Source organism: Alligator mississippiensis, chromosome 4 (genome assembly GCF_030867095.1).
Source record: "Alligator mississippiensis isolate rAllMis1 chromosome 4, rAllMis1, whole genome shotgun sequence".
Lineage (NCBI taxonomy): Eukaryota > Metazoa > Chordata > Crocodylia > Alligatoridae > Alligator > Alligator mississippiensis.
Window position 1 is genome coordinate 36,743,252 of NC_081827.1, and position 144,179 is coordinate 36,887,430.

Here is a 144,179-nt window from a genome sequence, read left to right on the forward strand (position 1 = left end):
TCTAATTTAAATGATTGTATCTTGCTACATTTTGCTGGTCTTCAAAATAGCAAGAAAGCCAAGTCAACACAATTATTTTGTCATTTCCACATTTTCTTTTCTTTTAAGCAGAGCCTTTTAGAGCACAGAATGCACCTTACAAAATATCAAACACTAGTGGCTTGCTTTTCAGTAACTAAAGTGTGGCTAATTCAAAATGTTGCCCCAAAATTGTCATCTGGACTGAAACTATGCATGGCAAGTTTACGTCCAATGAGGATTAAAATGAGATTTAATAATGAAAGCACTGTCAGATCTTTAACTATAGCAGAGCTTCCAGGCACGGCAATACTACTAGCAACAGTTGTTTGCAGATGTTCTTGTCATTTTAATCATCCAGTTAACAGAATTAGCAATGATCCACAGTTGTCTTTAGTATTCTGCTCACAAACTGTTACATTATGAAAAGATGAGGAGAGCCATGACAGTTTAATAGAAAAACGTTAGTCCTCTTTAAAATTTACAACTTAGATTATTTCATATGAAGTGCTGGTAAAACTACTAATATTTTTACCTTAAAAACATTATGCTTCTATTTTTTACTGCAGTTTTGACTCAAAGAATGATTAGAATATTTGCCTTCTATTGTTGCTATTACCAGGTATCCTTGCATGTTAATGCACTTAATTATAACCCATCATACCGAGTTATCTTTTCTATGCATGATAATCATTACCCTTTGTGATATCAGTTCTCAGCTACATATCAAAAACATCTTAACCATTGTATCAAGATATTACTGTGAAATGAAAAGGTCCCCAATAGATTTAGGTTAAAAATACTCTAATATATATATATATGATGTTTCATTTAAATCATGGAAAAATGTGGATTTGGGGATACTGTTTTAACCAAAAATTGGGGGGCTTTTTAATCAGAGAAAACCAGGATCCCTTCTGATTACCCTAATGGCTGTGGGCAGCTAAAATCAAAAATAAAAATACCCTTGGTTGAATTTTGGTTGCTCTGTGCTTCACTGATGTGGAGCCATTTATGATTCGTTCACTGCTTCTATGTCCCAATTTCTTGTTCCTGAATTGCCTTGCCCTCAGTTCCTGCTACAGCTCTTCATTTACCTAGTCCAGTAGAAACCAAGCTTTTTGCAAGGTGTGGCTCAAAGTCAGTCCCACATCTCCCACCCCCTGAGTGCCAGTCCAATTCCTTTCACTTGCCTGCTGAGTTGCTCTGCTCCTCACTCTATTGTGGTCCCTGCTCCCTCCCTTATTTGCCATGTGCCACACAGAGGGTGCCTGTGCACGTGACACGTGCTGTGGGTTGGATAGCCCTGACCTAGTCAATTCCTGCCCTGGTTCTTGCCACTGATTTTTAGTTCTTTGCTTGATATCTGCCTCTGCCTATCTGCCCTGCTCTCTGGCTTATGCACTGGCTCTAATCACTACGACAGACCATCTATGGCCTGGTACCCTACAAGTGGGTGGGTTCATGCAATTAACGTAAAAAACTATGCTGCCACAAGCAAACTGGTAGTGGTAACCCAACTACTGTAAAACTACAATTGCCCCTGTGAATTCAAGTGTAGACACAACCAGGCTCTCTCCAGGTTGTTCATATCATGCCCTCTGAAAAGTCTTGGTCAGAATTTTCTAATTTAGCACCTTTGGATTAGTCACTCCTAAATCATCTTTCTTATGCACCTATTATTAATACCATTACTCATGGTAGTGTCTACAGACCAAATGAGATTAGGCCCCCCTCTTGCTAGGCTTTGCACAGGTCTGCTTCAAAAGCTTACAAACTACTTGGTTTTGCTGCTGCCAAGAATCTAAAACTGCCAGAAATCTGAGAGTCATACGTGCTTAGCATCTCTGGGTACGTACAACTGTTCACTGAACCCAGTTTAGGTTTAGATGGCTTAAATCTAACCTGCGAGCAGCATGTGCAGGTGTTTACCACTTCCAGAAGCAGCATGGACTGCCTGAGCTAAGTAACTTGGAGAGGGGAGAGGGTTTGGTGGGATCAGGGGGTCTGTCAGATCCAGAGGGGACTGATGGGTCGAGGGGGAGCTGGTGGAACCACACAGGGGAAATGGTTGCCTGGTCCAGGGTTGATAGTTGGGGGGAGAAAAATAATCCAGTCAGGGTCAGGGGCTAGGGGTAGGAACATCACAGCCCTGCGGCTGGGGTAAGTGGCTTCGCTTTACCAGTCCTGGGGCTGCACTGTGAATGTGTACAGGCATTAACTAAATTGAGTTAACCCTTCATAGATTGGGTTAAGTCTTCATTAATCTAAAGTTAGTTCACTTCCTGGGGTGAACTAACTTAGATTGGGTATGCCATTTTGGGGATGATTTATGCCCAGCAAACACCTGCGTGACTGGCCATTTAGATCAGCCTAACCTTGGATAGATCCATCTAAATGTAATGCTAGCACATACCCTCTGGAACCAAGCTGCCTCTCTTTAAGTGTTTGCCCTTCAGTTATCTGGCACTCATGTTGTGCCGAAACTGTACAAGCAATTGAAAATGCTCTTGGTAATTTTGGAAGCTGATTCTTTTCATCTAGGGCTTTAAGAAGAATAGTATGGTTCCACAACTGCAAGGCTAACAAATACCTAACTCCTGAGTGAGGATTGTCAGCATGTCACAGAATTGTGTGCTTAAATCCCAGCCATTTGGATACTCAAATGAGTACTTAATGTTAAGCTTATGCAGCTCCACTGACATTTGGGTCAGGTACAAACATTACACGTAAGTTAGTCTAAGTAATTGAAAATTGATCTAAACCCGTAATCTTACATAGGTTTGGTGTGCACAGACCAGTATAAAAATGGCAGAACCCAGTCTAAGACAGACCTGGTTTGATGTGCATTCAAATCTAATTAACTTAGGTTAGACTGCTGAATCCAACTTGTGTACCATATCCCCTATTGATTTAAGTTAGACCTGTATCCTCTGGCATCCCAACTTCCTTTGCAGCTCCCTGCAGCTCCTTTCCACCTTGCTGTGAGGCATGCTATCACTTGGCTCATCCCCCGATGCTGCAGTTGAATGCCCAGCAGGCCCTGCCCCCAAGCTCTCCCCGAGTTGAGCCAGCACAGACCAGCAGCACAGGCAGTAGTGAGGTTAGAGGGGAGATGTCTGTGTCCCCTGCATGGGCCCTGGGAACCAATGTACATGGGAGGGGTATGTGACTCATACAGTTGCAACATGGGATGCCCAGGCAGAAGACACAAGACGGAGGCTTGACATATAAAATGGAAACTTGACATGACTTTGGTTCACTTACAAACACAGGCCTAAACCATACAATATCCATATGAAACAATAAAAATCAATACGAAAATGATAATAATACAATATACAACAGTAAGAATCAATACAAACCTAATAATAATACAATATAAAACAGTGGATATCCAAAACCAAAAACTTGCTACCAAAATAAAAATGTTAAAGCTTATCCTACGTCTGAGCTCACTTATACTTATCTATAGGGACTAGAGAGGGAGAGAAAAAGTCAGAAATGATTGGGAAAGGGGAGGGAATGCATTTTAAAATAAATTAATAAAAGAAAAACTGGGGGGTTTGCTACAGGCCTACATAGAGGCAGCCCTGTGACCTCCGCAGCTCAGCCATTGCTGGCACGTACCTGGGACACTGGCATGTGAGGTGCCACAAGGTTTTTTGGCCCACAGTTACAGGGTCCCAGAGTACTATGGCAGCGGTGGATGTGCATGCTTGCCCATGCCTGGCAGCCAATTAGGGGTGGCACAGGTGCTCAGCAAACTCAGCAGTCTCCAGCAGCCCAGGGAGCCTGCAGGGCATGCTGGCAGTCATGCCGGAGTACCCCCAACCAGCAGGCCTTGGCCAGCGCAGGTATCCTGCATGTCCCCCCTCCGCACCAAAGGATGAACATGCATACGTTTCCTTACTAACCCATACGTTTCCGATCTAACCTAAGCTGCTGACAGAAAACCACATAATTTAGATCAATTCCACTTCCTGATTTTTGCTTAGCCTAGAGGGATTCTTCTGTTGGAAGTTACCCTCGTGCTTAAATGCCTTGCTGAACTGGATCCCCAAGTCTCAACTATTTGAAGTTTTAAACTTCTGGAAAGCATCTCTCTTTAAACTGTTTACATTATTACATGCTTGATCTACTTTAGGATTTACAGCAGACTCATTTGAACACTACATTAGCATTAAATACATGCATTTGGCAAGTTATAGCAACAAGAGGAGAGATTTTTTGCAACACTTCTTGAGATCGGTCATGAGAAATAACTGGCTGATGCACCAGGATGTGTAAAAATGCAAACACTGGTCAGATTAAGTTGATTGTACTGATATTATTTGGCAAATTATCCAAAGTAAACTATATATATTTACTCTGGCAACTCAGCAAAGTACAGACACCTAACTTTTTTTTACAAGTATGTTCCAAAGTTTATTATGACCATCTGTTGAATCATCACTCCTGAAGGCAGATATACATACTGTAGGGATTTATTAACTGGTCTCCTGAGATATGCTTAGAAATAGAGAAAGAGATATTTTGGCTTCAACATGGTTGTAATGACACAGCTGTGCTATGACCAGATTCTGTAGCAGCAGAAGCTTCATCTCACAGGCAGATACATGCCCTAAGAAAGGCTGGCGAGGAATATGCCAAAGGGGCAAGGGTGATTTTCCCCATAGCTACTTAATCTAGGAGTAGGCTGGGATGTGGCCCTAAGCAACCACGTATCTGTAGTTGCTGTATTGCTGTATGTGCTTTCTCCCACTCAGGGTTTTGGGGCATACGGAGATAGAGAGCACAACACCCCTTTGAAGACGTTCAGGAAAAAGAGAGGCTCCTCATTCCCTGAATCATCAGCTTACCTTTCTGGCAGCAGACAGTTAATACTGCTTCAGTTAGTACTGTTAATATTATTAGTAACAGTTGATACACTCTTAATACTGTTGTTTTGTCCTCACACTAAGTGCAGGGGAAAACAATTCTTCCCTTCCAGTTTTAAAGAGGAAAACAACTGCCACTGGCTTTCTTCCAAGAGTCCAAGCAGCCTTCCATGCTTTTCCTTTGCCCCAGAAAGGATACACCAACCATCTACATATTTGTTCCATTTCACATGACTTCATGAAACAATCTAGTTCACATAATATTTTTCCTTGATATTACTAAAGAAATATACTCACAAAGACTCTTTCCCTCACTGTCAAATGCCTGAGCAGTAGTTGTTAGACTTAAGGAAACATACTTTTAGCAACGGGGGGTGTGCCTCTTGGGAAAAGAAGTGTAATTATATGTGGAATGGTTCAGTAGTCAGTGTCTGAAGCTGAAAATTGAAAGGACCAGAAGTTCAGTACAAGTGTGACACCATAGTTGACCTAGGCTCTTATAAAGTCATACTTTACTAGATGGTGACTTATACTTACTGCTTAACTATTACCCCCTGAAAAAAAATCAGTCATTCACTCTACTCAGAGGGATCAGGCCTAAGACATATGACATGTTGATAACTTAGAGTAACTATATTTAAACCCCATAATTTAAGAAATAAAGTATGCCTACAAATATATTTCATTTTAATGAGCCCAAAACAACAAACAAATTGATTTTCATCACTAGCAAAAACATTTAAGGAATTGTGTATAAATCCTCACGTAGTCTGTGTCTTTTAACTTCACCAACACTGACAGAATTGAAAGGACTCTGCATCTTAGATGTGGTACTCAGCAACTCAAAAAATAATAACCAAATGTTGTTAGTAAGTCAGCTTGTGTTTTTGCCAACAAATGAAACAGTATATTTGAAGCCAGAGTTTCCAAACATAACTGCCAAAGCTGAATTCCTAAGCTATTTCTCATTGCATGATATATCACCAAGGCTAGGTACAGACATTCAAAAAGTCTGATGTGGAAACAATTTAAGTTTTGCACTTAGTCTAAGCACCTTAGGTTAGTTCGAGAGAGAAAAGAACACACAACATCCTGTGATATCTCCCTCCCGCGCCTCCCCCCAGCCTTTCCCTTGGTAGCATGGAAAGCTGCTCCACTCTGTGCTGCGGCAGGGACATTTCATGAAACTTGGCAGGAAGACTCTGTGAGGCAGATCACATTTGGAGGTGAGCATGAGTGGCCTGGGGGTGGGGTAGAGTGGCTGATTTCTTTCCCCCTCCTAGAGCACCACCCCAGTGCTTCCCAAGTGTGATTCCCATCACTTCGGGATCTATCCACCTTGCACATGGCTCTTGCTCTGACCTGATCCCCCTCCTCCTCATGCTCCCCTTTTCCTTTGCCCCTGCAACATTGCCTTTTCACTCTGCCCAGTTTTGTCCTGCTCCTGCTAAAGGGAAGAGAGGATGCCCAGCTGTCCCACCCCCACCCCGTGCTGCTGCTTGCAGGGAGAGAAGCAGAAGCACAGCAAGAGACAGGGACTGGGGGATGTACTGAGGAAGAGAGGGTCTCTCTCTCTCTCTCTCTCTCCTGTTTACACACACACACACACCCCTGAAACACCCCCCACCAGGCAGCAGCACAGGGAGGAGGCAGCAGTCCCTGCTCCCCAATCCCATGACCTCACTGGGCCCCATGCATACAGGGCACAGCAACCCACAGCCATTGCCGTCTCACTCTGCCTGCCCTGGTGCCACCAGAGTGACTCTCCACCCACCTGCCTAGGGACATTGTATAAAGATAGAAAAATATAGATCTACAGTTGCTCCCTTCCTGCCCTCCATCCCATTTTGCCCCCCCAACCACCACCTGTGACTGACAGCTTGAAGCAGCCACGTGGGAGCAGAGTTTCAGCGTGCCTCAATGCGAGGGTAGGGAGCAAGGGAGCTGCAAAGGCACCTGGGATGCCAGTGGATAGCAATCTAACTTGAATCAGGGATAGAAGTTCAATAAAACAGTCTAACCTAAGCTGATTAAATCTGATACTACTTCCATCCAGGTGTATTTTAGACTGGATTTTGCCATTTTTAAACCTGTGTATATGCACTGAACTTCTGTTCTATTACAGGTTTAGACCAGTTTCTTATCACTTATAACACTTTATGTGTAATGTCTGTACCTGGCCCCAAAGAATATCAGGTATCAAGCTGTGTCCTCTTCTCACTTTTTAAAGAAAGTACTTCCCCATCTTTAAATAAAAAAGAACCACAGCACATGAAATCTGGAACTGCTGAAACGTTGGCTAGAGAAGAGCCCAAAGTGAAACACCAGAGCAGGAAGGGTATTTTGAGGGTGGCTTTTTCTCCTTGGTTTTTGGCTGTCATACTTAAGTACCTCATAAGAACTCCTTAACTCCTTTTAGCAATGTACTTGTGAGATGGGAAACTACTCAGCAGATTCACTAACTGATCCAAACAGGAAGTTGTATCTGAGCCTAGAAGTTAATTCAGGTCTCCACAGCATCACACCAGGGTTAAAAACAAAACCATTGTTCCTTTCATAATCTGAATTTGAGCCCTATCGTATTTTAAGAATCTCGAGATTTAAATTTCAGAGAGAGCCTGAAAATCTTCCGAGGATAAATCAAAACCTCAGAAGAAAACACCTCCAAAATCCAATCCAATGTTCTTTGTAAAGAAGTTTTTCATTGTTACTTTCATTGGTGTGTTGATCAAGGCCCCAAGTTAGCAAATACTTGAGTACATGTCTAACTTTAAGTATGCAAGTAACTTGATGAATAGAAGCCCCTAGTAGTTTCACGGTTTCATGCTGGAGTCGTGAAAAATTGCAAGTTTCACCACATTTCAATGAAAACCATCAATTAGTCCTCATGACCTGAAACTCCCCAAAAAAGATAATCTCACATTTTCAGATATTGTAACTAAGGTTGTGCACGAAACTCTGCTATGGGGCCTTTACATGCTCTGTGTGATGTATGAGTTAGCTCTTTATCCTCAATGAGTTTCAGCAATAGATTGTATAAAGAGAAAATAAAACCTTCCCAGAACATTCAAAATGCACTGATGTTTATGTTGTAATGATAGAGTTGTTTAATTTCTTTTTACCTAATTAAGTTTAAATACCTTCATAAAAGATAAGCATTTTGTTGCTACTATAATGTTATTCAACCTGAAGTGTTGCCACTATTGCCTACAGAATGCAGCTATTTTTCTCCATAGTCAAATAATTGGAGAAGTCATTTAATTATTAGGAAAACATTTTATTTCACCAGACAGCATTTATATGGAAAAAAGATTTCTAAGGGCCTTGGCGTATATCTCATGAAAATATATAATGTGATCACCATTTTGATTCAAATGTAACCAACAAATTCTAAAACAAGCCATTGTTTTAGCAATGAGTAAAATGATGGAAAAGATAAAATAGTATTCATTCTTTGACTAATGTTAGCAAATTAGCTGATAAAACAGCTGTGACATATGAATCCCCTTTAATCTTACACAAAACCACAGGTTTATAGAGGAAGATTACAGAACATGAACACATTATCACATTTTTACTTCTGATTTATCATGAAAAGCTTGCACCTCCAATGTAATATGAGTGTTGAGCAACAGCTAAATGAAGATGGAGAGCATCAGAAAAGCATCTTTACCCCCCTATGCAGGACAACAGAAGTGGAACATTAATGCCAGGCTGATATGGTAAGAAAGCACAGGCAAGCATGATCTCCAATCTCTCAGTCCTGATCCTCAAGGGAAATTTACACAACACTTCTCAGAGACGAGCCTATGAGCTCCATTTCATCAACCTGCTGGATACTAGAGATCAGGGACTAAACATAGACATTGGATTTTTGATACATTATAATCTGCCTGGCAACTGACTCCCCAGCCCAGCCCCACCCAGCCCCTGGCTTCTTTACTTTTCATTCCATCCAGGAAGAGCACGCACCAACTGCTGAAACTTCCTTAGCCTGACGAAGGGTTTTTGAACCCGAAAGCTTGCTTAATAACTATTCTCCAACTATTTGGGTTGGTCAAATAAAAGATATCAAATTCACCCAAGGAACCTTGTCTGCCTATGTCCTTAGACCAACACGGCTACAACCTAAACCCCTGCAGGCAAGCATGAGGCACTTGATTAGTTGAGTTTCCTAAGCATGCTTACAATATGCCAGGCAGCTACACTATGTCACAACCCTCAAAATCTCCACGTTTCCAGCAAGCTGACTGGCTTTTAAGCATTCAGTCCTAATTTAAGCATGCATGCAAGTGCTCTTATTGTTTGTGGTGCATTAGCAAGTGCTATGATGTGCTTTCTGCAGCTGTTTAGGGTGGCAACTTCAAGGAGGCATAGGCAGAGTTTTATTAAAGGCAAGTTTGATTTGGCCATTTATGGAAGCTGTGCTTTCCATCTTGATATGATTCTTTGTAATAGATAGAATTATTATCTTTAAAAATACTAAGGAGTACAGGCACTTGGCATTATTACTCCATGATTTTACTCTGTAGTAAATTTACTCCATAAAGAGTGAACACATGACCATCTCTCCCAAGATGGTTGCCACAATAGACACTTACAGCTTCTGGCCATTACATAGCCAGGGAGCCAGTTTGCATTGAGTGAATTGTTACCCTGGGATGAAATGGAGAAGGGAGTAGACACAGAGCATGTTCCATATTTTTACTTTCTGACCTGGTAAAGTTACTACACATTTTTCAGAGGGTAACTTTGCCCTGGATCTGAGTGATTTACCAGATAATAGGACTGTGAAGCTTCTCTCACTTCACTTTTACTATGTGGTAGAGTCAGTTAGTTCAAGTGTCCTTGTGCTTCCAATGAGGACATCTCCTCAGTGCATTCGCTGACTATAACAATTGTTTCGGTAAGTTTACTGTGTGAGTAGTGCATGAAGCTCTTGTCTTCAGGGTTTCAGTGAATGAAGCACTGAACATTTTGGAAGCATTTGAAACTGCGGTTGAATAAAGGCACACAGAAGAACAGTACCCATTTAAGTAATGATATAGGCATACCTCACTTGGAGATTAGCTTTTGTGAAAGGTACCTTCACATGGCCACTTCTTCCCAAAGTGTGGAGAGAATCCAACAACAACAAAAAGAGTATAAAGAAATTTGACATGGGAAAAGTAACATAAGACAACAGAGTATGGTAGAACCTAGATTTTTTGCAGGGTTAACTTCTTTGCCCCCCTGCTAAAATGTAGATTTGTGAAATAGCTAGAAGTACATATAACTGCAGCAAATAACTTCATAGGCAGAAGAGATACTTCAGTGGTTCACTGCAGATTTTATTTTAAAGAGTGCCACTTCTATCAGCTAACTAGCATGACTAATGAGCTCCAGCTGATGAGAGAGGTGGCACCCTTTGGTCTAGGGACAGAAATTACACATAACTGCTACAAGTGATTGGAATCCAGTTCAAATCTGCAACACAATAGAAGATCAGTGCACATAAACCACTTTCAAAATGACTGAAACCAGTTTAAGATAAACCTGGATGGAAGTAGTATCAAACTTAACTGATTTAGATTAAATTGGTTTATTGAACTCTGTTCCATATCCCCTTCAGATTCAAGTTAACTCTGTCTCCCAGGATCCCAGGATGCTTTGCCCTCCTCCACAATCCCACTCACAGGGTGGGCAGGCTAGCCTTGATTCAAGCAGTCTGCTCCAGCCAAGCAGGGAGATGTGCTCTAGCAGCACTACAAGCATGTGGCTGCATTTCTGGAATCAAAAGTGAATGTGTGTTCACTTGCTTATCAGTTCAATCTAGCAGCTTAGACTAACCTGTGAAGATTGAATTGGTTCAGCCTCAGGCTGTACTTAGCTGTGAAGTAAAATTCACAGCAAGCACCTGACTGGCTCATTCTTAATGCAGCAACCACAGCAAACTAAACAGGTTGGGAACCATCTCCATATGAAAAATGCAGGTTCTGCTATTTTGAAAACAGAAAGCTGGCTAGAGACTTTAGTCATGGTTAAATGGAGAATTCTCAGGACTGTTTTAATATTTAGACAATATTACTTTAGGGTATACAAACTTAAGCTCAGTTCAACTAGAAGTGAAAGTATATACCTATATGTATGCAGGTGTTTATGGCATTGAATCCCAACCTATAAGCAATCTACAAGTCAGGGCTATATAGTACTTCAAAAATGTTTCCCAGCTCCAGGAGTTAGGGTACCAGACATACTCTTCTTCCTCTCTTCTCACTGGCTTCCTAAGCATATCCCCTGCATAGTGTACTGGCTGCTATGAATCCCAACCAAAGGACACTTAGGTGTCTCCAACAGAGTTATGGAGACCCAGAACATAACTCTCTTTTCTCTGAATTCCATGTACGTATGTGCAAGCCTACATTTTTTACAAGCCCACCCAAAGCTTTACTATGTCCAGATTCATGTTTGAATCTGGCCCCTAGTTTGAGAAACCTGACAGGGCTTAATTATGGTCTAGGCACTCAGCTGTTCAGCATTAGCAGGATTTAATCAAGTCTGTATCAGCAGAAAATTGGGCATGTGAAGAACTTTACTGAGAGAAATTAAGTACCTAAAGATGGTGGATAGCTTCTGAGTTAGGCTGACCATGGTGTCTGTAATTAGATTTTAGATTCCATCAGACAGTGATTGTAATAGGGTTCCACTCTTGTCTGATCCCTTAAAAAGATCAAATGCTACCTGAGCTTTGATATCCCAGTAGACTAATATAGTTAAGACACATCAATATCTGTACCAGCAGTACACAAGGGGTGATATGGCTAGCATCACATCTAGCTGCAGCCCAAATGACCATTTATAGCTGGGTTGAGTGAGGACCGTTGCAACTTCCAGGGACACTTACTCCAGTCCCACTGCTGCAAGTTCACCAATGAGTAAAGAAAACCAAATAGAAAGAAGACGGCCTTTATTCACTGCCAGTTGGTCAGTCCAACTGAGGTGCCCTCTACACAATACAGGTGTCATGCAATTAACTGGTTAACTGAGGAGTTAACTGGAGACCAGCTACACATGCAAAGTAGCTATCAAACCATAAAAGCTCCAACCGGCTATAAAGTTAGACCTTGAAAATATATATTAACTTTATAGCTGGTTGCTAGTGAGCTTTAATTTGCATGTGTAGCAGGGTCTCCCCTGAGTCTGGGAGTCCTATAAGCTGATGGGGCTCCCAACCACAGGGTGCACCCTGCCCAGGCAGAGCTGGGAGTCCTGCAATAGAGGGGACTCTCAGTCCCAGCAACTGCCAACTCTGGATCCCTACAGTGTGGGGACCCAAGGTCCTGAAGTTAAAAACTCTAGGTGCTAGGATCCAGCTGGCTCCCAGCAGCCAGGGGATATGGCTGTCCCAAAGGTGCCTGAAACCTCCAGGGCTGGGGGAACATGACTGCTGCAATCTCTCAAGCTTGGAGGCATATAAAACCCTCAGGGCTGAGGTACCATTTACACAGCCCCAAGACTGGGAGATCATAGCAGCCACAATCCCCCAGCCCCAGGGGTACATCGGGTGCCTCTGCAACTGGGAGCCCTCAACTGAGGGGGGTCCCAGCCATGGGAGCTTGCATCTTGATGGTGAAGGGGGAACCCGATCCCAGGCTTCCCCTGCACTGGTAGTAAGGCATGGTGGGATCTAATGTTCAATCCCACAATCCCACATCTTGTGTGGCATGGCAGGAGATGCAATTGTGTGGATTGCACCTTAGATCCCATCACGCATTTACCTGCATGTGTAGAGAGGACCTGAGACAGGAAATATGCTGGGATACACACAAATCCAAAGCTTTTCAGAAAACAAACATCTTTAGACATACATTCTTCTTTGAACTCTCCAATCACAAGCTAACATATGAATCCTCATAGAGATGAAGCAGTATTGCTTTCTCTTGTCTATCAGCTCATTACCATTTCAATCCACTTTCCACACTATAACTATCTGTCAAGCTCCAGCTTACCCTTTCAGGATATTTAGCACGTCCCTGTGGCATCCCAAGGATAGGTCTGACTATCAATCTTAAAACAGCCAAGTGGGAGGATCTCCAGTGATATTAACTCCTACATCTGAACTGGCAACAAGGTACCGTAACTGCCCTACCATCACATCACACAGGCAAGCTATTATACTAAAAATGGTAATACAGATACCTTATATATAACTTCCTAATGCAAAAAATATGGCCTTTACCAGGGAGGACTATACCTCCCTGGTTGCTGGGGGCTGTAGGGGGGGCAGTGAGGAAGGCCAAGGCGGAGATGGAACTGGGACCAGCTACCCAGATCAAGGACAACAAGAAGTCTTTTTTTAAATACATAGGGGGTTAAAAGAAGGTACCGGGTAATGTGGGGCCTCTGCAAGACACACTAGGCAATCTGGTCATCGCACCAGATGACAAAGCTAATCTATTTAACTATTTCTTTGCCTCCATTTTTCTGAGCAGGGACCGGGTCACCCCGCCCCACCGACCTCCGTAGGCCCCAGGGGAGGTGCACCCAGGCCTAGGGTCAATGAGGACATAGTTAGGGAACTTCTGGAGGGGCTGGACATATTTAAATCAGCTGGTTCTGACGATCTCCAACCCAGAGCGCTGAGGGAATTAGCAGAGGTCATTGTGGGACCCCTGGCATGGCTTCACGAGCACTCATGGTGCTCTGGCATGGTGCCAGAGGACTGGAAAAGGGCCAATGTGGTTCCCATTTTCAGAAAAGGGAGGAAGGGGGATCCGGGAAACTATAGGTCAGTTAGTCTTACCTCGATCCTGGGTAAGCTTTTTGAGAGAATTATCATAGCGCATGTCCGTGAGGGGCCAGCAGGGGAGAGTATGCTTAGGGGCAGCCAACATGGGTTCATTAGAGGCAGGTCCTGTCAGACCAACCTGGTGGCCTTCTACAACCAGGTCACCAAATCCTTAGACACAGGTGTCACAGTGGACGTAGTCTTTCTGGACTTCAGGAAGGCCTTCAACACTGTCTCTCACCCCATTCTCATTAAAAAACTAGGGGACTGTGGCATTGACACCTACACAGTCAGATGGGTCACTAACTGGCTGGAGGGCTGCACCCAGAGAGTGGTGGTGGACGGGTCATTTTCGACCTGGAGAGATGTGGGCAGTGGGGTTCCCCAGGGCTCGGTCCTTGGGCCTGCACTGCTCAACATCTTCCTCAGCGACTTGGACGAGGGGGTAAAAAGCACCCTATTCAAATTCGCAGACGACACTAAGATGTGGGGGGAAGTGGGCATGCTAGAAGGGAGGAATAGGCTGCAATCAGACCTATACAGGTTACAGGGGTGGGTGGATGAGAACAGGATGGGTTTCAACACTGACAAGTGCAAGGTACTGCACCTGGGGAGGAAGAACCAGCAGCATACCTACAGGCTGGGGAACTCCCTTCTCATCAGTCCAGAGGCAGAAAAGGATCTTGAAATCATTATTGATGCCAAAATGAACATGGGTCGACAGTGTGGGGACGCAGTCAGGAAGGCCAACCGTACCTTGTCATGCATCCACAGATGCATCTCAAGCAGGTCCAAGGACGTGATCTTCCCCCTCTATGTGAAACTGGTCAGGCCACGGTTGGAGTACTATGTCCAGTTCTGGGTGCCGCACTTCAGGAGGGATGTGGCCAACATGGAGAGGGTCCAGAGGAGGGCCACCCACATGATCAGAGGGCAGCAGGGCAGGCCCTACAAGGAGAGGCTAAGGGACCTGAACCTGTTCAGCCTCCACAAGAGAAAGCTGAGGGGGGATCTAGTGGCCATTTACAAACTGGTCAGGGGGGACCAGCAGGTATTGGGGGAGTTCCTGTCCCCCCGAGCACTACCAGGAGTGACTAGAAATAACGATCATGAGCTGGTAGAGGGTAGATTCAGTCTAGACATCAGGAGGTGCTACTTCAGAGTCAGGGCGGCTAGGATCTGGAACCAACTTCCAAGAGAAGTGGTGCTGGCTCCTACCCTGGGGGTCTTTAAGAGGAGGCTAGATGAACACCTTGCTGGGGTCATTTGACCCCAGCACTCTTTCCTGCCATGGCAGGGGGTCGGACTTGATGATCTGCTCAGGTCCCTTCCGACCCTACCAACTATGAAACTATGAAAAATTTGGCTTTTAATGATCATATAATGGTTTGGTCCATACAGTGCAGTCAACATTTAATCAGATCTCCTCACTGAAATCAGTTGTAATATGTGATGAAAATTACTTGTCATGATATAGGCAGACAAGTTTCTTTGGGTAAATCTGATATCTTTTATTAGATCAACTCAAATAGTTTGAAAAGTTCTTCTTTGCAAGCTTTCAGGTATAAATACCCTTGATCAGGCTGAGGAAGCATCTGCAGATGGCCTTCCTTAGCCTGATGAAGGGTATTTATACCTGAACATTTGCAAAAAAGAACTTTACTGACTATTTGAGTTGGTCTAATAAAAGATATCAGATTTAACCAAAGAACTATGGTTAGTTTGGGATGGGAATAAATCAAGATCTCCATATTAATGGTAGCTATCCTTTCTTAATAAAGAAAGGAATTTTGTTATGTAGTATAGTCTTATTAAAGGCATTTCTATGGCAAACAAAGAAGAAAACACTTTGGAAATTGTATTGCTTTCCCAGCATTATTGTTTGTTAGATTTAAGAAAAAAATGTCTGCAATCCTGCCCCCTTGAAATCAATAAGCTTTGTTTCTGGCTTTGCAATGAATAGTAAAGAATAGACAATATTGTTTTACAATGTTTTTGTTTTTAATGGGGTTGTCCTACAGAGTTTTCAAGGAGAGAAGGGGAGAGGCTGTCTAATTTTTTAGCTTTCGTATTCTATCCTGCTCATTTATAACTTAATGTATTTTATTGCTGAGCTACGTGTGTCCTTGATACCAGTGTAGCAGTGGGCTGTGTCCTACCTCATAGATGAAGTCTGTACATTCAAAATAACAAGAATAGGCTACAACAAAACAAATTGCGTACAAACAACAGCAAACAGCTCCAGCAAACAAACAAGATAAACTGCATAGTACACACAGACTTTTCTCTCCTTCTGGAAAGAAAGAATGAGACAATGAACCACGTGGGCCAGATGTTAACAATATTACTAAGGGCACTCCTGGAAGACACTCCAAGCTAGATCCAAAACAGGATGACAGCTGCCTAAATAAAAAATAAGCAGCTAAAGTCATTAGACATGTAAGCATCCATCAATAAAACACCTTATGTACCCAAATTTAGGCTCCTGGGCATGTGCAGAACTGCCTATATGTTAACAGTCTTGAGCAGTAAGGTGCCTCTTTGTATCTTAGCCCTATCAGGGTTCACAAACTAGGCATTTGCAAAGAATCTCTAGGCTTCTCCACAAAGAAACTTCAGGATTGGTTTGATGACAATAATATGGAAACTGAAGCTCTCATTGACAAAGACAGCCTTCAAAGCTTGGCAAAATGACATCAACTCCAAATAGAAGCAAACCATTTGTCACTACATTAAATCTGAGACCCAAAGGAAAATTCAAGAGAGAAAGAGCAAGTGGTTTGAGGTCAAAGCAAAAAGATTCAAAAGCTCGCCAATAGCCACAATGTGTAGTTTCTTCAGTGCAACCAAAGTTCACTATAAGTCAAGTGCACAAGGAGCCATTTCCCTAAGGTCCAAGGACAGAACAAGATTCTTTAAAGACAGTGTCATCATCAAGCAGTGGTGGACAGAACACTTCCAAGAGCTCCTGACTCTAATGTCAAAGACAATACCATCAATGCCGTTCTACAACACCCCACTACTTTGGAGATCCATCAATTTATTACGAGGCCCTGAAAACCATTAAGTAGATGAAGAACTACAAATCATGTGGTCCTGACAGAATACCAGCTGAAACCTAGAAGCAAAGTTTGAAAAAGCTCTCCCACTACCACGTGTCATTATTATTGTAACACCCACTCACACTTGGGTTGTGTATTTTATTTTTTTTTTGTGTGTGTTTTTTATGTGGGCAAGATGTTGTTTTGGCACAGATACAGCTGGGGCCTGTATCTGGTCAAAATATGTCAAACCCTCTGGCCTCATTGGGCAGAAGAAGAAAGGGATTTTTCAGGCAGATTGGTTGGGAAAAAGACTGCAGTTGGCACTCCCTGACTGGACAAAGCCAGGGTGATGTCATGCAGAGGGCTATATGAGCTTGGCTGGTTTGGGGAGAGGAGAAGCTGCTAGGGGCTGCTGAAGGGTGAGGTCTCCTCCCAGGCAGAAGAGGTTGCAGATAGGAAAAAGGGAAGCTCAGGTACAGGAGAGAGAGAGGGAGGACAGTCCCAGTGTCTTCTTCCCCCCTTTTTTTTTTCTTTTGAGTTTTTAAGGGATTAACACTGGGGAAAAGAGTATTGTTTCCTTGGGTTTGCTAGCCAGGAGTTAGGCCTGAAAGTTTAAACAGGGTTGAAACCTGGGAGTGTCTAATCCTGCCAGTTTGGGCTAGCTGTAGCTATTAATCAACCTGGCTCCTTTTGGAGTTTTTTCCTGCAGTTTCATTTTAGCAGGCCATATAATCCATCCCAGAAGTTTTGGGGTGCGTGCATGCTGTCTGCAGCCTCAGACCCACACACACACAAAAGCCTCGCTGTGGGAGCAAAGATTGGCATGCTGCCATTCCTCCAAGAGCAACGAGGGGACCCACACTCTCTAACAGCTTCCCCTGTCACAGTGCAACCTATAGACTATGTCTAGTAGTTAGTAATGTTTTAAATTGCATTTGGTGTTTTACTCTGTTTTCTGTAATAAATCTGTCTTTTGTTTGCACTGCTTGTGAGGAAGGGGTTTTTTCTTGGTGTAAACTTGTGAACATTTTAACATTTTGTAAAAATGTCTTTCGCAACCCACAGAAGGGATCGCCTCAGGCTGGCAGAGATTCCCTTGCTGCAGCTGTTGAGTCCAGTATAAAAGCTCTGGAGCTGAGGGTTGTGGGAAGAAGGAGTTATCCCAGGCAAACCTTGGTCGGTCCCTGGCAACAAGCAATGGTAGAGTAGGGAGAAGTTTGGTGGTCCCCCTCAAACAGGTTTATAACAGTTACCATCAGCAATGTCTTCAAAATCCTCCATATAATTTGGAAAGAGAATAAATGCCTGCATTCTGACTCAAGCAAACACCACCAACGTTGAAGCCATGTTCCATGGAGCAGGGCACAGATTAAGGATGCCTGATGACTGGCTCCCAAAACAGGTCCTATACTCCCAACTCACCAATGGTGTCACTCTAGAAGCTGGCAAAAGAAGAGATTCAAGGACACCTTGAAGGAACATGATAGTAATATCAATGTCACCTCACTGTGGTGGCAGATAAACAAGAGAGGCAAAGGAAAAGAGCAGTAACCCAACACCAAAAAGGATATATTCCTTCCTCCCACAACTATTTGCTACCTCTGCAGTAAACCACGCAGGTTTCAGTTTGGCCTCCTCAGTCATCTAAGGACTCTTTGTTTATTGAAAAATTGTCATCATAGCAAGGGACTGCCACTACCAATGATGATTCCCCCCCCCACCACCACCTATTTTGCTTTCAGAGTCCAATCCAGTAAGCATTCTTTGATCCTGAAAGCTTGCAGAAAAGGACAATTTTCTGACACACACACACTATTTAATGACTAATGCAGAAAGGATTTAAAGACCAGATTCTACTGTCCCAATGTCAAATTTCCACTGGTTTCAGCCTAGTGTTCAGGCTGAAAAAAGGAATGAATTTAATGAGATTATTCATATGGCAGAACTTAGCAACATGCTTCCTGAATCTAGGTGCTTTAAATGAGTAAAGTGATAATCTTTCACCTCACTTGAAATGAATATTGTTTCAAAATTCATAGGCACAACTGAAGTTCAGTTGTGAATTGAGCTGAAGAGCACAACTGAAGTTCAGAGCCTATTTGAACTGCTATTTACAACAATATTTTAGTGTATATTATTTTCAGTCCTAAAAAAGTATTACCTTTTCTGAGAAATGTGAAAACACTAAAAGCTATTTTTATGGGAGAGTGGTATAGAAATTCTAAAAAAATACTTAATTTAACCACCCACATTGATCTCGCTGAATGAGAATCAAGGTTCCGTTTTAAAGATGATAGGTAGTTCTCAGACATTCACAATACCTTTCAGATGAAGAATTACAAGTGATTGACTTATGCTATCAGAAACGTACACATTCAAAAAATGCATTCTCTGTGAGATGGTGCAGAATACAACACTCAAGCCCTAATCGCTGAACTTTTATCTGGATGGCATTCAGGAAGCTCAAATTAGAATGGGAGAAAATATCAGAAACTGCCCAGTTCATACACACTATCAATCAACTTAAGCAGTAAAGAATCTAAAATCGGTATACATGATTGGCATTGAGAATGCTGAACCAGACACGTTACTGAAAGTGCGGCCTACAAAAACCTGAGAGCAGTCCAGCGCTTGAACAGTGGAAGATTTGTCCAGGCGCACAACTGAACCTTTTTCTCATTATATTTGTTGTTGTTGTTTTGAACACTTTGAGAAGGAAAAGCCCTTCTTGTATGAAGTTTCTTTCATTAAACATGGGCTGGATTCTGATATCCTTATTTACATCTTGAGTACCAAATACCTTACCTTTCCAGTAGCTCCATTGTGAGTGGGACTTATGGAGTAACATGCTACTCAAGATATATTTGGGCATCCAAATCTGACCCCCAAAACTGATGAATAGGAGAGGAGGTTGCATTTAAATGAAAAATTCACAAGCGAATAGGTTATCAACAAAAACATCATATTCCAAACAATTCAAAAAAATAATTCAAGGTGATCCCAAAAGGAAAAACTTATCTGTAATTTAAGAACAGAATAAAAAATATGAACCTTTTTCCCCCACAGTGGAGCTCATTGTAAGCAAAAAAGACCCCTTTCCATTTGTTGTTCCTTACACAAAAGGTGGGTAACAGATTGCCTAAATGGATGGGCTGTGTAGCATAAAACAAAAAAGAATGTGGACAGGTGGTGAGTGTTCTAGGTCTTTTCAAGTAATGCTGCTACTAAATGGCTTCTGGCCAATCACCAGGTGTTCTCTTATTATTCCAAGAAAACCACGGAAATCAGTAAATCACATGGATCTTGAGTCCATGAGCAATACCATCACATTTTCAACATTCCTGTTGTTATTTTAGTAACTCTGGGGCATTTAGTAGAATCCAATTTAGTGGACGGTCCTCTTCTCACCACATTTATTTTGGTAATTTTCAAAGACATTGCATCCAGACTTTATTTTTTTTAAGAAACTCCAGTTTAGGAAAGCAAGGAGTGTTTCTGAAGACTAGAAATTGTTCTGCAAATATTTTATGTCACCTATTTTTGTTTTATAGCAGATTGCGAAACTTTTGTGGAATCCAAGATGTATTGCAAATCAGCTTGCTTGTTATTTGCGTCAGAATTTGGATTGTAACACAATAGGCACTCTTCCTTAAAGATCAACCACATTATAGAACTTTGCACCAATTTTGAGCTTCATCAAGTATTCATCAAGGATCAAGGTACTGATAGGTAAGCTCCTTAAAGCATAGTCAGGATATTTCACATGATTTATCTCACCTAGGCTTGTAAAATAAATGAAGTTGGAATTCTGCTGTTATACTTCTCTTTTTATTATATTGTAACAAACCATATGGACAAACCCATGCATGCTATATCATTATGTTTCTTGGGCAGCTTACTCTAAGAGAAAATGTAGCAGGTGAAACTTCAGCAGGGAATGAGGGTTTTGGGGAGAAAAGTTGGGGAGAGATTTTGTAAATCAGACTTGTAGTAAGCAGCAAGTTGGACTCAAGTTCTAGAGTGGTTACTGCCTCTAACTCAGTGAGCGTTTTGTTATTTAGTATTTTATCCTAGTACCTTATCCCCAGAATCAGGTTCAAAATATTGTAGCTTGACACAAGACTCAGCTACAATATAAAAGGATGGTGAGAGACATTACAGGGGGTCAATTCAACCCTGGGGCATTCCTGTGTCTTTACTGGGGTTATGTCAAGAACAAAGCAGCTCATTATCTAATGTAAGCAGAAATCAGAGAACGTAAAGAAAATACATATAAGCAGTTCCATCATATGAATATTTCTGTTTGTCTAACAGCTGTATTTTATTAATAAATATGGAGCAGTAAATATTCAAAAAGATAATGTTCAAGCAGGGTTTAACATTTTAATTACATAACCATATATTTATATGCGCCTTTCTATGGATAATGGAGATTGAAACTTAACTGGTTTGATTGTATTCTTTGGCTGTTCAAAAACCAAAATTAATTATAAAGATAACAAGGTGATTTGGCTTGAATTAAAATATATATAGGATTAACTTTTCAATTAGAAAAACTTTTTCTCTGTTCTATTATTTTATCAATCTTTCCTGTATCTTTAAAGTGAAGCTACATCATCTTCTCCACAGAGTTATATTTTTCCATAGCTTACTATAAAATATTATTTTGATTAATCAATAGTATTTATTGGTCTGGATTTGCAGTAGAAACATTATGCATTATTTGATACTTTTTCTGATAAAAAATGACAATATTAGACAGTGAGCTGCAAAATTTATAACATTCCAAAACTTTCTGGCAGGAGCAGAAATTACAGTAATGCTATCTCCCCCCAAAAAAGTATTAAAGTAAAGCTATCCAGAAACATCAAACAATCTGTTCTGGCTGAAACAAATAAAATTATACAGCAAGGAAGGCTTTTTCTTATTAATGTCAAAAAAATTCTACCATAATGATCTGCTATATATTGGTTGGTAAAGTTAGTCTACAGCTCAACATCCTTAATGCCAATCATCAGTCACCCTCACAGCTCACATTTAATAACAAAAGCTGCACTGTTCATACAGATGATTTACAGGATCTGCAGTTTTATTTCAGTTATAAGCACATGGCTGAGTGCATATTGAGGGGGTAACTGAAGGGTTATATTTGTTACTCTGAATAAGTTTGTGCCTTTTTTGTCTGAAGCCATAACACGTGCCATTAAACTAAACAATGACAAAACCTAAAACTGAAAACAAGTACTGGGGTACGTGGGGTTATTAACATAGGATACTGACTTCTGCAGAGCTATTTTAAATTTCTTTGGTTTTATCAGATTTAGGGTTATTATGAGGAATAAAAGTGACCTGTGAGAAATAAGGCAGCTTGTGTGGACATGCAGAAAACTGTCTTGAAACAGTAATGTCATAGCACTGTTGTAGCCGTGATGGTCTGGAGAATGTGAGAAGTAAGGTTTGTTTGGCAATATCTTTTACAGCAGGGAGAGATATTAGACAAGATTTTTGGCAAAGTGCCCTTCTCAAGCCTGGGAAAGAAGCAGGTACAGTGTAAGCTGAATACCAGTTAAAACAGTGATTTCTGTTTAATACCATTATGTAAATGAAAATAGTCTCTTAAGGAAGGGGAAGAGGAAAGTAAATCTGTAGAACTGAAATGGCTACAAACAGAAAGATAAACCTAATTATGTAAAAAGAAAAAGACTATAAAAAAGGGAGGAAGCTTTTTAATACCTGTGGATTGTAGGCAGGTTAGCAGAAGGAGCAGGTAAATTGCAAGGAGCCATAAAACAAGTGCCAGTGTTTATTCTATGGTTGTTAGTTGTCCAGAAAAGTTATCAGGGCTCATGGTAGAGGTGGTATCTTTTATTATACCAACAAGATTTTTGCAAAAAAAAATTCCTTAATTGCACGCTTTTGGGTGCAAACACCCTTCATCAGGCATCAGAGAAAAGATTGTAAAGTTCTCCTGGGTAGAAATGAAAGTTCATATTTCATAGGATTTCACAGAGGAGTCAGTCGATAGAAGACTCCTCTGGGCAGGCGGTTCTTAGCTGGTGAAAAGTCTCATCTCTCCTGTGAGGCTCTGTTATGATGCAAATTACCTTGAACAAAGGCAGGAGCAGTATCTCAGGTTTCAGGTGGTCACAGTTGCTTCCTGCTAGGAAAATTATGAAGATTTCATTTCAAAAGTCAGCTAAAATTCAATATCTTCCATGTGTCAGGTATCCAGGTCATATCCATATTGGTGTAGAGGAAAAATTGCTTTTTCCTCTAGACCAATACGGCTATGACCCTGGTACCAGAAAAGTTAGGAATTTTGTTCTCAAACCCATTGTCTCGTTCTCAAGCCCATCTCAAGGTTTCCCATGAGCACAGGGACTGTGAGGTCAGACAGGGAGTGATTACTCTGTAAGAAGTGTACCCTTGCAGATGATTGGGTCCTTTATGTTTCTGTGAGAGTTAATCCTGGAGCATGGACTAAACTGAACACAGACAATGTTTTTGTTGATCATTACGGTTTACTTGATCCCTCTGCTAGCCTCTCTGTACTTCACAGCTAATAATGACCCTCTTCCTTTCTGAATGGTCTCATTCTTTGATATAATTAGGTTTACCTCTAGGCTAACACAGTAGCCTATTTGTTAAATCACTTGCCAAAGAAATGGGAGATTTGGATTTGAAGCAGCATTCACCCTTAGGGGATTTAGATCCATATCTCCTATGTTGTGAAGGGAGGTAGTTCACTGTGTTACTCTAAAGTCAGGCAGAAGGCAGGGTGACACCTGCAAGTCTGTTCATAGCATCTGATGAAGGAGGCTAGCACTTACAAAAGTTTATGCCTCTCTGAACCAGTTAGTCCCCAAAGGGTCACCCAGCACTTGCCTTTCTCTTATGTCATAGTAGGAGTGATCTATTGACCAGTCTTAGAACAATTTCTAGGTCTGGTTTTGTTCAATATCTTCATCAGTGAGTTGGATGATGGGGATGGAGTTTGCAGATGACACCAAGTTTGCAGTGTGACCCACAAACTTAGCTAGTTTGCTGGTGACACCAAACTGTGGGGAGTTAGTAGATATGCTGGAGGATAGGGCTAGGATACAGAGACCATGACAAATTACAGGATTGGAGGAAAAGAATACTCATGAAGTTCAATCAGGATAAGTACAAAGTCCTGCACATCGGACAAAATGATCCCATGCACCAGTGCAGGCTGGGGACTGACTGGTTAAGCAGCAGCTCTGCAGAAAAGGACCTGGGGGTTACGGTGGACAAGAAGTTGAACATGACCCAACAGAGCACCCTTGTTGCCAAGAAGGCTAACAATATACTGGGCTGCATTAGTAGAGGTGTTGCCAGCAGATCGAGGGAAGTGATTATTCCCCTCTATTCAGCACTGGTGAGGCCATAGCTGAAGTAGTGTGTCCAGTCTGGGGCTTCCAACTACAGAAAGGATGTGGACAAATTGGAGAGAGTCCACTGGATGGCAACAAACATGTTTAGGGGACTAGGGCAGACAAAGTTCTTTGGGTAAATCTGATATCTTTTATTAGACCAACTTCAATAGTTGGAAAAATTCTTCTTAGCAAGCTTTTGGACACAAATACCCTTTGTCAGGCTGAGGAAGCATCTGCAAATGGTGTGTGCTCTTCCTCGATGGGGTGGTAAGGCAGCCAGAGGCCAGTACATATGCAAGAAAGCCAATCAGTTAATATGTAAATTAGGTCAGTAGGTGAAAGACAGATGTGGGGAGGGCAGGGGAAAAGGCAATGAATGTAGCTGTAGTCAAAAGATGAGAAATGGGAGGGTGTGGGGAAGGGAGTGAAAATAGCTGGTACAAAGTGGAGGGTTTACCTGGGGTGTCAGATGCTAGGCAGGTTGTGTGTCATAAATCCAATATCTATATTTAGTCCATGATTTTTTGTATACAGTAGATTGATGAAGTGGAGTTCATAGGCTACTTTGTGAAAGGTATTTTGTAAATTCCCTTTGAGGATTAGAACTGGGGGACTGGAGGGAGAGAGGTTTTCTTGTGAGAAATGTGCCCCCACAGGCAATTGGGTATTCTTGTCTTTGATAGATTTACAGTGTGTGTTCAGTGTGCATTCACACAGTTGTTATTTGGTTTCTCCTACATAATTTTCATCAGGGCACTTGGTGCACTGAATGAGATGTATCACATTTCTGTATTTAGGGAACTAGGACCCATAACATACGATGAGAGGCTGAGAGACCTGGGCTTATTTAGTCTAGAGAAGGGAAGACTGAGGGGGAATTTAATAGCAACCATCAACTACCTGAAGGTGGATTCGAAAAAGGATAGAGCTAGACTGTTCTCAGTGGTGGCAGATGACAGAACAAGGAGCAACGGTCTCAAGTTACAGCAAGGGAAGTTTAGGTTAGATATTAAGAAGAGCTCTCTCACTAAGAGAACAGATTATCCATAGATGTTATGGAATCTCCATCCTTGGAGGTTTTTAATACCCAGCTAGACAAAGCCTTGGCTGAGATGATCTAGTTGGGGATGGTCCTGCTTTGAGCAGGGGGTTGGACTAGATCAGCATTTTTCAACCTACAGATTGTGACCCAAAAGTGGGTCACGAGAATATATGAAAGGGTCACAAACAAACTTTTCAAATGGATTCTCCTTTAAAGGAGAAAAACATGGGAAATGGTGGCTTGTCCCTTGCAGGGTGGCAGAGTTCCAGCCTCCAAGGGGCTGCCTGGGGCTCCACCGCCGCCACCCCGATGTACCCCACACAGGGTGGGGGTCAACAGGTCGGGAGTGAGGGGCACTGGGTCGGGACTGGCTATCGAAGTTTACAAATGGTTTGAGTACCACTGGACTAGATGACCTCCTGTGGTCCCTGCCAATCCTAATTTTCTATGATTTTCTATAATTCTGGTCTCTGGTCTCAGGGCTGTTTCTGTTTCTCACCCAATGCCTGTTTTATGTAAAAATGCATCAATATTCCTTGAAACAGGAACCCAAACCAGCTGAGTGCTCTAACCCAGTGGCTACAGAATCTGTTTCTCTGTTCTCTGAGTGGAAGGGCAGCTGGGTAAAAACCCAGGATAAGTTGCTAGTAACAAATTAACCCCTTTATCTTTGTCCCTATTAACTCCTTGCAGGCTACACTCAGCCTACAGGATGCCAGTTGGACAGCTTTGCTTTAAATGAAGGCTATCATAGCTTCTGCGCTTTGTAGTGAACTCAGCACACTTAATGAATTGGCCACTTTGGAGACTTAGGCAGAATTTAGATACTGTTTTGTCTGGTATCTAGACTGCAACAGAAACCAGACAAGCAGATGCTCATGCTTGATTTCTTTCACACTTTCTTGAAAGCCTAAATGTAAGCACCTAAATGTAAGGGCCTATGCAATCTCAAATATAGTCACCTAATGAACAGAGACACCTTGGTTAGGGACAGACATTCAAAAAGCCTGAGCCTAAATTGATTCAATCTTTGCAGGTTAGTCTAGCCTTCAAGGCTTGGACCGATTTGGAGGTGGATAGCCATTCCTTTTTCATTCCAGAAATGCAGGTACATGCCTGCAGTGGATCAGGCTAAAAGCTGGGAGGCACTAGAGCAGCCCTCCCTTCCCTTTTCACAGCGCTGAGCTGAGTGGGGGGCATGGCCAGGCCCCAGCAGGATACTCTGATTAGCCCAGCAGGGAATTGATAACAGTGTTTATCACCCCTAACTCAGTGTGGCACCCCATTAAGAAAACAGAGGGACATTACCAGCTACCTGTTGACTCTGCCTTTGTCACAGCATGGACTGGAGCCAGCATCTGGTCTGCTAGCTAATACACAGATACTTCTCATCAAGGCAGAGAGCAGAGGGGAATTCCTGCTTAGTGGGGGAGCATGCTGGAATGCTGGGGGAGCAGTGCTGGATTTAGGCACAAGCTAAGTAAGCTGCAGCTTAAGGCCTCACATTATGAGGGGCCTCTAAATTAAAAAAAAAAAAAAATTACCCTAAAACCTCACAAATCTGGCATGCTTATGACCAAGCATGGGCTGGAAATTTGAAAATGCTGAGTTTTTTTAAACCGGCACTGCAGCTGGTTGCAGAACTGGGGAGCGGTGCGGTGGTAGCAGCGGCCATTCCTGAAGCACCAGCCACACGCAGAGCAGCAGCGCGAGGTGCTTAATGGAGGTGGCAACAGCCTCATGCAAGCTTCCCCTTCCACTTCTGGGACAGCGGGGGGAGTGGGGGGGACAGAGCAGCGGCCAGTCCTGAAGCAGCAGGGGAAGTGCCAGATTTTGCAAGATATTTGTTTTAGTTAGATTATTAGTTTTTCATTACACCTTCACCTATGTATATATGCAAATATAAAGCTTTAATATTTCTATTTTCATTGTCCTTTCTGTTAGAATAATAAATTTTTTCGGTAATGTTATGGGACCTCTTAAGCTTGACATAGTTTAGGGCCCCAGCATGTCATAATCCTGCCATCTGGGGAAGTCTGGTTTATCTTAAACCAGCAGGGGTCTGGGACAGACATTGCATAAACCAGTTTGAGCCAAATCAGTTAAGTCTGATATTACATTCAACCAGGTTTATCTCAAACCGGTTTCGGCCATTTTCAATTTGGTTTATGTGCATTGAACATCTGTTCTGTTATAGGTTTAAACCAGTTTCTGATCACTTAAACTGGTTTATGTGTAATGCTTGTCCCTATTCCTATGGGGTTTTGTAGAAGTATTCTAGACTGTTTTTGTGATGTATATACCAAACCTGCCTAAACTGGATTAAGAATAGATCCAGCTTGATAAACTAAATCTATGGTGCAGAGTCACTTGGAGGAACTGGATGCGTTTAAGTCAGCAGGCCCGGATGGGCTCCATCTGAGGGTACTGAAGGCACTGGCTGACGTCACTGCACAGCCACTGGCGGGAATATTTGAACGCTCATGGCGCACAGGCCAGGTCCCGGAGGACTGGAAAAGGGCCAATGTGGTCCCCATTTTCAAGAAAGGGAGGAAGGAGGACCCTGGCAACTCTACACCAGTCAGTCTCACCTCCATCCTTGGCAAAGTCTTTGAAAAAATTATCAAGGCTCACATTTGCGAGAGCCCGGCAGGAAAAATTATGCTGAGGGGAAACCAGCACAGATTCGTAGCAGGTAGATCATGCCTGACTAATCTAGTCTCTTTTTATGACCAGGTTACAAAACACCTGGATGCAGGAGTAAGGGTTGACGTTGTTTACTTAGACTTCAGGAAGGCCTTCGATACAGTATCCCACCCCATACTGGTGAACAAGTTAAGAGGCTGTGACTTGGATGACTACACAGTTTAGTGGGTGGCGAATTGACTAGAAGGTCATAGCCAGAGAGTCGTAGTGGATGGGTCAGTATCGGCCTGGAAGGGTGTGGGCAGTGGGGTCCTGCAGGGCTCGGTCCTTGGACCGATACTCTTTAATGTCTTCATCAGTGACTTGGACGAGGGAGTGAAGTGTTCTCTGTCCAAGTTTGCGGATGACACAAAACTGTGGGGAGAATTGGACACACCGGAGGGCAGGGAAAAACTACAAGCAGACCTGGACAGGTTGGACATATGGGCAGAAAACAACAGAATGCAATTCAACAAGGAGAAATGCAAAGTGCTGCACCTAGGGAGGAAAAATGTCCAGCATACCTACTGCCTAGGAAATAACCTGCTTGGTGGCACGGAAGCGGAAAGGGATCTTGGAGTCCTAGTGGACTCCAAGATGAACATGAGTCGTCAGTGTGCCAAAGTCATCAGAAAAGCTAATGGCACTTTATCATGCATTAGCAGATGCATGATGAACAGAACCAAGGAGGTGACACTTCCCCTCTATCGGGCGCTGGTCAGACCGCAGTTGGAATACTGCGTGCAATTTTGGGCACCACACTTCAAGAGGGATGTGGATAACCTGGAGAGGGTCTGGAGAAGGGCCACGCGTATGGTTAAGGGCTTGCAGGCCAAGCCCTATGAGGAGAGACTAGGGCACCTGGACCTCTTCAGCTTCCGCAACAGAAGGTTGAGAGGCGACCTTGTGGCTGCCTATAAGTTCATCATGGGGGCACAGAAGGGAACTGGTGAGGTTTTACTCACCAAGGCGCCCCTGGGTGTTACAAGAAATAATGGCCATAAGCTAGCAGAGAGCAGATTTAGACTGGACATTAGGAAGAACTTCTTCACAGTTCAAGTGGCCAAAGTCTGGAACGGGCTCCCGAGGGAGGTGGTGCTCTCCCCTACCCTGGGGGTCTTCAAGAGGAGATTAGATAGGCATCTAGCTGGGGTCATCTAAACCCAGCACTCTTTCCTGCCTATGCAGGGGGTCAGACTCGATGATCTATTGAGGTCCCTTCCGATCCTAACATCTATGAATCTATGAATCATTTTCGTAAGTGACTTAAGTACTTAGAAGCCTATTGACTTTCAGTAAGAAAAGATATATCAACTTATGTAATCAACGAGGAAAAAAGAAAAATAGCCACAACAGAAATATAGTGATGGCCGTATTTAGTATTAATTAATAGAAAATCTAATTTAAGCTGTTACTGTCACAAACATTCATGTTCATTTCTGTAAATGATATTCACATATATTTTCTGATAACTGGGATGGGTTAAAATTCTTTGTTGAATATTTTATAAATATTTTTGCATTCTTGATGGAAAATGCATTGGGGCATTTGAGGCTCTATGGTTTTGGTGTGCAAAGTTTGTCGATAATTTAACAGAACATAATTTGCTACTGGCAATTTATCCTACTGCAGATTCCTAAACAAATACCCAGTAGACTTGCTTTTGAAATATACATTATTTTTGTATTCAAATGCTTATAATTTTCTAACAGGAAGAAAATTGCATCAGGAATTTAATATTCTTCATGGTGTGGGGGATTTTCCCAAGTTCCCCATCATTTATTTTTGCCTCAGTTTGTCAATCTCTCTTCTGTTGGAAAAGCTCCAGGGCCTGGGTTGCTTAAAATGTCACATCAACCATTTTCTTTCTATACTACTTATGAAGCCCTAATGGCCCTTTCACTGACTAGTGAAATATATAATATGCTAAAACATAATATGCTGTGCTGGTAGTTTGAACAGCTAACATTTGCAGGCTTGAGCTGACCTCTCCCAACATTTGATAATGCTGTCACATTCCATCAACGTGGCGTATATGTTACTGTATGCTCATCTTCCTTAGGCAATAGCACTTGTAAGCTGTTGCCACAAATAGAATTTATATAAGATATCCGTAAAAGTCCCTCAGCATAAATAAGGACTGATCACATTATAATAGTTTGCAATATAAGAGGGAAATAAGAATAGTATTTTTGTATTCATTGTTCACAATTCTTTGCCAGTTATTGAGTGGCATCAGAAATTGTTTCCCTGTTTCTCTTACCTGTATTTCAGAACTTTGTATATTTCTATCACACCAATAATTTACTGGACTCCACTGTTTAAAGGTTGCCAGACTTTCCAGTTTCCAATCTTATTTTTTAAAGCAAAAAGTCCTTCCCAATTTTGCTAATAAGAACTCATTTGCTTCAATTAAAATGTAAAATGTGCATGAGTATTTGAGAACAGTTCAAAATTGTATTTGTCTTACTAAAACAACTTTCCTTCAAAGGTCTTGCAGATATTCCAAATGAGTGGCATAAATCATTAGATGGTAACTGTTAACTTTTTAGAAATATAAAATAAAGACATCCCCAGACTATAATCCCCATCCAGAGGAGGAGTCATCATCGTGAACAGGCTATTGAGATGACAAAGAAAGATCCCAATTGAAAACAATTATAGCTTACCCTTTTTAAATTGAAATCTGGGAATAACTATAAATTTCTACTTATGCCCACAAATGGAGATAAGTTTTCTCTCTTCTTTAGTCACCTTATTTTCTTTCTCTTTTGTTGAAGCAAAAAACTAGCTGAAACTACATTACTCTCATAATTTATGTCCAAGGCTAGATCATTAGGCAAAAAGGCTGCCTTGATGAATTCTTACAGGCAGTCAAGTAGTCCCCGATTACTTCTAGGATCTTTTTTATTCTGACTAAATGAGCTTTTTTTAAAAACATATACTAACTAATTTTTTTCTGAATATTAAGCATCTGGTCACAGAAATATTTAAGAACTTAACATATCCCAAAGGTCCCAGCTGGTCACCCTTGGCAGTTCCAGGTGAGGCGTGCCCATTGGGTATACATATGACAGTTAAAATCTTTGTCCATTATGACTTTAATTCAACAAAGCACTGAAACACATAATTAAGTGTATTGTTGAATCAAGCTAGCAAAGGGAAGGGTTTTTTAAGTCATCAGACATTTTTAAGATGTAAAAGGCAGACTTCCATTTCCCTTTCCACACCCGAATGGCATTTTTCCAGCTGCATAAGAGGCATTTTTGTCACACTGTGTGGCCGGTGTGATTCTATTATCTTTGCAGTGTGAATGTGTAAGCATCCACATCAATACATAGCCACATAGCTGGCTGTACACTGGCAAGTCACTCCTGAGCATAGGTCCTGAAAGCAGAGAAGGACAACCCTCCCATGTTTTAGTCCCAACTGCTAGGGTAGGGCACCTGTCTAGGAATTAGAAGTCCTAAATTCTCAGCCTCCTGTGCCCAGATGGGTTAAAATATGCATCTCTATGACTTCTCAGCACAGTGCTCCAGGATGCAGATCAAGTATTAACCAGTCCCTTCTCCAGGACTCCTTTTGGAGCTGAGTAGAGCTGAGCCTCTGAATCTTGCATTTAGCAGTCATTGGATAAAATAAATGGAGAGAAGTAGAGAAGTGCTGGGTGCTGAAGGAATTGGTCGGTGTCATAGCAGAGGACTGGAAAAGGGCCAGTGTGGTCCCTATCTTCAAGAAGGGGAGGAAGCAGGATCTGGGTAACTATAGGCCAGTTCCTCTATCCTCAGGCAAACCTTTGAAAAAATTATTAAGGATCACATTTGTGGGAGTCCAGCAGGGAAAACAATGCTGAAGGGCAACCAGCACGGGTTCATAGCAGATAGATCCTGCCTCACTAACCTTGTTTCTTTTTATGACCAGGTCACAAAATGCTTAGATGCAGGAATTGAGGTAGATGTCATCTACTTGGATTTTAAGAAGGTCTTTGATATGGTATCTCATCCTATTCTCACAGATTAACTGAGCAGCTGTGACGTAGATGATTACACAGTCAGATGGGTGGCAAACTGGCTGAGGAGTTGCACCCAGAGAGTGTTGGTGGACGGGTCAGTATCAATCTGATAGCTGTGCTATGTTGGCTAGCACTATGCAAGAAAGAGACTTGGGGGTCATCATTGACCACAGCTGGAGTACTGCATCCAGTTTTGGGCTCCACAATTCAAAAAGGATGTGGAGAAGCTTGAGAGAGTCCAGAGAAGAGCCACGCGCATGATCAGAGGTCAGGGAAGCAGACCCTACGATGACAGGCTGAGAGCCCTGGGGCTCTTTAGCCTGGAAAAGCGCAGGCTCAGGGGTGATCTGATGGCCACCTATAAGTTTATCAGGGGTGTTCACCAGTATCTGGGGGAACGTTTGTTCACCAGAGCGCCCCAAGGGATGAAAATACTACAAGACCATTTCAGGCTGGACATAAGGAAGAGTTTCTTTACTGTCCGAGCCCCCAAGGTCTGGAACAGCCTGCCACCAGAGGTGGTTCAAGCACCTTCATTGAACACCTTCAAGAGCAAACTGGATGCTCATCTTGCTGGGATCCTATGAACCCAGCTGACTTCCTGCCCTTGGGCAGGGGGCTGGACTCGATGATCTTCCGAGGTCCCTTCCAGCCCTAATGTCTATGAAATCTATGAAATCTGGAAAGATGGGGGCAGTGGAGTCCCACAAGGCTCGGTCCTCAGACTGGTGCTGTTCAATGTCTTCATCAGTGACTTGGATGAGGGCATGGAAAGCAGTCTGTCCAGATTCACAGATGATACCAAATTATGGGGTAAAGTTAGCACACCAGAAGGTAAGGAATGAATGCAGGTGGATCTAGACAGGTTGGAAAAGTGTGCAGAAGAGAATAGGATGCAGTTCAATAAGGACAAATGCAAGGTGCTGCACCTAGGGAGAAGGAATCACCAGCACACTTACAGGCTAGGAAAGGACCTTCTCAGCAGCACAGCAGCAGAAAGGGATCTCAGAGTCACTGTTGACTCCAAGATGAACATGAGTGGTCAGTGTCACGAAGTGATCAGTAAAGCTAACTGCACTCTATCATGCATTAGTGGGTGAATGACGAACAGGTCTAGGGACGTGATACTTCCCCTTTATGCGGTATTGGTCAGGCTGCAGTTGGAGTATTGCATCTAGTTTTTGTCATGACCCAGTGATTTTGGTGCCTCAACACTATGGAGTTTTCTTGTCACATGAGAGCCTCTTGTACAGCGAGGGTTTTTGCTGCATAAAGAACCCGCGTGCAGGAGAGAGTTCCCGCCAATTTGCAGCTGTCTTTGCAGGATGCATTTTCCCTTTGCAGCACAGAAGGGCACGGTGCAAAGAGTTCCCGCCATTCGGATGTAAATTTGTGTCCCGCTATTGGCTAGTGCTAAATTATTCACACGTGGCAGCCGGTAATTGGCTTGCTGGCCGTTTAAAAACTAGCGCGACTTCCGCCCAAGTCGAAGAGCTTTGAGCATGCTGCAGAGTGCCTCGAAAGAGATCCGACTTGTGGCTAGCTGATCGATAGACTGATCACCTATCGATCCTTCTTCCCATCGCTGAATGCAATCCCAGACGTACCCTTTTCCCACCAGCTTGAGTTACGGACGGATTTACTGGCATTGGCCTCACCAGCTGGAGCAACTCACATTGTTGTCCAGATGACCGAACCATTTCCGTCACAGCCACCCGCGACGTAAGTAAAGTTTTTTGCAACCATTAAGCCTTGTCAGCTTCTCCATTCACCAGCCCGCCCTGACAAACGAGAAGTTTCTAAATCACCTCGACTCAGCTCAGCCCAGCTGAGACATGGTGACAAGGATGGGATTAAAGGGCACGGTGATGGAGAAGAACTTAATTGGGTGCTGCCCCTGGCGCACCGGGAACCGCCACGTAGAGAACGCTAACGATCTATGGGCTCATATCGCTTACCACCAGGTGGTAGAAGGGGAGGAAAGAAGTATTGATGGTTACTTCTCCGTAAAAAGAGAAGAGACCGTAGTGAAAGAATGGAGAACAAAGCTATCCCTTGGGGAGTTCGGATGCATAATGGGGAGCGACCGGGTTTATTATCAGCCCCCGGAGGAGACATCAACCGTATCCCTAGCCAGGGTGAAAGCGCGGAAGACAGAAAAGCTGACCCCCGCTCAGGAGTTCGCCCAATGCACCCGATACTTAAAGGAGGGGGGGAACCCACCCCCGCAGACTGGTTCAACTGTCCGGATTTGGTGCCTGAGTCGCGGGGCCATGAGCTCCTCGTTCAGCTACGGGAGGATTTGGAAACTAAGGGCCGTCACAAGCTGAAGTGGGGTCTAATTAAATGGAAAAAGGGAAAGATGATAAATGTGCTGTTCCGTGCAGTAACGGGCCTACTAAGGGAATACGCGAATTTGGAGGCTCAGATGCATACTGCGGGTAAAGAGTTGCTGGAGCGGACAGCAAAGGGCTCCGGAGCAGCGTTTGTTAACAGTGCCGGCCGCATGATGCTGTTAGCAGAAAATGGCGCAGAAAGAAGCGCGAGCTACCCCGGGAACCTGGAAAGGAGGGGCGGAGTTTTGGAAGACCCAGCGGGATCCCCCTGGTGACTCCACCTCCTGAGGTGACGTCATTCCCTGCAACCACGCCTCTTTACCACGGGGAAGGGGCAATGGGAGGAGGGATATACTCAACGCTCCCAGATACAGAATTTAACCCTCTCTCTGCCGCAGCTTACCCAATAGCTGTGACAAAGCATGTCGAGGATGAAGAAGGTACCACGCGTACCACTGTTATCTCTCGCACACGCACCAGACCAGAGATACAAGAGCTTTGCAAAGAATCTAAAATAAGGCCGGAAGAAACCTTGGCCATGTGGTTAGGAAGACTGATAGTAGAATTTGGATCTGACACTCTGGATAAAGAAGAAGCGAGTGCCCTGACACGACAAGCGGCGTGGAGCGGAGGGCGTGCTACTGATTTGAATGTGGTCATGGACAGTGCCCACTGGCCCATCCCGCTCCTGGCGCTTGTGGTAGGACAGGTAACCCACAAATTTCACACCTGGCACGAGGGTTGCCCGCAGAAGACTACTGCGGAACAGCTTCTTCTGGCTATATTTGGAGTTTCGTATCTCTCATGGAGCCCAAGGACAAATCCAATGGGACTAACAGCAGTCCAGCATAAGGAGAGATGGGCTCATCGTTACCTATCGGACCCCGGGGCAATTCCAACGCCCTTGGAAGCCATAGATGCCTGCGTGGAGGTATACGGAGGAGCGAATGCTGTTACACTTCGACTCTTCTTGAACCCGATGGCAGGTCAACCAGTAGGAAATCTTTTAGGTCATCTCCCACGGTTGCAGGCACTTATGAAGCAAGGTGAGGAAGCTTCTGATGACACAAAGGATCGACCTTCAGTGTACCTGGCTGCAACATTGAGACCTAGGCGTCAAGGGTATACCCCTTGGAGAGAGCTATGGAGGTCACCTCCAAGGACCCCAAAAGAAAGAACTTCAAAGGAAAGAACTCTGAAGGAAAGGACTATGTTCGGATTTCTTCTTGCTCACTCCGGACTAACAAAGGCTCAATTGAGACTTTTGGGAGACAAAGCCCAGGCCAGTATGGCTGAAGCATTGGGATTTAATTTTGAGGATCTGTCAAAAAACGAGTAATGGCCATCGGCTCTGCCGGAGGCCTTCCCCAACTCAAACCTGATCCTACTGATTCTCGACCATACGCTGAACTCACTGTTTACAACCCTACCAATCCAGATGACCAACAACAGGTATTCTTCCTTCTCGATACTGGAGCTCAGACCAATGTGATTACCTCAATGATACCTCATCAAAAGACCACCAAGACGATCAAGGTACAAGGGCTTAACGCTATCACCATCACAACGAAGGTCAAGTTTTGGGTTCAGGATCACCGATATCCCCTAGAGGCTGTTCTAGGGGGCATCAACATTTTAGGAATCCCAGGGATAAAAGCGCTTGACCTCAAGGAGCAAGTGCTACGGGAATTACCAATTATTATCCCAGAACAGGACTGGCATCGACCATTGCTTCGTGACACTTGGACCTGGTGATATTGGCCAATCCCAGCTAAGGATTCTCTAAAACAGTCCCTTACTAACCTTCTGCAGCGACTCGAGCAACGAGGCTGTATTAAGACTGTAACAGCCAGCACCTACCTATCATCAGGATGGGGAGTTGCGAAACCTGGGAAGCCTAATGAAGCCCAGTTGGTAGTAGACTATTGAGAAGTCAATAAAAGATACCAAGTACTTCAACAACCTAATCCGTCTACTCTGCCACAGTGTATGTTTGAGATGGCACAGTTCCAGCAAAGTCCGTGGGTTGGAGTTACATTAGATCTGAAAAATATGTTCTTTTCTATCCCAATAACTGACCCGGAAGGAATACTGAATATGTGTATTGATGACATCATGTACAGGTGGACAGTTTGTCCGCAAGGATATCGCAACACTCCATCGTTAGCCACTGGTGCCATGAATAACACCCTGAAGAATTTTCGAGCCTTGCACTCTCTTCCCCCAGAAAAAGAATTAAAAATTTGGAGTTATGTTGATGATATTGCCATCATGGGTCGCAATAGCTCTGTAGTTGCCGGTGTAGTAAACCAACTAGTTGCTCACCTTCAAAGTGAGGGATGGACAATTAACGAGGAAAAGTCAAGCCTACATCCTGTAAATGACATTACGTTCCTTGGCACTCAATACACCGGTTCTATCTGCCACGGAGTCTCGCATGAGGGTCCTAACATCGTTCCGCTAAAAACATTCCACCCTGTCACTAAGAGGCATTTTCAACAGCTTTTGGGTCATTTAAATTGGTATCGACATTATGTTGAACCCAGCGATTTGGCACTCCTCACAAAATTACAGCGACGGATTCGTGACAAGTCCTGAAAGTCCATGCCTTGAACGGAAAAGGATCAGCAGAATCTGCTTTGCCTGCTAACCACGGTTAAAGGTACACAACTCCATGCCATCGATCTGGGTGAGTCACTAACCGTAACCCTTGGATTCACCACCAATCACGTGTGGGCTGTCGTGCACAACCCCCGTGATGAGTTAGTATATACGGCCCATAAGACGCTTCAAGCGGCGCAACATCGATATGGAGCTATGGGAAAGATTCTCCTAGCTGAACAACTGGTGGAGCCGTTAGCAAGGGGGCATGGGACGTTACGCGCTTCTGGTGCCACATTGTTACCCTTGCTGGACACGGGAAGAATCGACCCACATTTTCAAGGGGAGTCTAAGACCTGGAATACGCTAGTACTTACCCACCGTTATAATTGGCATTGTTGGAAGTTGGAAGACACAGTACCTGATCCAAGCCCAGAAGATGAGGAAAAGGTTCCTACACTGTATGGAACTTCAGCCCCAGTGTGGATGGCCTCAGATGGAACCTCCCGACATGAAGGAGGCTATGGGTAGTACTGTAAAGCTTGTCACGACAAGGAAATATTCCAGGCCAACCCAGATGATAATTCATCCCAAAAATGTGAATTATTAGGATTCCTGAAGGTACTAGAACATTGTTTGATGTATCATAACGATACACTCCCAGTTCCGATCATCGCAATTGATTCGCAGTATATCTATAAAATTCTTACGGGCATAGCTTTTCCCACCGAGAACTTAGATGATTGGCGAGACATCTGGAGGATGTTAACTAGATTTGTACGCCTTCCGTTGATTAGGCATACTAAGTCCCATCATCCAGATACTGATCCAGTGCATGAGGTAATTGATAAGCTCTTGGAGGATCCACTCCAGACCGACATAGCCTTGCCTGTCACATCTACCACTGATCCTGAAGCAAATCCATTCCTCGCATGGCTTCACGAAAATTGGGGTCACCCAGGACCACGGGCTTGTCATCAATGTTGGTGCTGAACCATTACAGAGCCGGCCTCATATGGAGCCAGGCGGGATTGGGAAAAGGTAGCTCAGGCCTGTGAGACATGTGCTAAAGAGAAGTGTCATAAAACCAAGCATCAGATCGGAGCTTTCCATTCTTCACTGTTTCAGGCAGGAAAAGTTTGGCAGGTACATTTACTGGGACCCCTCCCAGGGTCTAAACCGCCAAATAAAGGACTAGTTGTGGTTGATTTGGGGACCAGGCAGTTGCAGGTTATTCCCTTACGGAAAAGCAATGCCACTGCTTTTATTGCTGCCTTAACTGCTGTATTTGCCACCTGGCAACCTCCTCATGAAATTCAGTCTGATGGAGGACATCCGTTTAACTCTAATGCTCTGGATAAATTTGTTCGTCTTCACAATGTAGCATGGCATCTTCATCTGCCGTACCACCCGCAGTCCAATGGCATGGTGGAGAGACACATAGGTCTATACAAGGAGCAGCTTCACCTTAGAGGAGGAGGGACGTTTAAAAATTGGACTAAATTTAATCACGATGTCCTTATTTCACTAAACACTGCTAAACCATTATGGGATGAAGCTGATATCCGGAAACCCCCACCTTGGGAGCCCAAGTTTCAACCTGATGAGTTAGTGTGGATCTCAATACCGCACCCCCATCAGTCTTATCCACAAGTTCACAAAGGGACAGTTCAGCGGTCAGGACAGTATCCCAATACCTATTCTGTCCAACTGGAAGAGAAGCCTGATTGTCCTCCTATTATTGTTCATCACAACTGGATGACTCGCCGTTCCGACGTTCACCCAGTATCCTTACAGTGAAGCCAATTATGATTCTTTCTCGTTGTGTTTTGTCTCATTATTCTGTTTTCTTCACAGGTTTGACCCCAACAAAAGCGGTAATCCACAACCACCTGATTATGAGACCAGACTGCAGTCCATTCGAAGCCAAAGAGTGATAGTTGCGAGGGAGGCACTGAGACAGCAAAGAACCCATCTGCTCAGGACTTGTTATGGCACTGTTTTCATTTTGTTAAGTGTTTACTGACATTGTCTGTTATGGGAGAAGACGGACCGAAGCAGATGTTCTCCAATCAGACGATGATCAACCGTTGTTGTTATGTGTTTAAAGTTATTTGTTTATGTTATATATATATATATATATATATATATATATATATATATATATATATATATATATATTGGTTGTGAAGGCTTTGCCAAGTCAGTGAATCCTCTAACAAAGATGCCGTATGATGTGCTCATGTGTCGAAAATTCCAGTTGTGCCATCGGCAAGGGGGCATGTCACGACCCAGTGATTTTGGTGCCTCGGCACTATGGAATTTTCTTGTCACATGAGAGCCTCTTGCACAGCGAGGGTTTTTGCTGCATAAAGAACCCGTGTGCAGGAGAGAGTTCCCACCAATTTGCAGCTGTCTTTGCAGGATGCATTTTCCCTTTGCAGCACAGAAGTGCACGGTGCAAAGAGTTCCCGCCATTCGGATGTAAATTTGTGTCCCGCTATTGGCTAGTGCTAAATTATTCACACGTGGCGGCCGGTAATTGGCTTGCTGGCCGTTTAAAAATTAGCGCGACTTCCGCCCAAGTCGAAGAGCTTTGAGCACGCTGCAGAGTGCCTCGAAAGAGATCCAACTTGTGGCTAGCTGATCGATAGACTGATCACCTATCGATCCTTCTTCCCGTCGCCGAATGCAATCCCAGACGTACCCTTTTCCCACCGGCTTGAGTTACGGACGGATTTACTGGCATTGGCCTCGCCAGCTGGAGCAACTCACATTGTTGTCCAGATGACCGAACCATTTCCGTCACAGCCACCCACGACGTAAGTAAAGTTTTTTGCAACCATTAAGCCTTGTCAGCCTCTCTATTCACCAGCCCGCCCTGACGAACGAGCAGTTTCTAAATCACCTTAACTCAGCTCAGCCCGGCCGAGACAGTTTTGGGCACCACACTTCAAGAGGGATGTGGACAGCCTCGATAGGGTTCAGAGGAGAGCCACTCATATTGTTACGGGCCTGCAGGCAAAGCCCTACGAGGAGAGACTGAGGGACCTGGATCTCTTCAGCCTCTGCAAGAGAAGGTTGAGAGGTGATCTTGTGGCCACCTACAAATTAATCTGGGGAGACAGCAAGAAATAGGAGATGCTCTGTTTACCAGCGCGCTCCTTGGGGTAACTAGGAACAATGGCCACAAACTGACAGAGAGCAGATGTAGGTTAGACATCAAGAAGAACTTCTTTACAATAAGGGCTGTCAGAATCTGGACAGGGCTTCCAAGGGAGGCAGCGCTCTCTCCTGCCTTGGGAGTCTTTAAGAGGAGGCTGGACATGCACCTGGCCGGGGTCATCTGACCCCAGCGCTCTTTCCTGCCCAGGGCGGGGGGTCGGACTCAAGATCTGCTAAGGTCCCTTCCTACTCGAACATCTATGAATCTATGAAGTTTCTGTCCCATTGGAGGAACATCCCACTGAGCCACACACCCTCTGGTTTGCACTCTTCCTCCTAGCACTGTGTATCTCCCCATCATGAGTTTTTGCTGAGTAGAATTTTATGACTTCCATATGACCAGCATATACACATACATAATCACATACCTGTTTGGCTAGTATGTAGCCTGCTCCACAGGCTCACTATCCAGGTGGAAGCATCAGCCTTCACACTGCTCAGGTAATAGAATCACAAACTGTGCATAAATGACAAAAATACCATTTACACAGCTGGCAAACTTCCTTTTGGGTACATAAAGTGAAACAGAATTCTCCCCAAATGCGCAAATCCATTACAGGCTAAGTTCACGCTGGTGTAACTGCATTTATTTCAGTGGAGTTACTTTTGGGACAAATGTGTTTACCTGAACAATAATCATTTTATTGTGAAAAATGTTTTCAGAAAAGAAAGGAGAAACATTCATTAGTATAACTGTTTTCTTTTTCCTTAAAGGCTCCAATAGTTTACTACAAACAGACTTCCACTGTATCAAAGGTTATTATTCGAGGATTCAACTAATTGTGAATCATTGAATTACCTGAACTCCCCTAGCATCTTTATTATAGTCTAGTAGCCCCATGTATCCATGAAATTATAAACCCCTTCAAGACGTGAATAATAAGGATGATGTATTTGTGCACAAGTTATTTTCTTTGCAGAAACCCCTCCCTGGTGGTATGATTCAGCTCAATGCAGATATATCACAGCCCACTAAAATTTTAGTGCATGCTATCCCTGTGATTTACTTCTGCACTTAATTAGCATCCATATGTGATCTTTAACCATTAACCACAAAAATAACTGTGTTCTGGATTATTCCCTTAAGATCCATATATGGTGGGCCACTTTGCTTATAGATTCCACCCCCTCCCATATATAGAAGTAGATCAGGCTGTGCCACATCTGCTGTCACATTCCCCTCTTCCCTTGGACTACGAAAGGAATTCTCCAGGGACAAGGAGGCATGTGGTATAGGAAGTGGGTCAAGGAAAGACTGGGAAGGCTGGAAGAGGTGGGCATGGAAAAGGCCAAGTAACCCCTCATAACCATATCATGGGCATAAATATAGAAAAATAATGCAGCCACAACTCTCATATCTGTATTTTGAATGCATTAATAAAAAGGAAGCCTTGGTGCTAACGCCAACTGTAGACACTACATGGCACAGTGGAGTGTTGTGCAGAGGTGTCCAAGCTAGCTATCAGTGAAATAACTCAAGTCCTGAAAGCAATATATTTGCATTAGCACAGTGCTCCATCTAGGCTAATGTACCTTGCTTCTCAGGAGAGCTGTGATAAGCCTTGCAGAGCACATTGCTAACATGGCTATACTGGTTTAAGTACCCAAGCTAGCTCTACTGTGCCATGTAGGCATTTCATGAGGCATCAGTTTTATTGAAGCTGTGCTGTTAGAGAGAAGGAATAATCTGGTTCTCTATTTATCAAGAATCTTCAATCCTGAAAAAGCTAATCAGTAAACTCATTGTCAGCTCATTTACTGTTATCATAAGGGAGAAGTCTGATGGCATTTAGTAAATTTAGAATTATGTGATAATAGCACTGATTCATCCTACCTCATTAAATCCATTAGCTCCTCCAAAGGGTTCTTAGATCTTCTAAGTGGATTAGTGGATTTAGTGATTTTAGGTAAATTCGTTATGGCTGAAAATTACACAAGCTGCACAATTATCTCTGATAACATAACAGCAAAAACTGTATACATTGTTTAATAATACTATACATTTTACTGCTTTCATTAAGTCTTCCACTATGGATCTAATCTTCCAAAATGCTGAGAAAATTGGGACTAAATGACACAGCAGAGACAGCATTAATATTGCAAAGCAGATGTTCAACAAGTCTCTATCTAGCTTTGATTTTTGTCTTAGCAATCAAGAATTCACAACTGGTATGCAGATTTATGTATAACAAAATCCCAGTTGTGCATAAAAATAACTCTTTAATGTACATGTTACTCAACAACATCATTATGTATTGAAGGACAGCTGCATCATTTTCTTGCTGATTATTGTTTAGCAACATTTGTTTGGTTGTACTTCTCTACACAACATTTCAGATACTGGGTGAGTCTCCTTCTATAATTCCTGAAAAAGCAGTAGCTGCTCTTAGACCAAACCAATGTAGTAGCCGTTCCTGGGACCTGGGCCACTTGAGCCAAATCCAGTGCAAGGGTAAGAAAAGCAACCCCTTAAATTGCCTTTCTTACAGACCACTTGAATCATCAAGCAGTCTCAAAGGAGGATGCCTTCACAGAAAGAGGGAATGAATGGGGAAAAGTATGTGAAAAGCAGTGCCCTACAATAAAAGAAGCAATGAAAGAATCACGTTCTCTCCACCCACAGGGATTGCTCTGGTTGGAAGTCACTTCATCTGTGCTAATAAACAGCCACCTCTTCCTAAGTACCTATTTGAAACCCACCCAGACTTTCAGATCAAGGGGGATGCTGCCAGCACCAAAAGCAGATAGTTTATAAAATGAATGCATTTCTATCAAATGCTTCAAGGCTACTGCTCGGCAAACAAATGATATGCTTCTGAGTTTTAGAATACCAGTAATATAGGACTTATTCTTCTCAATATGGTTCATCAACAATCCAACAGTGCCATCTATCAGAGTTCATTAAAATTATACTGTTGCTTATACAACACAGTCCAAAGTTCATTCTCGAATGCTTAAACACTTATAAGCTTTAAATTATAGAAAGTAGGAGACAGAGCAATTCATACACTAACTACAGATCATTCATACACTAACTCATGCATGTGGGGCATTATTAGGTCACAGAAATACAATCCATTTTAAATGCAATACAGTGATTAATTCAATCTTGTCTCTGTTTCAGAAATAAAAACTGATTGCCTTTGATTTAGAAGCAACTTCTATTTCTTACAGATCATTTTTCATCTATTGAGTTATCATTTCTCACTCTGAGATGGCATCAGGTGAGTACCTGAGAGCTCTTATACCAAAAAGTGTAAAATCCTTTCCTATTCATTGAGGAATTCTCTAACAATAACAGAAGGTACTGAGACATGTGTGCAAGGACAAAAAGAACATCACATTTGCAAAGTAGAATAAGTTAAATATCAAGAATCAGGAAAAGGACTAGTATTTATAGGCAAAGTAATTTATAAAATTACAGTATGAATTAGCCATTAGCAAGAGGTATTGTCTCTCTTATGATGACCCATAGAAGCTGGGAATACAAGGAAAGTATCTTATTCTAAAACCAAAATGGAATTATCAAATAAAATCCCGAAAAGGAAGCAGTTTTTGGCAGCGTACAGTAGAGCTGCATTTTTTATAACATCTTTGATTATTAATGTCCTTTGACACGCTGTTTGTCAGTGGGCCAAAGAGGGGTGCTCAACGCCCAATGTGCTGGCCAGATCCATCCTCCAATGCTCCCCATGGGGCTCCCTAGGGCTCTCTGCACATGGCAGCACAGGGCCCAATCCTGGTGTGGGGGGCTGCATAGAGGCATTGCAAGGTCCCAGAGCAGGGGCAGGCAATTATTTTGGGCAGAGGGCCGCTTACTGAGTTTTGGCAAACCATTGAGGGCTGCATGACAGGCTGCCAGGGCCAGATCAATATTAATTTTCTAAATATTTTAGGGGCCCTGCAGGCTGGATAGACCTGCCTAGTGGGCCACATCTGGCCCGCAGGCTGCATTTTGTCCACCCCTGTCCCAGAGTCTGATTCTGGCAGATGAAACCAGGCAGGGGCAGCATAGTGCTCCAGGGACCAATCCTAGTGCACAGGGTCTGATCTAGCCTGCAGAGGCCCCCATACCACTCACCTGGCCTGTGGGGCCAAAACACTGAGCACCACTGGACAAAATCTTACCTTGAGCATAAGTATGTCTGTGTGTTTCTGGAGCACCATCCACCCAGAACAGCTTCGCAACTTTATTTTTGGGATGACGCATGAGGAACTGGAGCAGGTGTTGTGGTATGATTTAAAAGAGTACTCCCAAGGAATGCTATGGAAGCAGCAGGCCTAACCCTTCTTTCTTCGCATGTCAAGATTGGTGAGTGAATATTGATTTTCCAAAGACGAAACAATTGACCCTTCAGGTCAGAAGTACTTCGTGCTTTAGTTTTAAGGAGTGATGCCCAAATACACTTACCGTGAAAGAAGATTATTCTATTATGTCCTCTGATATGTAGTACAAAGAGTATATGGGAAATGAAATACAAAAAGAAAGCAAATTTGTTCTTGCATTCCCTTCAAAACTTAGGTAGGAAAACTGATCTGAACCCTCTCAGGCTTCGAGAAAATTTGGATTCAAGAGTGCTGACATACCCAATATGTGTACCAAACACCTTATCTGAAATAAATTATTTTTATGATCAAAACATACCTTCCAAAAATTCTGATGTAAATTCCTAACTTTGCCACACTCATCCATCTCAAAAAGAAATATGTATTTGCAAGAAATATATGTGGAGGGAAAGGATCTGCAGTATTAATGTTAAGAAAGCATATGGATGTAGAGTACATTGGAATTATTTGACTACAGATCATGATACAATTTTTTCCCGGCTTATATGTGACAATCATATCTAGTATACACAGGGCAATCACATGAGATTAAAAATCAGGAATAGTGTAAAAAGCAAGCCTAATATGACAGAGGTTAAGGTAACTCATATGAGATAAAAATAATTTACCATACAGAATCTTTAACTTTTGCTTCTTGGAAACCATTCTTAAGACATTGAATAGGATGGACCTCAGTAGCTGCCTCCAGCTAATGTTTTAAAGGAAGTGGCAGGAAATCCATGCTAAAAACAAACAAACAAAGTGTACGATAAGGACAAGAGAGCATATTTTTTCATCTCCAATTTATAGGATCCACAGTTATAAAAGTCTTGTTAGGGAACAGTTTTCAGACCCAGGTAGTCATAGGAAGCAATGTGAATGGAAAAATCTTCCTGTCAAACAGATGCAAGATCTCTTGAACTGTGAGAACAGTTCTGAGGACTGGGGAAGTCACAATTATATCTAGTGTTTTGCGTGAAAAGCTTTGTAATATAGGCAAGTGTTCACAGAGTCACAAAGGATTTAGGCATGACAAAGGAAGAGATAGACAGCAGGAAGGTGTGCAGTCTGACTGCAGGACTGGCCAAGGTCAGAGAAAATTGTCCAACCTGGAAAAGTTCCATGATTCTGAAAAGAAGTCCTGCATTTGAGTCGAAGATCCTAGAAACCTAGAGAACACTGAGTAAAGAACACTCCAGGGTTGAGAGAAACCTCAGGATGGAAAATATATGTAGGGAATTAAATTTTTTATTAGACCTATGCATTTCTCATGCTACCTAAGTAAAGGCTAATTTGTTTTAGAGTCCTGTCCTGCATATGTTATCCACTACAGCTAACATGTCCTTGAAAAGTTAAACTGTGAACCCAGAACACCCACAAGATCTGAGTTCTGGAGAAGGCAGCAAAGAAGTCTTAAAAGTCAAAACTCCTGCTGGGGACCTAGAGAGCCTAGTTTGGAAGACCCCATTTCCATGAAGGGGTAACACAGAAAATCTTGTGCCAAAACTTGTGCCAAAGAAAATATAAGAAAGGAAACCCCAATACAGGAAGTACCACCCCCGCTCTACCTAAGACAAAACGCAAAGTGTTTGTCATGGGAGACTCCATCCTGAGGGGGACTGAGGGGGCAATCTTCCACCCTGACCCCTTAGCCTGGGAAGTCCACTGTTTCCCAAAAGCCCATATCGCAGAAAGGATCCCTGAGCTCCTCTGGCCCACTGACCACTACTCTATGCTCCTTATCCATGTGGGCACAAATAACATGGCTCGTAGCACTCCCAACTGGGTCATGAAGGGCTACAGGGATTTGGGAGTGGGGCTTAGGGGGTTGGGGGTGCAGGTGGTGTTTTCCTCAATCCTCCCGGTTTTGGGCTACGGGCTGAGGGAGAGGAGGATCCAGGTAGTGAACCAAAGACTGCAGCGCTGGTGTCATCAGGAAGGCTTCGGCTTCCATGACCACAGCCCGCTGTTTGGTGAGAGAGGCAGCAAGCTACTGGGAAGGGATGGCTTCCTCCTCTCTCTGCTGGGGAGGATGCTCTTCTCAGCCAGACTGGCTGACCTGATCCACCAGGCTTTAAACTAAGCCCGCTGGGGGATGAGGGGACTACCGCCACTTCTGGCCCACTGAGTGACCCTTGCAAAGGCAGCAGGCTAAGGCATTTAAGGGAGCTTGCCCCTGCCCCAGCCCTGGAACAATCTGTGGGCAAGGCAAGGGTCCCCAAGGGGACCCTTGCCTGCCTGTACACAAATGCCAGGAGCTTGGGGAATAAACAGAAGGAACTTGTCCTCCTGCTTAACACAAATAATTACGATGTCATAGGGATTACGGAGACCTGGTGGGACTCCACCCCTGACTGGACCATGTGTATAGATGACTATACCCTGTACAGGAGAGATTGAATAGAGAAATCTATGCTCTCTATGTCAAGGAGAGATACGCGTCCCTGAAAGCCAACATTGGCACCCAGGATGGATGACTGGAGACCCTCTGGGTTAAAATCCATGAGGAACACGGCACAGGGGACAAAATGGTGGGAGTCTACTACAGACCTCCCACTCAGAATCAAGAGCTTGACCAGAAGTTCACCAGGGAATTGGCTGAGGCCGCATGCTCCCAGTGCATGGTTGTCACAGGAGACTTCAACTACCCAGACATCTCGTGGAAAAAGTGCTCAGCTAAATTCAAATAGTCGCAAAGCTTCCTTATATGCGTGGATGAGCTCTACCTGACACAAGAAGTCTACAGGCCAATAAGAGGTAAAGCACTGCTTGACCTGGTACTGGCAACCGGGGATGACCTAATCAGCAACCTAACAATTGAAGGGAAACTGGGTGACAGCGACCATGAGCTGATCGCCTTCACCATCTGCTGTAAAGCTGGCAAGTCATTCAGCAATACAGAAGTCCTCGACTTCAGGAAAGCTGACTTTGACAAGTTCAGGAGGCTTGTCAGTGAGGCCCTAAGGGACCACGACCCAAAGGGGAGGGGAGTTCAGGAAGAGTGGTTGCTCCTCAATGAAGCAATCCTGGATGCACAAGCTAAGTCTATTCTGTTTCGGAGGAAAGGCAGCAAAAGGTCACAACAGCCCCCTTGGCTCTGCAGGGAACTAGTGGACATCCTGCATCTAAAAAGAAAGACCTACAAAGGATGGAGGATGGGATTCACCTCCAAGGAGGAATACTCTGCACTGGTCTGGACCTGCAGGGAGTGAACCAGGAAATCCAAGGCTGCAACAGAACTCCAACTGGCTACAAGTATCAAGGATAATAAAAAGTCCTTTTTTAGATACGTGGGGAGCCGGAGGAAAAGCAAGGACAACATTGGACCCCTGCTAAAGCAGATGGGACAACTGAGAACCAGCGCCCAGGAAAAAGCCAACTTGCTAAATGGGTACTTTGTGTTGGTCTTTCACCCCTGTTCATTATGGGACAGGGAGGCCCAGGTGAGGGAGATCCCCTGCCCTCCATCAATGCTGACCTCAGGAAGGAACACCTTGAGGGGCTGAACACCTTCAAGTGAACCAGCCATGATAATCTACACCCCAGGGTACTCAAGGAGCTGGCTAGCATCAGCCCCTGGCACGGAGCTGGCTAGCTCAGCCCCTGGCATGGAGCTGGCTAGCATCAGCCCCTGGCATGGATCTTCGAGAACTCCTGGTGCTCTGATGAAATGCCCGAAGATTAGAAGAAGGCCAATGTGGTACCTATCTTCAAGAAAGGGAGGAAAGTGGATCCGGCAAACTACAGGCCCATCAGCCTGACCTCTATCCCGGGGAAGGTCTTAGAAAAGATTATCAAAGAGACCATTCTTAACAGACTGGCTAATGGCAACATCCTGAGGGATAGCCAGCATGGGTTTGTTGTGAGTAGGTCTTGCTTGACCAATCTTATTTCTTTTTATTACCAGGTGAACTATCACCTGGACAAGGGAGAGGAGATTGATGTCGTATATCTTGACTTTAAAAAAGCCTTCAATCTGGTATCCCATGATCACCTCTTGGCAAAACTGGCCAACTGCAGCCTCAGGTCCACCATGATCCGCTGGCTGGGGAATTGGCTCCATGGTCAGACCCAGAGGGTGCTGGTTGACGGAAGTCAATCATCATGGTGCACTGTGATGAGTGGGGTCCCTCAAGGCTCTGTCCTTGGACTTATATTATTCAACATCTTCATTAATGATGTGGACATTGGAGTCAGAAGCGGACTGGCCAAGTTTGCCGATGACACCAAACTTTGGGGTAAATAATCCACAACTGAGGACAGGAGGGCGATCCAGGCTGACCTCGACAGGCTCAGGAAATGGGCGGGTGAGAACCTGATGTTGTTTAACACTGAAAAATGCAAGGTTCGCCACCTTAAGAAAAAAAATCCTCAGCGTGCTTATAAGCTTGGCAGTGCTACGCCGGCTAGCACTATGGATGAAAGGGACTTGGGGGTCATGATTGACCACAAGATGAACATAAGCCTTCAGTGTGATGCTGCTGCTAGTAAAGCAAGCAAAACACTGACTTGCATCCATAGATGCTTCTCAAGCAAATCCCAGGATGTCATTCTCCCATTGTTTTCGGCCTTGGTGAGGCCACAGCTGGAGTATTGCATCCAGTTTTGGACTCCACAATTCAAAAAGGATGTGGAGATGCTTGAGAGAGTCCAGAGGAGAACATGATCAGAGGTCAGGAAAACAGACCTCATGATGAGAGGCTGAGAGCTATGGGACTCTTCAGCCTGGAAAAGCACAGGTTCGGGGGTGATCTGATGGGTGCCTATAAGTTTATAAGGGGTGCTCACCAGGATCTGGGGGAATGTTTTTTCACCAGAGTGCCCCAAGGTCGCTCTGGTGAACAAACAAGGTCGACATGGTCATAAACTCCTCCAAGACCATGTCAGGCTGGACAAAAGGAAGAACTTCTTTACTGTCCAAGCCCCCAAGGTCTGGAATAGCCTGTAACTGGAGGTGGTTCAATCACCTACTTTGAACGCCTTCAAGAGAAATTTGGATGTTTATCTTGCTGGGGCAGGGGGCTGGACTCAATGGTCTTCCAAGGTCCCTTCTAGCCCTAATATCTATGAAATATATGAAATCATAGGAGAATAGAAAAGCAAAAACTAATTTAGAACATAAATAAGAGAAGACAAGAGAAAAAGGAAGTGGAACTTCTGAAACTAGAAAATGAAGCAAAAAACTTGAACTTGAAATAAACATTAAAGGACTGAAAGGTATAGAGGCTGTATTCTTCTATCCCTCCCTTGTTCCAATTTGTAATCTGAAACATGGGAGGGTAGCACAGAGGGAAAAGGACACATTACCTGACTTACACAGAAGATACAGAAGGGTAAGTGGTCTTTTCACTCTCCTATTCAGCTCCTAGTATCCTCTACCACATTAGAAATATTCCATTTGCCATCCTTTGCTTCCTCAGTTGCAGATAACCATTCAGGTAAACACATTTTTGTCCCAGAAGTTACTTCACTGAAATAAATGCAGTTACACCAGAGTGAACTTGGTCTATAATGGAGCATTTGGGGAGAATTCTGTTTCACATTATGTACCCAAATGGAAGTTACAGCTATCTAAATTTCACTTTCAGAATAGTGTGTATAATGTATAATGTTTACTCTATGCCACTGGGTTCAAGGATGGGGCACTCACTCAGACCTCCATGCCTTTGGGGTTCTGTCCTTGAGTCACCATTCAGCAAAGACCAGTGGGGTGGTAAACAGCTTTAGCTTTATTAGGAACAGGATTCATAAAGTCACATGCTCACAGCTTGCAGGGAGAACTACAACTACCCACACCACAAACCACACCCACAGAGCATTATGGGGAGAGACTGGATCATCTCACTGCTGGCCTCTTAAAGGTACATTGAATATACGTGTGTGTGTGTGTGTGTGTGTGTGTAAGTCAGTTAACAGTATTATAAAGCAGAGCTCTGGACTAGTGAGATGCCTGTCAAGTAGTTTCAGCAGGAGTATACCTTGTTAGTAATAAATGCAGAAGTGAATTCTTCCATTAAAAATTAGCCTATCGTGTCTCTTGTGTTTCATCACACTTTCCATTATATCAAATCCCATGACAAACAGAATGTGAAATAAATGGGAGACATGATGCTTTGAAAACATTGTGCTACACATTGTGAACAGTTTCAGTTAATTATTATTGTTCATTCTAAATTGTCTGGGGTATTTTAATAATCCACAGAAAGTGGGATTTACAGACACATGAACAACTCATTGTGCGTAGAAAGTCCAACCCTAAAGACACAGCAATTCAAACAGTTTGCCTCAGGATGGAAGGCGGTGAGGCTTTACCATATATAAGCTGTTCCATGGTAAATATCCATATATACATGTGCAATAAGTAAAATCTAAACCATGGTGATTTAGCCCTCTTTCACTGAGTAGTAAATTACTGCAGTTGAGCTTCCAGCTATACAGAGTAAAAGCATGAATACAGATAGTAATCGCAGAGCAGCTGATGAATCATAAAACCCCACCCTCTTTTACTCCCGGTAAATTATGAATGTCTATATCTTCAGGTTGGTCTAACCTTGCCTCTAAAGTCATTGAGATTTCTACCTCTAGCAGATGGGAACAGTACAGAAACAGAGAGGGAACCATCAGAAAGTTTTTGGTGTAGTGAATTATATCAGTTGAACACTGAAGACTGCAAAAAAACCCCCACATATCTGTACAAATCACATCCATATATTATAAATCTATGATTGAAATTCTGGTCTTACTGATCCTCCTGCACTCCCATTGTATTCATTGGGTCCCTATATTTATTTTAAAATGAAATGACAGAGTTGAAGTTGAATTAGGGAAACAGTTTAATATACATTTTTCGTTAAAATAATTTTCATTCAAACATTAGTTTTAAACTCTCTCTGGGTTATACTGCTTTATTTGATTTAAATTGTTACTACATTCTGGAGTTCATAAACTACATTCAGGCCCTGTGCACTTTTAGCATCAACACAAATATGCACTAATATGATTTTTAACATTACAGAGAGCCAATATTCAGACCAGAAATGACCTGACATTCTGTAGTTATTCCTGCCAGGAACAAAGCTAATCTATCTGAAACAGGGGAAAGCCAGGTTAAAGGAAGTTCATGTAACCTATGAGCTACACCTTGACCTGAATATTTCCTATGGTGCTGAAGAACTGTGTGATCCCTGTGGCTTTTTTTGCAGGGGGGAGTACTGGTCATACCCCTACAATTGTACCCTATAATTTCCCATTCCCACCTCAATATCGCAGTTGTGTACTCAGTGACAGGAATTCAATCTCCTGTGCAATACAACAAGGGTAAAGAAAACAGAATTCCTCAATGGCATTTAAGAAAAGCAATATACTATTTTAAATGATCTAAAGGAAAGATTCCTCATGCAGATACAAATATGCAACAACTACAGTACTAGCATTATGCAGAAATCCCCTGTTTATAACCAAACACATTGACATTCAATAAACAGCGACACATAAAATTTCAGTTCCCTGTAGGGAAAATTTAAACTTAGTTTATTATTCCTTTGGAATATTTTAAATGAGGAAAAAATGAAGATAAACTGCAGTTGACCCTAGGCATTATAAATGCCATTAAGGCTCTCGCTCTGCTAGGCCCATCTGTTGCTTTTCAGGCCAACTATTCATTAACCTTATTAGTGCCAGCCCCTATAGCCTTGAATTGACATTTCCCTGGTTAATATGGAATGCCCATTTCCTAGCACACATGGAAAGGTTGATTAAAAAATTTGTATGAATTTTCTAATAGATGCAACAGGAAAAAGCAACGACTGGCCTGCTGGCTGCCAAGTCCAACTGAGAAATTCTGCTCTGATTGTTTCCAGTGGACTATGGTGCTCATTTGTATTAAAATACAGTTTTGTACAGACATGCTCCTAATCAACTCAGCAGAAAATCAGTCTTTTTTGGCACTGACAATAATCTCTATCTGTTGCAGCAATATAAATCCTACTGGTATACGATCGGATTTTGTACTAGATTTACTGATGAGTCAAAAAAAACAACAGCAAAATTATTCATTCAGCTGATGTACCCAGCAGCTTGAAATGATGTGAATATATAATTTTTTTACCCAATTTAACCCACTGATAGGAAACCACACTTGGGTGAATGTCTTAGCTTTTAATCCAAATTCTTCTTTACATAGGATATTCTTGCAAATTCTCCTCTCAGGACATATGAAGGAGAATTATTGCAGATTGGGCATAAAAGGAGAGGTTTATCTATTTCCATACATGTTTGTTAGGCTACATATCACTGGCATAAAAAGCATTTGTTATTTTCCTGAGCTAATGTGTGCAAATAAATCATTCAGAGAGGGGACATTTTGAAAGCCCTCCATGCAATGAGTTTAGCAGCATCAGCTGACTCTGTTTCACAAAACATCGACAAAGGAAGTGTCAGATGTTTTCTGACAAGAGGCTGATTGCAATTATGTGTAACAGTCCCAAGTATGAAGTGGGCTGAATTAATGGGTTAAAGTAGCCAGGAAGCATTCAGAGGCCATTCACTTCATCCTTTTGGCATTTCTGGTCCTTGCCTCTGAGACAATGAAAGGTAATTTTCAGAGATTCTTCCTTTAAGTGGAGTGTCAGGATAATTTATAGAGGCACCCTATTCTGTCTGAATGGTTTATTTATTTGGAAAGAAGCCTTTTAGGATCCTAAGGCTAGAATTAAGATATCCCTTCCTTCAAACCCCCAGCTCAGCAATTTAGCAAGGTAATTAGCAAAAAAATGACACTGCTTCTGTAGGTCAAAATACAGTTACCATCAGAGCAGTGGAAGGCATAGCAAACAACTACCCAAATCTGCACTTCATTAGGGGCCATTTATCAACCATTTCCCTCTGCTAATCACCATCTTCCCTCTTTCATGAAGTGCCTTGTCCTTGGAATAATTGTCCTTCAGTCCTGTAGGACACACAACCTTCTTTTTCAAATCCCTTTTTCCACTAGCGACTGTCAATTGTGATGTTTCCCCCTATTATCATAAAAGCCTTTTAACGTAGTCATAGCAAAAATAAAGTAAAGGAATGAATTGTTGGACAGTTGAATGTAGCCTAGGGATTTGTCCAAAACATACTGGAGTCAGTGAAAATATTCCAATTAACTCTGATTAGCTTTGAAATAAACCCATAGTGCAGGCATCCTGATCATACCAGGTATTAATTTCTTCCTGCTTCTTGCCTGATATAATCTCTCTCATCATCCTCTCCTGTTTCACTTGATCTACATTATTTACTTCACAGGAATCGCACCATTATTCTCTCTAAGAAATGCTATCACCAGTAACTGTTAAATAACCAAAATATTAACACAAAGTGCTTGTAAATGCTGCTTTAGCACTAAGAAAAGCACTTTCAGTAAGGATGTCTATCATTAATGGGTGAACTCCAAAAGATTCAGTTCAACTTGGGTAAGCACCCAAAAGTATGGATGCTTATCCACAGCTCAGTAACTAAATAATCCAAATGGTCTGACTTTGCTCAATTTGGATGGTGAACAAAGGAGACAAGCTGCCTCACAAGATTTCCAGTAATTTAAGCTTCTGACCTGAAACTCATGCAGAGTTTAAAAAGGCAAGAATTGACCAAAGTTTCAGGCCTCAGAAATAAAGGTTCGCTTCTGGTGTGAGGTAGGAAATATGTGAAGGTTTGGATGGACTTTCATTTTTTTAAAATTGCTTTCTTTATTTGTTAGTATTTAAAATATATAATGCTTCCATAAAATAACTTTCTAAGAGCTCACTGATCTGAAAACAAGGAAGTTTAATTCTTCAGATGCACTGTTATTTAACTTGCCGAACTGCAAGCGTCACAGTAGATTACGTTTTCCAGTTCTGAAGCAAAAGATGTTTCCACAGTGCACAGACTCTTGGAAAGGAAGCTTTGGGGAAACTTACATAAGCTCCCTTTTTTCCTTGGGATAACAAGTTACTAGATGATCAATAATCAAGCTATAATAAAGAAAAAAATCAGACTAAAGAAATGATGTGCAAGAAAAAAAGAAAGGAAAAAATAACTGAACAACTTTTCACTTTCCTTTCATTTTTATAATTCCTTTCTTTGTAAATGCTCAGCTCTCCTGATGCCCTACATAGACCAGCCTACTGGCATGAAATTCTATTCCACCATTAGGATTTGTTTATGGTTGTACATAATACAGGTCTTAACTGATCTTGAGATCACTTTGCGCTAGGCACTTGACGTACCCATAGAAAGACATGCCCCTTTATCTCTTGCAACTGAAATAGACAAAAGGAATAACGGTTGGCAGAAAATTATTCCCATTCTACAGTTGATGAATTGTTCTGATCCAGAATTAATGCTTCCTTTTCTCATACACCAATGCCAAGAACATAACTATTTACAAGTAGCTTTTTTTATGCAAATACTAAAGAAAATTACAAGAATGATAGGTACCAAAAAGAGAGAACTCTATATTCCTTTTCCTAAAAGTAGATGAGTAAAAATCTATCTTTTTGCCAAACAATTCAAAAGAAAGGAGCAAATAACCTATGATTCTATTTCAAAACGATATGCTGCAGAACTGCTATTCTCTTGAGAAAAGGATAAAATGTAAATAGTTTTGCTTAGGACAATAGAAGTTCATCATATATTGAGGGAAATGTATCGCACATTTTTTAAATAGTCATTTGAATTCAGGTTAATCAGATGCCAAAGAAACTCTATCTGAAAAGGGTAGAGTCCATGTCTCTCAATCTTACAGGAATTGAAAAGATCGACTGTCAAGGTTTTAAATGTGAAAGAAGCAGGTGAGTTTGTTCTGCTGATGGCAAAAAAGCAACCCAATAACAACTGCAAAGCTTTCCTTGTGAACTAAGTTATGTAAATTGAAGAATGCCCTTACTGTCAGCAGGTATATTATTTCGAAGAAGACAGACAACTGTGTTAATCTCCCTTCTGCTTAATCCCTGTCTCTCCACAAATCATCATGTCGACAATTTAAACAGATTTAGATGTGACTGAAATCAAGAAAAGGAGATAGTCTCAGGATGCTGGGGTTGATGCAGGCCTCCAAGAGGTAATTTTGTTTGTGGGAGAGAGAGAAAGAGAGTAAATCTAACAAATCTAACAAAGCAGCCCTCTGGCCCAGCCCTGAGGATCAAATCCAATTCTACCAAGATACACATTAAGCCCTGTCTATCACGGCTTTGCCCTTGAAAAGAAGAATAATGATGAGATTCACCTTTTTCTGCTCATCTCTGGAGAGAAAAGAGAAAGAAGACATTTAAAGAATTTGAACTATTCTTTGGAATGAATATTGTTATTAAATGTTATTATTACTATACGAAACAACAGAGTTAGGAAGTTTAAGTTTTTTAAACAATCTGTCTCCCTGAAATTATATGAAGTAATCACTTAAATAATAGAAGTAGTCAGTAGCTGGGAAAGCTGTGGTCAGAAGAACACAGAGTGGTTCATGAATTATACATCCTGAGCAAATTATTTATTGCAAACTAAAGCTTTTGTATTTCTCCTTTTAGGCGAAAAGGACCAATTTCCACTTAATATTGCACAGAAAATCATTGCTGAAAATGTTGGAAACAGACTAGTATGGAAACTGAAAAAGGCTGTGTGCAATTTTGAATATTCAATTTCATCACTTCACTTTTCTGATAGCATAAAACTTAGATTCACTCATTTTCTGTCTGTGCTTGGATTCTGTGAAAACCCAGACCTTTCAACATTATAGCACTACTTTTTACTATATAATAGTCAAGCTTTACATGAAAGAGGTTCTCTTTCAATCAAGATTACTAAGGTGCCACTCTTCAAGCCTTTAAAACCAAAAATCTACTATTTAATCAGTTTTTCTTTAACCCTTATCTGATCAAATTAGCATTTACTAGGCTATACCTAACAGAACAAAAATAGTCTTCAGAATAATCTTCATTATAAAAATATATATAATTATTTAGGTGTTTTGCACCATCACAGTTTGCAATTCTGTCTCAGAAGAAAGCTAAAAAAATAATTAGTCCATCTTAGTTATGTGCTTTGAAGCTGAAAAATGTTATTATAATGCTAAGAATTATTACTGTTATTGGGTAGCAATATTAATTGCTACTCACAATTTAAAAACTGCAGTAATTTCAGTGAAAATGATCTGGCTTCAACTCTCAGGGCTAATAATGTGGGGAGAGCAAAATGGAGCCAACTATATCTTGCCAGCCTCAGGGAACATCCTAAGACCTGGGCACCAGAGTAAAGTAGAGCAGTCTAAAGGCTTCTGCAAGCTACAACTGGACATCATGCACCAGGTAGCATGATGATCACAGGGGGCACAAACAGAAGTCACAATTTTTGCCCAATCTGGTCACAGAAAGTGGTATATAGCCATGTTGAAACACAAGTGCATGACTGCAGACTGCTTACAAAAGGCCAATCCGGTGAGAATCTGAACCCTCATTGCATGAGAGGTCTAATGAAGACATTTCACAATATAGGGTCTTCTGTAGCTTCTGTCTACACTGTCTCCCAGCCTTGAGCTGTTTTCAGAATAGGAAGGAAAAAGGGAATGGAAGGAGTTTGGTTTGGGGGGGTTTCAGCCCCCACAAGAGGGTGGGGTGGGTGTATTGGAGCACCCCCTGAGGTGGGGGGGGGGGCTCCAATTCACCCACCCCACCCTCAAGGTCTGGCTGGGGACCCACTAGAACAAGCCCCCTCCTATTCTGAAACAGGGACAGGCTGGGAGAGAGGAGGGGCCATTGCTAGAGGAAACCAGCTACAGACTCAAAGCCAGCGGCTAGTTTCCCCTTCCCCCTGGAACCAACAGTGAACTTCTGTAACTCTGAACACTTCCTGCAAAGCATTCTCTATTACAGTGGGGAGCTGCACTTCTGTCTGCACCCAGTGTCCTCTGACTACAGCTTCTTCCCTTCTCTTCCCTCCTGTTCTTGACATTCCTCTTTTGCAGAGGAATACAGGCATGAGGGTTTGGCACCCTGAGCAAACCCTGCAGGAGAGTGGGTGAGAGTGGGAAGAGCACCATATGGGCATGGGTGCCAAGAACTGGGAGGAGGAGTTGGGAGGATGCCAGGGTTTCAAAAACAGACCCCATGCTGCAGCTGTTGCCACATGGTCTCCCCAGCTCAGCTGTTTCTCTTATAGCAGCAACTTGTGTCCATGCACCCAGTGGCTATTGTTCAAGCAATGCCATAGGCTGCCTTTGCTGCCAGGGCATAGACTCCATGGTGGTAAGAGCAATTCAGGCACCTCTCCTAAATTGGAGCCAGGGCTGGTGCCCCACCTTCTCACCCCTAGTAACACTACTGATCTTTTGCCAAGTGCTATCGGGCTTTGTCATAGGAATGAACTATAACAGCTCCCTCTTCACTAGAGATGTGCATCTGCTTTACATTCCCATTGTAGCACTTCAGCAGTGAAAACTAAGCAAAGCTGGGTGCTGGCTCCTTTGGGAACAGTGCCAATTAAAGCCTCTTCTGAAAAGTGTAAAGCACTAATTCTCAACCAGGGTGCCACAGCACCCTAGGGTGCCATGAGATCCCTTCAGGGTTGTTGCAGATGCCACACATGTTAGCACTGTTAGGTGTGCAAACATGATTCACAAGATAAACCTGATCATTTTAAATAGGAATCCATAGTGCTAAAAACATTCTGGCATGTCATGGTTCTTTGCAATGGAACAATTGCTGTATTATTTTGAGTACTTGTACTTTTTGAGTTCTTTGCAATGGAAAAATTACTGTATTATTTATCCACCGTCAAAATATGAGTGAAAACTGGGGTAGTAGTTACACATTACCTTTCATACCTGCTAAAAGCTTTTAAGATGGGAGTGTCCGCACATTAAGGTAGGAAAAGATGACCCACATACCCTCTGAGCCTCTCAAAGTTACTCCTCTCGAGGTGAGGATTATCTTCAACTGGTGTTAGATAGCCCATTTTACAGTAATGTCAGTCTACTCCATGAGTCTAATAACAGCAATTAGCTGTCCTCCAGTATCCTAGGAGTGGCAGTATAAGCTCCCCTCCCACACACACATGGACTAGTTATCCTCCCAGATTGTTATGCCCTGGAATGACAGTCAGGACAGCTGAACAGCTCTGGGTGCCTGGAGAGGGAAGGGAAAAGCAAGGGGAGGAAAGAGGGGCATAAGGCAAGAGCAGAAGGAACAGAAGAGGGGAAGTGGAAGGAGAGGAAAGGGAGGGGTGACAGGCCCCATACACCTAGATGGAGCCTGCACCACTCCAGTTGCGCCCCGCTGAGCCTTGCTGAGCCGCACACAACTTGCTCAAGCCCCACCTGTACACACCTAAATCAGGTTGCACCACACCCCTGGGTAGTCACAGTGGGGTGCAGATGAGTGAGCAGTCACAAGGCCAGATGGGGGCAGCACAGGATCAGTCCAGGTGCATTGGGGCAGAAAGGCCTGACCCAGGGCCCAGTGGGAGCAGTGCAAACTCCGTCTGGGTGTGTGCGGCCCAGTCTGGACTTGTGGGGAATAGTGGTGCTGATCTGGACAAACAGGGGTAACATGGGTTTGATCAGGCATGAGGGAGGGATGGGACCCAATCCAGGGCCTGGCAGGAGTGATGCTGGCTTGATCTCATCATGTGATGGTGGTGGGAACTGATCCAGGTGCACAAAGGCAACATGGGCCCAATCCTGGAGAGCAGAGACAGTGCTGGATGATCCAGGTACGTGAGGCCTGGTGGGGCCCACGCTGAATGGGCAGGGGCAGTGCAGAACTTGTGCTGAAGCACTTGACCAAAAAACATGCAGTGCCACTAGAGAGCCAATGAGCTGGGCAGGCATGAAGCAGACTTGGCAGCTCTTAGCTGCACCCCTGCTCACCTGCTCTCAAAACAAGTCAGAGCTCTGCAGGCTAGAGAGAGTAATAACTCCTAACAAGCAACACAGCACATAACAAGCTCACAAACTACAAGCTCACAGCACATGCCAACCAACATCCCATAGAGGTAGCACGTGCTGTTTGTAACATATAACTACACCCTAAGGGTGCCTATCCATGAGCACAGAGCATGTTCTGACACACTGGAATTCCAGCACATCAGACCAGACTTAGGTAACTGAGTCTGCTGGAGCCTGGCAATTGCCACACTCCAGCAGCCTCCTGCATCTCGTGCATCAGCATCGCCACACTTAAAAATGGTGGCGAGGGCACTTGAACTACAGCTCATCAAATAAGCTTTAGTTCAAGCACCTCACCACCATTTTTAAGTGTGGGGATGCTGATACAGGAGACATGGCAGTACTTTAATTAGATCAACTCTCAGAGCCACTCTAATTAAAGAGCTACCCCCCAATCTCGGATCACATTTAAAAGAGACCCAAGAGCTGGCATTTTTCAAGAGGTATTTTGAGTCTAACAAAGTGTGCTTTGAGTTCTAAAAGTTTGAGAAACAGTCATAAAGATCCTTCTCCTCCTGTCACAAAGATTAAAGAATATCCGCTGATCAGTGGAAGGTGAAGGGAACCTTCCCAGAATGGCTTCCACTGCGGAAGATGGCTCCCGTCTCTCAACTGCTGTTGGCCTGGACCCACGTAGGGGGAAGGCAGTGATGGCAAAGCTCCCAGAGCTGCTATCAAACGCCCCCTTCCCCCCACCCTTACCCCCCGTCTTCTCTTCTCCAGACTAAATAATCAGGCCCCTAATCATTTGGGGGAAGCTGAACTCTTCCCAATTTGTCCATGTCTTTCTTGATGTTTGGGGCCCCAAACTGGACATATTATTCCAGGTGGCCTCACCAGTACTGGAGAGAACAGAAAAATCACTTCCTTTGATTTTTAAAGTGATACTTCTGTTAATACAACCCAATATGCTGTTGACTTTTTTGCAACAAGAATATATGGTTGGCTCATATTCAGCTGATAATCCACTGCAACCCCAGGGTCCTTCTCTGTAGTAAATGCAGCTTCACCAAGCATTCCCTAATCTGTAATTGTGCATGCAATTATTCTGTCTAAAATGCAGGATTTGTTCTTGTCGAATTTCATCTGATTTAATCTAATTTTCATTTCTGAAGTTCATCCTGATCATTCTGGATCCTTCTGAGTGTCTGTAACTCTACCCAATTTAGTGTCATCCACAAAGTTGCTAAGAGCACACTCAATCCCATCATCCAAATCTTTAAAGAAGATATTAAACAATGCCAGACCTAGAACAGACCCCTGAGGATCCCCACTTAATACATCCTCCCAATTAGACATTGAGACTTTGGTGACTATGCCTTGACTATGACGATCCAACCAGTTGTTTATCCACCTTACAGTAGTTTCATTTTGTCTGTATTTCCTTTGCTTATTAATAAGAATGTTATGTGAGAAGGTATCAGAAGCCCTGCTCCAATGCTCTCCTCACCATCCACAGAGCTTGTCACCTTATTGAATGAAATCAAGTTGGTCAGGCATATGCTAAGGGAGTTTCCTAAACACTGAAATAGTGGCTATTCTAAGATGGCTTGGGCATTCTCTTTCTTCCGCAACGCACCTCCAACACTCCTTCAAATTCCTCTATAAAATTTTTCAAACGCCTTCTTTTTTAAATTACTACATTCCTGCAAGAAGCAAAGATTGTAGTGGGTGGTATCTTTTACTGGACAAATTGCATGAATGGAAACAAGCTTTTAAATGCAAAGCATTTTTCATCATGTCTAAAGAAAGAAGCAAGCATAGCAATGATTAAGAACTGTGGGTAGGACTGTGAGACTGGAGAGGGAAGAAGCCATGTAGTTCGTCCAATAAAAGGTATCACACACAACAATCCTTTCCTGTCCCATAATTCCTGGACTACAACACTAAGTTCCTGCAAGACATTTCATTATTAACAAAAAGGCATGTTTCAATTGAAAAAAAAGATGCATCAGAAGTTTTTGACCACACTAGAAGTGGTATTTAGGAATTTAGGGCTGAAAAGAGCCTCCTAGGCCACTGAACCCATTGGCATGCATTCATTTCACTAAAGATTCCTAATATTCATCACTTCAAACTCTGGTCTATGAAAATGGCTTACTTACCAGTGGTTTCCTCTTTATTGAGTGATCACACTCTTATAGCTATTTAGCCCTTTGGCCAGTATTCTTTATCTATTTGTGAGTCCTTAGTAAAGCACAATTTCATATGGTTCAACCCTGGCCATGGGTGATTATTGACAGTTGGAGATTTATGTAGGCTAATTTATATAGAGTTTACAGTATCTGCAGTAATTTTCATTGCTCTATGTAAATACTATTTAATGTTTGTAAAGCATTCTGAGATTCTTAGCAGTGAAAAGTGCTGAAGAAATCCAAAGTTTTATTGTCATAATATCATATACATTGTTTACAGTGAATGAGTGGCCAAACGGTCCTTCCTTCCTTTCATCAAGAACAAACTACAACTTTCTTGAATGCCTTTGTTACTTAAGAGTAGAGGTTGCAACCATGTTGGTCTAAGGACATAGGCAGACAAGGTTCTTTGGGTAAATCCAATATCTTTTTTTAGACCAACTAAAATACTTGGAATAATTCTTTGCAAGCTTTCAGGTACAAACACCCTTCTCCAGGTTGCGGAAGTCTACAGTTGACTTTTTAGTTGGTCTAATAAAAGATATTGGATTTACCCAAAGAACCTTGTCTGCCTGTGTTACTCAAGTATATTTGAAGAATCCCTTTAATATTATTCTATATATTTCTCATGAATATTCATAATTTAAGATGTGCTACTTATAAGACTTATTAGTGACAGACTAAGACACATAATATTTCTGTTTCTGGAATGGATGAATACACAAACAAAAGTATTTGTGTTTTCAAATTTAAAATTAAATCCTACCAATATTTGCTCATATAAATGGGAAATTTCCTTCCTGCAAAGGCTTGAGATGGTAAATTATCATATTTACTCAAGTATACAATGACCCTGATTATGTCAAATGACCTCCCAATAATTATATCTTATATACAACTTTAAAAATTGTTACAATTTTCCAGGTATAGAATCTAATTATTGGAGGTTTGCCTTGAATTTGTCCCCCTCCCATGGCAACAGCAGGGAAAAAAAATCTGGGAGGTCAGGTAGCGCTTTTACCCTCTGCCCCTCAAACGTATGCCCCCTGCAGCCCCTTCCTCTTTTCCTTACTGTCAGACCCTGCTCTGCCTAAGCACAAGGAAGTGAGGAACAAGTTTGAAAATAATAACCTTGAAAGGGAGGAAAGTGGATCCAGCAAACTACAGGCCCATCAGCCTGACCTCTATCCCGGGGAAGGTCTTAGAAAAGATTATCAAAGAGGCCATTCTTAACGGACTGGCTGATGGCAAAATCCTGAGGGATAACCAGCATGATTTTGTTGCAGGTAGGTCTTGCTTGATCAATCTTATTTCCTTTTATGACCAGGTGACCTATCACCTGGACAAGAGGGAAGAGATTGATGTTGTATATCTTGACTTTAAAAAAGCCTTCGATCTGGTATCCCAGGATCACCTGTTGGCAAAACTGGCTAACTGCGGCCTTGGCTTCACCACGATCCACTGGCTGGGAAATTGGCTCCATGGTCAGACCCAGAGGGTGGTGGTTGACGGAAGTCAATCATCATGGTGCCCTGTGACAAGTGGGGTCCCCCAAAGATCTGTCCTTGGACCCATATTTTTCAACATCTTCATTAATGATGTGGACATTGGAGTCAGATGTGGACTGGCCAAGTTCACCGATGATACCAAACTTTTGGGTAAAACATCCACACCTGAGGACAGGAGGGTGATCCAGGCTGACCTTGACAGGCTCATGAAATGGGCGGATGAGAACCTGATGGTGTTTAACACTGAAAAATGCAAGGTTCTCCACCTTGGGAGGAAAAGCCTGCGGCATCCTTATAGGCTCGGCAGTGCTACACTGACTAGCACTATGGATGAAAGGGACTTGGGGGTCATGATTGACCACAAGATGAACATGAGCCTTCAATGTGATGCTGCTGCTAGTAAAGCAAGCAAAACTCTGGCTTGCATCCTTAGATGCTTCTCAAGCAAATCCCAGGATGTCATTCTCCCATTGTACTCGGCCTTGGTGAGGCCACAGCTGGAGTACTGCATCCAGTTTTGGGCTCCACAATTCAAAAAGGATGTGGAGAAGCTTGAGAGAGTCCAGAAGAGAGCCACGCACATGATCAGAGATCAGGAAAACAGACCTTATGATGAGAGGCTGAGAACTATGGGACTCTTCAGTCTGGAAAAGCGCAGGCTCAGGGGTAATCTAATATCCACCTACAGGTTTATAAGGGGTGTTCACCAGGATCTGGGGGAATGTTTGTTCATCAGAGCACCCCAAGGGATGACAAGGTTGAAGAGTTATAAACTCTTCCAGGACCGTTTAAGGCTGGATATAAGGAAGAACTTCTTTACTGTCTGAGCCCCCAAGGTCTGGAATAACCTGTTATGGTGGCCCCAGCACTGAAGCACCTTTGTGCCCCAGCTAGCTAGGGCAGTATCTACACATGCAGAGTGGATTTAGGTTAGATATTAGGAAGAAATTTTTCACAGTAAGGGTGGCCAGGATCTGGAATGGGCTTCCAAGAGAGGTGGTGCTATCACCTAGCTTGGAGGTCTTCAAGAAGAGGCTAGATAGTCACCTGGCTGGGGTCATCTGACCTCCGTCCTCTTTCCTGCCAGGGGCAGGGGGTCGGACACAATGATCTGTTGTCGTCCCTTCCAACTCTATAATCTATGAATCTATGAATCTGCCACTGGAGGTGGCTCAAGCACCTACTTTGAATGCCTTCAAGGGAAATTTAGATGTTTATCTTGCTGGGATCCTATGACCCCAGCTGGCTTCCTGCCCCTGGGGCAGGGGGCTGGACTTGATGATCTTCCGAGGTCCCTTCCAGCCCTAATGTCTATGAAATCTATGAAATCTATTAAATTAAACATAGCTATAGTAATATGAATATGGTACTCATGGACTTACTTCATTCAGAATTGATGCATGTTACTTTTTATTTAAGCTACTGAAAGCTTTAGCACAGGTATTTCATAAATGCACTTTCAAGGAACACTTTGGCATCTATTTATGCCAGTAACGTATAAACTGGGCACGTCTACATGTACAATTAATGTGAAGCAATAAACTCCAGAGTTTATTGCTGTTTGAACATGCACCTGGGGGCACGTCTCATTGAGCCAAGTTGAAGTAGCCCCTAAATGACAGGGGGCTCAGGAGGTCAGTCTGCCAGCCCAGGGCTGTTTCTCCCAGTCCATTTTGCTGCAAAGAGGTTGGCTGGGGCAGGAGGGTGCTTCAACATGGGACTAGCTGGCAAACAGCCCCAGCACTGAAGCACCTTTGTGCCCCAGCCAGCTAGGGCAGTATCTACACTGCTGTGAAGTAAACTAGTTTACTCCAGCCTAACAAAGATGCATGTTTAGATGCTGAGTTGTTTACTGCGGAGATAAATATTTTACTGTGCAATAAATGCCTCATGTAGATGAAGATATTAGTCCAAAACCAAAAGACTCATGATTTAACATATAATTCATTGGGCAGGACTCCACCAGAGCCAACAGGATTTCAAGCCGTGGTGGCCCCACAGCTCAGCACTGCTCAGTATGTGTGTGTACTCCAGATACCCCCCACCCCCCGGCCCCACCCCGCAAAGGATCCAGGTACCAATAAGCCCTCTTTATGACTGGAAGCAAGTGTTCTTGTCATAAGTTCTAGGATGCTCCAAAAATTTATATGCAGATAAGGTGCCTGGCAACCTGGTCCTGCTTCACCTCATGAATGTGGGGCCACACTAATCATATGCAACAAGCTGAGACAGGGTATGACAGAGGGATTCTGAATGAACTGTTTGGGACTCCATTTGATGATGTTTGCCAGGCTTTTAAGGCTGTTGAAGAAACAGGAATCATTGGAAATGGAAAAGAAAGCTGCAACTCAGCTCTGGGAGTAAAAAGGAAGTCAAAATGTATTCATCATTTATACTGAATACACCATGGCTCACAATAACTTGAAAAAGGGTCAGCACTGAGGGAAACTGCACTTAATAGACTGTCATATATCACTTTAAATTAGGCTGAATTACCCTATCCTTGTGGTAGGTGCCCATCAGCATGTTGGCCCATATGTGTTTTATACATGCTCAGTGTTGGCTGAAATTAATCAACTTATAGCTAGTTTCTATTGCTGAGCACATGCTGCTTTTGGCAGTAGTTTAATGAGAGCCAATGTGTTTAATGAGATTTCCTTGTATGAAAATGTAAGATGAGGGGCTATTTTCCCCATGCTGATTGGAGGAAAAAACCTTGTCTTGTATTTGATTAAAAACAATATTTTGACTGATTGCATGCAAGATACCACAATAAGTTCTAGAAAAGTGCACTGAAATGAAACACTGTACCTACAGTGAAAATAAAAGGAGTCTTTTGGTCTCAGATTTCAGCTTATCTCCAGCAAAGGCTCCCTTTAACTTTTAGTGTTGTTTGAGACTCATAAATGGGAATTTATGTTGCAGCCAACTGAAGCTTCCTTCATAAAACACAAAAGCTTGAAAGTTCCTGGGTTTTCTCACCGACTTCAGGCACTTCACATGGAAAGAAAACGCTGAAGGAAACCAAGGAGAAGAATCCTGAAGAGGAAAGAAATTGAGTAGGAAGGGGAGTGTGAGTTTGTGACAACATGATTCAGATCTCTTCAATGAGGTTTGCAAACAGTGAGAGAAAGAATCTAAAGTAGCCTAAATTGCCCTAACATGACTGAAACCATATTCAGGATTGTAAACAGACAACTGCAACCGAAAGGCATGTCACTCCCAAGCTGTTGTTTGGTGGATAACATGAGACAGTCATGACACAAATGCCATCCAGGCTGATCCCCTCTCAGGATGTGAAGTGACTTATGGGTCTAACAGCCTGAGCTGAGCAGGGAAAAGATTGCGCACTACAGAAGAGACCAAAATGGCAACATATATAAAACATTTAAAATGAGAGGAGGAGGAGGAAGAGATGGTTCATAAGGAAGAAAATACAACATAAAAATGCATAAATGCAGCTATCACTCTGCCACTGGGTACTTTCACAGTCACTAAGATGTGATAAAAATCAAATAATATACATGTCATCTCCTTTTCTTTTTGTCATCAAATATTCCAGTGCAATTTTACACAGCACATATAGACCTATATAAAGGCAGTGGGCTGGATTTTGTGGTCTTTAACCCTCCAGGTAAATTGCTTAATAGCATTCTCACACACTGACTTCTTCAGACCAACTGTGCCTTATTCACTAACTAAAACTATATAGTAGCAAAATAATATTTTGTTATACTCCAGGCCAACATTGCTTTTTTTTTTCTTTTGAAAATGTCAATTGCTTTTTCTGCTACTTTTGAAATAAAATGCATTGTTTGGAAAAAAAAATATTTCTGTGGTGTGTAGTGTACTTTATATCTTTAAATTATTTTCTTGCACTGAAAAACTATATGATTTTTATATTCCTTTTCCTTTCCTCATACTACTAGCTTAATAGCCTACCCTGTATTTTTTCTTGTTTAGTTTGGTGGGATGTGGTCCAATTTGCTGTAGTACTTTTGCAATCTAGATTCCATTGTTAAACAAAAGAAATTATCGCAAAGTGTTTGCTCTTCAGTCAGATTTTTGTCTGAATTTTATTTAAATGCTTCTAACTGGTATTCAGGTATTTTAAGCTAAGCAAACCTTAAAGAGGACAAGATTCTTCCCGAGTTCTTTGTGAAATCTTTATGCCTTTATTCTAAATTGATGTGTGGGAGACAAAGAAAAGAAATTAATTCTAACCATTTGAAAATAAAAGCAGAGGATAACAAATCCACTTGCTCTAATAGAAGTTATTAGAATGGGATGTTAAAGATATGGCCCATGGACTGGATCCAACCTGTAGAGCCCTATCATGTGGCCTACAGTATTTCCTGTGGATCTTGGACCATCCCCATGAGTTGCATGCAGCATTCACCACCCTAGCCCCATGTGCTACATGTGGTATACAGGGCTGAACCCAGCACGCATGTTACGTGTAACACACAGAGTCAGTCCAGCCTTGCACCCAGTGTGTGTAGCTGGTTTGGGGCATACACTAGACTGGCCCGACATGCTGGATGCTGGACTGGTCAGGTTCAAGCCCCCAAATCAGCCCAGCATACAAGAGGCAGCATGCAGGGCCAGGCCAGTACAGGCACTGTGTAGCATGCACCCTGTATCAACCTTGCATGCCACATACGCTAGGTGGAGCCAGAGCCAGCATGTGCCACACACAGTGCTCAGGGCCAGTCTGGAGTGCACACTATATGCAGCACCCATGCTGTATTAGAATATGCAGACATGACACTATCAGACTTACACACACATGCACACATACTACCATATCTACGCGTGCTTAACTGAGGAGTAGACTGATTCGCTGTAGAGTAAAGCATCACCATAGAATCATAGAATCATAGAATCATAGCAGTAGGGTCTGAAGGGACCTTGTAGATCTTCAGGTCCGACCCCCTGCCTGGGCAGGAGGGAAACTGGGCTCAAGTGACCCCAGCCAGGTAGGCATCGAGCCGCTTCTTAAAGACCCCCAGGGTAGGAGCCAGCACCACTTCCCTTGGAAGTTGGTTCCAGATCCTAGCTGCCCTAACTGTGAAGTAGCTCCTACGGATGGCTAATCTAAACCTACTCTCCAACAACTTGTGGCCGTTATTCCTTTTATCCTGGGGGGTGCTAGGGGAAACAAGGTATCCCCCAAACCCTTCTGGTCCCCCCTAGTGAGTTTATAGATGGTCACAAGGTCCCCCCTCAGCCTTCTCTTGTGAAGGCTGAACAGGTTCAGGTCCCATAGCCTCTCATTGTAGGGTCTGCCCTGCTGTCCCCGGATCATGCGGGTGGCCCTCCTCTGGACCCTCTCAATGCTGTCCGCATCCCTCTTGAAGTGGGGTGCCCAGAACTGGACACAGTACTCCAGCTGTGGCCTGACCAGTGTTGCGTTTGGGGGTGGAGGATCACCTTCTTGGACCTACTTGAGATGCACCTGTGGATGCACGATAGGGTCCGGTTAGCCCTGCCGACCGTGACCTCGCATTGTCAGCCCATGTTCATCTCGGAGTCAATGATGACTCCAAGATCCCTTTTTGCCTCCGTGCTCTCAAGAAGGAAATTTCTCATCTTATAAGTGTGCTGCCGGTTACTACTGCCCAAGTGCAGCACCCTGCACTTGTCTGTATTGAAATGCACCCTGTTTTTATTAGCCCACCCTTGCAACCTATCCAGGTCTTGCTACAGTCTTTCCCTCCCTACTAACATGCCCACCTCACCCCAAATTTTGGTATCATCAGCAAATTTGCACAGGTTCCTTTTCACCCCGTCATCCAAATCGCTGATAAAGAAATTGAACAGTGCGGGCCCAAGGACCGAGCCCTGGGGAACTCCGCTTCCCACTTCCCCCCAGGTCAAATATGACCCGTCCACCACCACCCTCTGAGTACGACCCTTCAGCCAATTTGCAATCCATCTGACTGTGTAGGCATCGATGCCACAGTTGCCTAGCTTTTTAATGAGGATGGGGTGGGAGACAGTGTCAAAGGCCTTGCTGAAGTCCAGAAAGACTATACATCCACGGTGCATCCAATGCTTTTGTGACCTGATCGTAAAGGCAATCAGGTTGGTCTGACATGACCTGCCTCTAATGAAACCGTGCTGGTTGCCCTTGAGCATCATCCCCGATGCCGGCCTATCACAGATGTGCTCCTTGATGATCTTCTCAAAGAGTTTCCCCAGGATTGAGGAAAGACTGATGGGCCTATAGTTGCCCGGGTCCTCCCTCCTCCCTTTCTTAAAGATGGGGACCACATTGGCTATCTTCCAATCATCTGGCACCTGGCCTGAGCACCACAAGTGCTCGTAAAGCCATGCCAAGGGCCCAGCAATAACCCCTGCTAGGTCCCTCAACACCCTGGGGTGGAGAGCATCTGGACCTGCTGACTTGAACACGTCCAGCCCCTCCAGAAGCACTCTAACCCGGTCCTCCTCAACCTTAGGTTTTGAGGCATTGCCCTCAAGTCCATCTTGAAACACGGTGGGGGAGTCCCAGTCCCCGCACAAGAAAACAGAGGTGAAGAATTTGTTAAAGAGGTCTGCCTTCTCCTCTGGCGCAACCACCAGATTGCCCAGCGCATCTTGCAGGGGCCCCACATTTCCTGGTGCCTTCTTCATCCTCCCTATATATTTGAAAAAGGACTTTTTATTATCTTTGATCTTGGACGCTAGTCCTAGCTCTATGTCTGCCTTAGCTTTCCTAACAGCCCCCCTACAGGCCCGAGCAGTGGAGGTATACTCTTCTTTGGAGATAGCCCCCCCACCTTCCACCGGGTGTACGCCACCTTTTTGGCAACCAGGCATTCCTGGACTTCCTTGGTGAGCCAGGGAGGCTTTCGGGCACTTTTGCATCCCTTGCTTCTTGTTCGGATCATCACCCCTTGGGCCCCGAGTATCATCTCCTTAAGGAATGACCACTCATCTTGGGCACTGAGTTCCCCTGCCCTCGAGAACCCCAGCGCCTCTCCCACCAATCTCCTCAACTTGTTGAAGTTGGCCCTCTTGAAGTCTAGGACTACCGTCTTGCTGCAGGCCCTTGTCACCTTGCACTGGATGATGAATTGCAGCAAGCAATGATCACTATCACCCAGGTGGTCAAGGACCTGGAGCCCCCTTACCAGATCCTGTCCTGTGGCCAGGACCAGGTCCAACAGGGCATTTCCTCTGCTGGGACTGTGCACCTCCTGGGTTAAGTGGAGGTCCTGTATCTCAGCCAGGAACCTCCCGGAATGGTCCGACCTGGCTGACTGCTCCTCCCAGCAGATGTCCAGGTAATTTAGATCACCTATGACAACTACATCTCTTGCCTTAAGTGCCTCTGCAAGCTGGCCCGAAAATTCCCGGTCCAGCTCCTCCCCTTGGTTGGGGGGTCTGTAGTAGACCCCCACCATTAAATCCCTCTCCCCATGACCCCCTTGTATCTTGACCCAGAGCACTTCAGCTTGCCCCTCCTCTGACCCCATTTTGCTGGCAGAAGATGTGTATTGCTCTTTGACATAGAGCGCCACACCCCCTCCCTTCCTTCCTTCTCTATCCCGCCTGTAGAGCCTATAGCCCCTAATGCTAACTGCCCAGTTGTGGGATGAATCCCACCACGTTTCTGTAAGCCCCACTATATCTGGGTTTGAACTGGCTATTCTGAGGGCAAGTTCCTCCTGTTTGTTCCCCATACTGCGAGCATTGATATACAGGCATTTAAGGCCTTGCATAGCTGTGCTTGCCACACCCCGATTAGGAAAACTATCTGGACCCCTGTTTGTTACCTGGGCACTCCTTGCACGTGTCACCTGTCTTGCTCGGGTGGCATCTCCTCATCTTCCTGCGGCCCCCTCCCCCAGCGAGGCTAGTTTAAAGCTCACCGTACGAGATCAGCCAACCTGAAAGAGAAGACATGCTTGCCTTTAGGAGAGAGATGAAGCCCATCCCACCCCAGCAAGTTCCCCGCCCGAAAGCATGGGTCATTATCTAGGAACCCAAGGCCCGCCTGGAGGCACCAACTCCGTAAGGGCTGGTTGACCTCGCCATCTACACCTGTGATGGTATTAGATTGCAGCAAACTAAAGCCACAGTAAGATAGTGCTGTCATGGGTACTTTACAGTGATTAAACATGTGTATAGATGCTGACTGTGGGTGTAAGTTGAGCCCAGCCAGCCAGGGGCCATACTCCTACCTGCTGCTTAGCCACGCAACTCCACACTTTCGGCAAGCCCCTCCACCCCTAATGCTATCACCCGAAGCCCGGGGATGAGTGGCCCTGGCATAAACTGCTCTGCCCCAGCTCAAGTTTTAGATAAAACCACTGGGCACATCTACATGAGACACTATGTTGCCAGGGTGAAGAGCTACAGTGCTGTAGCTCATCACTACAGTGACATAGCAGCAGCGGGCACAACCTGTGATGCCAACGCCACTGTGCACTGCACAGTAGGGTTGGAAACAACCTGTGCACTGCTGGGGTTGCACAGTACCGGCGATTACTGTGCAGTCATTTAGTACTAAAGCAAGTATACCAGATGACTGTGCAGTCCTGGTGGTGCATGGATTGTTTCTGACCCTACTATGCAGTAGCTTGTTGCTACTGTGCAGTAGCCTTGGCATCATGGTTCATGCCCACTGATGCTACATTGGTGTAGCGACAAGCTGCATTGCTGTAGCTCATTGCTATGGTGAGATAGCATCTCATGTAGATGTGCCCAGTGGGTTTGTCTGAAGGTTGAGGTGGGGCAGAGCAGTTTACACCAGGGCCACTAAAGCAAGTACTAAATCACTGTGCAGTAACAACTGCACAGTTAGGTGCATATGTAGATGTACCCACTGGGTAGAAGACTATTTGTGCCAATAGAGGGAAAAGGAATGGCTGCTGTGTTCACTGGCCCCAGCTATCTCATCACTGCAGCAAGCTCTATCAGGATCATAACTGTTATTGTGTAAGTTGTCTTTTCCATGGACTACACTTATCTTGGGATGGCACCTGTGAAGTAATCAAAGAGTCCTGGTCCTTCATACCCACTCAGTTGGCTGTACTGGAGGACTGTAAGAAAGGTTGGACATTCCCTGGAGGACAGCCAGATTACAGCCCCACACTATGGCTGCATGTGTCTCTGTTTCCCTTAAACCACGTGGTGTCAGCAGTGGGCCTGATCTCTCCCTCCAGAAACAAGAGAGAGAAAGAGAAAGAAGAGCCCCCAAAATGCCAGAGTGCAGACAAGAGCCAGAGAGAAGTTGTGTGCACTGCAGCAGGGAGGAGACAAGCTGAAAGCCTAGGGCAGCTGTGGAGGCCATAACATAAATGGTTCTGCTAGAGAAGTTTGCCTGTAGAAATGCAGGCAGCTGGCCTTGCTGTATTAAAAAGTTTGAGTGTTTTTTGATGGTTTTGGGCTTAGTACAAAGAACAGAGAAATACCAGGTAAATGCCCTCATCTTTGCCATGGGAGGAACTGCAGATGATGTTCTATGTGCCCTCCCCCTCACTGAGGAAGAAAAGGAAGACTATAAAAAGGTGAAAGAGGCTTTTGAGGCCCATTTTATGGGGAAAAGAAATGTTATATAACAAAAGGGCCAAATTTAATATGAGATGCCAGGGAAAACAGCTGACTGTTTAATTGCTGTAGTTCATGCTCTTGCTGAACACTACAATTATGGAGTATTGAAAGAAGAACTCATAAGAGACAGGATTGTGGTAGGCATCAGAGACGTCAGTTTATCAGCACAACTGCAGTTAGATCCAGAACGCACACTAATAAAAGCCATAACAAAAGTTAAGATGGAAGAAACGATAAAGAAACATCAGTATGGCTTACAGACTAACAGTGTACCTAAAACTTCATAACAAAGAGACAAGACCTAAGAGAGGGAAGGAACCCTAACATCCAAGACACAATATAAAAGAGAGCAAAAATGAGACAAAACTTTAATTGTGAAAGCAGTGGAAGGTGTGACACATGTAATGAATACAGAATGCTGGGAGTGCCACAAGAAAGGACGTTTGTAGGAGAGCCCAGATCATCCAGAATAGTGGAAGTGATTTGAGGGGGAAGTGGCATCAAATGAATCAACAACTTGATACACTAACACAATTCTCAGTGGCCAAATCATTATATTCAAAATAGATACAGGAGTTGCAGTTACTGCCATCCCTAAAAATTATTAAAATATTATGATCAGTACTGGGATAGACATCTGCAAAGGTCAGATAAAATTCTCAGGGCAGCAAGTAATACTGTATTAGAAGTGTGTGGCCAGTTCTAGGAAATATTGGACAAAAAGAGGGGAAAATAATCTGTCTCACACTGTGTGCTAACAGGGTTAATATTTCCCTTACTGGGATTGCCAGCAATACAAGGACTATCTATGCCGATTAGAGAAACTGGACTCAATTCATAGCAAAACACAAACCATACAAGAGATGGTTTTCATAGGATTGGGGAAGCTGTCAGAGGAATATAAAATTAAATTGGTGCCATTGCCAACTCAGTTTGCTCTAACAGCTCCTCAGCACATCCCCATTCCTTTGCAACAAAAAGTCAAGGAAGGATTAAAGAAGATGGATGCAATGAAGGTTATTTCCCAAATAGATGAACCCACAGACTGGTAAGCAGGAATATTTGTAATACCAAAACCCAATGGAAAAATTCACATTTGTGTGAACAGTACTCAACAAAAACATATGCATTGAAGGACACATGTTTCTGCAGTAGAACAGACATGGGTCAGCTGTTCTCAGAATAAGATGCTACTGCAGGGTTTTGGCAAATACCTCTTGCTGAAGAATCTAGACTACTAACTTACCTATGACATTCCTGCCATAAGATGATTGCTGGGTATAGCCAACCAGTTTGGAAAAAAACTGCCAAACTTAGTACAGCTAACAAAACCCTTAAGAGATCTTTTTAATGGATGCAATCTGTGGGTCTGGGGGAATGCACAACAAAGGGCATTCAATACAGCCAAAGAATGACTGGCATCACCACATGTTTTAGCACAGTCAGAGTTCACTAAGTGACCCCACAGCGGACGTGTCTTCATATGCAGACAGATAGAAGGATACCACAGACATGTTACAGCATTGCCACTTCTGACAGCATTGCCAGTATCTGCTAATAGACTTCAGCAAATGAGATATAAGCAAGAAAGGATTACACTTGCCAGAAACTGGTTTATTTCTATCAAAATGGAAGGTCCATGGCATGTGACTTTAAAAAGACCTATATCTATATTGGCAGGATCAAGATGGCTTCCACTTTGTCAATGATCTGCTCCTTAAAGGAGGGGATACAGTGACCTCCTAGGTGCTTTAGGCAGAAATGCTTTCAAAGATCCATGAAGGACACCAGGGATTTAAAAAAAAATGCAGGGCAAGAGCATAACAATCTATACAGTGGCTTGGACTGAGTTAGCAAATTCAGATTTTAGCAGAAGGTTGTGAGGGATGCAACAAAGACAAAAGGTGTCTTTGGAGCCATTAACTTCTACAAAGATAATAACTAGACTTTGGTAGCACTTAGCAACAAATTTATTTTTCTGGAAAGCATACACATATGTTATTGTAGTTGATTATTTTCCTGACTGTATTGACCCAACTTTACTTACACAGACCTAACTGGCATAGGTCGTTCAAAAACTGAAGTCTATATTTGCAAGGCTCAGCATTCCTAAGGTCCTCTTACTGGACAACAGACCACAGTTTACCTCAGAGTTAATCCTACAGTTTGCAGAAAACTTTTATTTTTAATAGCATACTTGCAGTCCTCACTAACCTCAGAACAACAGAGAAGTTGAGAGAACAATACAAATTCTGAAACAACTTCTACATAAATCCAAAAATCCAAGTAGAAATGATGGGTGATGGTGCCTGGAGACTCCCTTCTGGAGGGGACAGAGGGAGCCATCTGCCAGCCTGACCTGTTGTCTCAGGAAGTCTGCTGCTTGCCCAGAGCCCAGATCCAAGATGTCATGGAGGGATTAGAGAGACTCATCTGGCACCCTCTGACTATTACCCCATGCTGCTTATCCATGTAGGCATCAATGATACTGCCAGGGGAGACCCTCAGCAAATAAAAAGTGACTACAGGGTTCTGGGTGCAAGGGTGCAGGTGAATGGCTCTGGGGCTCAGGTTGTGTTCTCTTCAATTCTTCCAGTCAAGGGAAAGGGCCAGGGCAGAAGCAGCTGCATTCTGCAGATCAACATCTGGCTGTGCTGGAGGATGGAAACCAAAGCCCTGAGATAAGTGGGGAAGCGAGACACCTGGAGGAAGAACAAGCAGGAGGGGGAAACAGGGAAAGTGTTCTCATAGTTCCTGAGAAATTAGGACAATCAACTAGTTACCTCCAGTGCCTGTACACAAATGTACAGAGCCTGGGAAACAAGCAGGAAGAACTGGAAGTCCTTGCACGGTCACAGAACTATGACGTGATTGGAATAACAGAGACATCGATGGGTATAAACTGTTCAGGAAGGATGGGCAGGGGAGAAGAGAAGGAGGAGTTGCACTTTATGTAAAAGAGCCATATGAGCGCTCAGACCTCCAGCTGCAGATAGGCCTGTTGAAAGTCTCTGGGTTAAGGTTAGCGGGAAGAGCAACAAGGGTGATGTGCTGGGTGTCTGCTATAAACCACTAGACTAGGAGGAAGTAGTGGATGAGGCTTTCTTCAGATATCTAGCTGAAGTTTCCCAGTCACAGGCCCTGGTTCTCATAGGGAACTTCAATCACCCTGACATCTGCTGGGAGGGCAATACAGCGGTGCACAGGCAATCCAGGAAGTTTTTGGAGAATGCTGGGGACAACTTCCTTGCGCAAGTGCTGGAGCAGCCAACAAGGGGCTGTGCAGTTCTTGACTTGCTTCTCACACATCAGGATGAGTTGGTGGGGAATGTAGTAGTGGATGGCAACTTGGGCAGCAGTGACCACAAAGTGACTGAGTTCAGGATCCTGAGAAAAGGAAGGATGGAGAGCAGGAGAGTAAGGGCCCTGGACTTCAGAAAAGCAGACTTCGACTCAGTCAGGAAACTCATGGGCAGGATCACCTGGAAGGCCAGACTGAGTGGGAGAGGAGTCCAGGAGAGCTGGCTGTACTTTAAAGAAGCCTTACTGAAAGTGCAGGAACAACCCATCCTGATGTACAGGAAGACTATCAAGTATGGCAGAAAATCAGTTTGGCTTAGTAGGGAATTCTTCAGTAAAGTAAATCACAAAAAGGAAGCTTATAAGAAGTGGAAAATTGAATTAATAACTAGGGAGTTGTATAAGAGCATTGCTTAGGCACGCAGGGATGTCAGGAAGGCCAAAATGCAATTGGAGTTGCAGCTAGGAAGGGATGTGAAGAGTAAGAAGAAGGGTTTCTACAAGTATGTGGGTAGCAAAAGGAGGATCAGGAAAAGTGTAGGTCCCCTATTGAATGGGGGAGGTAACCTTGTAACAGAGGATGCAGAACAGGCTGAAGAGTTCAATGCCTTTTTCGCCTTCACAGGCAAGGTCAGGACCCAGACTACTGGACAAGGCAGCACAGTTTGGGGAGGAGGTGAGCAGCCAACAGTACTGAAAGAACAGATTAGGGACTATTTAGAAAAGCTGGACACATACAAGTCCATGGGTCCTGAGGGGATGCATCCAAGGGTGTTGAGGGAGTTGGCTGATGTGATTTTAGAGCCACTAGCCTTCATCTTTGAAAACTCATGACAATCAGGAAAGATTCCAGATGATTGGAAAAGAGCAAACACCATGCCCATATTTAAGAAAGGGAAAGGAGGATCCAGGAAACTACAGACCAATCAGCCACACCTCATTCCTTGGCAAAATCATGGAGCAGATCCTCAAGGTATCCATTTCTAAGCACTTGGAGGAGAAGAAGATGATTAGGAACAGCCAGCATGGATTCACCAAGAGTGTTAGGCCCCAGCTCAAGTCTGGGTTCGTGCCCGGTATGCAAAGGCCAATAAAGATACCAGGGGTGAAAGTATAAAAAAGATTTATTGCTAGCAATAAAAGGTGCAAGCGGAATAATTTCACAAGACAAGCACACACATATTCAATACTGAGCCCCTTATATACCAGAGGTTGAATCTTCATAAGCATCCTTGTTTGCTAATTGGTTATAAAGGAGTGACGCAAGGAGTTCTTTACTGAGCATGTCTCTATACCTGTGTTTTAGCTATGTATCTCATTAACGTACATATATGTTCCATTAGCATATATCTTCCCCGCCTCTGGGTGTGATTTTTAGTATTATAATGAGCTCTTTGTTCCAGTACCTCTGATTCTGTTTTTTGTTTTCAAGCTTCCTCTATCTAAGACTGTCTGCTCCTTATCATTGCAGATGGGCATTCGACACATAACATTCACTTTTGCTTAGGCTTTGCATAGTAGTTTCTAGGTCAAACCTTACAAGAGCAAGTCATAACTGACCAACCTGATTGCCTTCGATGATGAAATGAATAGCTCTGTGGACCCAGAAAGACCAGTGGATGTGGTATACCTTGATTTTAGCAAGGCTTTTGACACAGTCTCTCACAGCATTCTCGCAGGCAAGCTAAGGAAGTATGGGTTGGATGAATGGACTGTAAGATGAATAGAAAATTGGCTGAAGCATCAGGTTCAGAGGGTAATAATCAAGGGCTTAATATCTAGTTGGCAGCCAATATCAAGTGGAGTGCCCCAGGTGTTGGTACTGTGGATGGTTTTGTTCAATGTCTTCATCAACAACTTGGAAGATGGCATACAGTGCACCCTCAGCAAGTTTGCAGATGATACCAAACTGCGGGGAGTAGTAGATACCCTGGAGGGTAGGGCTAGGATTCAGAGTGACCTAGACAAATTGGAAGATAGAGCCAAAAGAAATCTCATGAGGTTCAAGAAGGACAAGTCCAAAGTCCTGCACTTAGGTCAGAACAATCCAATGCTCCAGTACTGGCTGGTGGCTGACCGGCTGGGCAGCAGTTCTGCAGAAAGAGACTTGGGGGTTACCTGGGGGGGGGCTCAGAGGGTGTGCCCTTGTTGCAAAGAAGGCTAACAGCATACTTAGCTGCATTGGTAAGTGTATTGCCAGCAGGGAAAGAAAAGTGATTATTCCCCCTTTATTCAGCACTGGTGAGGCCACATCTAGAGTACTGTGTTGTTTTGGGTCCCCCCACTACAGAAAGGATGTGGAGATATTGGAGGGAATCCAGTGGAGGACAACACAAATGGTGAGGGGGCTGGGGCACATGAGGAGAGGCCTGGGCTTATGAGAAGGGGATGAGGGACCTGGGTTTATTTAATCTAGAGAAGAAGAGACTGAGAGGAGTTTTAATAGCAACTTTCAACTACCTGAAAGGCAGTTCAAAAGAGGCTGGAGCTAGACTGTTCTCAGTGGTAGCAGGGCAAGGAGCAACAGTCTCAAGTTGCAGCAAGTGAAGTTTAGATATTAGGAAGAATTTTCTCACTAGGAGGGTAGTTAATCACTGGAATGGGTTACCGAGAGAGGTGGTGGAATCTCCATCCTTGGAGGTTTTTAAGACCCAGCTAGAACAAAGCTTTGGTTGGGATGATCTTGTTTGGGTTGGTCCTGCTTTGAGCAGGGGTTGTAGATGACCTCCTGAGGTCCCTTCCAAGACTAATTTTCTATTATTCTATGTTTCTATATCTGGCACTCCTGACAAATATCTATACTGCTGGCATGCTCTTCAGACAATGACTTAGGATGCCATTACCTATGACACCAAAACTGCTTAACCCAGATGGCCCAACTTCCAGAAATTGAAACACAAAATGCTGAACTAAGCAAATAAACTTCCATATTCAACCCAGAACAAAACCACTACCAGAGCTGCTGCCAGAGGACAAAGTTTGGCTCAAAAGTTTCCAAATGTTTGTAATTGTCCAAAACATGGCAAACACCCCTAGATGCTACTTAGTGGAGACTCCAAAAGGCCTTTTCTAGAGAAATAGGTTTATCTTCAATATCTTCTACTTCAACATAAAAAGATCAACCACCAAATGGGACAGGGGCAGAGCATGAAAATGAACCTCCTCCTCAAGGAAGTCAGCAGGAAGGCTCGGTTAGAGATGACTCTGAAACAGTGCAGGACTGGACTGGGCCTTTTAAGCTTCTGAGTAGAGTGGGGGATGGAAGTCTTAAGAAAGTCCTGAAGGAAGACCTTCTGAATTAACTACACTCTGAACCAACCCAACACCAGGCTAGTTCACTTTAATCAGTGGCTCTCATCCATTTTAAATTTGAGATACCCCTCAGAGAATGCTAGCTCTTAGTTTTTATTTATTTATTGACTACAGAAAAATAATAGACAGATTCTTCTGTTACCAAGAACTCAGAAAGACCACAACAGGTCATAATGTTTTTAACACTGCGGAGCTTCATCCCAGGGTCCTGAAGAAACTGGCACAGGAAAACTCAGAGCCCTTGGCAATGATTTCATGATGTCATGGGAGATGAGCTAGGTATCAAAGGACTGGAAAAGGGCCCTTTTAAAAAAGAAGGAGGAGGACTCAGAGGACTACAGACTGGTTAGCCTCACCTCAATACCTGGGAAGTTACAAGGGCTGTGTGTAGCTTTTATCCCTGATTTGATTCAATGGAGATTTGCCCCAATTCGGTGGCTGAATCTCTGAATCTGAATTGAATCAGAGGACCCTTTAATCTCTCCAAATTGAACTGGAACCCTCTGAATCAATTCAGAGAGATTCGGAAAAATTCAGAGATTCAGACATAGACACAGCTTTAAATGTTTTGTTTACATACCTCTAGGTAGGAGGTGGCTCATGAATGCTGCAATGATGGACCAGATAGAGCATCCCACAGAAGTGCAGAGGGTATCCCCAGAGTGCTCGGCAGAAGACCCAGAAATGGACCAGAAGGACTTCTGGTCCACCTCCGGGTCTGCCAGGGAGCGTGCTGGGGGGGGCCACCCGTGTCCTCTTAGCTCAGTGGCTGGTGCCTCCTGGATCTGGGGCACAGCTCCACAGCCAGTCACTGAGCCAGGAGGTTGTGGGGGGGGGGGGCAGCATGCTCCCCGGCCGACCCAGAAGTGGACCGGTAGTGCTTCCAATCCATTTCCGGATTTGCTGCTGAGCACATGGGGGGGGGGCACACTCCTGTGGGATGCTCCATCCACCAGAGCATTGCAGCATTCATGAGCTGTGCTGGTACCTCGAGGTATGTAGAAAAAACGTTTAAAGCTGTGCCTATGTCCGAATCACTGATTCTCCAAATCAGCATCAAATCTTCAGATTCGGCAGAATTGAATCAGGGACAGTGCTCCGAATCAACAAATCGAGTCACTGTCCCTGATTTGGGCGGAATCTGAATCCAAATTGAATAGGGCCCACTTCGCACACCCTAAGAAGTTACTGAAGCATATCCTAAGGAAGGCCATTTGCAAGCATCTGGAGAAGGAAAGGGTGATCCACTATTAGGTTTGCAGCAACCTGAAAAGGATCTCAAGATACCCCTGTGAGACCCTGCTTTAGAATCACTGATTTTAATGATTTACAAAGGAAATAATGCTGGCAATGTTTCATGGTAACAATGAACTACTTGAAGTTAATTTTATGTATTGAAGAATTTGCAAGTGTATTAGCTAAAGGTATTAGTATTGATGTGATATACTTAGATTTCTGTAATGCTTTTGACTTGACTGAACATTTTATACAAAACCAACACAATTGTTATTAAATGGATTATAAACTGGCTGGCAGGTTGGTCCCAAAATGCAATTGTGAATGGGGAATCACCATCAGGTATATTACCTGTGGGGCCCAGGAGAGCTGACTCTTGGCCATGCAATATTTAATATTTTCACCATTGACCTTGAATAAAAGAACAATGTATTCTTGATAAAGTTTGAAGGGAATGCAAAGATTAATGAAGTTGTAAATAATGAAAAGACTAGGTCACTCTTACTGAATCATCCCATCTCTTGATAATTTGGGCACAAGCAAATAAATACTTTGTGTTCTAAGATGGCCAAATGTAAAGTCATATATTTAGAAACAAAAAGAAATAATGGGTTATGTTTACATGATGGGGATTGTGTGTGTGGGATCCTGGGAAACAGTGGATGAAAAAAAAAATTGAAGTCATAGTAGGTATCGTCTGAATATGAGCTCCCACTGCCAAAGGGCCAATGTGACTTTTGGATGTATTAACAGGGAAAATATTAAGTAGAAGTAAGAATAGTATACGGCCTCTGTGTTTGGCACTATTACAACCACAATAGGAATGTAATGCCCAGTTCTGGTGTCTACAGCCTAGAATAATGTTGATAAATTGTTTGGGGGTCAGAGAAAAGTCACAAGAATGATTAAAAGATTGGAAAATATGGCTTAGAGTGAAAGATGCAAATCATTCAATCTGTTTAGATTAACAAAGAGAAGGGGTAAGGGTCATTTTTTTCACTGTGTATGTACCTACATGAAGAATAAAAATTTGATAATAGAGAGTTCCTCAGTCCAGGAGATAAAGAAATAATAATATCCAGTAAGTTAGATGAAGCCAGACAGATTCAGACCAGAAATAAGATGTACATTTTTAACAGCAAAGATAATTAAGCACTGGGATAACTTGCCACTGGTTGTGACAGAGTCTACATCTCCTGAAATTTTTAAATTAAGGCTTGATATTTTTCTAAATGATATACACTAGTTCAAATAGAAATTAATACAGGAAAGTCCAATTGCATTTTTTGTACAAGAGGTCAAACTAAAATGATCACAGTGGTCCCTTCTGGCTTTTATAATCTATAAATCTTTGAACTTGGTTCAATAAAAATATGAGTACAGTTGCCTAGCTACAAGCATAGAAGATAATGGCCTAAGCTTTCTCATATTCCTACTTCTGATGTATAGCACTCCGATTTCAAACTTCTGCTAAAATATTCAGATGTGCATTCTTCTAAGAAGGATATGTAGGGTGTTGTTCTGAAGTCTATGGTAGCTTTGTTATGTTTTGGCATCTATGTCCTTTGCATGAAGACAAAAGGCCAAAGCATTAGAGGCTGTGCACTGATCACAGAGTCCTGGATCTTACATCCAGTGGGGATGTCTAGACGGACAGAAATAAAGGTCAAACAGGCCCTGAAATAGAGAGGTAAGAGTTAGATTAAAACCAATTCTATGGCTGCATGTGTCTCTGCACATATTTGTATTTAGCTGATTAAGGTCCACACAAATCAGTGGTGACACATACAGGGTGCACGGGCTGCATTGTCACCCCCCTGAGAGCGCTGGTACCCCGCGACAGTCAGCATTCCCCACTTAGGCAACAAGCAGGGGGGCAGGCAAGAGCGCTGGTGCCCCCCCTCTGAAGGTGCCAGCTGGGAAGTGGGGGCACCAGGAGAAACGATCCCTGCGGTCCCCCTGTGGCCGATTGTACTGACCGGGGGGCAGGGGGGTCCCCCCATGGCTGATCATGCTGACCCAAAAGTGCCGGTGGAAGGACCCCCCACCCTGGCCAGCATGATTGGTCACTGTGGGGCAACTGCCCTTCCCCTCCCTGACTCAGGAGGCACCAGTCACTCATGACACAAATGCAGATGTTTCCTTTGGGTTTCAATACTACAAGTATACTTGTGGAATAACCTCCATCTCTTCCATTCTCTTTATAAAGAACAGTTCATAAGAAACCAGTTTAAGATACCATTACATATGGCAACAGTACAGCTTAAAAACATAGATAGCCCAACTCAACAAAATTCAAGAAATGTGATGCTGAATTAAAACTTCAGCAGCAAAAAACCTTCAATACTAGCATAGAACAAAACCATTAACAAGCTACTGCCAGAGGACAGAGTTTGGCCCAAAAGCTCCCAAACATTTAGAACTGTTCATAATATGGCAGATGCTCCCGATGGTGTTTAGTGCAGACTCCAAAAGGTCTCCTCTGGAGAAATAAGATTTATCTTTAATAGCTTCCATCTAAGCAATGAGGATCAGACACCAAAATAAAAGGTGTCAGAAAACAAAAATGAATCTTCAGGAATTCTCGGTTAGAAAGTGAACCTCTACAGAAGTCAAAACACAATCAGGAAGACTGACTAACCTCCTGAGATACCTTTAACATTAATTTAGAGTTATATATGTATATATTATAAGATTATAAGAAAGCAGGGCTGGAAGGGGCCTCATGAGGTCATCTAGTCCATCCCAACCAAGTGTCTTTCCAACCTACACTTGAAAATTTCCAAGGATAGAGTTTCTACAACTTCTCTGGGTAGCCTGTTCTAATGTTTGACTTCATAGTCAAGAAGTTCCTTCTAACCTCCAATCTAAATTGCTGCAGCTTGCAGCCACTGCTCATTGTTCTGTCCCCTATGGCCACAGAAAAAAGCCCATCTTCGTTCCCTCTTATTGTTAGGTTGGTATAGAGATGTTAATAAAGTTAAGTGTTACAGTTTATTATTAATTATTTAGATGAATTGTAATTTAATTTTCTTTATAAAGAAAGCAAGCTATGGAGTGAACATAGAGCCCTGGTCCTCTACACCCATTAAAGAGGTATAGAGAGATAATAATAAAGGTTGGACAGGCCCTGGAAGGGAGGTCAGATTACAACCCATGCTACTGCCGCCTATGTTGTTCTTTACCTCACACTACAGAGCTGTTTGGGAATGTTTTAATACAATGTTTTTCACATTGGGAAATGCCAAATTGTTGTAGTTAAAATATTTGCCAAAAACGCAACAGTGTCAACCAAGCTTTCATCAGCAAGGTCTCTTCATTTCAGCAAGGATTTCTGCTCAGAGAGATGGAGACCTGTCCCTGCTTTACCTAATTTGAATTTAAAAAACTGGAGCCAGGGTCTCCAGTATTTCAGGTAAGTTTCCAAGCTGCAATTTTATATAGTCACTTCTTCTCTGTCCCAGTGAATAAATTATTTCCACAAGGAAGAATAATTCAAGTAGGAGGGATTGAAAAAGTCCTATTCCCACCCAATAGCATGGCTGGTGCTCACCTAGAATGACTCATCCATAGTGGGGACCCAAACTCCAAACTAGGGTCTTCTACAGCCCATGAAAGTGGATTCCAGCCAGAGCTTTCACTTCCATTAATTTGTTGCAAAAGCTTTTATCCTTATACAGAAATGGAACCAAACTATTTGGCAAAAACCACTATTTTGTTTTCAAGCCAGCTTCTCTAAGTTACAACTGCATGATCCACTCAAACCTATAAAAATGAAAAGGCATAAGAACCTACCTTCTTAAGTAGCCCCCCAAAAGGCCAGAATAATGATTGTTCCTTGGGGTACATCATCCAAAAGCAGAGGATGAGTGTAACAAGATGCATCCAACTACAGAACACTTCCTACCTCATACTGTCTTCACATGAGGCTTGTCAGACTATGTAACTCATCTGGACGCAGGAAATGGTCCCAAAGCGTTTTCAGTAATTTGCATTTAATGTGATAGTTATTGCAAGTTTCTATGTAAACTGAATTCTGAAATGGCTCTTATGAAAGATAAACCCAGTTGCACAAAATTAACTCAATCAACTCAATTACATAGGAAGAAATAGGAATAAAATTACAGTTTTTATTAACATATTAAATGAGTTTTTATTTTGACTCACATGGGAAGTTTAGACATTTACTTGACATAAAACACAAATAATGATAGTAGATTTTAAACACTTAAAACTCTCATTAAACATCTATTAGGATTTTAATGCACATGGGCTTAGGGTCTAGAAAAAAATTAATTGCAAGCATTCAACCCAGAACTTTTTAATGCAGTTAGCTGAATTTCTTTTTCTTCTTTTCTTTCTTCTGCTTTTTTTAAATTGTGTTTCTTGCAAAAACTCAAATATTTTTAACTGCAGATTCAGAGGAAGCTGACATTTTTCAGCCAATGGATGATGATGAGCTGTGGTACCCTTACCAAAGAGCTATCAGGATTCATAGAAACTACCGTGAAACTACTTATAACTCAAAGAGCAAGTTTTCTACTAGACAGCACAGACTTCCTCAGCAGAATCCAGGACATCAACTACCTCACTGAGAAGACCATACTTGTAAGTATGGCTGTCAGCAGCTTGTACACTAACATTCAACACACCAAAGGCACAGCTGTCTACCTGAAATATCTTCAAGAACATGAGGCAGTTTCTGATTTGCTCAATGTTTCATAAATCATCCACTTCATTCTCCCTTTCAACAACTGCCACTTCTTCTAAACCATGGGCACAGCTATGGCACAAAGATGGCCCCTCAATACGCCAACCTCTTTGTGAGCCACCAGGTGTACTTTTCTAGAAAATTTTCCTCCATCAAACCTGTACTATACTTGCATTATGTAGAGGGAATGGACTCATTTATCAGCTTTCTACATATCACAATCCATATCCAGGATGGCACCATATAAACCACTATATGCTAAAAACCCACAGACCATCACACCTATGTCCACAAGACAAGCAATCATCCCAAGCACATCAAATAAAGCTATTTTCTACAACCAGGCCCTCAGATACCACCACTTCTGCTCTAAGAAGAACATGCATGATGCCCACCTGACCAGCCTAAAAATCTGTCTTCATACAATAAAGATACTCCAATAGAGAAATAGGCCAAACTTTTGAAAGAGCTATCCAAATACCCTACAATAACCTGCTACAATACAAAAAAAATAAAAAAAACCCTGCATCTGCACACTCCTGGACTACCTCACAATAGAACCAATCAAAATAATCACCAAACTACCACCTATACTTAACAAAGATCTAACCATAAGACAAATGTTGCAAGCCCCTCCACTCCTGGATTTCAAACAAACCCCTAATCTTACCCCACTCATCATCTGAAGCAAACTCTCCACTGCCCAACAGAGATAAAGTGGAACACAGCCTTGGCAAGAAATACTTAACTGGCCAGCACATCACCAATGCCACTACTATCAACATCCCCCATAACAAAACCAACAGAATCTATGGTTCCTATACATGTCTTTCCCAAAATGTGATATACCTGATCTGATACACCAAGACACTAAGAACCAAGGACTGAACATTGATTTTGAGAACGTTGATATTGGATTAATCCAGCTCCTGACTTCTTTCCATACTAGAAAGGTGAGAATTACCCTCCTCACAATTGATAGACCTTGCTCTCCCACTAATCACCTCCTTTTCTGCTGCTAGTTGTATGTCTGTTATTCACTTAACCCCTCCCCTCTGCTGTATTTCCCTATGTTGTGTCTGGTTTCCTGTGATCACAGACCTGACAAAAATGTCTTGCATTTGAAAACTTGTCTAATTTATCCCAACTATGTAGTTGGTCCAATAGAAGTTCTACCTTAAGAAATTCCAGCCTCTTGATAAAAAATAAATAAATATGTGAAAAACACTTTAAAAATCATTCTACATTTTAGTTACTATACGAGGAGCTGGATTGCAAAAATTAGCTATGACACGAGCAAAACATGAGGATTTTTATGAGGGTATATAACAAACTAAGAACTTCTTTGGGATGCAGGTGCCCTATTTGTAAAAGAATGGATGTAAAACCTATGAAAGTCAAGGGAGTCTTTCTACTGACTTCAATGTATTTTGAATCATGTCTTACCTCTGTGCACAAAAGTCCATGAAATCAATAGGTTCTTTAGACAGAACTGAATTTAGATGTCCCTGCCCTAACATGATATAAACTTGTGACAGGGTCAAACTCCCAGGACTAATCTCAGTATTAGCCCACCACCTGTCTATGGACAAACCGCCTGCCTTGCTCGCCTGCCACACCTTGATGTAAAATAAGTAGGATATTGATTAGGCGGGTAGGCTGCCCTTTGAGCACCCTAATGTCATGGGTGGTATATACATGCTCTGACCTTCCCTTTTACATGTCCCATGCCTTGCAGATGACATATCATTTGTTCTATCTCTGGCTTAAGGCTGGGCCAAACTAAGCACATAGTTCAGCCTCTTACACACTGCCCTAATCTGGGCCACATTCACTCAGCCTCCCTCACAGGGGCCTCTGCCACTCTACCTCTCTCTCACAAGGACTTCTCACATACTGCCCATCCCTTGCCCTCATTCACCCTGCCTTGCTTCCTTGAGCGACCCCAGAGGGCCATCAGCATTCCTCAAGTGGCCCTGGCTCAGATTCTTGGATCCCTCCTGCAACCCTCATCTGAGTGGTTGCCAGTTGATTCACCAACTGTGGTCTGCCTCTTCCCCTAGCCCCTCACCGGGCCCCACCACCCCTTTCTCGGGCCAACATTTCACCCCTACTCTGGGGCCCCGGGTTCGAACATTCCCCCTGCCAGGCTCAGGTGCTCCTCTCTGAGTATGCCTGGCCCACCACTCTCTATGACCCATCAGGTGGTGGGGGCTGGGGTTCAGGCGCCTCTACCCGCCTTTTACTGAGAAGGTTAGTGGTCCTGGCATTTAAATGGCAGTGCCCCACCACAAGCAGTCCCACCAGGCCTCCCTACCCCAGCAGGGTGCAGTTTCAGGTCATGCCCAGGACCATGGGGCCTCCTCCTTCCCCATAGCCCCACCCTTACTTCCAAGGTGTTCCTGGAGCAGTAGCTCAGTCGGGTGATGTTACTCCCTTGCTGGCTGGCAGCAAACTACCCTCTCAGCCCTAGGAGCTGGGCTCTAAAATGGCCACCCTAATCAACCACCTGCCGGCTGCCTGCTCCAGCCCTTAAAGTGATGGAGCACTGAAGCTGCTCCATCACAATCTTATGTTAGAGAAGCAAGAGCCTTTCCAAAGTCAGAGGTTTGCCATTCTAGATGCTACCCTTGATATCTGGGTCCATACTACTATGAAACCTCTACTCTGCTCACAAAGAGGTGATATTTTTCTTGCTAGCTCAAACCTAAGGCTGCCCACACAATAAGCCTATATGGTGTTTTAAAAATGCCCACAGCAACACCAATTAAGAATAAAGGTGCTTCACTTCAGATGTGAAAGAAATGGTGGGAGTTGCTGGAAGCTCAATATACTTGAAAAACTGGATCATAAAACTGCAGTCAAAGGAGAGAAAAAACATGAGGGGAGAAAGAGATTTTCAAGGTCCAGATCTTTTAGATTGCTGATGGGTAAATAAAAGGAAAGCTAAGGAGAACAGGAAAGCACCATTTCAGAATGTAAACCACTCTTTTCAGCAGGGCATCTGAACTCTTTAAGATAAGATCATTGTATTAAGATAACATTTGCATTCAGATGAGGGAAAACAAGAGAACAAGCATTTTCATAAACTAACTTGAATAATCTTCAAATTATTATCTGAATTCTGGACAGTTCTGCAGCCAAAATTCAGAAACCATTGCCATGACAAAGAAGTAAGAAACAGAAAATCCACAAACAGAAAAATAATTCTGAATATAGTTGAGATGATTATAATTACTCAGTTCTGGTGATTCAGTTCACAGGTTTGATGAAAGAAAAAGGAGATGACAGAATGCTCCCAGTTTATATTCTTAATGATATTGTGCAGTCTCAATAATCATAGAATATGAGAACAAATAAAAGAAAATAAAAATCTGGAAAATTTAGAAAGAACTATACAAAAATATACAGCAAAATCTGAAAACATCTTATGCTGTGAATTTCTTTACATGATACACATACATGTGCACATACACATGTATATATTTACATTTTTTAAATAAAATCATGGCTTTGCTACAGCCATAGACAAATTCAAACAGATCCTGAAGTTTATTGAAGTGCTCCACTGAGAACGTATAAGAGCATCCTAGAGTTAGCTAATAAGCAGACACAGAGTTTACAAATACACAGTAGTGGAAAACAGATATAGTAAGCAAGAAAAGTTTTGATAGTCAAAACTTCAGATGCTTTATGGTTGTTGAAGAGATTTTTTTGTTAATTTAAGAACAAATAAAAAGATCTTAAAGACACAGGAGCAAAATATGTATGACACAGGATCTATGGCTTATTCAGTTACTCATTACATGGCTATTTTTGCATTGCAGTGCTATTTCAGGCAGAGTTTGGATTTTAATCCAGGTGCCCAATCTCAAACAGGAGTTGTCTAGATGATAAATTCCGATAGAGGCAGTTTCATGTTGAAGAAAAAATTCAATAGATGGAAAACACATTCTTTTTCTTTAGTGATTATTTTTTTCCACAGATCAGGGAATTGCCAAAGGCACTGAAATGCTCCCCTGTGGTGCTTCTTGCTTAGTATTTGTCAAGTGTGTTGCAGAATTGCTCATCCGGTACTAATAAACAATCTCATTAATGCTATGTGGGCTCTACTGCCTCCTCCACCAAATCTGTCCAAACCTTCATATACTAGTTACCTTTACTTCAACACATGCTCTCATTATACTGTGAAACCTCCTCCCTCGAAACGACATTCTTTAATTCCTAAAATATCTATTTGCAATCTTGCTCAATAGGTTGTGCAATGTAAATGACACAGCAGTACCAAAATATAGACTGTGCAGGTGGATGCTGCTTTCACAAGTTACAGCAGAAGCCATAACAGAAGCCTTCACGTCATGACCCCTGTCGGGTAATACCTGTGAATTCTGCTAACCTTCCAAGACACGATTTCAACCCATAAAGAGTGTTTGGAGATAAATTTCTATACTTCTTTTTTTTTTATCTGCTAACTGTAGATTCCCTGAACACAACCCCAACTCTGCTTGAGTCCACTAGGGACTAATACAAGGGACAAGGGGCTTAGAACCTTTTCAAGCTTTCCTCAAGTTCTTGTTCTCCTGTTCAGTGAAAGCATATTGGTTTGCTTTCTTGTAGCCAAATGCCTCCATGAAAGCAATGACAGTTCTGGGACTCACTCCATAATGTACTGATTTACAAAGTATTATGGATGCTCTTAGATAAACCTGCTCAAGTAAAGAATGTGTGTATTGGAGCCCACAACAATTTGCAGTTGTGGCCACCTAGATGATGAAACCAGAAGCAGCTGGCTGTTGGTAGGGTGGATCCAAGGGGGAGTGCAGTGGCTTATTCACACCCCCTTCCTTAGTGAAGGTCACATGCCAGAAGCTCCATTTCCCCATGCCTGGGTCTCCTGTAGTGCCCAAGGCACAACTAGAGCCCCAGGCTAGACTGATATACCTGGGAGGACAAAGCAGGGAGTTGGTGAGGAAAGGTGGGGCTGCTGTCCTCTGCTGACACAGTGACAGAGGAAGCCTCAGGACCACTCTTGCCCCACTCCAGCCCACGGCTGCAGGAAGTAGTTGCACAAGGTGCCATGGAGGTGGCAGTGGCAGGATAGAGTCTGTGCTCCCTTCTTCTCTACCATATTTCCTTCACTGGCCCAGAGGCTCCATCTGTGGGAAGAGCCAAGCAGGACTGACAATAGCAGCATCAGTGGGCAATTCCTCCCTGCCAGTACCTGATCGTGGGAAACATCTAGGGTGGCCAGGCAAGGAGCAGAGAACTTGGAAAGGAAGACTGCCTACTGATGCTGTTGTCCCCAGCCCTGCCCAGTGCTCTGTACAACTCTTCCCCACAAGGCACTGGACTGGGGGATCTGCCCATTGCTGACACTGCCCCTGGCCAAGCCAGCACCCCATGCTGCTTCTTACAAAAGCCCCAGCCAGAAGCAGCCCTGGGATTCCCCCACCACTGGATCAGTTGGGGACAGTGGTGGAAACAGGCAGGTCCCCTTCTCTTGCACTCAGAGGCAATTCCTAGACAACCCCTGTTGGATAGCGTGAGAGGGCAATGGGAAGGGAGGTGCCTGTTCCTTTTGTCAAAAGCAGTGGAGGGAGTCTCACCTGCTTCAGGGACTCCAAAAAGTCCCTGACAGATGTTACTCTGGTGCCATCTGCCACTGCCAGGGGAGGGGGCTGAAACCTCCCTAGTGGCACTAGTAGCATGTCCTGCATTCTCTTTTTCAGATTCCTGGATCCACCCATGTAGGTGCCCTGTTCTTCTCTGGCATCAAAGGCAGCACAGGCTCATAGTCAATTTTGCAACTGGGGGACGCAGAATAGCATGTTGAGAGACAAGCCATCCCAAGATCCACTGGGCTGGGGCCAGGATACCTCATGGGTCACTGGGTTTAGCATGACTCCAAAGTTATTCCCTGAACCCTATGGAGAAAATAAGTTAGATTTTTCATGCAATCAGTCTGCTTCTTACAATCTGCTTGCTTTGCCATGTCTATGGTTTTCTGTGAAAGAGAACAATGTGATAAAACAATTACATATTTTTCCATCAAGTCTAGGATTCAAACTCAGATTGTTGAATTTAACACTATATATTGATAGTTAAAATGCAATAAATCAACAATGAGGGCAAAACATGTTAATTTGAGATAGATGCGACTTGAGTGTAAAATCACAAAAGCAAAAGCAATTCTGTTGGCCTCCAAGTGTCTGGACTGCAGCATTCCACTGAAAGCATCCAAAACAGTAGCAGAGAGCTGTAGAAGGTTTCTAAATCCCGTCCAGTGACTACTGCACAATGGCCTCTATTTAGAAGGTTTTTTAGGTATATGCCTAATCTCAAATACAAAGAGATTTGTATTTGAGCTTTGGGTTATATGCTTTACAACATTGTTGAATGGTGATAATATAGAAAAGTGTTTGCTTATATTAACAGAAAGCAGAGTTTCTCCTTTATGTACACACTTGTATGCTTTTTGGGTGGACAAATGGACAGAAATACACATACTTGGAACCATGTGTGTGTTCCTTATTTTTAAAGAAAGAGAGTTTTGTGTTTTGATTATTTTAAACATCTCAGTTTGCATTTAATTTTCTTATTCAAATTTGCTTTCATCATATATAGAGTCTTTATAGAGTATTTTTGTAATAGGCTTGCAGTTAAATAAAACATTTATCTGAATTATTCAACCATGAGGGAAGGCAGCACTAATAGCAGAATGACAAGCAAGACTCTTAGTCTTCTGAGTGAACGGCTCTAAATGTAAACGTATTTAAAAGAAAACTGCCAAGTGCATTTCTTTGATGCTTAAAGGGTCACTGTCTAGTTTAGCAAAGCTCAACACTGAGCAAAACCTAAACAATTTACATCAAAATGATAGTACTTAGTCAAAGAGCATATCGCCATGCTGCCAGAAATTGGTGCCTGGATATTTGATGTATTCACAAAATAACCTGATGGCAGACTTTTGGGGGCAGGCATTCACGTGTATGCACATCGAGTTGACTTCCTGTTGTGCCCATTTTGGGCCCTGAAATGAAGGAAACTTCTCACAGAAATATGTCACTGCACAGTGTTGTTCCTTTTTGCCTGAAATACAGTGAATCTACAGGAGACAACATTTCCTAAAGGAAGAGGGAAAAAAAAACCGTTAATGAGGAGTAGGGCAGTTTCATTTTCATTTCATTTCAACCCTTGCTTACAATTATATCCTGGACCTCAAGACTTCTGCAATCTCACCAAGAATTACTCATGCATAGCAAGGAATCTCATTTGTTTTGTTCTTTGTAAGGTATGCTGAGCAATTTACTAATGCTGAAAGAGGAAAGGGGAAAAAAAGATGATTCTTTGCTTTTAGATTCAGAGGGCACGTCCACACAGAGAACAGACAGCTTGTATCGCATTCTTTCCAAGGTTCATTAGTGCAATACTACAAATATCCCATCTGTCTCCATCCCCCAACAAGGCTTCCAGCCCTATACCCATGCTGTTCTATTCAAGCCCTACAACAACCATCACATGATAATGAAACTTATTACAGCTATAAAGAGTGAAAACCTCTGCATCAAATGGCAATACCTTAACACTAAGCATGCCCTTTTCAATATATTACCTCCTTTAAAAGAGCAATTACAAAAATATACAGCTGTACTTTACAATGAGTATTGTTATTATTTAAATAATGTATCTCTCCTCAAAATCAGAGGGAAACATTTTCCAAAACAGACAAGCACCTCATATGGAGCTCAGGTGAAGTGTAGATGCCTACATCCAAAATTGCAAGCCTGAAAACTCCCATTCACCTATACCTGGAGGCTCCTAAACTGCACAGGGGCTTCATATTTAAATTTTATTTCTCCACTTGCCTATAGTTCTGCTATATAGTTCCCAAAATGCCTCAGTCTTGACAGGACTGAGCAACCCAAAGTCTATATCATACCTAAGCCTCACTTGGATCTAGAAAATAGGTATGCCCCTCACTTACGCCCATTTGGAGCTTCGTCTTGCAGGTGTTGTCAGAGAATGTTTAACTCGGGGATGGCCACCCTGCAACAAGTGGCCACTGTATGTGGCACACAAGGGCTGCGAACAAGAAGGGGAGGACCAGGGTGGGGCAGGGACTAGGCTTGGAGGGGCCTGTTGCAGCTCACCAAGTCTATACTTTCCTGCCTGGGAGACCAGTGGAAGCCATCCTACCTGCTGCATCCCACTCCCTGTTCCCCCACTCACCAGCTCCATGGTGAAGTCAGCTTGGCCAGAGGAGCTTGGTGGAAACAGCCCTGCACTGCCTGGCTGGAAGAAGGGAGGGCAGGGGAGAACAGCCCTGTACTAGCCGGCCAGAGAGGGAGGGGGAGAAATCTGGTCTTTGCCTCCCTGGTCCAGGTAAAACTGACAATCCTCCTTCCCTCTCCCTGCTCTTCGGCTTTTTCACCAACCCCACGTGCACACCTCAGGGCACAGACAAGTTTTGCCCTCGGCACAAAATGTGTTAGCTATGACTCTTCCCAGGTCCAGACAAGCCTGGAATTCCCAGTCTGAGGCATAAATGCCCACAGCAAACTCCAAGTCTGAAGATCTGAGAGTCAGACCAGCCCCTCATTGCCTCTTGCTCCCGGAAATATATTAGTGCAGTTCTGTGCACCCTGGTGTTGCCCTCACTGAGTCCTCTGTCCCAAATGCCCCCAATTATGCCCAGATCAGGGGGTTTCAACATCACTGTCCTGCAGAAGTCCCCAGTCCTATCACAGCACTCCATCACAGCACTAAGATCCCACAGGGTGGCACTGCCTCAGAGCCAGCCCTTGGGGACACCTCATCCTACTGCCCCATTAAATCACCTGAACCCTGAGGGTGCCAGCCAGCTTGGCTCTGAGGGTGCAAATGGGGGCAACCCCATTAAGAGAGCTCCCAATGAAGGAGCTTCTCAGTAAAGGAGGAGCAAGGTACACTAGGGGACCCCAGTGACATCCTGTGGCCAGCCTCTAGTTTGCGGTTGCCCAAGCATTCAAGTCCCTCTGTCAATGTCACAACCTCACAAGGTCCTGCAGATAAAAGAGTGCTGCTCCATCCCCAGGCATGAAGACATCAGCTGGTATATAGCATATGGTGCATAAGGTAGCACTGTCAGGAGGGCAGGACCCTGATTCTTCTGTCCCATGGGAAGTGTGGGCCCTGAAGCTGTCCTTGGGTACACGCAAACCCATCACTGAAAGTATTTTTAGACTTAGCCCTACAAGGTGCCTTAACTGAGACTGTCACAGGTAGACATCCTGTACAGTTGTGGCCATAAAACAGCAAAGCTATAGCAGATGATAAAGGATGTGGAACCCTTTGCCAAAGACTCCTGTGCACAACTAGCACACAGCAGTGTTTTTCAACACCACTTTAAATGTTTACAATAAATGCTTTTCTTTTTCTTTTTAATTCTCAATGCATGAGATGGAAAGCTATCAAACAGGTAGCCAGCCCACATCACGTGCCACAGGCAGTTGCTATGTGTGGCATGTGATCCCCAGGCACTCAGTGGAATGGAGGCAGGGGGGGTTCAAGCCTCCAGCTGCATGGAGTGGAAAGGAGGCTGGATGTTCTGCAAAAGGAGGTGTCACTGCCAAAAAACAGCTTAAGACTTCCTGGCCCTGCAGCTGTTGCCAAATTCAGAGATTTGTATCCTTGCTCACCATATCAAACTGTAGTGGTTCATAGGCAGGGATGGATTAACCTCGTTCTCAATGGTGACACCTCCTCTCAGTGCATCCTGCTGCTGCTCTGCTCTGTTTGTCCAGAGACTCAAGCTCCTGTGCCTTTATTCAGATGCCACTAGGTTCAGGTACACCTCTGGGGTTGGTGGGGATCAGCCACCACTCTTGGAGTGGTGCAGCTCAACTTGTGGCACACCTGCCAAAAAGGATGGCCACCACTCATCTAACACATACCTATAGAATTAGGCTTCTTTCAAAATGAAGTGGCTTTCTTGTACTATGGTAGTGTCCCTCCTCTTATTCAGAATCCTTGGGGGAAGAACACTTGCTCAGAATGTAGTAGACTCTGTCTCTATTCCCCCCTCAGACTCAAATCCTAACTTCCTGAAGGGCATCACTGCCTGCAGGTTATGTGTTGGTGGTGTGGCATTCTCCCTTGGAGTTGTGTCTGTATATGGAAAAGAATTCAAGATTCAACAAACTAAACAATGCCTGAGTCTCTAGACTAGTGGTTAGCATACACCTGACCAGAATCCCCTGCTTCTAAAACTGCTTCTGTATTTTACATTAAAAAGTCACTGGATAAAAATCATAGGGGCTAAGTATAGACAGTCAAAAAGCCCAAGGCTGAATCATTTGATCTTTACAGGTTAGTCTAAACTGCATAGATTGAACATATAAGCAAGTGAACACACATTCACTTTTGAGTCTGAAAATGCAGCCAGACACCTACAGTGGCCCAGGCCAAAAGCCAGGGCTGGGTGTAGGGGCCAAAGCACACCTCCCTGCTCAGCTGAAGCAGACAGCTTGGGCCAAGGCTAGCTTCCCCACCTGGCAAGAAGTAGGTTCAGGGGAGGTTCCAAGCATCCTGGGATGGTATGGGACTGTGAGTTGATTTGAATCAGATGGGGATCTAGGAAGTTCAATAAACCAATTTAATCTAAATCAGTTAAGTCTGATACTACATCGATCCAGGTTTATCTTAAACTAGTTTTGGCTTTGAAAGTGGTTTATGTGCACTGAACTTCTTTTGTGTTACAGATTTGAACCGGCTTCTGATCACTTACAGCAATTTGTGTGTAATTTCTGTCCCTAGCCAAACAATCCTAGAAGCAAACTAGCAACCAGGACTCTCCACTCCCAGGCAAGTATTCTAACCACTAGATTAGAAAATGAGGCTTACACTCAGTCTGTCTTTCTGGTGCAACAAAACTTGAATTTCTTTCTTCATAGTAGAATAGGTTCAAGAGGCAATGCGTGCCTCCACATAATTACTTAAAAGTAGCCTATCATTTGATAGCTGGGGTAATATTCAGGTTAAGAGTTTAGGCTCCTACCTCATGTTCTGGATTCCATTCTTGGGTCAGGCATCTAAAAGTTAGGTGATGTGATGCTTCATATTGTAGCACCTATATCCCATTTTGGATCAAGCACTAACTGACTTGGGAGCCTAAATGAAAAATTTACCTGTAAGCCCTTTTTAAAAAAAGAAGTATTTAAAGGTCAGGAGCAACAATGCCAAAGATAAAGTAAGTTATCTGCATTGAGCCAACAAAAATTATGGGGCAAAACTTTTAAGCTAACCTAAAAAATATAACCTAAGGTTATACAAGTACAAGCATTCAACTTGTGCATCCTTGGGCTCATATGTGTCATCTTGGACTCAGGGTGCAAATTATAGAAGCTTGATTAATGCTGGATGCCCACAGTCCTCAAAAGTCCCATTCTGGCTCTGGAAGTTAGCTTGGGCATAGAAACTCCTGCCACCTCCTGAGGAGCAGGAAAGGATGGCAGAAGAGTTCTTTTCCCTCTCAGGATGCTGTGGCCTGCAGAAAGCTCCCCAAAGGTATGTAAAAGCTGGTTTTAAGCCTGAAGTGGCAAAAAGAAGTCACAGAAGTTGTATATCTCAAACAACAACAGCTAATTTAAAATTCAATGCAGGCTAGATTCAAAGATGACTGAAGTCAAGAGGAAAACCCCCAAGACTTGGCAGGCTTTGAATCATAAGAAACTAAGGAATTCATAAAAATTGCTTTTGCTCTCTTTTTTTTCTTTTACAAATCATCAAAAAAGCCCTCATTAAAAAGTCTGAAAGCTTCCTTTACCAAAATGTCCTGATTGTGTACTTTCCAAAGATATGATGTTATCTACACAGTTATATCTCCGTAATGCTAAGGTTGTTTCATCATACTATGTTTTTTGGGGAAGAAGCAAAAAGAACATTTACCATAACTAGATCCATAAATCCAGCTTGCCAAATGCTGTCAAAAATACATCTTTTGGCAGTACAATGAATACCCAAGGGAAAGTCAGCAGTGAAGTATTATATATAAAGACATAGATTGTTAGCCACATTAGTCTGAAGTCAGGCAGAAGACAGGGTAGAGCTGCACCTTACAGGCTAACTAAATCAGAGATTCATAAGCTTCTGTGAGTCTGAGTTCATTTCATCAGATGCTGTGAAAGGACATTGATATGGATGAACCATTACTTTATATGTTGTAAAGAGATTTGTGACAATTATTGATTGTGCCTTGTACCTGACAGAGAAAATCATGTTGTTAATGTAATGTCTAAGTGCTGGAAGGGCCTTGAAGAAAGTGTTATTTAGAATGCAAGTAGTTTGGGGTAGAGATCACCCATATATTATATGGTTTTAAAACACCTAATATAGTGGCCTCTAGCCCTCACCACAATATAAATAATTCTTTTCTTTACCGATGGGAATTTGGAAGGGGATTATGGATCTACATATAGGATGTATTTCTGATTTTTGTGGGAATTTACCTCAATTGCCTCTCCATGCTAAGGAAAATACTGAGAAGTGATAATCAAACACAGGTTCACTAACTGTAGGCTTTTCAGCAATTCATTTACCATAATCTCTGTCAGAGTGGTTGTAACTGATATTCAAACATTCAGAATTTAAACTAGTAAATCAACTAGTCAACTTTCATAATTCCACAATAATCAACCGAAGGGTTGAGGTATTACTGAGAAACAGACTTCTTATCAATATTTGCTCCCAGATCCTTCATTTATGCTTCACAATTATCTTATTATTTCAGTTTTCCATTTTCTTTATGAGTATTCCTATTCAATTTTGTATAGTTATTCTGCCTACTTCTAAAAGCATTTTATTTAGCTTCCTTCCTCTATTTCCTAATTGTATGTTTTCAGGTTATTTTGACTTCTCTAATGTCATCATCTCTTTTTAGTCATTTTCTCTCTTCATCTGCCTCTTGTGAAAAACTTGCCCAGTTTTTCCAGTCTCCTCTGTACACTCTTCAAAACCTCTGCCTAATCTTCTATTCCAAGCATATACTCCTGTATTTATTTTTTACTTTTTCTATTGAATGTCATCCAACCATGTTCATGCTACATTGTTCTGCTTCCTAATTTTTAATTCCAATAGACATTAGCAGCATGCCACAAGCTTGCTGTTAAGATGTGAACCATTTCCTGAATGTTAAAAAAAATAGATGCCAATAGATGACAATCTAAAATGTTTGCCATGATTAATATTAATGTTTTCAGCATGGCTGAGCACCTGATGGGTGGCTCTCTACTAAACATACTATATTAAATACCAACAACTAAGAGAAAGCTAAAATTCTGTTCTGGTACATTTGTGCAACTCCTTTTGTTTCATTCTGGCCATCTGGGTATGAACATATGTAACTAAAGGGCAAACAGGTAGTCAAACTGGACTGAATACATTGGATCTCATTTGATTTTAGGCACTAATGATTTGTGATCTCATCCATTCTTAGGACTCCAAAGCAGTCACCCATCTAAGTGATAACTCAGCTGTTGTTCAGATACGTTTGCCCAAGTTGTGGAAGCCTGTCATGAAGGAACCAAAGTTTCACTTCTTAAGACCCAGAAATCCACCAGAGATTGTAATGTTCAGTGCAATTGGCATTGCAGTGGCTAAAAATATACTGTAAAGCACTCCATTATACTCCTCTCATCTCCATAGCACATGTCCATATTATCCAGAATTGTTAACGTTGTAGAAGCTCTTTCCTACTGAACAGCCTTTATCATTTGATATGGTGGTATATGGGTAATCTTGTTTCTAGAACTTGCCTATTTTTCTGGATTTCAGACTCAAAATTTGCTATGTGGCCACTGCAACAATAATCCATGTCCTGCCCCTTGCTGTAACAGAAGTATTCTAATTGTAACACACTTGTGTGTAACTCTGCTGGTAAGCTATCACATATTACCACAGCATTACATTTCACACTTGTACCATAGAAGTGCTGAGTCCACTGTGTGTTCATTCAAGTGGAATGCACATGCCATTGCTATCCCACAGAGCAGGGGTATATTCCAAATGCAACAAATTAATACTGTACAGTGGGAGACCATATCAAAACCCTTGCTAAAATCAAGGTATACCACATCTACTTGTCTCCCCACATCCACAGGGCCAGTCACCTCATCATAGAAGGCAATCAGGATGGTCAGGCATGACTTGATGGTCTGATACTACATACAGCCAGGTTTATCTTAAACTGAGTTCGGCAGTTTTGAAAGCAGTTTATGTGCACTAACCTTTTCTTGTGTTACAGGTTTGAATCCGTTTCTGATCGCTTATACCAGTTTATGTGTAACTTCTGTCCCTAGCCTTAATGTCCTACATACACAGTGCAAAAATGTTATTCTCTCCAGGGCGATATAAAGTAAGGGTGTACTTTTATTCCCATTTCACAGATGTGAAGCTGAAGCATGGTCAAGTACAAATCCCACAGAGGAGCAAGAACTTAAACCTAAATCTCCCAGGTCATAGACTAGCACACTAATCACTGGATCATCTTTTTGTCTTGGAAAGAACATAGATAAGATCAGTAATTTGACAGAAGAGCAAATATCCACAGCCGTTCTTCGCACACATTTACAAAAATCCTCAGATATTACTAGGCAAAAGGATATCTCAGCTCCACTAGTTGATATTATAAACCACCACCACAAATTCCTCAAAGGTAGAATCACCAGGCTGCAGAATCATACTGGCCAAATGATTGTCATCTCTCAGATTTATGCAACTCCTGCCAGCTCAGGCTGGCGAGGAGCAGGAGCTGCAAGCCATGGCAGGTAATCCCAGGGCTGAGAGAGCCAAAGAGTAGGGAGGTGGCTTGGCTGTGGTATGATGACCCAGAAGTGGAGACTTTGAGAGTTTGACTTTCAAGCAGTTGCTTGTATTTTTGTTGTAGTTTTATACCAGAAGACTGGGAGTGGCTGTAGGGGCAGAGGAGACCACAAGCAGGGTACCAGGTAGGCACCCTCTGCTGTAGGACTGAGGCCTGGAGAGCCAGGGCCTGAAATAGTGGACCTGAACTGAGGGGTCTCAGATAGACAAAAATGGCTGAAGCCCAAATAAGGGCTGAGGTCTGAAGGGCCCGGTGTTGATTCTGGGTAGAGAAAGAGCTTGAGAAGGAGAATCCCTGCAAAGGGGAAGATGGGGAACCATCAGCAACGTGTGGTGTGGCTATCAGAGCAGCAAGAAAGTCACCATAACAGCCCCAAGGCACCCAGGAAAGGACTATCCTGGTCTCAAGGGCAGCCTCCCTCTAAACACATACCAGTTATCATCAAAATTGTGGCAGGCAAGAAACTGGAGTCAAAGTAGATTGGATAGTACCAACAAAAGGAAGGGATGAAAGTCCAGACCTGTCAAAGGCTCCCAGCTGCAGCACTGGAGTCCTCCCACTGCTCCAGCTGCTACTTTTATCATGTGAGTCTCTGGGCTCTCCCGCCCTCCTCATGCTTCCACTTCCTACCCTGCCCCCGGGGTCGGGGCTGAGGGACCCCATGGCCAGGCACCTCAAGGGAAACAAGTGAACCCATGAGGCACGGCATGACATGGGGGGTGCACCCACCATGCAATGCAGTGAGGGGAAAGCACATGTTACAGCACAGCGTTTAGGGTGTGGGGCACTACCACAGTACAGCGGTGGGGAGCACAGACAGTGTGGCACAACATGCAGCCCTGTGGCAGGGCAGTGTTTGTGCCTGCCACTTTAAGATCAGAGCCAAACAGCCAGCAGGTACTTGATTCTGGCAGCCATTTTAGATCCCTGGCTGCCTATATAAACAGTTCAGTTCCCTGCTAGCAGCCCAGGCAGCAACATTGTTTGGCTGTGAGGCTTCTTGGAATACTCTGGAGGTAAGGGAGGATCTGTAGGGGATGGCTAGGAGGCTCCTGGTCCTGGGCATGACCTAAAACTGCACCCTGCTGGGAGTGGGTGGCCTGGTGGGGCTCTCAGTGGTGTGGGAGCTCCTAGGAAATGCCAGGCCAGTTACCACCCTGGTGAAAAGTGGGCCAGGGTGCCTTAACTCCAGCTCCCACAACTGGGTGGGTCACTTGTTACTAGGACTCAGAAGGTAGACCCCAAGGAAGAGAGTGGGGCTAGAGACTCAGACCTGATGGAGAGAGTACCCTCAACTGGTCAATGCTGGGGCCAGGACCAGAATGGGCCAGAGGCCCACCACAAGGGATGCCAAGATCTAAGAGGGCCTGGGGTTTCTGGCTGGCCTTGGAGGTAAGGACAGAGCCTGTATGGCCAAAGGTCCTGGGGGAACCACACCCAAGAGGGGAAAATAGTCTCAGGGAGCTAGTCCGCCTGAATGAAGGCGGGGTAGGCCACAGGAATGGAGGGATCTTGGAGGGATCCTGATTAGAGAAGTCAGGGGCCCAGCATGGGGCTGGCGAAAATAACATCAGCTGATGCCATCTGTGAGGCATAGGCTGCAGTGTAGGGAAGGTGTGGAGCCGCAGATTGCGCCCCCTGGCATCAGGGCAAGAAATACACAGCCTCCCGCCTAATTAAGATCCTCAACTGACAACAAGACGTGGCAGGAGGGAAGGTGGGTGGTTGGTCCAGAAACAGGTGGGTGGGGCATAGGAAAAATCAGCCCCAAGAAGGCCCACTGTTACAAGCCCACACAACATGCGCCCAGGGGGACATGTGGCCCCCAGTTGCTCAGAAGCTGGAAAGCCCTGGCTTATGTTGTTCAAGATGCTCTGCTTGTCACTGATGAAGTTGGTCGGGTAAAATGTTACCAACTGCATCATTAGCTGCCAGGATAACTTAAAGAATCTACAGCACAGTGCTGTTACACCAGCTTGTCCAGTCCCCACGGAGGTTGTGTACAGGTGGTCAAGAGTGCAGCCTACCCTAGCCAAGCCTCATCCACCATGGTAAATGCTCAAGTACTTGTCTAATGACATGTTCAGTCCCCTTGAACTGATGCATGCAAGGATCAAGGTCAAATTTAGTTTTCAAAAATGTATATAAACTCTTCTGAAATCATCTCATAGAACCAGGAAATCACTGCACAGAGGGGAACCTGCACAATACAACAGCACTACCAGAATTTCTTACTCTGACTAAATTCAGCTATAAACTTACTGTGACTGCATATATTAAGTAATGATGTGTTATGGATTTTTCTGGTGCATTGACAACAACAGTAGTTTTTAATGTGTAACTGAAGAAAGTTACAGCTTCTACAGCTTTAGTTTCAAATATTTTAGTCTTTATTTTCACAAACCAAGATTTACAAAAAGGTTTCTAAAAACAAATGGAATGTTGATTTTTCACAAGTAAAGCTCTCTGACTAACTCTGAATATTGTATAAGATGTCTTTCATGGCCAGAAGACCACAAAATGTCTTCTCTGAATGAAGCAACCTTCAAATATCTGTATAATATTTAAGCTGCCCTTAATTTAGGAGCAGGACTAAACTAATTAATCATGATCATCAAAGAGTTTCCAGAAATATATTCATTCAACATTTCCTGGCATTATTAGCATAAGTTTTATCTTTAATTGTGCACTAACGATAGTGCTTTTCGTTGAGAACTTCACTGCAGGTACCTTGGGGCAAGTAAACATAAATAGATTTAGCAAGCTCTGGGGCCAGAATCTCAGGTTAATGGCATCGTTATAAAAGGATATACAAGTAAGTGCTGGGCAAGCCTTGAATCAGCTTAAGTGTTTTATATTTCAAATTAAATCATAACATGACCAAAGCCATTAATATATGCTCAAAAACAGAAACAGTGGCATTACTACAGCTTATCTGAGTTGACTTCTAAGTAGCTGACTAGTGATGCATTATTTATTTTTAACAGGATCCTTCTTCATTACTTGTATTTTGCCATTAATTCCATTTGGAGGAACTCTTCAAAATGGTAAACCCTTCTCAAGTGACCCAGGTCTAGAGAAAGCTGTTCTCCCACCAACACTACAGAGACACTTTTATTTCAACTGCAATTAAAGAAAATCTCTGCACTGTAAACAACAACCAGTTTGTTGATATCCTGGGTAATCCTACAAGACACACTGCATTATATTTTATATTATGGCAGTTGACATCATGAAGTGATAACACTTTTCTTCATCAGTTCTGAAAGGATCTAGGCAATTCTTTCACGCTTTCATTATGGAGAGTATAGAAGAAGGGATAAGTGAGAATTGTCAAGTGATGAAGGGTGAAGTTTATCACAGAGACAGCACCCCTGGATGGGAGACGGCTGTCAGCACCAGCTGGGACTACACAGACCACACCCACCCACTCTCTTCTGCAAATATGCTCCAAACACAGAAATATAGAGTGAGGTCTCCCTGGGGCTGACTTCAGTGGGAAAAGAAAGAGACAAACCTGGGAGCCAAGAAAGCTAGATTTTAAGTCATCCTTTGTGCAAACTTCCTGCATAAGGATATAAAGACATACAGGTAGCTTCCATTTTAACTGAATTCCTAAATACACATGCATAAGAATTAAAGCTGATTTAATAAGAAAATCTGATAATCCAACATGTGTTTATCCTTATACCAGAATAAAACATATAAATAGTTTTAGCAAGCTCTGGGGCTAGAATCTCAGGTTAACAGCACCATTATAAAAGGATACACCAGTATGATCGATGCTGGGTACTGCCTTAAATCAATTTTGGTGATTTGCATTTCAAAATTAAGTATAACAAAACCAAATCCATTAATATATTCTTAGCCATTAAAAAACAGAAGCATCAGGGGCTTTAGTACAGCTGAAGTCAACCTCTTAACAGCTATCTACTGAACTTAAAAGTGAAATTTGAAAGTGAAAAGACAAAATATCAAATAAAATGAAGTTTGAAGCATTTTGAAATATTTAATCATTTAATTTTCATAAGGTTGAGCACACATCAAATGTTTGTACAGGCTCTGAGCACAGCTGTTTGCTCCAGCCCTGGAGCTGCACTTTTCCTATCCTCCTACCCTGACCAGGATATTTTTAGCCCTCTGACCACTCCACTCCCCATATGGACACTCGAACCTCCCCCCACACCACCAACCTCCCCTACCCCCAGACCTGATAGCCATCCCCAATTCTGCATGCCCCTTCTTGTACCCTTAAAGCTTCATGATCATGGATGTGGTCCTGGGAATGTCTGCATGTGCCCAGAGAGAATTTGGCTCGTCAAGTTAGCTGTTATCTTACTGGTCTTTACTCACTTTCAGCTATTGTCTACTTAACCTAATATTCAGTCTTTGTTTGGTACTAGCAATCTGCTCAGCATGTGCACACTAAGAAAAGAAAGACAGACCCTTCTCAAGAAAACTTCACAATAGAAATTTGACCACAGATTAGACTCTTGACATTTCCCAGTACACACCTGGGAATTTTTTATGCTACTGATTCAGGCGTATCCAACACAAATACCTGCAAACAAACAACATTTTCATTCTATATGACGCTGAATTTTCAGGGCATATTTTCTTTGGTAAATTCTAGCAGTAGATCTGTAAAAGAAGAGAGAAGAGAATGCACTTTGCACATTTTGGCTCATGAGAAGTTGTTTTTTTTAACATTTCGGCAAAGGAAACTGTTTTTTCTTGTTGAAACATGGTAAGAATTCACTCTTACACAAATTGTACATTTTCACCCAATTTTCTTAGATCTTGAGTTAAGACACAATAACAAGAAGAATCTGAACTGACAGAATTAGACCTGACCTTCACATTTTATAACCCCCAAATTTATTCACTAATTCCTCTGTGTTTGCAGCTATTAGAATTCATCACTCTTTAATAATGCTCTCTAGTCACCTGGCATGCTACAATAGGCATTCAGTTTGAGAACAGTTGTGTGGAATGTTAATCATGGCAAACTACTGTACCCTCTACTGCCCTCACCTTCACTGAAGAAAATAAAAATTGTAGGAATAATATTATGTTGTTTTGGGTGACTCCTGTATTTTATGGGTCAGATCCCAAGCTGGAAATCAATCAACATAACTGTTGAAGCCAATGGAATTATGTTGGGGGAAATCAGCCAAATATCTTGTCTTTCACAACTAATGAACAGTCTTCATCTCCTGAGAGACGGGGGTAAAAAAGTCAGTTTCTTAAAGTATAGTACATCTTTACATAAGTTGGTCCTGATGCCCTTTATAGCAGTGAAGATGTGTGCGCCTGGCCACATAATTTTTTTGAGCCTACCTAAAACTACAGTAGTTGGTAATCACAAAAGTCTGAACTAAAGTAGCCTTAGATCAGCCATGTGATTAAGGGCAATTCAAACAATTTTATCACATTATAATGATCAAATCATATGTTTCTGGATAATTGCTGGTTATTTTAGAATCCCAACTCCTGGAGTGATGGGAAGGCATAAGAATGTCCACCTTTGTTTTGTGAAAAAAGAAATTGCTAGACTTCATGACTGCAGAAAAAAGCTTGAAAACAAGACTCTAGCACACCCTAAAGGCTCAAAGAACTTCTGAGACAGGTTTTAGATAAATTGAGATAAATTTAACTTGCACAAGAGCAAAGATTTAAAGTAATTGGCAGACTCAGGGTTAGAACACAGGAAGACCTAGCTTCACATTTTACCTTAGTCTATGAGGTAACACATCTTAGTCTAACATAAGAGTATTCCTAAGTGGTCAGATTCATGTAAGTATGAAACTAATAATAATGTATTGCTATGTGAATAACAGGAAAGCTTGCCAGGTCACTCAACTGAATTCTTTAACTGGCCTCTACTAATATGCACATGAAATAACAAGAGGATCTAATTCCCCAGCTCATCTCACAAAGGAAGCAAAATAATCACAAACAATATGCCTGATAACAGACATATTGAGGGAAAAAAACAAAACAGCACTTTACTTTGAGCTCAGCGTGCCCCTCTCCGAGTGCAGTGCATACCCAGAAGAGAAACCACATCAATTTGACCCAGCTTCTCAGTGTCTGTACAGCTCATGTGCCTCAGCAGGGCTTTTTGGCACTTTTATCTAATAGCTGATTGAATCAGCTATTAAATAACAGCGCCAAAAAGCCCTGTTGAAGCATGCAAGCTGTACAGATGCTAGGGAGTTGGCATCAAACTGATGCGATTCCTCTTCCAGTAAAGCACTGTTGGGTTGGGGTGGGGGGGATGTTCTAGGTCTGTCAGCACCCTATGAGCTGGATTTTAGTACAGGAACTGGCAAAAGTGAATATCTCTGATCTACCATGTTGCAGGGGTTTAGGTTGTAGCCATGTTGGTCTAAGGACATAGGCAGACAAGGTTCCTTGGGTGAATTTGATACCTTTTATTAGACCAACCCAAATAGTTGGAGAATAGTTATTAAGCAAGCTTGCTTAATAACTATTCTCCAGCTATTTGGGTTGGTCTAATAAAAGATATCAAAATTCACCCAAGGAACCTTGTCTGCCTATCTCTGATCTAAGTTCTTTGCAGAAATGGAGGCCTATAACAAGGCTCCTAAATTCACATTAAGGCACTCAAGTAAATGGTATGCTTTTCAAAAAGTGACAGGCATTCAACAGCATAAGAACCCAGTAGTTTTCAACTGATTTATCATGAACAACAACAACAAACAAACAAAAAGCCTAGTTAAGGACCATGAAAAGATAACTCCTGAAGCTTTATTTTCCTCCCTTGACTAGTGAAACCAACTCCCAAACATTAGCTTGGGAAAAAACCTGAAAGGTCTGCCTGAACTTCTTAGCCATTGGGCTACCAGTTTCTATATCCAATACCAACAAGGGCCTGATGTAGCCAGCATCATTGACAAACTTCCTTTGATGACAGCTAAACTGATAGGACAGCAAGCAGCCAGAGTACAGCCTGAACTCATGTCTTCAAAGCTGTAGCAAAATATCATAATTGTTTTTGCACTACTCTTTGCATCAGGTAGACTTGCATGGGGCTTTTATATTTAGGGAAAAGCTGATGAGAGATACTTCTAACTATCAAGGTGCATCTACATGTGTGCATTTACTGCAAAGTAACTGAAATTACTGTGCAGTACAGGTGCACATCTACACATGCATGCCCATACTGCACAGTAAATATGGCAACTTACACTGACTTGAGCATAAATTTGATACCTGCCTCAAATTTGCCCCTGATTAGTTACTGTGCAGTAACGCACATGTAGACACCTTACTGCGGAGTAACACTATGTCTGTGGACTGACTTGGGACTAACTTTAGTCCCAAATCAGTCCCCACAACAGCATTAATGTGCTTTAACACCTGCACATGTAGCTGCCAGCCTATTCCCACTTACTGCACAATAACTTACTAGTAAATTTAAGTCAATGTAAATGTATATGTAGGCACTCTCGGTGTAATAAAAATTTTTACCTGTAAAACTGGTTATCCATTTTAGCAGAAAAATATTGGCATATTGGATAGTAAAACCCATTCTTATTGTTTTGAAAGACAGGCCATCTTTATAGTCTTTGCCCTGAACATCAAAGTTTGTAATACAACAGAATTTTCACACTTCAAATACTTAAAAAGACTAGGTTTAAGTTTTTAATAACTCCCAGTCCTAGTGACATCCTATTCGAAGAAAATTAAGGTAGTATAAAAAGTATTCCATCAAACTGGTACCAAATACAACCTATTTTATTTTTATGGATTTTTGTTTTTTTAATAAATTGTCGCAGGGCACCTTAGTGCCTGCTCCTAAGAGAGGAGAAACTGCCAGGGAGAGAGCCCTGGCAGAACCAAATGAGCACAGCTGTGGGTTGCCGGAGCAACCAAGCGGAGCCAGCTGCCTGTAGGGGGCAGGGCCTGGCCCTTATAAAGCCCAGGGCTGAGGCCAGGCTGGCAGTTCTCTGCCATCAGCCGGAGAGGCAGGAGCTCCCTCAGCTGAGATATGGGAAGGAGCCTAAGTCGCAAGTACAGCTCATGATAGCCCTGGAGGCTTGAGCTATGATGAGGAGTTATGGCCAGGCGGCTTGCATTTGTGTTACAGCCTAGGGGCTTGTGGTTTTGCTTTGTGTTTGTGTTATTACACCCCCGGAGGCTTGGGTGAGGCTGTAGGGGTTGGAGGAGGCCTCAACTATAGGGACCCCAGAGAGTGTGGGGTGCCCTAGCGCCAAGAGGGCGCATTATCCTCAATTACTCGCATGCCAGTGCAGGAGCAGCTGGCGGTGAGGAGCGTGGCCAGTGGGTCGCGGGCACAACCCGTAGGTTGCAGATGGGGACCTAGACCCTGGATTGCGTGTGGGGGAGCATAGCCCCTGTATAGCACCAGGGAAGGCGCAGCTCGCGCGCCACTGCGTGAGCAGCTGGCGGCGAGGAGCACGGCCAGTGGGTCGCAGGCGCAACCCGTAGGTTGCGGACGGGGACCGAGACCCCGGATTGCGTGTGGGGGGAACATAGCCCCCGGCCCCAGGAAAGGAGCGGTATTACTGAGTAGCCCAGTGTGGGCACAGCGAGCCCCAGAGAAGGGGGGGAGCGCCATATTGAGCAGCCCTAGAGAGCGGGGCCATACTGAGTAGCCCAGTGTGGGCGCGGCGAGCCCCCAGAGAGGGGGAACACCCTTGTACGTTATTGAGTAGCCCAGTGTGGGTGCGGCAAGCCCCAGAGAGGGGGAACGCCCTTGTGTTTTATTGAGTAGCCCAGTGTGGGCGCGGCGAGCCCCCAGAGAGGGGGAACGCCCTTGTACGTTATTGAGTAGCCCAGTGTGGGCGCGGCGAGCCCCCAGAGAGGGGGAACGCCCTTGTACGTTATTGAGTAGCCCAGTGTGGGCGCGGCGAGCCCCAGAAAGGGGGAACGCCATCGTGCTTTGTTGAGTAGCCCAGTGTGGGCGCACGGGCATAGCGAGCCTGGCCGCAGGCCAGTGCGGCAGTCCCCCCCCTCAGACCAAGGCAGGGCACTGCGGTTGCCCCTGAGAAGACAGGGAGTAGCAGCGCGGTGAGCCAGAGTCAGGGAGGGTGTCCGTGCGGTTGGCCCATAGGACCGGTGGCCCGCTGGAGAGTCCCGGAGCGGAACCACACTGGCAGGGGAGGCCCAGAGTGGGCCAGACGAGAGTCCCAGCAAGAGGCTGGGCACGAGAGAGAGAGCCCAGAGTGGGCCACATGAGAGAGGAGGCCCGGGAAGCGGGCGTATAGACCAAACAACGTCCATTACATCTGCGAGGCTTGGGGCGTGGTATCAGGGGAGGTAGGAGCCACGCATAGCCCATAAGGCTAGGGCGCTTGGGTAGCGCCCATTATACGGGGAGACCCACGAGGGGTCCAGGAGCTGACAGGCCCGAGGTAACACAAGGCAGCCTCCCTACTACATATTCGATCAAGACGTGGCGGGCGAGAATGGAGGGTGCCCTCGGGCCGGAGTAGCGCGGTGAGAGGGCCTCAAGGAGATCACGGCCCTCCGCGAGGACCCCGCCGTGACATAAATAAATAAAATATTAATAAAATGATAAAATTGATAGATGCACATAATTCCCACAGGGAACCTACATTCACCCTTTAATTCACCCTTTTATTATGGTTCATAGAAATGTGGACACTGAGTATGAGAGGAATATAAGGTAGTTGTAAATGGTGGTCAAATGGAGACCCAAGCCCCTCTCTCCTGCACACGTAATAAGGAGAATACATCAATATTTGTTTCTTCAGAGTCAGAATTTAGAAGGAATCTTTCTGGAATGCTTTAAGCAACAAAGACAAATTGGCATAAATAACTGTCTATTGTTTGTACTTCTAATGCCTGATCCAACTCCTATTAAAAGCCTCATTACTCAAAGAGGAGTTGGATCAGACCTCTAATTTACATGTCATCATTATACATGGATATGTAGGTATGTTGTTCTTTTATTGGCATTAAAGATAAAGAGAGAAATTACCCGAGTAGGCATTTATAGGTTTTAGATTATACTTCATACTAAATTGTACACACCACTGGGCTGGACATGCTCTGCCTTTAGCATTAACATTCCTTATCCAGGGCAAGCACAAATAGCAAGGTAGATAACACCACAGAGCAATTTGTACCTATTCAGTTTTAGCTTTTCTCTAGTTCCAATTTATCAAAGTTTGTAACTAATTCAGTCAATCAAAAGGGATATTACTTGTAAGTCAGAGTTAGTCTAAGATATTTCAAGCGGGGATAAAAGGACTATAGATATTTTGCAATTTTAAATGAAAATTTTAATTGACATTTCATATTATACAAATTGACTTTTCAGCCAAGTCTACCAATATAATATCCTACAGTTCAGTAGTAAATTCTGATATGTATTTTCTTCAAGTATTCTGTATAAGTGCTCAGAACATGATTTTTTTAAAAATATGTAGAACTGAAAAATTAATAGATCATGTGAATAGAATTGACAAACTTTTCTTAAGCACTTGGATCAATGTCTCATAACATCTTACTTGCAAAACTACATTCCAGCTGGCTTGAGCAACAAATGCCATCATGTATTTGAACAGCCATAAATAAAGGTTCATGGCTGTGAACTGTAGGAAAGTGGGCATTATAGATACTGGCATTCAGTCCAAACCTATGTATGCATCTTCATATTTGATCTGGAGTCTCCACTTATGAAGACTATAGAAGATGTAAACATGGAGGTTGTTGCAAATCCCATCAAATTTGGAGAAATAATAAAAGATCCCTAGAGAAGTTATAAGTATAGGCTCAAAAAAGTGATTCAGTGTGCAAAAATATAAGTAACACCACTGCATATCTATACATTTAGAAATAAGGAGCTATAGCATTATTGAGAGGTATAGGGGTGACTTGAATAGTCACCCTTGCCTTTGGAGGGGGGCCCTAAAATAGCTGACATCCCAGCACTGGCTGACTAACCCACTGCCATTGACAGCTGGTGCTGCCCCAGGCATGAGCTGTCCTGCTCTGCCTCTGAAACTTGTGATGTCAGAAGGAATTGAGGGATTTTAGTCTTGGCATTCCCTATGTGCTACTCAGTGTAGCATAATGTAGTGTTCTACTCATATCTAGTCTACTCAACACTAATTCCTGAAGGCTGTTCAATATATCAGAAAGCAAAAAAACCATGACACCACAGTCTGCAAATAAGAACTATTTTACAAGTGTGCAGTCCTCAAAATTCCCAGCTAAGCCCTTTAATATGTAAAGTTATATCTGCACTGAATAGTGCAATGTAGTACAGAGGTATCCAAGTAGTTGTAAATGGGAGTTGTTCAGATACAGGATGCAGTTCAGTAAATTGTCTTGCTCAGATCTCCATGTTTCCATGGCTGTAGTGACCAAAACTGCCATGATTCTGTCACCAAGTGAACAGCTTGGTGCCAATTTTATACATAAGGCCTATCCTGATGTTCAAGCTACGTATTCCCATAACTAATCCCAGGGAGGTGCCCAATGTTCTCAGAGATCACATAACCTCTATCTACCAGACAGGCAACCAAAGGGTACCACCCTTTTATCCAATAACTCAGGTTGAATGTTGCACTCATGGCGCAGCTCCTGAGCAAAGGCATGGAGAGCTGCTAAAGGCATGTGGATGCACATGTACTCTGGTGGCACCGGGGGGGGGGGAGGTAGTATGCAGCATCATGGGAGAAGGAAAAGGAAGTCTTCCCTTCCTGGACTGCTGCTGCTGCTCAGCCTCAACAGTGTCAGCTCTCCAATGCCCAGGTGTCCTCTGGAGCAGATGCTGATGCCCTGTTTGTTCCCCCTCCCATTTATATGTATTGGAAGCAGGGTTGTGCCTGCTCCAGCAAAGGCTCCCCGGGGAAGGAAGTACCAATCTGCTTACCCCACTCACCTCCCCTGCCCCCCACCAGATACATTGACTGGTGTGGCATGGCCTTGTTTATCTCTAGCAAGGGCACCACAGAGCTCCCCCTGCCAAGACTCCCGGTGGCCAGAGGGTAGGGACTGTGGCACTCTCATCGTCAGCTCCTGGAGCAGATGCTGCTCTCGTCCCACCCTACTTATGTAGTTGCCTGATGGCAGGTGCTGTCTACTACCAGAATCTGTAGCAGCAGACTCAGGTAAGTACAGACCAGGCCAGAAAAGGCAAAATACAAGATATACCCCTTTCTTCAGCATTCCCACTTGGCTAGCTTAGTTGGCTCCCTACTCAGTGGTCAGGGTACTGTAAATTGATGGATAACAGAATTCCTCTACTGCAAAGCCTATTGTGAAGACAGGTGTATTTTAAAAGATAGTACAGTAATGGGGGGCCATTTAAGTATCACTGACTGTGTAACGGGCATGGATGTGCCTCTCACACCTTTGTTTGCTTTAAACAGAGACAGTTCGGTTCAGTATCAAGAGGCCTACTGCAGATGTACACTGGTGAGTGAATTTTAAATCTGGTCTTTGGAATTAAAGTACAATGGACAAAGTAAACTTGGATAAAACATCCAGTTGCTAAAACTAGGAGTCACGCTTTCACTTTGCTTGACCTATCATCCTCAGGGAGCATCTTCTTAAAAAGCTGCTGCTCGACTCAGACATAATTGTAATCCCTGTCAGCAAAGCCTATGAGCTCATGGACAGCCAGAACTCCGCTTCCCTAAGATGCTGCTGCAGCAACAATACCATCAAATAAATAAAACTGACATTTGGATACTTTCAATCCAAGACTGCCATCTTGTGGCCTCTGAACACAATAAGACATTTGATCAGTGCTATAGAAAGATTGTGCATGTCATATGTTTGTTGTCTTCTACAAAATTAATTTAAAAAAAAAAGAAGAGGCTGCAGTGAATCTTTAAGAGCAGAGTAAGGATGGCAAATACTCCTGGAACATTGGAAAAAACAGTACAATTTACCAAAAATAATAACTATCTGTAATAAGTATTTTACAGCTCCAATACTTCACAATTACAAGGCACATTTTTATTTTAAAGAATATTCAATTTAATGTAATGGTTTATAAATTCACACATCAAATTTAAATTAAATCTTTTAGGGAGATTGGCTTGCTAAAGAAAGCTGTTCTCTGAACAGACATCACACACACAAACAGCTTTAGTACAAGCAAATTATTTTGCTGCCCAGTCACAAAGATGAATGTGGTTACCTTAAAAAAGGTTGCTGGGCATCAAATATTTCATTTACTCGGTGTTTGGATCTAAAATACTTTAACATCTTAGCATTAAAATTAAAGATAACTTACCATTTTTAATGGGCATTTGATATACAAGGAAATGAACTTTCAATACAAAAAAGCTCTTTCTGAAATACCTAAGGAGCTAACTTGTAGATGAGTACCACAGAGCATCAAATGTACATTTCATTTAATTATATGCTTGCAACAGTGTTTCTAAATACACATTTTGTAAGCAGGAAGTCTTCCTGTAGCCCAATCACTGAGCTTGGAAATCTCAGGCAAATCAGAGGCTCACACCAGAAAGGAACATCTGGAAAATTCAGGTTCATTATTCAGAACTATGAGCCACTCTCCTTGCTCTGTCATCTGTTATCAAGAAAACTATTTCATCCAGAAGATAAAAGCAAAGAGCATTGTCTCATGTTTTCTGAGCCCCTGCAGCATGTACAGTTCCTTCTTTATGCCATTAATGCACAGCTTACCATAAGGCATCGTAATACCACAGGACCTAATCAACATCTGATAAAAGTGTCCCTTGATTAAAATTAACAATTTACTGGAGGCCTCTATTATAGGGAAGGTGACACAGTGAGATATTTTTTTAAGGATTTCCATTTGAGTATTAACATTTAGCACTTCATTTCATAGCAACAGGTGGAAAACAATGGTAAAAGGCTGAAAATCTACTTGGATTTCTATCCAGCAAGAGTTAACTATGAATATCAGCTGTGTAGAGCTGATATTTGAGAGAGCAAGATTAATTTTGTTTAATGGAAACTTTCCTTCAATAATTTACAGCATATAGAGGCTGTTTTAGACTTTTAGTTAAATTTATACCATTAAGCAGCAAACTCTAACAGCTTTCTGCTGGATTTTTTCCATCAAGTTTTATTAAATAATCACTTAAATCTTTCAAGAGAACTTCATCTGCATTTTATTTACTCTGTTATCTATTCTGTGGGGTAATACATTGAGGAGATTTCTAAGTTAGCATCCATGTTTTCTAATTGTGATGATAAGAGGATGAAAACACTACTATGAACATGAAGCCCTTTATGGCTATAATTATCAGATTAATTTTTCAAAACTGAAGTCAGGTGCATCATTTTCTATCTTGGACTTGGTATCTGATTTTCAGAAGTGTAGACTGCCCACTGTGGGGGCAGGGCGGGGCGGTGTGGTAGGGTAGCTAAGGCATTTTGCTGTAGTTCTAGAAGCATAAGTTTGAGCCCTGCTCATACCACTTCATGAAGGTGCCCTAGATTCTGGCCCTTGGGATTGTTCATGCATTTTGCATTAAATAGTTATTAGATAAAATGTATAAACAGCAGTGGGAGCAGAAGTCAAAACCCAGGGCTGGCTCCCTTCTAGAAGAGCTCCTGCCTTTCTGATATGCAGAGTCAGACTCATTTTCCTTTTGACTCCCTGAACCTTGCCCCCTGGGCTGACCAATAAATCATCTTAAATAGATCCTCAGCCTAGTTCACACCATAAACTGGTGGTTAAGGCACTTTCCTGGAAAGCTGAAAATAAGGTTTAAATTACCTGGGAGCAGTCTAGAGCTCATGTATCCCATTTCCTTAGGAAATACCTGACTCCTAGGTTACTGAGTAGAGGTGACTCCTAGGTTACTGAGTAGGGGTAGGTGGCTTCTCCTTCACTAAGTGTAGTCCAAGTCCATGTCATAGATCAGACCCTCAGGGGATTTGTGCATACAGATGACTAGTTTGTGAAACCCAAATGCAAACAAGCACATCTTGTTCAAAATGGTGAACAACATACCAAACCTATGCAATAGCTATGTTTTCATTGCCCGCATCTATTCTCACCTAAATGCTTGAACACACGTAGAATTGCACTGAAATGTCTAGGACTCCACCAAGCACATAAAAATGGAAGGTAGGTATTTTCTGAATCCCACATTAGAGAAAAGGTATAAATATTCTATTTCAAAAGAAGAACAGTGTTCTGTTTCAAGAAAAGCCTAAATCTCTTTTCATATCTAAGCTTGGACTTTCAAAGCACAAGAGACCATCTAGTCTGACACCTGGAATAACACAGACCATAGGATTTCATCCAATGATTCCTGCACCCACCTTGTAAATTTGAGCTAGAGCATATCTATCTTAGTTTTAAAAAGGCCTTGGGCTTAGTCAGCATGCCTGCCTTACTGTCACTTCTGGACAGTGTCAAACCAGCACCCTTTCAGTTAGCATCAGGAAAGCAGACTCGTTAGACTGCAGAGATACCTTAAACTATTTTACAAGTGGATTGCTGTTTTTTCTAACAAGAAAAGTTGTTGGAGCTTTCACAGTCTTCGTAATATTGCCTCTCTTTAAATTTTCTGGTACATTACATTTTGGTTCATAACTAATATTTAGCATAACTAGTGAGTTTGGATTTATAATACCCTCCATAATCAATAAGCCAAAGCACACATGTATAATTTCTTTTTAATTGACATTTAAGAAACCAAGTGATAATTAGCAAAAAATTAGCTCCTTTTTTACCCTGAATTTTAATATCAGTTAGGGCTGCTTACAGACATAACACGTTCCCCCTCCCCCCCAACACCCCCCGAATAAAATGTCACTTAAAACTCAGCGTGCCCCCACACCAAGCCCAGCACATGCCCAGAAGAGGCATCACATTTATTTGATCTGGCTTGTCCAACATCTGTATAGATTGCGCACTTCAACAGGAGTTTTTTGGCACTTTTATCTAATAGCCTATTGAATCAGCTTTAAATAAAAGTGAGAAAAAGCCCCGCTGAAGTGCCCGATCTATACAGTCACTGTGGAGCCAGGTTAAACTAACGCACTGCCTCTTCCTGTAAAACTCAGTTTATATTTTTCCCCCCTCTGTCACCAGCCTAAATGCTTATCCAACAAATAACTAAAAAGGGAGTCAAATTAACCTTGAAAAATTTAGCAGTAATTCATTTACATTTTATAAATACTTTAAATCCAGAGACTATGGAATAGTTGCATTCATCTCTTCCACATTAGATGTGAATATGCAATCTAGCTCAAAAACTACACATTTTTTATTTTTACTATTGTCTAAAGCTTGTCAATTCTATTACTTTTGTTTCTGTAATTTTGTATTCTTTTTCTGTTGTCACGCTTTCGTTACTGAAATATGTCAACAAAAGAACTAGATATGTTCAGTCAAAATAATAGCAAGTATTCAATTCGTCATGTACTCTGTTTTGACATTTTTCATGTTTCTCTTCTATTAGCTCATATCTTTGATGATAATATAAAATATGACACCAAACTTCTTAAGCAGAAAATGTCATTTCACCTAGTGATAGCATATGTACATGAATATCTCAATGTGTTCATGTCTAATATTTAAAACCTGGGTGATAACAGCTGCAGAATCTGAATATTTTTAAGTGCTAATGGCAAAAACATTAACATTTAACAGATCCAACCCCACTGGAACTATACCAAAATGTTTCTTTCAAGGTGCAATCCTATTAATGTTTCTCATGTCAACTTATGCTACCATCAAGAACTGTGTGTCTAATATGACTTCCCCATTAATTTTCAGAGTATCTGGGTTTTCCACATTATCAATGGAAAAGTATTTTGGAGTTCTTTGATTTTGATGCAATGAAACTATGGTCAAGATCAATATTTTTAAAATTAATAATAGTAATAAAGTGCATTTCATATCATTTATCTGAATATTATCGACAACATCCTGTCTCCATGAAAGTCAGTGGCAGAACTTCCTTTTACTTCAGTGGGACCAACATTTCATTCTTATCGTTTTAAAATGGCTTCATTTCATCTGTGCAGCCTAATGCAGTTCTTACTGATATCAGTGGAAAGACTCTCTTTTATAGCAGAAGCAGCCAGATAAAGCCCTTACTGAACAAAAGGACACACTTGGAGAAATGACATGGTTGATGTCATTCCATCTTCTAGTTGTCTAGTTCAGTATCAGGAGCTTTGGAGACAAAGGCTAGGGACAGACATTCAAAAAGCCTGAGCCTGAATTGATACAATATTTGCAGGTTAGTCTAACCTGGCTAGGCTAAATCACTTTGTAACTGCAAAAACATCCCAGACATGCAAGCACATGCCTGCAGTGGCTCAGGCTAGAAGCTGAGGGGGTACTAAAGCAGGCCTCCTTTCCCTTGCAAAGTGCTGAGCTGAGTGGGGCATAGCCAAGCCCCAGCAGGATGCTTTGATTAGGGAGGGGTCCCACCCCCCTGACCAGCCCAGCAGGGAATTATTAGCAGTGTTTCTCACCCCTAACTCACTGTTTATGACCTCATTAGGAAAATAACAGAGGCACATTACCAGCTACCTGTTGATTCTCCCTTTGTCCTGTCTGCTACACCATAGACCATAGCCAGCATATGGTCCGCTAGCTAATGCTGAGAATTGTCTGTAAGGCAGAGTGTTGGGGAGGGGAGTGGGGGAGCAGGGATGCCTATAGTCTGCTGAGCTGCAGCCAGGGAGCAGAGGGAAGGGGCCAGCTCTGCTGTGGAACAGAGAGCCCAGCCAAGAGAGCATGCTGGGATGCTGGGGGTGTCAGATTTAACTTAAACCAACAAGGGGTCTGGGACAGACATCACATAAACTGGTTTGACCAGGGGCAATGCATAGGGGGTGCACACAGGTGCACATGCACCCCCTGAGCATGGCGGTGCACCCCCTGCAAAAAGGTGCTACCAACACTGTCAGCAGTGCCTGTGGGCAGTCGCTGCTTACCACCCCACCACCGACACCACTGGCAGTGTCTGCGGGTGGTCCACAATTCTTGCTGGCTGCTGCCATCGCTGCTGGTGATGGCTGCGGGTGGTCACTGACCTTTGGTCAGCACTCACCACCACCGCTCCTCCCCCTACCGCTGGCAGCACCAGCGGCATCTGCAGGAGCTCCCAGCTTACTGCTGCCACGCTCCCACTGCTCCCACCACTGCCGCCATGCTCCTGCTATCACCTTGCCCCACCAGCCACTGGGGCACATGCCATTCATGGGTTTTACCCAAATCAGTTAAGTCTGATAAACCTGGTTAAATGTAGTATCTCAAACCAGTTTCAACCATTTTCAAACTGGTTTATGTGCATCTATTCTATTACAGGTGTAAACCAGTTTCTGATCACTTAAAATAGTTTGTGTGTAATGTCTATCCCCCACCAAAGACAGCAAGAAATACTGTAAAAGACCATAAGTAGTGGTCCTTCATCATAGTATCATATTACCTAGGGTTAGAAGGGACCTAAACAGATCATCAAGTCTGACCCCCTGCCTTGGGGAGGAACAGATGCTGGGGTCATATGACACCAGTTAGGTGTCTATCCAGCCTCCTCCTTCATGAAAGCTAATAAACTTCCTTGGATGAAACAAGGGTAGAATTATGAGTGTGTGTCTGCAGAACAATCTGTAATGGTCACAAAACCTACCTCACTACAATAAGACATTTTAAGGGAAACACTTTTTGTCCTGCCCACCCCCTCCCCCCCAAAAAAGCAATCAATGAGCACCATTCTGGTTAAGAATTTTAAATGTTTGTGCTTTGAGCAGTAGCAAAATGTACCTGAGATGTTTTACTTCACAAGCATCAGGTATTACTTCAGTAATACTGAAATCAATATAGCAAATGCTAAGAACAGCACACGTCAGCAATTGCAGCTTCATAGCTCTGGCACACTTCATTTCATTCAAATTGATATTTTTTAAACAACTGATTTTGGAGCAAATTGCACCCTAGGTGCTTGCTGGGAGTCATTTCAGTTTATCGCAACAATGAGTATGTGGGGATTTCTATATCAATCATCTACTGGCCCATATGTTCACAACAGGCACCTGCTGAAATATGTTTAGAAATTCCCTTTGGAAAATTGACTAGAAACATGCTTTTTCTAAAAATCTGAATTTGCACACTTTTCATTCATCTAGCAAAACAGTTCTCAACCTTTTTAGACTCAAACCACCCCTCAGAAAATGCCATCTCTTAGCTTTCCCTTGTTTTTTGACTATGGAAAAATAACAAAGAAATTCTTCATTGCAAAGAACTCAGAAAGATCATAGCAAGTCAGAATGTTTTTAACAATATGAATTTCTATTGTAATCTGGTTTTGAGACCTTGAAGGGATGACCTGAATGCAGCTACATGGCATATTTGGAGCAGTGTCCAAGAGAGATTGAGGGGGTGCTCAGAAATGTCCCATCTGGGACATGCCACTGCTGTGGGATCAAGATGTCCAAAGTACCTAGCTATTTTAAATGTTATACCAAACAGATTTAAATCAAAGTCCTAGTTCTGTGAAAGTAGAAATTTGTCCTGGAAAAATGGACCTAAATTTAATAGATCCAAAAAGGGGGAAAAAAACCCTCATTTACAGTAAAAAATAGTTTCCCCCGGTTATAGCATATTCCCATGACCGATGATAAAAAGACCTGTTTTATAGTATTGCAAAAGCTAAGAAGCAGTATGATATCAGTTACAACCATAATATCAGGGGTCTTCCTTCAGGTTTACACCAGCATATATGGGATTGCTGTTTACCCCACAGACCCTCCTCATAAGGAAATGAACACTTCAGAATGAAAAGACCACAGGTTATCATATTAGAAACTCAGTACCTCTGCAACAGTATCATTGCCAGAGATGTCTGTAACGCAGAGATTAATTATTTTATATTAAATATACCACAATTTTGTCTCAGTTTTGAACAGCTACCCACAGCAAAGTTAACTAAACTATAGCAGCCTCCACAGGCCTAGGACTGAGCCCAAGAGTGATCCTGCATTTCTCCAATTAAGGCACATTATAATGTTGCATGATAAAGCTATTTGGATAACCCAAGGATTTTCTGTCTCCGAAGAGATCACCCAACTACTTAATGAAAACCAATTCATTTAAGAAAACAAATATTCCATCTTGAGACTGTAGGATGATGGTTTGGTTTATATCCAATAGCCCACACTTCCATATTTAAAGTATGTAAATGCCTTGAACAAACATGTTCACAGCTCTGTGATGAGCTGACCACCTGTCCAGAGTTAAGGAGAAATTCCTACAGGTCTTGTTTTTGGCCAGGAGAGTGAGTTAACCATCTGTCTGTACATATGTCAATACAGACACTTGGGACCAGATCAGGATGACCTTCATGTTCTTTCAGATTTATTTTCACAGACAGCACGATGTGCCAAAACAAAACAAAAACAATGCCCGTGTGGTATTATCCATCAAAGAACATACTGTAATACCAGAGTAAAGAGAAGGCATTCATAGAAAGGAAGAAGAAAGCAAGTCAGAAGCTTTTGAGTTTCTGTCTAAATACTGAGTGATGTTTATGTGTGAGGACAAGATATTGTTAAAGGAGTCAGTATTGTAATCAGATTGGCATAAGACATGAAGTTAATGTTTGAATTTAACATCAGTACTATTGTATAAAATGGTGTTATAGCACAAAACAGCAGAGAGGAGAAATAGCTGAAATCTTGTTGCCTAAATCCTGTGAAAATAAGTGAGCCAATGACATTTTGGCTGTTTTTAAACTTGATTTGGAAAAAGTGCCCCTTCTTACTTTGAATGAGAGCAAGGATTAAAGATACAGTGGGCACATCTACATGTGACTCTACATCACCACAGCAATGTACTATGGCAACGGAGCTCATCAGTACGGCAACATAGTGTCGGCAGGCACAAACCATGAAGCCAATGCTACATCACCATAGTGACAAGCTACCTCACTGTGCATTGCAATGCTGTGCATTGCTACAGCAACATAGCTGCTAAAAATAATGGCACAGTACCCGTCTCAGCCCAACTATCCACTTCCGCGCTGCCTTGGTGCGTGCGCCTGGTCTTGGACACAAAGGGACTTCATGCAAACCCTGGGGGGGGGCCTCAATCACTTCAGGAGAGACCCCAAAACTCACCTGCCATGACTTTGGATAGATCTTCAGTGGTGGGGGCTCCCGTTGAGGGTACCTCCAGAGTTTTCGCATCCCTCGGAGCTTGTATGCGGGGCTCCACCTTCCCTACACCCCGTCCATGTGCCAGCCCTTGAGATGAGCCTCAGGATCTTTATGCAGCTTGCCCTCCGGTGATGACAGTTCTGGATCTCCATACCTTCTTTTCTTTAGATGGTTGTACTTAGTTTTGATTGGACCCAGGTGTCTCTGGATGTTCTGCGCTCGGAGACATCTCTCTGGTATCCTGGTGGTTCTAATCAGTGACACTGGCTACAGCCACACCTTCTGACCACCCACGCTCCCCTATTGGTGCTTCCAGTAAAAAAATATACAACAAAATCAAAGGCGAGACTATGCCAAATAGGAAGAAGAAGGCAACAAAGGTAAAGAAAAGGAGCCACACTGGCTGACTGGAGCACACACACACAAGAAAGAAAAGGAAAAGGTGAGAAGACTATAGAAACAAAAAGCAGGAGGACATTGTTGGGCCAAACAGCCCTCCTTTCCCCCTGGGCTTCTAGTTTGAGCCCAGCGCATCCTCCTGGCTCAGTTTCATGCCCTTGCCCCAGCCAGGGTCTTCCTCAGCTCTTCCCTGAGCCGTCTCTATTCCCCTGCTCCGGCGCTGCCTGCAGCCGGTGTAGGGCACTTCTACAGGCGCTGCTGCTGCTGACATCTGCCTCAACATCAACCTGTCTTGATCCTGCCAGTACAGGGTGCACCTGGTGTGGGGGATGCCTGCAGTCTCTTCTGCCCTCAGCATCCCCACTGAGCTCTCTTTTAGCGCTTTTATCTTCACCAGGCTTTTATCTTCGCCAGGCGGCGATCCCCACTGAGCTCTCTTTTAGTGCTTTTATCTTCGCCAGGCTTTTATCTTCACCAGGCAGCGTCTCCTGCTGACAACACCCAGCTCCAGCTGCAGATAAGTGTGCCTGATAAATCATGTGGGTGTCTCCTCCCAGTGTGTGTCCTTGTGTCCTCAGTGTCCTGAAAAAGTAAGTTTTCCTTTTCTCCGCGGTTTTTTCTTTGGGGTTGGGTTACCCTCGTCCTGGGTTTCCCCATGGGGGGTGCTTCTTGTTCCCCCGTGCTTGTGCCCCCAGGATAGGCCTTTACTGCACTGTCATTTAGTACTTCCTAAAGCAAGTACTATATGATGACGCAGTAACAATGGACTGTAGGAAGTACATGTAGACGTGTCCATCTTCTGGATGGGACCCAAGTAGGCACATCCCAACCATACCTCACCCTTAGACCTTCCCTCTTTCAAAAGCTTTTGATTAGAGCGTATATTAATGGATTAATGATACAGTCTTCTAATATAATTGCATGCACAAAATATTGTCAGGATAAAAGTAAGATGGTTTTGACAGATGAACTGCCCTGTGCATCTCAATGAGTTCTGAGTGACCAGTCATACTTTAAATGTCAACACTGTCAAGTACTTCACAGCTCAAAGCATGCAAGAAATTAGAGAAGAGTTATATTATGAATGTCTACATCAAAATAGAGATTTCAGAAAAAGAGATGATGCAAGAGATTTGTGGGAAAGATCTCACAAGACTGCATAAGTGAAGTATTTATGAAGATGCACAATTTAAAACATGTAGGCTTTTAATGAATAATTCTGTTCAGCAGGGGTTCTAGTGGTATTTTATTCCTGAAGGGAATCAAGCCTTGGAGATGCTGGATAAGATCAATGTAATAACTTATTTAGACACTTACTTAAGAGTTACAATGCATTAAGAATTGTGTGAAATGTCTTGTGCATAAACTACCACAGTTTCATCAGGTTGGTACAGCTTTTATAGTTGGTTTTTTTCCTCCTGTAAATGGAAAAAATAAGAAAATTTCAAATTCATGCAATGAATATAACTAAAATGAAATGCAAGTCACTTCGTACTATGGAAAGAGCTCAACAACATTTTCTGGATGAATAGTTTATTTGTCAAAAATGTAGATTTGACTCTACCAAAACTATTAGTGAATTAATGTGGAAATCAGAAACTGTTCTCAGGGAAAAAAATCATTTTTATATTTTCAAAATGAAACTTTTCCTTTTTTTCCATGTTGAAATGTCATTCCTCCACAAATCTGACCAGACAGTTCTAAACTGACTTTTCAAAATGAAATGTTCCAGAGGCAGGGGTTCATTTCACTTTTAAAACGGTAGGGGGAAATTGCTTTGGATTAATCAAAAAAAAAATTCTTCTATACTTTTCAGCTTTGTAAACCAAAACACTCATTTATAAAGCCTGATTTTGAGTGTCAGTGGAAGCTGGTCTTGTTCTGGTGCATTTTCATGACCTGTGCCAAAAACAAAATCAATCTTCCAGAGGTGCACAGAAAGAAAGGTGTGCCCACAGAAAGAGAGAACAAGAGCAATATTTATTCCCCAGAGAAAAAAACATTCTACTTGGTTACTTTCTGGAGTTTAGTAGGAAGGGTAGAAATAGCTATTGTTGTAATTTCTTATGACTTTATTACAAGTATAATAATATTTGGGAGCTTTCTTAAAACCTTTCTTTCTTGTCCGCATAGTCTTGCGGGTCCTGGGTTCACAGAATAATACCAACTTTCATTTTAAAAAAAGGATCCTAGCTTTTGCGGTTGTAGGGAAAACACTTATGGCAGGTAACCACATACATGGTGAAAAAATGGAAACTAAATGAATAAATGTATGATCTTTTATTTATTTTAATTTTAATCTCCTGATTTTTGAGGCCTGGCTCATGATTTCTGAATAACTGGTACTGGCAGTAGTAAATGTCAGTTTCTTCCCTTCTCCACTTCCCTGTATGGGACTTTATTTTATAGTGCAGTTGTGCTCTGTGTGCGATATACCTATACAGCAACCTATATTATAGTTGTGAAGACTGGGAAATATATTACCTTTCTGACAAAGTGCAACCTGTCCTGAGGATTATTTATGAGGGACAGCAGGCTTAACAATATGCGAAGCCCCAAAAAGATGGAGTGGTTGTGGTATAAGTTCCCTTCATGTCTTGTCCTGTTAGTAGAATTAAGGAGTGGGAAGAACAGGAAAGGAAGGAATTGGATTGGAAGTTCCCTCTCCATCCACTCCACCTGCCAGAGAGCCAGAAACAGTGAACTGCTGTCTTGTGCAAGCCTCATCCCACCTCATCTCCAAAATACTTGCTTGCTATATTTACTTTAAATGCATACCAACATCTGGACCGTGCAAATTAAAGCACCATGGTTACTGCTAGAACTTTGTTTTACCTTTAGTAAAAGACTCTCCACAGTCAATGTTTGTGAAGTTATTCAAAATAGGTTTCACCATATCTTAAAGACCTGTTTACTCAAAGATACATCTTTCAAGGCAAAGATCGGACTTAAAAGTCACCAACATACCCACGCAACCTAGCCTCCACCCCTCTCCCCACTCCTTTCTCTTTCCTCGCTCTCTTTTCTCCTTTTTCCTTTTTTTCTTCTTTTCTATTTTCTCCTTCCCTGTTTGTTTCTCATTTCTTTTCTCTCTTCTCTCCCGCCCCTCTCCACCCTCCCCCCGCTGGATGCAGACGTCTTCACCGGTGAAGGACAACAACACACACACATCCATCTAAATAGTGCTCATACAAAAAATTCTTCTGATTAGGCTAAGCATTTTAAATATTTGGGGATCCAGATTTTCTTGTGAAAATATTGTCACTATAAGCCCAAATTTTGTACTGGACTCCACAGAGGGTCCTGCTGATATGGATCTCATTGCTAGATCAGTCCATCACTCAAACTAGCAACAGTGGGTGCAGCTACACAAGACGCTACGTCACTGAAGCAATGAGCTAAGGCAACATAACTTGTCACTACCGCAATGTAGCACCAGCAGGCAAAAGCTGTGATGCCAGTGCTATGTGTCTAAAAATAACCATGGGCCACCAGAGCTGCACTGTAGTGGCATGTACTACACAGTCATTTAGTACTTGCTAGCAATGAGATGCTAAACCAAATACTAAATGACTAAGTGCTGGCCACTTCACTGGCACTGCTGCTCACCACACTGACTGCCAGCTGACCCACAGCTGTCTGGGCCCTCCTGGCTCCCCCATGAGTACTGATTGCCTGCCAGGCCACAGCACACCATCCCAGGGCTGCCACCACTGCGCAGCTTCCACCTGGACCCCATCCAGCTGGCCGGACCCCAGCAGGGACACCAACAACAGACTTGTGGACACCACCACAAGGGCCACCCTCACCTGCCTGGGCCTCCAGCCCAGCTGTCTCTGGGCCCACAGGGCCAGCCAAGACTGGTGGCTGCATGTTGTCCAGCAGACCTGGGATGAAGAGCAGTGGCTAGAGGCATTCTGGATGACCCAGGCCACTTTCTGGGACCTCCTGGAGCATCTCTAGCTACATCTGGAGTGGCAGGACACTGCCATACAGCCACACCTCCTCACGGACACCTGGCTGTTCCTCACCCTGCTCAAGCTGGCCACACCCACCAGCCTCTGCTGTGTGGGCCATCTCTTTGGGGTGAGCAAGGCCACTGCCGAGGAGGCCATCCTGGAGGTGTGTGACACCCTCCAGGATGTGCTGGGTCACAATGGTCTGCATGCACGAATGCCTGGTGGTGGTGATGCAGTTCCATGCCCTGGGCTTCCCTCAGTGCATCAGGGCCCTAGATGGGACCCACATCCCTGTCACCTGCCCACCCCACAGAAACCGCCCCTACTATAGCCAGAGGGGCTTTGACTCCATTGTGCTCTAGGCCATCATCAAACACCACAGTGCCTTCACAAACATGAGTGACAGCTAGGCAGACAGTGCCCATGACACCCTCATGTTCCACAACTCCAACTGCCAGCCCTGGCGGAGAGCAGCCACTTTGCGCTGGGGGTGCCAGACCTGCAGCTGGGTGGAATGGTAGTCCCATCCCTCCTCATTGGGGAACCCACTTTCCCACTCCTGCCATAGCTCATGGAACCCTACACCAGCCAACTTCCCTGCCAGGCACACTTCAACCAATGCCTGAGCTGGACCCACACCCTGGTGGAGTGAGCCCTCAACTGCTTCGAGGGACAGTGGCACACCCTCACAGCCTGCCTCAAATTTGCCAAAGACAGCCTCCCCCAGGTCATCATCACAGCCTATGTGCTGCATAACAACTGTGAAACTCAGAGGGAGCTGTTCTGTGAGGCCTGGGTGGAGGAGACGGGGCAGGCGGAGGACACCTAGCAGCAGGAGCACCACCTATGGCAACAGTGACAGTGGTGCCCTCCACCCCACCCCAACCCCCACCTCACTGAGGCCACAGGCAATCTACACACCCACCCCTGGGGGCCAAGGAACCAGGTGTAAGAGACGCTGCCCAACCACCTCCTCCTGCACTCCCTGCTGTAGCCCACTGGACAGCCACCCATAGACTCCACCCCCACCCCCAGCACTATACTCACTGCAGACACGTCTCAGAAGCACAAGTTTTTATTCCTCTCATATCAAACAGACCCCCCTCTTCATCCCCAACAAACAGACACCCACTCTGTCCCCAACAAATAGAGTCCCTCCACCACCCACCCCACCCACCAACAATAAAACACCCTCTTCCCTGCTCAAACTATTTACAATGTGGTTTGTGTGCCATCCTGGAGTGGGGGCCATGGAGTGGAGCACCTAGGGGCCAGAGCCTGAGGATAGGTGGCCAGCACTGTGGCCTCTGGCCACTTTCCCATGGGTGCACACATTGTGGCAAGTGCAGCGGGCTTTGGGGCTTTCCCAAAGGCAACAGCAGCTGGTGATCTCCTGGCGTGGGTGGATACTCCTCCAGCAGCTGATGTCCAGGGCCAGCAGGGCTGGTGTGCAGTCCTGGCCTTGATGCAGGCAGCTCCAGCTCCATACCCACATGGAGTTAGGGTGAGCACAGCACCATACCTAGGCTCCTGGCAGCCCTGGGTGAACTTTTAGTATAAGGCCTCCCTTCACCAGAGATGATGATGATAATAATTTTTAAATTACCATTTTCAGGCCCCCTTTCTGTCTGGGCCCCAGGTGGCTGCCTGGTTTGCCCATACCTATATCAAGCCCGGGGCAAGCGGCAGGCTTGGACCCAGGAGGGGTATCTGCATGATGGGGGACCCAGGCTTGGGGCCAGACCATGACCTGCACTGCCATGCCGAGGACCATGCTCTGTTGCTGCAGGGCTTCCACCTACTTATGCTTCTGGGCCAGAAGCTAAGCCCAGAACTCCTGGTCTGCCTGGTCCAATGCCTCCTCTTGCCGGTCCTGTGGTCTCAGGGGCCACATCCTCCACCTGCCAGGCCCATGCACCTGCTAGACAGTTCTCCAATGCCATCACCAGCCAGTCCAGGAGGACAGTGCAGTTGTGGGTCCACCAGCCAGTCCAGGAGGACAGTACAGTCATGGAGCCAGTGCATTTGCAGGGCCCCAGATGTGGGCGGCAGTGACCCTGAGCCTGCATCCAGCAGCCAACTGCAGTCTCTTCCCCATGTGCAGCTGTGGATCTTACAGAGCCATGACAAAGAAGCTGTTTGTGAGAGTTTGCAACATTGCTGAGATAAGATGCACTGCCAGGCCTCAGATCAGGTGTTGGGTATGCACGGGTGCCCAGGAACCATGTTAAGTTGGCCAGACTCAGGGCCAGGCAGCCACAAGCTGAGCCCTGCATCCCCACTTGTTCTGCAGGGACAGGCCACTGGGTGCTTGCCACAGGCAGCTGCCTTCCCCACTGTATTCCTGGGGTGGGATCAGGCCAGGCTTCTGGCCATACCTGCTGCTATGGCTCCAGACCCCACTGCCCACTCCTCTCCTCCTGCAGGCCAGCCTGTCTCCTATGGTACCACCAAGCCCACAGTGCCTGGCTTTGGGGGACACAGGGCTCCTGGATGACTAGGACAAGGAGCTGCTCATGCCTCCACCCTCCCCACAAGTGGCCTTCCTGGGAAGGGGCCCCAGAGCCAGCCCCGCCCCCATGCTGGCACTGTGCCCCTACTGTTGCACATCATGAGTGCTGCATGAGGAGCTTTTTGCACAGACTAAGGGGTTCCCAATCCACTGTGGCCTGATGATGATAATAACCATGGTGCCCCAGGTTTACCTGTGCAACTGGCATGAGACCCTGAGCTTCAACAGCATGGGGGGAAGCCTGGGCTGCCCCACTACCTCTGCTGTTGCCTGGAGGGCTATCTGTGGCTGCACTACACTACACATCCCTGCTCCCCACAGCTGAAGAGGACATTGCTACCAGCATTGATGTATTCCTCAGCATATGAGAGACCTATGCCTGCCTAGTTGAGAGGCCACAGGCTACTCAATACAGTTTTGCACTGTCTCCTGCCCCCATGTATGCTGTGAGGGAAGAACCCAGGGACCAGGGGAACAAGGAAGGACCAAGCAGGGATGATGGGTGGGGCCAGGGTGGGGATGGCCCATCCCCCCAGTGTGGGGCTTACTACATGGCCAGGGCTAGCATGGCTGGCAGCTCTGCTCAGTCCCAGCTGACAGCCATGCTAGCAAGGCATGCAGCTCTGGGTGGACTCTTCAGATGGTAGGGTGCAGAGTGTAAGGGTCAAGACAGGGATCCTCTTCTTTCCTGAGGAGAAGCTGGCACTGCTGGAGGCTGACAATGACATGGCCAGCCACACCTCATGGCTGGGGCTGAGGCTGTGGAACTGTTAGGGCAGGCATTGGCCCCAGTTCCCTGATCTGCTGGAGGAGGCTGCAGGCAGGGAGCTCAGTGGAATGGGCTGCTGGTGCCCCAAGGGCCCCTTTCATGGTGACATGTCACCATGGGTGCCAGGCCAGAGTGGGTCCTCAAGCAGGTCACGTGTGCTGCTGTACACAGCATGGCTGCAGCCTGGGTCCTGAGGTGCAAGGATCACTGTCAGTTGCCACATAAAAAGCATGGACTTGTGGGCGCTCCCCAACCAATTGTGGTCGGTGATGCTGATCCACTGTGCCCGCAAGGCCTTGACCTTTATGCAACACTGCCACGCCAACTGATTGTGCCTGCACTCCTGCATCTGGCCTGACAGCCCCTCATACACCTGGACATTGGAGAGCCCACCCCACGCAAAACTGCCACTGCATCTCAGCCTCACCCCATAGTGCCACAAGGTCACCAGTCCCCTCCTGTGACCAGTTGGGCCCCTGGGTGGTGAGCACAGGTGTGGGCAATGATGAGGCCATCAGGGCTCCTGCGCTGAGTCTCTGGGCTTCTGCATGGCTGTCTCTGTGCTGCTGGGCCTGGGCCACTGCCTGCAGGGGCAGAGCATGGGACTGGGACAAGGACACAGCATGGGACTAGAAGCCATGTGGTGAGCACTTCTAGCAGCCTGCCTGGTGCCTGTGAGTGGGCTACAGGCAACTGGAGCTGGCCCCAGCAGCCAGGAGCTGCCTGCAGCTGGACCTGTGTGCTGGCAGGCCTTGCAGGAGCCTGGAGCAGCCTGCAGGCCTGGACAGCATGGGTCTGGCAGCCATGTGGCACTGCAGTGACAGGCAGCAGCACCAGAGTGCAGGCAGGCTGGTGCAGTTAGCCCGCAGCCTGTCCAAGGGGACGCAGGGGCCTGGAGTGGCTTCAGACTCCTTGCACATGTGCACTAGTGCTCAAAATCCATTCAAGCTTTTAAAGGGCCTGAGGCTGAGGCTGCCATAGAGCCAGCTCAGCCCTGAGGCAAGAGAGGCTCCCAGCTCAGAGCCCTGGGACCAGTCTCAGGCTGGCTCCCTAGAGGCATGGCTGACCAGGAGCAAATCTGATCCCAGTTGGCATCTACAAGTGGATTACTGAGTAGTAACTACTCGTGAGTAAATTTGCTCTTTGCATTTGCAGGTAGCAAATGAGTGGCATCATTTACTGTGCAGTAAATGTGTGCATGTGTACACACACACACTTACTGCACAGTAAATTATGCTACTGCACAGTAAAGCATCTCATGTAGATGCACCCACAGAATCTAAAATTAGAGGCATACAACACTTCTCTTATTTAACAGAAAAAAGAGCTTGCAATTTCATCCTATTTTTCACTTGTGGTACAATCTGAAATGAGCAGTGCTTCACAAATCCATATTAGATTGCCAAATTTACAACCTGGGGTAGAAGTAGCTCTGTGAGCTTATTCAACAGGTCTTGTGACATGATAAGGATGCTCTCCAAATTATTCTATGACACTTGAATACACTTCAAAGTCAATTAAAACCTGCCACTGGTGGAAAGGGCATTCAAATGTAAATGAGAATCAAGACATCAATGGGCTGGATTACAGTACACCAAAAAAAATTAAATAAAAAAGTGTGTATGGACATATTACAAAAATATTTTTATTAACAAATAGAACTACTCTCTCCAAGTACTGACTTGTCTCTTTTCCAGACTTCTCTAAGCTGTATTAAAACCTTGGCCCTGATTCAGATGTATTACTGATATAAAACTTACTTTAAAAAAAAATGATCCTGCACAGAATTAGCTCTGTGTAAATTCTTAAGGTATCTGTTATTGATGTCTGTCCTCCACTCTTTGAAGTGAGATTCATCTGTATACAACAGATTGCTGCAGTCCTGAAACTTCAGCCAGGTATTCAACTACACAAGAGGAATGGGCCCTTTTTGAGCCTTTTACAATGAAAGAATCACTGTTGAGCCTTTGAATTTTATCATTATTTTAAAAATTCCATTAACAATATAAAAACATTTTCTCAAAATACTTATTTTTGTACCAGGCCCTCAGAGTAGTGCCATATTCAAACTGCAGAACAAAGGGTCCCTTTTTTTTCTGGGAGAGTGGAGGAAGGGAGTCTAATCTAAAGCCCATTGAAATTAATTGACTTTCCTGGTAGGATGGAAGGAATGGGAAAGTAGAGGTGGTGCTAGAATCAAGAACAAAAGTGTATTTTTTAAATCAGAAATTATGGACAAAGGGGAAGCAGAGTAGTCTGGGAGTGGTCTTGTTAGAAGCAACTTAAAGATCATTGGCAAAACATAGGGGGTGCATGTGCGTGGTCGCTGAACACCACTGGCCACTGCCAACACTGCTGGTGGCATCTGCAGGTGGTCACTGACCACTGGTCAGTGCTTTCCACCCCACCCAACCCCGCCACCAACACAGCCACTTGGAAGCTCCCTGCTCACCGCCGCCACACCCCCGCCACCACCACCACCTGAGGGTAGTCGCTGTGCCCGCCCCCCCCCAGCCTCCAGGGGCACACATTGTTCATGTTAAACATGAAAAAGATGCTAAGTAATGTGCACAAACTGTGCTAATTCTGTGACCAGAGCAGCACTACTGACAAGAGCAATTCCTCATTAGTAGTATCTGGCTGCATTCAACGGCTGCATCCAGACGAGCGCAGCCATGTAGTATGTGGCGCCACAGACATGTCTGCACCAACACATACTGCATACTCAGGTGTTCTCCACACTACAAGGGAGCAGTGCAGGGGATTTTTTGACCCCTGAATATAGGGGTGAAAAAAAAAACTCATGAAAAAGTTGAGCAGTGCATGTGGGGGCAACATGCATCACTCAATATGCTCCAGCTGCCAGCCAGGCTCCAAGTGGCAGGATTGCCACTGCTTCAACCCTAGGAGGCCTCCAGAACCCCAGGTAAGGCTTCTGAGGCCAGCCTAGTGCTGGCCCCAGCCTCCCCTACCCCCACCTGGGCCAACCTGCTGCATGCCAGAGGGCAGGTGGTACAGGCATTCCCTGGGGACAACTAGCAGTGTCACAAGGTGCACCACAGCTATTTGTCCCCAGGAAACCAAATGTCCATACTCATGTGGACGCGGCCAACAAATCTTTAAATTTGGGCTATTTTTACATAGATGCCTGGATAGGGCTTTAGGATTAGAATTATTAGCTTGGAAAAGAAATATTTTTATTTAGTCTAGAACAGGAATTCTTGACATTTGTGTGCCCAGGGGCACATCTGAATTTAAAAGAAAAGCATCAGGAGCCAATATGAATATTAAAGTTTAGAATTTAAATCAATCTGATCATCTCATCCATTACTTAAAATTGCATTAGATCCACAACTTCAAAATGCAGCTTTCCTTTACTTCGTATTCTTTTGAAGTTTTATCCATGATGCCCATGGGCACCACATTGGGAAACGTTGGTCTAGAAGTACCCTAGCAAACAGACATCTGAATTTACCTATAATAAAACATGCAATCCTTAGCTGAACTGTAAGACAACTGGTTAAGGACTCTAAGGCCAGGTACAGACATTACACATAAACCAGTATAAGTGATCAGAAACTGGTCTATGCCCATAAATGAACAGAGATACAGTGCATATAGACTGGTTTAAAAATGGCAGTAGACCTGGCTGGGCGTAGCATCAGTGTAACTCAGGCGGTACTCCAACAGGTACCCCCTCTCCAATTGAGGGGATCAAAGCAGGTGCACAAGCACTGTGGGAAGTGTAGGGACTCTCCTCCCCCTATAGAGCACAGCCAGACAACCACTGGGGACTTAACCATATACCTTTTAATGAGGGAACAATACTGGGAACATAACAGGCATAAATCAGGGGGTATAGTGGACACTACAATGCCCCAAGGGGCAGGATTCAATGAAGGTTAGACACTTACAATCATTGACAAAAGACAGGGTTAACAAAATATAAAACACAAACAGCAGAGCAAACAATACTGGTTGGGGAAATATAAAAAGGCACAAAATACAAAATGCCAGAGGACAAAGAAATATAGGGCCTAGGTACCTGGAAGGGGAGAAGGGGGAAAACACAATGGCCCCTTTCCACTGCAAGAATAATTTCTCTTTGTTACCTCACTCACCCCAAGTCACCAAAACTAGAACTTAAACTTGAATCTCTGATGTGGTAGGCAAGAACACTGCCACACAGCCACTAGTGCTGGCACTAGCCCAAGCTGCTAGGGGTCTTGACCTTCCTGGAGCCCTGGCCTCACGTTGAGTTGCCTGGTCTCTGATTGGAGGAGCTGGAAGCCAAGCTGGGAACCCCTCAGGTCACTGCTCAGGTCCATGCTGGAGCAGGGGAGCCTCTCCTGCTGGCCACAGTCTCTCGTAGGGGATCCTGGAGCCCAGCAGGAAGCCTCTGCTGCTAGCCACACACTGTGCTGCTGAGGGTCCAACTGCTGCCTGCAGGTCCTGCTCCTTCAGGCTCTTCTGGGGCAACTGCTTCTGCCCCGCTGGCTCAGCTCTTACCAGCATTTTGAAGCTCCTTCATCATGGTCCCTCACTGGTCTCTCTTTCCTGAGTCAGCCATGCTGCCCCTTTTATCCCCCTCCAGGTGACCCAAGGGGCCAATCAGGGGACATGAAGGGTGAGTCTCTGGGGCCTGATTGGTGAGGAAATGGAATCCCAAGTCCTCCAATCATCTTTTGCCCTTTCAAAACCCCTCGGCTAGGTCACTGCCAGCCAGCCCATCACATCAGATTTAACCATTTTAGGTTACTGCGGTTTATCAATCTTCTGTCTCAGATCCCCTCCTGACCCAACTTAGGCCATTGTACACCAGCATCCCAGGCTGCTTTTCAGCCTCCCCACTAGCCCTTCCTCCACCACACCCTCCACCCCTTTTGCAGGGCAGTGCACTGGAACTCAGCTGAACTCTCAGCTGAGCTGTCAGCCATGGGGAGGAGGGAGGAGGGCTAGGAAGAGAGCATTTGTAGCTTAGTATTTTTCTAACTTCATACAATGTCCCCAGGTGGGTGGGGGGTGGGGGGAGCACTCCACGGAAGGAAGGATTGGGCCGCTCAGAGTTCCATCAAACTGCAGGCGGGGGGTAGAGGGGGTGAAATCCTGGCATCTGTGTCCCTTTGTCTGTATCCCTGCATTTCAGAGCAGTTGGGGGGGGGGGGGGATAACTGCTCCCATCACTGCACTGTTGTATGAGGACACAGATGCAAGGACACAGCTGCAGACACATCCAGGTAGGAGGGGAGGTCATGTCATCTGTGCCCCTGTGTCTGCACAGCACAGCTGTGGGAGGGAAAGACTGCTCCCCCTGTGCCAGCACCCCCATCATGCTAGCCTCAGCCAGTGCAGGGACCCTGCATGCCTTCCCCCCTCAAAGGGTGAACATCTGTACTGTTTGCTCCTGACCTAATGTAGGGCACTTAGAGTAAAGCACAAAGTTAGATTGCTTCTACCTAGGGTTTTTTTAAATCTGTACTTAGCCCAAGTAAAAAAAAAAAAACTTACTTTGATGCAAGATTTCTCATCCTGTTTAACAAATACTCCTGTAATTGAGCTACAGAAAACAATCACTGTGCTTAGTCTAGCTATAATTATGTTCCATTAAACATTTATTTATCTTGAACTGAACTTGACTCCTACGGGGCCTGACTACTGCTGAATGCATTAGAAAAAGGGAAGGAGAAAAAGAAAATCTGGACTCTGATTTCAGAGGAAGCCAAGTTGAGAGAAAAGATTACTGTCCAAACTCTTGTTAATAGAAAAGTTGTAGAAAAGAGATGGGAATCCTCCTATCCAAATGGTACCAAAAAGAAGCTGGCTGTAAAAGGAGTGGAAATGGAGAAAGCCTAAAGATCCAAGAGGGGTGAGAAGTTAAAACAAGCAGCACTCTACCTTATCCAACATTTCACACAGAATTCACTATTGTGTGCTTGTATTCCTGACCTATGCTTACTGTTTTTTTATAGCAGTATATGTGACAGATTTTTAAAAAAAATTAAGGCAGGCAAATTCAAAGTTTTCTAAAATCTGATTAATGGTTTTGTTCTGGGTCATTTCTTGGGAAGGGGGAGAGGAGGGGCTGGGGCTGGGGCTGGGGAGGTGCTTGATTGTTTTTACCTTTGTCCACCAAGTCACCAACAGTTTCCTGTAAACTGCAGCAAACTCATCAGATATGCTTTTCCTTCCATCAAATCATGCTACGTGACCTTTCCACAGCCCTACATTCACTGCTGAGTAGGTGCTGTTTTCACCTCTCACGAAAGTTTTTTCAGATTTCAAAACCATTTCTGTTCTGTTCAGTATGGCTAAGTACAGTCAAAAAGCCCAAGGCTGAATCAGTTCAGTCACTGGCAATGCAAAGGGGGTGCACAAGGGTGTATGTGCACCCCCTGAGATTGGCCGCCACCGCCGCTGTCAGTGGCACCTGCGTGTGGTCAGCGCTCACCACCTCCCACCCCTTGCCGCTAACACTACCAGTGGCATCTGTGGGTGGTTGCCAATTGCCACTGGCCATTGCCGACACTGCCGGCAGCATCTGCAGGTGGTCACCAGTTGACGCTCGCCACCTCCTCCTCCCCCCTCACCACCAACACCACTACAGCCATCTGCAGAAGCTCCCCGCTCACTGCTGCCACGCCCTCACCACCACCACTGCTGCCGCCACCTGCAGGAGCTTGCCATGCCCCCCCAGCCTTGGGAGGCATGCAACGTTCATGGGTTCAGTCTTTGCAAGTTAGTCTAAGATGCAAAGATTAAACTGAGAAACAACTGGACACACATTTACCTTTGATTCAGGAAATGCAGCCACATGCCTGCAGTGGCTCAGGCCAGAAGCGGGAGATGCTAGAGTATGGCTCTCTGGCACTTCCCCTTCTGGCTGCCACAGGTTTCTGGGACTTACAGTCCAGCATTACAACAACAGGACTCTGCAGGGTTGCTCATCACTTCCTTTTCCTGCTTCCAGGTACCTTTGAGATTTGTAGTCCACAGTCACAGGCAGCAGTACATTTCAGTAAGTGTGGCAACCAGGCAGCATTGTACTCAGTAGAAGTGGGGCTTAGGAGGGCTTAACCCCCCACCCTGGCCCCAGACCTCAGCTGGGGTTTGCTGGGGGGGGGGCAGTCCCTGCCTCTCTCCTCCCCCTCCAACCCTTCTCTGCTAGAGCAGACAGCACATCCCAGCCAAGGGGTGAAAGCATGCTGGGATGCTGGGGGACTCTGATTTAACTTGAACCAGGAAGGGGTCTGAGACAAAAGTTGCATTAACTGGTTTGACCCAAATCAGTTAAGTCTGATACTTCATTCAACCAGATTTATCTTAAACCAGTTTCAGCCATTTTGAAACTGGTTTACATGCACTGAACTTACATTCTGTTACAGGTTTAAACCAGTTTCTGATTATTTAAACCAGTTTATGTGTAACTTCTGTCCCTAGCCTATGGGGCTGGAACAAGAGTTGTGGTGGCAGAGTGGCCAAGGACTCTCACTACAGCTCTATAAGCATGCTATTCTATATGTATACCAAAGGCTGCCCACAGGTAATGTGCCTGTAAATTGATTCTTTGGCCTTCATACTGGGGAGTCAAATGCAGCCAAGAACCTGATGTGCTAGTGGTTACAAAATAATTGAAAAATAGGGCTGGAAGGAAGGTCATCTAGTTCAACCTTCTGCTAATGGCAAATTCATCCCAACCACATGTTTGTCTAATCTGTACTTAAAAGCTTAGAGATTTCATAACAACTCTGGGTTACCTGCTCCAGAAACTGTTATACCTTAACTCCATTGGCCCTTTAGGCTGCTAGTCTTGGAAGGACTTCTTGATGGAGATGTACCAAACATTTTGAAGCATTTAATAAAATAAGAAAGATAGCTTAACATCAGAATAGTCAGTAGCCTGGTGATTTGTTCAAAGTTCATGTCTGCTATGTTTTTATAGCCTCCCTTATAATCTTAGCCATTAGGCATTGGTTAAGTCCTTATGAGTCTTTCTATCTTACTGCAGCTGTTCCACCTAATTTAAAAAACTGAATATTCATTGGTGTAGGCAATGTAGGGATTTGAGTCTGAGTCTACCATATCTCACATCCCTGGGTTTTAGAGTCTGTTTCTGGCTAAATTAATTAACCAGACTATTACATAAAAATATATTACATTATTTTTACAAAATGGAACAATTCCAACAGAGGAAGCAAACCCAACCATACAGCCATTCACCTGGTAGTGAGAGACAACAATTCATCTTCCTGGTCTGAATCAGGCAAGTCTCCCACACACCAGGGTGCTGGGCTACTGAGCAACTGCTTCTTGTATTTTCATTTAGTCTGAGCAGAAACTCCAGCCACGACCTGAGGACTTGTTTCTGACAAAAGCTGAGTCAAAATTTGCACATTCCCACAACAAGGTCTGGTTTCAATTAACTGACATATTTTTTAAAAAAGGTTGTTTCATCAGAAAATCCCAGCTAGCTTTGCCTAATGCTAAAGGATCTTACCATGTTGCATTTGTCCCATAGTATAAGTCAGGCTTACAGTTCAAAAGCCTCCTGGATCTTCCTAAGATAATTATGAAGATCCACCTTTAATAATTCACCCTAAGCAATTTATCAATATAATCAGTGAAAGGTCTTTATTAATGTCTATAATATTATTATTATGGTGCATAGTGCATCTAAACAATGCAAGGCAGTGCCATGCTGGAACACAGCATGCCAACTCCATAACATCCTAACTCCTGCATCCTAACAAAGAGCAATAGAGCCGTCCTGTCACAACACTCCACACAGGCTCATAAGCTCTGATTCTAACATAGTGCCCAGTGTCTTAGAGCAGTGCTCCTCTACTCTATGAAGGTACATCCTTGGGCATCATTACAAACAAGTCAACATTGCATTATGTGGTAAAGCTGAAGGAACAGACCTCAATCTATTTCTCATTTCTGCACTATATGATTTAAAATGTAATAAGTAAGATAAAGTAATATGTGAGAACTTAAGAGTTTATAAGCATTTCTCATACCTTTGGGCCCCTCTACACATGCAGGTAAAGACACAGTCCTGTGTTCCCCCTGCACAGGCAAGAAGCAGGTTCTCCGCTGTGGGGGTGCCCCAAACACCCCCAGGATCCAGAGTCCGCAGCTACCTGGCACTGTGAGTCCCCTGAGTAACCCCACATCTCGGAGATTGCAGTTGCTGCAGTCTTGCACCCATGAGGGTGTATGATGCACCCCTAGAGCTGGACTCTGGATCCCAGCAGGGATTCTGGGTCCCATCAGCTGCATGGCATGGCTGCTATCTCCCAGCTGCAGGGGTGCATGGGAAGGCTGCTCATGGTTTACCCCTGCATCTGGGAGCTCGGTCAGCTGATGGAGCTCCCAGACACTGAGGCAAATTGCACATGCTACATGTGCATATTAAAGCCAGGTAACAACCAGCTATAAAGTTAGTACACATTTTTTAGTAATAACGTTATAGCTGGCTGGACCTTTTCATAGTGCAATTGTTAATTTGCATGTGTAGCCAGTCTAAATGAATTGTGCAGTTAACCTGGTAATTGTGTGATACAGGTAACATGTAGAGGGGGCCTTAGACCCCTATATTAAAATCTAAATACTAAATATAAATCTTCCGCACCATTTCCTCAGCATGAAGAAATAGGAAGTGAAAAAGAAAACTCACTCAAAATGGAAAATATGGAACAACTGAAAAAGAGATAGAAGAAAAGAGTGGAGTATTAGGGAAGAGGAAGAAATGAAAGCTTGGAAGACAGTTAATTAAATTCTCTATGCATTTAGTTCTATGCCAAACCTTTTCCCTCCCTTTGTTGCATAGGAGCATTGGCAGGAGCAGCAAATGGTCAAATGAGAAGGGAAAAGCTTGACCAGATCTAATCTTTGCCAAGGCAAAATTCCTTCTCAGCACTGGGAGGAATGTAAGGCCCCTGCTACATATTACATATATTACACAATCAACTGGCTAATCAATCACACAATAAATTTAGAGTAGCCACACATGCAAAGTAATTATCACACAATAAAAATGACTGTCCAGCTATAAAAAGAGACAACGCCTTGTAGCTGCTGTATACTGGCTCATAATAGTATCCTATACCACTTGTACCTGTGATGCCATTACCATGCACCCATGAAGAAAATATTACTTTGTGTGGCTTAATGGCATCACACTGTACACGTGCAAGAGTTTTGGGGGTTTAAAATGAATTTGTATCATTGCAAACTAAACTACATCCTGATTGCAATGATGCAGTTTTCAGCTCACCCCCCGGCCGCAGGAAAGGCAAGCAGGCTCCACAGAAAAGCAGTATCTGGTTCTTTCTGCCCTCAGCAGGCTCCTGTGGCTGGTAGGACACCTGGGGCTGCCCAGGAATGAGCTGTCTTGCCACTGGGGCAGCACGGAGAGACAGCAGGAGGGCCGCTGTGTTTGCTAGTGACCAGAGAAGGCAGTGGGGATGGTGCACAGGGCACTGGAAACCACCTCTACCACCTCCCCACACTGCACCAGGGGCAAACTCGGTGTGCTAGCAGCCAGAGAGGGAAGTGGGGATGGTGCACAGGGTCCTGGAAGCCTGGATGGACTCAGGGAAGCATTGGATTGGGTGCCTCCAAACTGGGGCAGAACCTGGCCAGCTAGCAGCCCACCCAGGCTTCCAGTGCCCTGTGCACCATCCCTGCCACCTTCTCCAGCTGCCATCAAACCCAGCCCTCCTCCTGCCACCTCCCCATGCTGCCCCAAGGGTAAGCCAGCCCATTCCAGGGCAGCCACAGGTGTCCTGCTGGCTGTAGGAGCCTGCTGAAGGCAGAAGCAGTGAGGGGCCCAATCCTTTTTTTTTTTGGCAGGACCTACCCACCTCTCTTGCAGGTGGGGGGTGATCTGCCAGCAGACCAACAGACTGAGAAGCCCCCAAGCTGTGGGGGGCCCCAGTCCTTGCCTCCATAGTGGCAGCAACCCCTGGAGTGGGGTAGTCTTGGCTCAGGGTTGGGGAAGTTTTGGATCAGGCTGGGTGCTACCTCCAAACTGGGGCAACACCACTAGCAGCTTACCTGGGCAGCCCCAGGGGGCACCACCACCGTGAAGGGAAGAATCAGGGGCCCCAACAGCTCAGGGGCCACTCGGCCCACCAGCATCTCATCCCCTGGCTGCAGGCAGGCTCCGACTCTGACAAAAAAAAAAAAGAAAAAGGATCAGGCCTCTTGCCATAACATGGAAAAGGAATGGTTTAGTCCTCAGGGTTTTATTCTATTCCCCACCATTTCAATTTAGGGGCATACAATAAAACAGTGAGGACTAAACCCCTGTCACATGTACAAGCATCCCTAGAGGCTTCAAGGCAATCCAATAACATGGGAGCACAGAGTTCACAGATCACATTTTCCTTCCCATTCCCAACATCCCCTTGTTAGACAGAGTTAAATGAAACCAATAGCGATTGAGAGACTCAACAAGGGCCTTAAACTTAGACTTAGGTGCCATATTATTGATTCAATATTGTTTCTAGTTAGTCCTAAATCCTACTTAATTACCTACTTGAAAGTTGTTAATATTTTATTTCATTGGAAGGGAAGCAGTTCTTGACTGGGGCTATCCTTAAGCCATAAAATTCATTACAATTGTGGAAAGAGATTTAAACCACTGACAATTTTACTACACTTCTATAATGAATTCATGTTAATGAGGAAAGTTTTCCTCAAGAAAAACTTATGTCGATCAAAATTCTCCATAGGTTTTTGTATATTTGTACTAAACAAGCTGCTCATCCATCAGAATGAAGAGCTCAAATCCCTTAAAGACCATTGGGCTAATTTAATGCTATCATTTGATTAATGCTCAGTGTTTCCGCTCTTCAAAAACCAGGGGACAGATGAAAATAATTTTTCCTTCCTTTACTATTTTAACACTCACTTTGGGAGCTAAACTTAACAGCTATCATTTTTTACTGTCTGATTAAAACTCTAGGAGTATAAAATGAATTTACAAATCATTTTATATATATATATATATATATATATATATATCAGACAAAGGAATATAAAATATGGTTCCTCTCTTTACCCATTTAACAACAATAAAACCTTACAACAGTACACTTTATCAGAGCTGAATTTTAAGACCTTTAACTACCTAAGGTAATTAGTTTTGTTGGTAGTGCCCGTAATATGCTACACCTGTGTAAAATCAAAAAAGGAAGGAAGGATCCCTGCCCAAAAAGCACAATATCCTTTCACTTTATTTTACTTTCAATCCAGTGTTCAGGATACTTAAATGGACTTCTATTCTGGAAATGGAAAAACCAATCAGTGCAGTTTAAATGTCTAGATTACAGTAAATTAGAATCTATCTATCTAGGATTTTATACTGTACTTCATATCTGCAGTATAAGAGAAAAGACGAGATAGACTTTGGTTTAGGTACAGATGAAAATAAACAGAGATGATCTGGAGTTGTGAACTAATCATTTTTAATCAGAAAATAGCAATTCATAGGAACTATATCTCAAGAGAGGTGTGAAGAGTTCTTTAACTACTGGCTATTGTAAAGTAAGGGAGCATTTCTCTTTTTTATGAATAACTTGTAGATGGTTTGGTTTCATTCATGAGCTAAAGAATAAAATTCATAGTCTCAAAAATATTGATAAAATAGAATTCCTGTTTTTCAGCCACCCTAAAAATTAAGACTATATTTAGAGCATCTCAGGGGACATGCATGGGTGAAAAGCCTGCCATGCCCCTGAGAGCCGAAGACCCCCGGCGGACTCTGAGCCCCCAGCACAGAGCTAGGAGGTAAGAAAGGGCCCAGGGGAAGGGATCTGTGCACAGATGTGCATGTGTGTGTGCACACACACACATGCATGGCTGCAGCTTAACCATGGTGACTGGGATGCATGTGTGCAGCCTCAGCAGCTGAATGGAGACAGGGAGGGGAACACCCCCCCAGCCCAGGTTCCTTCTTAGCCTGCCACCCTAGAGACCTGTGCAACCAGAGCCACACAAACAGGTATGCTTCTGGACCCAGCACATGAGTTAGTGCAGGAGTTCATGCAGAAGGGTGCTTGGGCAGGGCAAGAAGCTCTGGGCAACAAGCCCAAAGAGCAGACAGATCCTTGATAGTAGCATAGTCTATTACCCATTAAATGGTGGGGGCACATTGCACCCTGTGGCTTCCCGCCTTAGCCCCAGATGGATTTCCACCCCCCCTCCTTGCACCACTGAGACCTCCTACCCCTATGGTTCCATCCTGCACCCAGATGGAGCCCCTGGCTGTGGGCTGCAGAGCCTGCCTGGCATGGCTGCCAGCAACTGGGAATGGGAGCAAGGTCACCCCCACCTGTGGGGTATGCTCCTTAGTGAGGTCCATGGAGTGCCAGGTGACTGAGCTCCAGGCCCAGGTAGGCAGGCATTGTGCCATCAGGGTCCATGTGCATGAGATTGGCAACTAGTACTATCAGGCTCTTGTCCCTAACAACAGAGAGAAGAAAATGGATGCCCAGCTATGTGAGGATGGACAACAGGAAGATAGATTGGAAGCCCCTTCTGGGAGATGCTTGGAGGACTGTCATCTCAGGTCCCAAGACATGCAGTACCAGGATCATTCACCCCCTGGAATTGCACAACAGGTATGCACCTCTCACACCGCCAGGAGAGACATCAACAGAAACATTGGCTTTGGATGAGGGGAGGCAGCTAGCTGCCACCCGAAGAAGAGAGGCAGGGTGGTCATGGTGGGTGATTTCCTCTTGAGGGGGACAGAGGGAGTGATCTGCTGCCCTGACCCCCTTGCCCATGAGGTCTGCTGCCTCCTAGGGGCCCATATCCAGGATGTGGCAGAGAGGATTCCTGAACTCATCTGGCCTTCCAACCCTATGATCCTCATCCATGTGGGCACGAATGACATGGCTCAGAACAATCCTGGCCAGGTCATCTGTGACTACAGATTGGGGCTGGGCTCAGGGAGCTGGGGGTACAGGTAGTTTTTTCTTCGGTCCTCCTAGTTACAGGTCATGGGCACAGGAGGAATAGATGCATAGAAGAAGTGAACAGAAGACTGTGGCACTGGTGCCACCACAAAGGCTTCGGCTTCTTTAACCACAGCACACAGTTTAGGGATAGTGGATTGTTGGGAAGGGATGGCATTCATCACATGTCGAAGGGGAAGGAGCTTTTCTTGGCTAGAATGGTGGACCTCCTGGATAAGGCTTTAAACTAAGATTGCCAGGTGACGGGCGGACAAGTACCAGAGCAAACCTGGGAAATGGCAACCATGGAACCAGCTAGTCAGGTAACATAAGGGAACCTACTCCAATGCCAGCCCAAGGATGGGCTTTTCCTCAGCACACTATAAAACCTAGGGCCTCCATTGACAGGCTTAGTTGCCAATACACAAATGTCAGGGGCATGGGGAACAAGCAGGAGGAACTGGCCCTCCTGCTAAGCAATAAGTAATATGGATAACAGAGACCTGGTGGGACTCCACCTATGATTGGACCAGAGGCATAGAGGGCTACATCTTGCACAGGAGGGATCTGGTTGGGAAGAAAGATGGGGGTGTGGCTCTCTATATTAAGGAGTAGTTCACATCCCTAGAAGCAGAGATTGGCTCTAGGGAAAGGTGACTTGAGAACCTCTGGGTTAAAATGTGGGGAGAACATAGTGAAGGGGATAAAACTGCAAGAGTTTATTATAAACCACTGAACCAAGAGGAAGAGCTTGATCAGGAGTTCTCTACAGAACTGGCATAGGATGCATGCTCTCGGAGCATGGTTGGCATGGTTGACTTCAATTACCGAGACATCTTGTGGGATGAGCACTCAGCAAGATCTGTTCAGTTATGAAGTTTCCTCACTTGCATTGATGAGCTCTATCTGACTCAAGAAGTCTATGGGCCAACAAGGGGTAAAGCACTACTGGATTTGGTCCTGACCAAAAAAGACACTCTAGTGAGCAACCTGATGATCAAACAGAAGCTAGAAGTGATCATGAGTTTAGTTGGCAAGGAACTGAGGGACCATGATTCAATAGGGAGGGGGGTCCAAGACGAATGGCCGTTCCTCAGAGATACAATCCCCAGAGCACAAAGGAAGTCCATTCTGACCCACAGGAAAGGTAGCAAAAGGCCTGGGAGACCCCTTGGCTCAATAGGAAAGTCACGGACCTTCTGAAATTGAAAAGAAAAACTTACAAGGGATGGAAGTCAGGAAATATCACCAAGGAAGAATGCACAGCAATAGCCCACACCTGTAGGGAGAGGATTAGAAAAGCAAAGGCAGAAATTCACATTGGCAACGGAAGTCAAGAACAATTAAATTCCTTCTTCAGATACATAGAAAGTCAAAGAAAAAAATAAGATAAATACTGGACCCCTGCTGAACAATATGGGACAGCAGTTAAGCAATACCCAGGAGAAATCTGAATTCCTAAACCATTACTTCGTGTCAGTATTCCACCAGTCCAAGGGTGCTACCCTGTT